Source organism: Euleptes europaea, chromosome 4 (genome assembly GCF_029931775.1).
Source record: "Euleptes europaea isolate rEulEur1 chromosome 4, rEulEur1.hap1, whole genome shotgun sequence".
Classification (NCBI taxonomy): Eukaryota; Metazoa; Chordata; class Lepidosauria; order Squamata; family Sphaerodactylidae; genus Euleptes; species Euleptes europaea.
The window spans coordinates 88,163,682-88,307,860 of record NC_079315.1 but is presented as its reverse complement, the minus strand read 5'-3'; the positions used below and the strand labels follow the sequence as shown (position 1 = coordinate 88,307,860).

Sequence of the window (144,179 nt, the reverse complement as noted above, 5' to 3'; positions counted from 1 at the left end):
ACCTGTTCCACATTTGCTATCTGAAAACAAAAATAACCAAACCTGTAGAATAGCATGCTCCTCATCTCTAGCTAGCCTGTTGCTGTTTTTTAATGGACTCCTCATGTTGCCCAATGCCTTACAAACAACGAACAAAACGAGAGTGTTTTCTTCTGTTCCTCCAAATGGCTGGAATTTTCTCCTCATCGAGTTAAACAGCTGAATAATCACTTGCTACTCTGCCTGGATTCAGGGGATGTGCTCTCCGCTCTCCACTGTATTCCTCTAAAAGGAGGCAGATGGCTCCCACCAGCTGAGACAAATGGAAGGTGGTATATGCAAGGCTATTTTCTACACTTGCTCTTTTATTTGACATGTGGCATTTTCTCCCTCCCCTTCAGCCCCTCCTTATCCCCCAGGAGGACTGCCGACTGTTTGTAGCCTTGCTGTAACACGGGAGAGGGTCTATGGCCAATGGAGTGACAGACAGTACCACCCAACCGGCGATGGCTTTTCTCTCCCCAGAACAGAAGATAAACAGGCCCCACCTGCAATCCGCTCAAAGCTTTGGGAGCATTTCCAGGCAGCCTTGGATTAAATAAAAGTTTGTGATGACAACATGGAGGTAGGTAGGCTTTAAACAACTTCCCAAAACTTTGCAGTGCTTTGTGTAAACTCCCATCGTGCTTCGTTACTACGTGTGCATTTCAGGAAACAAAAAGGGATCTGTCCAATTGTTTGGATGAACATATGTAAAATATTAGCCAACACCGAGCTGCACCTGTGGAAACATGTCTTGGTACAGATGGGTGTCCTAGTGAAGACATCGGAGACTGGGGCCTCTGTTACTTCTAACTAGCTGGAATTTCAACACAAAGCTTCCCTTTTTGACTTTTGATGGTAGCCCACTGTGCCCCTTAGCTTCAAAGGAGAGGTATGAAGATGCCCCTTTTCATTTCTCTTTGCTTTCCTATATTGTTGCTGTGAGTTTTTTTTAGTTTTGACCAATTGTCATTAGTGGTGTTCCCAGCCCCACCCCCCATGGCATTTTTGCATCATTTGTATGCAACTGATGCACAGTTACAAGCACTGTGATACGTTGCGCATTTGGAGATGGTCCCAGTTGTATAGCTAATTTGTTATGACCCCCATAGGGGCAAAACTGATGTGTATTTATCTTTTATTTTTTATTTATACCCTGCCCTTCCCCGACGAGCAACCATCTGTGCACAGAAAACATGTGGGGTTTTTCTTATCCCTCTCCCTTTGTGTAGCCCCTCCCAGACCCAAAAATATTCTGGGAGTTTAAGATCTGTGTGGAGGTATGGCCATGCAGGTTGGTGGGTTGGAGCCAGGAGGGGTGAGGAGATGAAATTCACCACTTTTCTCAGCCGAAGTGCACTTCTAGAAGAGGAAGGAAGAATCATTTCACCCTTTGTCCTTCCTGACTCCAGCCCCACCCTCAGACTGTGTGGTGGTTCATCCATGCAGGTCTTGTGACTAGGGTTGCCAACTTCCAGGTGATTGAGAGAGAAGGCAGCACGAGGCTCAAAACTAAAAGTAAATATATATAAGAAAAAATATAATGAAGGGCCAAAGTTATACTTCATTCATCAGCAAGCAAAAAATAAAGCAAAAAGAAAATTTACTCGAGAGTAATGTGTTACAGCACACAGGGAAAATGCCTCGCAGGGCTTAATTCAATATTGCCACTCTGGGTCAATAAATGAAATGAGTATTAATGCATACAGGATCTATAAGAAGCCACATAGGGCTACAATCTATAAGCCGCTAAGGATTACAATTCAACAGTGTGACGAATTGCACTAATAAAAAACGTATTAAAATAATTTGTGCAGTCACTTTATATAATCACTGAAAAACAAGGAATGAGAAAGGCAAAATAGCAATAAACAGCAAATAGCAGGTAGGTGGCAAAAATGCGTTTAGGAAAAAACTTTCTTCAGTTTGCCAACCGGAACTATTGTGGAAACCACTGCAGCGGATTGCTTTCAGATGTTAATAAGTATTCACAGCGTGTTTCCATGCCATCAGAAAGTAAAATTTCCAAAGTGAACATGTGGTGCAAGTAGCCTCATTCGGAATTGTTCTGCTGTATCATATGACTGGCCACACCATCAAGGAATAAGGAGTCAAGTCTCAAGGGTTTCCAGTGATGGCTGGAGATCTGCTATTACAACTGATCTCCAGGTGAGAGAGATCTGGAGAAAATGGCTGCTTTGGAAGGTGGACTCTATGGTATTATACCCCATTGAAGTCCCTCCCCTCCCCAAACCCTGCCCTCCCCAGGCTCCACTCCCCAAATCTCCAAGTATTTCCCAACCTGGAGCTTTCAGCTCTGCCTGTGACCCTGGGAGTGACCTTTCTTGGCACCAGAAGGGGCTGCAGAAGCAAAGAGGAATACAGGGAAATTCCGTGATCCTTGAGCAGAATGGTGGGGAAATACATGCCATCTCCTTTCTATTATGGCCCTTGGCAGTTGTTAGCTTTGTCCATGCAGAAACCTGGTGAGGCCCCGCTGAGTACGAATAAAAGGTTGAACTCTTTTCATCGTGGATGCGTGGAATTCTTTCATCAGTGAAAAGGCTTTAAGCAGCTACCTTCTGGCTGGCTGAATACACTCACCTTTATTGTCAAAGGCTTTCACAGTCAGAGTTCATTGGTTCTTGTAGGTTATCCGGGCTGTGTGACCATGGTCTTGGTATTTTTTTTTTCCTACCAAGACCACGGTCACACAGCCCGGATAACCTACAAAAACCAACACTCACCTTTTTTCCTCAGGTCTTGCAGCGAGGGGGGGAATACCTTCTCTAGCTATGGGATTAGGTAAGTCCCCAAGAATCCAGTGAGAGCAGGACTGAACTGATGTCAAATACATTGTTCTTCCCAATATCTTACTCTGGCTTTATTTTTTTGGTCACCAATGTGTTGCTTGCTGACCAGGGTAATGTCTAGAAGATGCAACCAATACTTTCTAACATGTCATATCACTGCCCATATGAAAGGCCTGTTTAGTCCAATGTCCATAAAAATGATAAAGTATCATTTTAGAACAATAATTTTCATGCAGGAATGTACAGCCATTTCAAAATAAACCGAGAATACCTTTTATACTATCACTTACTAAAATGAGAACTAATTTAGATTAGGGTTGCCAACCTCCAGATACTAGCTGGAGATCTCCTGGTGTTATAACTGATCTCCAGCCAATAGAGATCAGTTCACCTGGAGAAAATGGCCACTTTGGCAATTGGACTCTATGGCATTGACGTCTCTCCCCTCCACAAACCCCACCTTCCTCAGGCTCTGCCCCAAAAACCTCCCGCTGGTAATGAAGAGGGACCTGGCAACCCTAGTTTAGATGCTAGAGAATTGTCCAGGGTAGGCACATGCTAAGTTGAATACTTCTTAAACATGACGATGTAGTTTAACTCAGGGGCATGTCGAACTCTCTCATCACACTGTAAATCCACTAAGGAAAGCACAGGACATTAGAAGGAGAAAATCAGATCTTGGAAGCTAAGCAGGGTCAGCCCTGGCTAGTATTTGGATGGGAGGCCTCCAAGAAATACCAGAGTCATGACGTGGAGACAGGCAATGGCAAACCACAGCTGAACGTCTCTTGCCTTGAAAACCCTAGTACGGGGTCGTCAAAAGTCAGTTGTGACTTGACAGCACTTTCTACCACCATCAAAAAACGACCAGTTCCAGCTCTGTTGTGGGAAAGGCTGGTTTTGGTGCTTCCATGTTGCATCTTCTTTTATTCAGGGTGTGTGGTGGTGGGGAGGTGGAGAGGCTGGTTGTCCCTCCTCAGGTTTTTCCGAACTACATCCTGGTCCTGGTCCTCCTTCAAACAGGACACCATTGGGAAACTCATAACTGATGAGAAAAACTGGCCCCCTGTCTCAGATATAGGTTACTCAAGCTTCATGAACAGTGATCAGTTATATTGTCGAAGGCTTTCACGGTCAGAGTTCATTGGTTCTTGTAGGTTATCCGGGCTGTGTGACCGTGGTCTTGGTATTTTCTTTCCTGACGTTTCGCCAGCAGCTGTGGCAGGCATCTTCAGAGGAGTAACACTGAAGGTCAGTGTCTCTCAGTGTCAAGTGAACCATTGTGTCCTGAAGTGATCTGTTAACATGTGGAATCCAAGGCTAATCCGCATGGCTATTGTGGACTGTAGTCTTTGTTAGTCTGGAAAACATTAACATACCACACCCTCATTAGCACATTATCTTGATTCTTACAGGACAATGATTTGCACATTACCTTTGATACTTTGCAGGACAATGACTCAGCTCAAACCCAACCCCCTTCTGACTATATATTACTTTTCCTACACACTTGACACTGAGAGACACTGTCCTTCAGTGTTACTCCTCTGAAGGTGCCTGCCACAGCTGCTGACGAAATGTCAGGAAAGAAAATACCAAGACCACGGTTACACAACCTGGATAACCTACAAGAACCAGTGATCAGTTATGTTTTCTAAAGTAGTCCAACACCTTTTGAAATAGGATTCCTGCACAGCCTATTGGTTTGGCTGGCTCTGGGGCCAAAGATGAACATAAGGAGATGAAAGATCCTTCTCGTCCTGCATTCTGTCTCCTGTATAGGCCCGTCAGATGGCCTTGGGAAGCTACCAATTGTGATGAAGATAGCTATCACCTGTTGTTAATATATGGAAATAAAAAACATAAGGATTAACTCACATTAAGCTCCATTTTTAGACGCTGTGGTTAAATAACTACTAGCAATTGATGGATAACTTTTATGAATTTTCCAAGCTTTAAAAAAGCAGTCCAAACGAATAACCATCTCCATATCTTGTGGCGTTGAGTTCCACAACTTAATTATGTGTTGCATGAAGAGCTCAGCCAGAGAGTTTGGCATCCCACTGGAAACTATTTGGTTTACTGTTGTTTCCAGCAGCTTTATCAGTGATTTGGCTTTATAGCCTTCCTTCTTCAACCCAAGCCATAAATGCTCTAACCATTAACAGGTTTCATTGTTTCAGATACACAAAAGCGCTCATAAAATGTTAAGTCCAAGATGCTGATATGTAATTACGAGCTGGTAACCAGGCCTATAAAATACTGAATGCTGGGAGGAGAGAAAGAAGGAGAGACATTTTTATTACTTGTATAAAAGCTGGTTTTACAATGACTCACTTCCACCTCTTGTGACAACAAATGTGTTAAAAAAGAGAAAGGGAGGGGGGAAGTTCCTCAAGAGTCCAAAGTTCCCTGTTCTTCTCAGTTCCCTTTGAATACACTTCACCTCTGCATACTCTGATCCAACGAGGGGGGGGGGGAAATTAAATTATGTAACCAATGTACTGTACATGCCCTGTAGCATCCCTGAACTAGTGTGGTTAGTATATTTGACTAGGACTAGGGATATCTGAGTTAAAATTTTACTTCACTCTATTGCTGAACATATCAGCTTGGGCCTGTCATCATCTCTCCCTCTGCCTATCTCACAGGGTTGTTGTGGGGATAAAATGGGGTGGGGGGATCAACCATCTATGTCACCTTGAACATCTTGGAGAAAGGAAGGGATATAAATAATAAGGGGAACATATACCTATTTGGTAATTTCTAGAAGGAGAGGTGTTGAAGCCTACCTAAAATCCAAGACCTTGACCCTACTCTCAGTTATGTGGGAGTAGGCATTGGTTGCTCAGAGGGCAAAATGCTATGCAGATTCAGAGGCTGTATTTCCACACTGGCCAATTAGTAGGGAATTGTCATTATATGTTCACTCAGATTTAGTGGAGAATCCAGGCATCAATGGCAAATAGAACAATTCCAGTGTTGTCTGTGATATTTGTCTTGATTTCTTCAGACTTCATGGAAATTTTTTAAACTTAAAGTGCAGACTGGTAAAGCTCTACTGGGGTTTCTCAGAGCTACTGTCCCTTTAAATATTCCTTCTTTCTCTTTCCAGCACAATCAGTTATGTACTATTTCTCTCTTGGCTGACTGGTTTTCTTCAGCATTCTCAAAGCAACTTGTCTAGGAGAAGGAGGGAGTGTCTAAGTACTGTTTTTCACTTTGTAGAAACCCGAAACCGCTGTTCATTTTTTTTTAAAAAGGAAGATGATTGGGTAATTATGCTATGATGTTCATAATCAAGCAAAAAAAACAACAACAACAACCCCAAAACCACTGAGTGGTGTCGTTGCCAGATACCTGAGGTGGGGGAAACAGCCCCTTCCCTTCAATAGAGGCTCAATAAGATTGTATTTATAAGGTGCGTGCTGTTATTATCCTCCTTGCCATGAAAAGCCTCAAATGTCAATTTCCGCATATTAAGCCTGTGTTAAAGGGCAGGAAACCTTTCTCTATGCCTGCTGACAGTTCCATGAAGCAATTCCTTTTGCAGGTTACAAAGTGAAAAATGGTAGCCCCCCCCCCCAATCTATCCAAGGGAACAAGAAGTGATAATTAAATATTGATTCCTGAAAGTCCTGAGAAAACAGGAAGTAATTAATTGGGTTAACAAAGGAAAAATGCAGGAGTAGTGGAACTTTTGCAGAGGGAACTTACTTCTGAGTAAACCTATAGTAGATCCTGATCCTAGGGACGTATTTTTCTGTGGAATATAGTGTGCCACATGGAACCATGCTTCAGTTTCATTAGCAGCTGATTGTGGAAAAGGGATTCTTCACCCTTTAATTTGTCAAGTGGGCACAAGTTCTGTGTTCGTAACAGGATCTAAGGCTGAGCCTGGCCTCTACTTAAGCTCTGTATAAAGTGCATGGACCATGAACCATCATCTAAAGCACATCCTAGGACAGCTGATGCCAGCTCGGCAGGCCAGTCACCTGCCACAGTGATTATTAATGTCCTTTGTCACTCGCTGTGCAGAAGACCCATTTATGCCAATCACAGTCTGTACACATAGGACATCAACTATCCTTATCACCTCTGGCCACAATCCAACAAAATGATTAGATACTTTTAGAATTATAATCTGATCCAGATAATAGTTCTAAGGGTTGGTGGGGGAAAATTACAGACCAAGGAATACCAGCAGAGTCCTGACAGTGTAGAAAAATAGTCTCAGCTTCTTCAGCAAAGACCTTTTGGGCACCACAAATTAAGAAGGATGTAGGCAAGCTGAAACATGTCCAGAGGAGAGCTACAAAGATGGTGAGGGGTCTAGAGACCAAGTCCTAGGAGGAAAGGCTGAAGGAGTTGGGTATGTTTAGACTGAAGAGGAGAAGATTGAGAGGTGATATGATATCCGCCCTGACCTGGATGGCCCAGGCTAGCCTGATCTCGTCAGATCTCAGAAGCTAAGCAGTTAGTATTTGGATGGGAGACCACCAAGGAATACCAGGGTTGCTGTGCAGAGGAAGGCACTGGCAAACCACCTCTCTTAGTCTCTTGCCTTGAAAACCCCATAAGGGGTCACCATAAGTCGGCTGCCACTTGACGGCACTTTACACACACATGATAACCATCTTCAAGTACTTGAAGGGCTGTCAAAAAGAGGATGGTGCTGAGTTGTTTTCTGTTGCCCCAGAAGGTCGGACCAGAAACAACGGGTTGAAATTAAATCTAAAGAATTTCCATCTAAACATTAGGAAGAATTTTCTAACAGTTCCTCAGTGGAACAGGCTTCCTCGGGAGGTGGTAAGCTCTCCTCCCCTGGAGGTTTTAAAGCAGAGGCTAGATGGCCATCTGTCAGCAGTGCTGATTTTATGACCTTAGGCAGATCACGAGAGGGAAGGCATCTTGGCCATCTTCTGGGCATGGAGTAGGGGCACTGGGTGTGTGTGTGTGGGAGGTGGTTATGAATTTCCTGCATTTTTCAGGGGCTTTGGCTAGATGACCCTGGTGGTACCTTCCAACTCTATGATTCCATGAGCTACCATTAACTATATCAGCAACATAGCATCTATTTATTGTACATGTCCTGCACTGTTCAGGGGGTTGGACTAGATGACCCTGGTGGTCCCTTCCAACTCTATGATTCTATGTCCAACTTTGTCCTTTCTTTTTCTGGCACTGTCTTTTTCCTTCAGTAGTAGAAAAGAGCAAGAGTCCAGTAGCACCTTGAAGACTAACAAAAATATTTTTTGGCAGGGTATGAGCTTTCGTGAGCAGACAGACTAACACGGCTACCCACTGTGAATTATCTTTTTCCTTCATCTGCTTTCACGTTTCTCCCACCTTTCTTATTTCTTACAAAGAAGGATCAAGCAATTTCTACAACAATATCAAATAACATGGGAGTGATTTCTAGTCTTGTTCCTATCTAGATCCCTGTCTAGTTTGTCTCCCTTTTATCCCCTCTTCCCTACTAGGGAAAAGTGGAAATTGGATTAATAAGTGGCACCTATAGAATCAGCTTGGTCCTGGCTGAATTCGGATGCCCTAATTAACTGCAGTTGGTTTCAACTGTGCTTTGCTGAACAAACCATGGCAATTGCAGCAGATGATAAAAAGTACTAGTTTTCTTGAAAACCCTGGTTTGTCTGCTGATAGTGAGAGCTATGAGACAAGGATTTATTTATTTTTTGCCACTCTGCAACTGCAACTCTATGCTCTGGGCATGGGTCTACTAAACATGTTGTTCCTTGATGCCCCTGCCACCCTGTCCTTGCTCCAGAGAGGCAGGCAGTGGCAGCGCTGTGATAGCTGGGTGGTCAGAGACCCTCTATGGAGCCCCCCAAATATGGAATCAGGAGGCGGAGCTTCCCCACTTGCCTCAGGGCTTACCACCCCTGGAGACAGGCATGCAGGAAACAATCAGTTGCTGCTGCAGCTGCTGCTACTTGGAGAGGGAAGATGCCAGTTGCATATGTTCTTGGCTTTGACAGGCTTCTGAGAGCTTATCTATCAATAAGCTGCCCCTTTCCCATCACTGTAATCACAATGTGCCTTCTCTGACCTGGGACTTTGTAGGCTGTTGGGTGGTCCTATTTGGACCAGGAATTATTTGTCAAGCAGTCATTGCCACTTTGGCACATGTCATGACTGAGACTTTTCTCTTTGTTCGCTGTTTTTATTCTAACTGCAGCAATTACCTTAGTTGCCTTTGGCCTTGGTTGGGCTTTTTTTGATTTAGAAATATGTTTTCCTTTTGGGATTTTGTATAATTTCTCTCTTGTGTTTCTCATTTTCCTTCCTGGCAATATTGTGTCTAATCCCAGTCCTGTTTTCAACAACATTTGCTATGCTAATCTTGTTCCTGTTTCATCTGCCGCTTTCCTTGCACGTCATTAAATTGTTAGCCTGCGGTTAATAAGGCTGTTGGTCTTGCTGACTCTCCCATTTCCTATGTCAATCTTAGCTGAGTCATGGTTTGCCCACTAGATGCTGTTATTCCTGTTGTTTCTCTCTCTCTGGGTGAAAACACATGGTCGCTTTAGCCTCCTTTATTCCCTGTTTTAGCCAGGATCAAACGCATGCATTTTCGCCGAACGTGTGTTCTATCCTGGCTGAATCCTGGCTGAAACAGGGAATAAAGGAGGCTAAAGCGACCATGCGTTTTCGCCCTCTGCCTCTCTCTTTGTGTGTCTCTCTCTCTGTCTCTCTCTCTTGCTCTCCATTACTTTCCCCCGTTTTCCCAAAACAATTGATTATGGGAAGGATTTGACAGTTTCATCCTTATTTATGGTTGATTCAGGATATTTCTATGCTGCCTCTCCCAAGTCTTGCTCAAGGCATCTTACAATTAAAACAATGCTGCAATATTTTGAAAAGCCCCTAAAACAAGCCATTATACTTTTTATACTTCTTTTGCTTGTCATACAGCAGGGGCCCCCAACCTCCGGGCACTTTTGGAGTCTTGAGAATTGATAACGGGCACCACAACAGAATGAGCGTTATGGGGGCTAATCACAAAACGGAGAGGATACAAGCCAGATATCCTCCTATGGTGAAGATGGCTGTCTCCAAGTGTGTTTTTCCTGCAGACTCTAGAACGGTGCAATGGGAATCATATTGGGACTGAATTCAGGATCTTCTGCATGTAACAGAGACATCCTCTACCACTGAGCCACAGTCTCTCTCCAGTTGCTCCTGATACTTGTGCCTCTTATCTAATACCCAGTGGACTCTCACAGTTGGTCTCTGGGTGATGAACCTCTCTCTGGAATGTTTTGCTCCTTTATCCTGTGACGTCCACCTCTTCCAAGCCTTGGCTCTCCTCTTCTCTCCATTATTTATTACTTTACATTATGGTCCACTTTTCTGACTGAGACTCAAGGCAGATTACAAAATCTAGCTTTGCAATAGGAACGATATAACACATATCATTAACACTGTAAAAGACTGAGTTACAAAGTTAGAAAACTACCAATGTTCATGCATTCAGGCTGCACAGCATGGTTGGGTTAAATCTTATCCCAGACTTATGCACGACCAGTTTATTTTCCATTCACCTTCAAAAGTAAAAGCAGCATCTCCACTTAAGGCATAGCCCAGGCACAATTTACCTTAAAAAAAAACCCTAACTAACCCCAAAACCTTGAATTCCTCACTAAAAATAAATGTTATAATTTAATCCCAAAGCTGCTTACATTGCATCATTAATTCAAGATGCAATATTTGCCTGGATTTGGAATATTTTAGCAAGAAGTGGGATCATAAAGAGCATGGAAGGCAAGTGAAGATGATCTGGAAGCTGGATTCTCTGTAAGGTGTCTGGATTTTGTATGGCTTGGGACACACACAGACATGCAGGATATGAAACGCTCTGGGCAGAAGCGCTCCACTTCCTCTGGGGAGACGATGAAACTCAGCACTGTTTCCTGCTACAGATTGTGGTTTAATGCTAGCAAGCTTTTCCCTAAGTCTGGAAATTTGTTGATGTATTTTAAATTTAAAATGTGTTGGTAATTTGGAATGAATTTATTGACAATATGGTATTCACTTTGCTTCCTGACAAGATGGTCATAATTCTTTTCATTGATTTTTCTGAGGTGAATAGTCATAATTAAGAATTTAAAGAATTCTTCCAGCCGCTATTGTGATCTATACTATGTATAGATCTATACTATGTATTGGATGGTATGTAAAAGATTGCTTACCGCCACTGTGATATAGTGATCCAAGTGTTGGACGAGGTTCTGTGAGACCTAGGTTCACATCCCCACATTGCCATGAAAGCTTGCTGGGTGACCTTGGGCCAGTCACAAACACTCCACCTAACCTACCTCACAAGGCTGTTGTGAGGATAAAATGGAGGACAGATGAACTAAATAAATAAAGTAAAATGCAGCTTTTATGTAAATTCTTACTGGTAAACCCTTTGTTTCATAACTGTGTCAGAAGTAGGTGACTTTATTTGTCAGTGTTTATTACCTACCAATCTTTCCCTTTCTGTTTTTCTTTATTTTGTGTCATTGTTTAGCGCTATTACTTATTTACCTTCGTTGTCCATTCGACCGTTCACTTAGACGTGTTGGTTACCCTTCTAGAACACATGCCTAGCTACCAATCTGAAGGGCGACCTGTGGTCATTTTATCTCAAAAGGCACCACAAGAAACTTCGCACATCGAGAATTAAGCTACTGAGAAATGCAGTAGCCTTTTGAAACATGGCAGCAGAGGCTGAAACATCTGAAGACCTCTCAATCTTGCTTCACTTCCACTCAAAACTGTTTGCAGAAAGTTATGCAAACCTCAGGATGGAGTTTGCAATTCAACCACAGGCCAAGCAAACATTATTTTTAGCAGTGGTTGGGTTTCATTTCCAAAAGTTTCTCCTGGCAATAAGTGGCAAAAAGCTGCAGAAGATTTGTCTCTTTCTATTTATTTAACTGGCTTAAGAAAAAAAGTTTCAGTACCGCTGAACAATGATGGCTGTTCATAATCAGCACAGTTGCCACAGAAATAGTGTCCATACTGAACATGTGAAGTTGTATTGTACCAAATCAGTCCCCAGTAGGGTTTCCAGGTCCCTCTTGGCCACCAGCAGGAGATTTTTGGGGTGGAGCCTGAGGAGGGGGGTTGGGGAAGGGAGGGGCTTCAATGCCATAGAGTTCAATTGCCAAAGCAACCATTTTTCTCCAGGTGATCTGATCTCTATCGGCTGGAGATCAGTTGAATTAGCAGGAGATCTCCTGCTACTACCTGGCAGTTGGCAACCCTAGTCCCCGGTCCATCTAGTGCACAATTGTCTCCTGGGTCACCCAAGGCAGCTCTTTCCCAGAGGTTCCTACCCAAGAGCCTAATCATATGTTACAAAGTCCTCACAATCATTTCACAGGTCTTCTCCCTTTCTTTGTGTGCTTTGTTCCACACATCTCTGATCCATTGCCACCAATATTTTGATGAAACCAATACAGTTTATAATACAGACCATTTTTAAAAAACATGGCTCCATGTTTTCATTGCGAGCACATGGAACGTTTTTGCTACCTTGGATTATCTCCAGTAGATCCCGCAATATTCATTAGCCCATGCTTTCCCCAGTCACCCCCTTTTCTCCTCTGTGGGCAAAGAAGTGGGGAGAGTGATGATTAGAAACTTCTGAAAGGGGGATTGAGGAATTAGGGACGATACTCTTTGAAAATGTGTACGAGGCTCCTTAACGGTCCCTGCTTCATTTTCCACTTGACTGCTTTACGGCTGAACTGTAAACTAAAAATGACATGGGCTCATTAATTTGGCAGCGACTGGCAAGATTTGGTCATGTAGCATACCCAGAAAACTATTGTTTAAGGCTGGGTCATGTCAGAGGTCAAGCTAAATATGGATGAAGCTCCTAAAAGAGTGAGCCGAGGAGTCCTAGAGAGCCCTAACCTTCCTTTGTAACCTCTGGTTGTCCTCAGCAGTGCAACCAACTTTGAGATTTCTGGTGAAGACTTTCCATAAAGCTGTCGAGTTACTAGCGATATTATGTCGGATGAATCCTTTTTAAAAAGCAGCCTCAATTATATCATCCTCCACTTATGTTTGACAAGCTGTTTTTCCATGATGGGAAATCACCATCCATGCATGAGGTGAGGAGGGGGAACGGAGCACTTGTTGAGATGGTGTGAACTCAAGCTCAAAGCTCTGGAAACATCAGATTCAACAGAGCCATTCAGAATTCACTTCTGGACATTGGGTTGATTGCATTTGTTTGGTTTTGAGAATGAATTGCTAAATCCTTAGGCTGTCAAAAAATTGAACTTGGTGACAATCATGTTGGTCACATGGAATTCTGTCTGGCTTCAGAATTAATACAGCTAGACATTAAATCTGTTTAAGAATCGTGCAAATGTGCATTCCGCTCCTCCACAGAAGAATGGAATGGAAAGGAAGATTGTTCCGCAAAAGTTAGCAATTCTTTCCTTCTGCCCTCCAGCATGGATCTGGGACCCACCAAGAAAAGTACAGCCCACCGGTCCATTGCAGGCTGCCAGGTGCTTAATATTGTTTTGGGAGAACAGCACAAGCAGATACCTCAGTGCTTACCGAGCCCTCCAGGGGAGAGAGAGTGTGCCAGCCAGGGCTAAGTAAAACCCTTTCTTGTGCTTGAAGCAGAAGTAGAACAGGAACCCACAATGTGCTGACCATTTCCACCTGAATGCCACCAATAAGGTCCTGGTGCCCACTTGCTTCTCCAAAATATCACTTGGCCAAAGCAAAGGAGACTTTCCTCTACTTCACTGGAGTAGGAGATGGTTCAGAAGACACCGGGAAGCCCCGCATTTATGTCCAGAGGGAGCACCCATTTAGAAACAGCTGCCTTCATGGTAGAAGGTCAGAGGATCAGGGGTGAATTGGCTATTTATTTTACTGGGAGAAATCCTGGTGGGTGCTGTCTTGGAGAGCCCCTGCCCCAGCTCCTCGTTCCCCTCCCAGCCTCAGCTTTGCTTGCCTCCTCAGGTTTCCAGGCTGCTTCAGTACCAGGCTTTGCCAGGGTGTGATGGTACCAGCTGCTGGGAGCAGGAAGGCAGTGTGTTTGAAGCCAGAAATACCAGGCCAGTGGTTGTGAAGTGTGGTGAAGTGGAGCTTCAGTTGCTCTGCTTTCCTCTGCCTCCAGCCACCACCAAGTCCCCTGGCCAGGGCTGGCAAGGGGTGCCACAGCTGGGACATGGCAGCACCCAGGGCTGGTGCATGGTGGGACCAGCAAAGAGGAGCATGGCAGCAGCCATTATTTCTCTGTCAGACCGGGTACATTGGAACTGGTGAGGAGGGAAGCGGTGGCTCTTTTTCCCCTCCAGCCAGCTCTTCAGGCTTCCATCAGATGAAAAGGATATGTCAGGGGTGGGGTATGCCAGAAGGAGGGGGGAGGAGCCCATTTATAGGGCTGTTCTGATCTTCCAGTCTACCCCCGAGGGACTCTTCCAGCATTTTGTGATTGGATCCATCCCCTACATCAACCATTTTGTGATTTGTCCCATTCTTCCCACTCCCCTCCAGCGGCTATTTTGGAATGTGGTTCAACAAGATGAGTGACCCCCCTCCACTGGAAGATCCTCAGCCTGGAGCGCTGCTACTGCCACCACCTCAAAGGGTGTGTTTCACTCCTCTCCACTTAATTACTGGAAAGAGAGAGAGGGAGCACATCTGATGATAACCGAGCCCCCTCTTTCTTTGATTTATTTTTTGCCTGCAAAGCAAATTCTGCCCAGGCTTGTCTCCTTCTCTGGGGATGAGTAGCAGTAGCTGTTATAACCCATCATTCCACCCAACAGGCCCACAAGTGAACCAGCCCCCAGTGGCTGGGTTGCCAGGTCCCTCCTCTCCACCGGTGGGAGGTTTTTGGGGTGGAGCCTAGGAGGGCGGGATTTGGGGAGGGGAGGGATTTCAATGCCATAGAGTCCAGTTGCCAAAGCAGCCATTTTTCTCCAGGTGAACTGATCTCTATCAGCTGGAGATCAGTCATAATAGCAGGAGATCTCCAGCTACTACCTAGAGGTTGGCAACCCTACAGATGGGGCATTGCTGAAGGAGGGGGTGTGGCTAAATATCATCTTGTGACCCCTCCACACCAACTCCCTGTTGTTTCCACTCCTGGGAAGGAGTTTGCAGCAGTACCTTCAGAGGCGGCTTAAGTATCAGCGGGATAATAGAGATACTGAGAGGAGCAGTTGTAATACTGAGTGGTTGCTGCAGCAACAGCCTCTTTCATTTGGGGCATTCTAGTTCAAGAAAGACCCACCACTATTAGTGAGTCGCCAACAAGAGAGCAACCCCACTGTGCTACTGCTTCAGCTAGAAGGAAGGGAAAGAGGCTGGTGTAGTTTGTCTGTGACTTCCTGTGACAAAATCATTGCAGACTCCATGCAGAGCTGTGTAAGGCCAGAGCACCTCAAGAGTCCTGCCTTCAGCCATCAGAACAATCAAGCCCATCCCATTAGCTCCTGGGTACCGTTTCAAGGATGCCCTGACCTGGATGGCCCAGGCTAGCCTGAGTGGTTTTGTTAGATCTTGCAAGCTAAACAGGGATGGCCCTGGTTAATGCTTGGATGGGAGATCACTGAGGAAGTACAGGGTTGCTACGCAGAGGCAGGCAATGACAAACCACCTCTGAACATCTTTTGCCTTGAAAACCCTACAGTGTCGCCATAAGTCAGCTGCGACTTGATGGCACTTGCCACCACCACCGTTTCTGGGTCTTTGTAGTTAACTCTCTGCGGCAGGGACTTTGCTTAGAACATTTCAAATAGACAGAAAGCTCTGTGCCCTTTGTGCAACATGACAGCCCACAGTCAAGAGATTCACCTTTTTCAATTGCAGTATCTCCATGCTAGAAGAATGCTTCATTTGTTGATTTTCCACCTGTCACACAGCTGCTAAAGACAGAGCTCCTCTACCTGGCAGCCCCAGGGCCTCTGAAATGGCCCTTAGTCACCTTGAATTGCTCTTAGCAACAAGCGGCTCCCTCCCTGAAGGGCTGAGGCTAGAAGGCCATACTTGAAACCACTTAAAGAAGATTATGGCTGTATATTAAAGCACCTCCTTTGTATTGAAGATCCGGGTTATTAAAATGGTTATTAAAATGCCCTTTTTGTCCTTAATTGATTCTAAGAAATATTGTGATTACCAGTGGTGAAGTATGGTTTTTATTAATGTCTTATTAATGTTTCTGTTAGCATAACCCTGTGTATTAGTACTTTGCATGCACTGGATTATAAAACTAGCCCATGGAAACCATAGAAATAAACAATCCAACAAAAATGTTTGAAACCACTGAGCTGAAAACAGTTTGATGCAATTTGATAAATCCTAATTTTGAAGACAAAAAGCAGCTATCCAAGATCCCCTTCCCCTTTTCTTGCAACAGAGTAAAGACACCGTTGAAACAAACAGTGTCTCTCTCCTACATAACACTCACCCGATCCTTCCTATTTCATGATGGATTGCCTAATCTCCCATTGGATGTAACCTGTTTCCCACAGTGCACTCCCAGAAAGTATGCATTCTGGCTGTCTTAATCTAAAGCCAAATATCCTGATACATAGACACTGTGAGAAAAAGGGACTGTTCCTGCGCTGGTAATGGCAGGATAAACTTGTACATAATATGTTTTTGTCCATGATTACCACTGCAGTGACCACATTTTCCCTTGAACTGGGCCAGATAGGATGACATTCCAATGCAAAGCCCCCTCAGCTCTCTTGCTGTTTGGTCAGACGGCGTGATGGTGAGGAGAAATCAGGGAGGGGAGCTCTTTCCTCGGCTAGTCCATTCCTGTTCAGGACATCCACATCTGAAAATAATACCTCTACTATTTATGCACGTGGTCCTGTCATGACCTCGTCGACTAGGATATATTAAGCGAATTTCTCCAGTGTTTTCCTTTCTCCCTGATGGCTGCTATTGACATTGTTGTGTGATGAAGGCTTTTGAAGGAGCTGACTGCGCATCAGCACACAGGACTAAATGGCATTTGAACTTTGGGCGTGAGCGAGGGCCTTTGGGCGTTTGGAGAGCCTTCCAATGTGATTTCGGGCTTTAAGCAAAAAACCCGAAAGGACAAATAAGTAAACCCGCCTTACGGACCCTGAACTGGGTGGAAAGGCAGCATGGAAATGTTTTAAATAAACAAACTAGGGATTCTTTTCTTGGAAGCAGAAATGATAAAGGATTTCTTAGAAGACAGATCACAGGCTCTGAGGTCAAAATGGAAGATTGCCTCATAAGCACAACAATTCAAATCCTGAGGTTCACCTTGAAGAGATAAATTTTGTTACTGGCTCTTTAACCATTTATACGAGGAAAGCAATGGATGGTACTCTTTAACCTTCCATATATAAATGTTGTAAATGTATGTATTCTTACACACCAAATGAAAGCAAAAATTATTACACTTAATTGGTAGGGCAGGTTTCTTTGCTTATGGTTCCTTTAGAGCCTAAAATAATAATGTTCTATAAAGCTGCTAAAGAGCATAAAAAAGTTATAAGAATTCAATCCAGTAATTACAAAACTAAGAGGACGCTATGTTCTCTTGCATTTAGTCATGTTCACATTTTTCTGTAACTACTCTTCCTTTGACAGAGTAAGCCTGTGGATTTTCATTGTACTATGCCTTTCTCTGCCATCCTTTCTGCCCAGGTTTATATGACCGTATGCCCATTTGGGAGTGTGTTTAGATGACCGCTCCCATGTACATGAGATGTGGGTTCTAGTCCAGCCTGTTCTCGGCTATTTGTTCTGTTGCTCGGCAAGAAGTGGACTCTGCCTTCTTGCCACCACCCCTCTTAGCGGGATTCAAACCCATGGCTCCTATTTGCCATATGGATGCCTTTCCCCAGCGAGCTGTTGTGGGTAGGGTTGCCAAACTCCAGGTACTAGCTGGAGGTCTCCTGCTATTTCAACTGACCTCCAGCCGATAGAGATCAGCTCACCTGGAGAAAATGGCCTCTTTGGCAATTGGACTCTACGGCATTGAAGTCCCTCCCCTCCCCAAACCCCACACTTAGGCTCTGCCCCAAAAGCCTCCCACTGGGGGTGAAGAGGGACCTGGCAATCCTAGATTTGGCATTGATAGGGACCCTTTCTGTTCATGTGCAGCCAGGTGATCTCATCTTGCTGCCCTGGTCACTGCATCCTCCTTGCCTGACCAAAGGCTGGTGCTGGGTAGCTCCCACCTGCCCCAAGACCTGCGCCCTTGTTCAGGCAAAGGTCTTTACCATCCTGTCAGGACTACCTCTGCCAAGGGGACCGCAGAGGCATGATGTGTGTGTGTGTTTGTGTGTGTGACTGGACCAACTATCTTTCCTTCCCTGTTTGCACACCTAGCAAAAGGGAACACGGTTGCAGAACTCACCCCTGTCTTCTACTGGTCATGCCACAGTCCTCCTCACAATGGGATGGGCAGGATGTGTTTCCTTTTTCCCTCCCTTGGTGCATTCTGTGTGTGGACAGCGGTGGACAGACATGGTAGGGAAAGATGGGCACCTGTCAGTGGGCCATGATTGGTGAGCTGCGATCCGGTCACTATGGACTCTGATGCAACTGCTGTATTCTCTGTACCTGGGCATGAGGTATCTCCTCTGCAGAGCAGGCCTAGAGTGCTGATTGGTGGCACTGCTTCCACGCCCGTGCCAGGGATGTGCTGGCATTGGAGTCTTCAGGTGAGGTTGCAAATAAGCCATTTGCGCCCAACCCTGTAACATTTGAGTCTGACTCTAAAACAAGATACACTACATCAGGTATCTCTGGCAGATACTTGTCTGAAAAAAGTAGGAGTCCAGTGGCACCTTACAGACTAACAAAATTTATCCCAGCATGAGCTTTCATCACTCAGCGTGATGTAAAGGTTAAGATGGTGGACTGGAGAACCGGGATCGATCTGGAGAACCGAGATCGATTCCCCACTCCTCCACATGAAGCCTGCTGGGTGACCTTGGGCCACTCACAGTTCTCTTCGAACTCTCTTAGCCCCAAATACCCCACAAGGTTCTGTTGTGAGGAGAGGAAGGGAAGGCATTGTAAGCTAATTTGAGATTCCTTTCGGTAGAGAAAAGCGGGGTATAAAATCCAACTCTTCTTCTTCTGATGCTATGGGAAGAGAAGCATGTTGGAGTTTTTTATTTAAAAAATCACAGAATGGGGAGAAAGAAAGGAGTTGGATAGCATTAGGAAGAAATGAGTTCACAAATGCACATGCTGGCATAAATTTTGCTAGTTTTTAAAGTGCCACCAGCCTTCTGTTTTATTTTACTATGACAGACTAATGCAGCCGCCTCTCCTTCAGCCTTTCCCCCACTGAATTCTTCAACCACCAAATTCTGATTGTATTTACAAAGATGGTTTTAATCTTTAGTTTCATTCAGTTTTTCTGTAAGTTGAAAACAGCTGTGTGTTTTAATTGATTAACTAATAAACCAATTAATTAAATGTCAGTTGGTTTCTGCAGCTGGTTTATTAAATGAAGATCACAGGATTACTAACAAAGACACGGGCTTTTTATTTATCGTCCAGATTTGCTTTGCTTTACGGAGCTCAGGAGAACATAAACGACTTCCTTGCAACAACCCTCTGAGGTAGGCTAAACTGAGAAAAAGAAACTGCCCCCCCCCCCAGCTTTTGAACCTAGATTCCTTGGGTCCAGGTTCCAACATTTTATCTGATACATGGTTAGACCTTGATGGGCTGGGAGCATGAATGTACGTGGATTTCCCCCCTTAGCAACATATGGTTGAGTCCGTCTTTTCTCATAGTGCTAGACTGAGTCCCCCACCAACAGTTGATCCTCACTAGATGCATGGCACCCCCTTCCCCCAAAGGCCATATAAGGGTTCCCCCCATCTATCCCATATGCAGAACTGAATCTAGAAAAAATAATTGGTGCACCGAAGTCTAGCGCTTTTATGTGAGGATCATCTTGGTTGTATCAGATAAATATTTCTGGTGTCTGAATGACCTAAATAAATAATTCATTGTTTGGAAAATAATTATCTCAAACACACTGTTTAAATCAAGAGATGCATTCAGATGGTTTACAACAAATGCCATCGTTGCCATACAGAAGGGACAGTTCCAGTTAAGATGTGACTAAAAATCCGTGTTTCAAAGGGGTAATTAATGAATCCGCCATATCCATTAATGCCTTCAGTCTTGATCAGCAGCAGGGAATAGAAAATAACAGTCATGGGTTGTAAGAAATTAAAAAGATTTCTTACAACAAACAATCCCCAGAAGAGATGATCCACATTTTCCCCATTAAGGGGCTTGGGACATTAGGGTGACAAGCAATATATTTTGTAAAACAACAGGGATTTAAGAGGCAGACATGTACAGATGTTGCATTTGCCATACATTTTTGTGGTCAGAGAGCAATGTTTGAAGATATATGTGTGAGGTCATTTGAATGCACTCTGCAATTGGTCCTCCTTAGACACACAAGACCATCTGGCGGTCAGATGTGGATGGCAGGTAGACCAATTTGTTTTTCAGTGAAGTCACTGAGGAATGGAAATGTCAAGTACCCTAACAGGGCAGAGGAAAAATGGTAATCACCACCCGACACAGCAGCGCCTGCTTAGTGAGCCTCCAGAAAAGTAACCCAGTAAATGAAGTATGAAATTACAGGCATCATCATGTTTCTTTTTCTTCTGTGTAGAGGAAGGAGCATGCCAAGGCCTTGCTGGAGTGGTTAGGAAGAGTGATTGCTGAGTATCTGCTCATGGTGGTCTGCATGAGTTGAAAGAGTGGTAATTGGAGAAATTGCTCTAAAATCACTTAGCCAGGAGGTTCTGGAGAGCCGCGATGAGTTTCTTGACATGTGCATAAATACTGCATTCGTTTGTTATTCGAGGTTTACAGTAAAGTCTTTAAGCTGGCTGTTTGGTTGGTGGCTTCAGGACAAGAAGGTGAAGATGGATGGGGGTGCGTTTCCCAGGCTCCGAATCTAGCTCCCAGTAACTTTTCTCCGAGGACCACCAGACTACATGTGATGCTGGAATTCTGTGACTGAAATTCTTGACAAGTAATTTGGTCCTAAAAAGCAGAAGGTAAGAATGGGGGGAGATGGCACTGGCCAAGGCCATTTTCCTGATCAGAAGTGGCCTCCTCCTGGGCCTAGTCTGGGGAAAAAGACAGGACCAATATTGTGCCTGTCTTTTTCCTCACCAAGGTTTAAAAAAGACTGGTCAGGTTACTTTCTGCAAGGGGAATCACACAGTGTTGTGGCATGATCCACAACAGTCCACCCCCACCTCCACCCCTTGGTATTTGTTAGGGTCAATTAACACATTCCAGTCATGGAATTCCAGCATGAGTCACAGTTTGGTTCTCAGAAGACAGTTGACTGATGACTGATGCGACAGTCACCTTTTCAAGACAGTTGACTGATGTGACAGTCACCTTTTCACGCTGTAGGAAAGTTCCTAGGGAAACTATGACCATGAGTTACTGTCCACCTCTCTTCAACAGCACAGTTTCTTCCTTAGGAAGAATATGTTGGGGAACCTGTTAATTCTCCTTCTGCAGCTAAAACGTCTGCATGATAAGGGGGAAACAAATAACTTATATCAGCATAATCATGGCTCCTCATGATCCAGCCCGACAGAGCAGGCCTCTCTGCTCGACCTCTTGTGGTCAGACTACCTAGACTGGTAGATCGACTTCCCCCACTCCCAATCTACCCCGTTTTCCTTTCCTTCTCAGCATGAAATTCTTACAGTACTTTAAAAAAAAACCAGAAATATTTTATATGTTGGTCCCAGTTAATGGGTCAGGAAGCAAGGGCCTACATTGTCTTCCTAGTACATGTAGTGAGTAAAAAATGTGGCCATTTTATAAATTAAACATTTTTGTCACACAAATGTGAATGCCCATGAGAACAGGTTATCACAAGTTCTGCATGTAGTTATGTATTTATTACAAAATACTTATAGACAACTTGCCTGTAAAAACATGCCCAAGGCCATATAGATCTCAGGTACTACTCATAAAACAAAAATAAATTCAAACAATTGTTTGCTGTATGCAAGTTCTTCACTCAAGCATTGAAAGCAAGCCTCTGAGGCAAAGGCAGCATTGCTGGGACCAGCCGCATGGGAGAAGGTGACAGGCGTGGCTTACAGGTGTCTTTGGTTCCTGATCTGCACAGGTGCCAGCCATGCCCAAGGCAAGCAAATATTTTCACAGGTACATGGGGAGGGAGGTTTTTGGCACTCAGGCCAAAATGTTTGCCCGCCAGTATTCTAGTTACTTTCAGTTGCAAACCTAGGAAAGTAGAGTTGTTCATGAGGGATTGTTCCCTTTCTTTTGATGTTATTATTTATTCCAAAAGGGTCTGTTTCATTATTGGGTTGTTTTGTATGGTTTTGTTTCATTATTGTTTCTTTCATTGTTGTCGTTCCATTTTCATAATTCTATTTTGTTATTATTTCCCATTGGTTTCAATGGAGCCACTCCCCTTTTCTCAGGTCTGTACCTTTATATTTTTCCATCCAGAGGGATTGTATTACTCTCCTAGAACACCCAGACTCTTAGGGCGAAAACGCATGGTCGCTTTATCCTCCTTTAATCCCTGTTTCAGCCAGGATTCAGCCTGGATCGAACACATGCGTTTCGCTTAATGTGCGTTCGATCCTGGCTAAAACAGGGATTAAAGGAGGATAAAGCAACCATGCGTTTTCGCCCTTACATTTCAAACACCTTGAATACAGGCCTCCCATTTTTGAGGCAATGAATGTCACCCATTTTTTACATTAAAGTCTTTGGCAGCATTTTTAAGTTTTAAAAAGTTTTTTTCTTTGTTTTTTTCTAGGGTTTTTTTAAGGCAATTAAAAGAAAAAAATTAATTTTAAAAAGTCTGTGGCAGAACTGATAGAAAAGATTCCAAATCGTAATACAGACAGCACTGCAGCCACTTAGCTTGAAAAATACTAGCATGAAGAAGAAGCAGACTGACAAACCAAGGGGAGGGGCCGTGGCTCAGTGGCAGAGCATCTGCTTGGCATGCAGAAGGTCCCAGGTTCAATCCCCGGCATCTCCAGTTAAAGGGACTAGGCAAGTAGGTGATGTGAAAGACCTCTGCCTGAGACCCTGGAGAGTTTCACCCCGTATCCTTCAGGATTGGAATGTCTCACAGGTGCGGAGGCTAGGGCTTGCAGTCAATCAAGAAAACCCAGAGCCTGTCTTCCTCCTCCCCATTAAGGAACACTGTGCTCTCTTTGGGCGAAAACGCATGGTCGCTTTAGCCTCCTTTACTCCCTGTTTCAGTCAGGATTCAGCCAGGATAGAACACAGTTCAGCGAAAATGCATGCGTTCGATCCTGGCTAAATCCTGGCTGAAACAGGGAATAAAGGAGGCTAAAGCGACCATGTGTTTTCGCCTTTTATTAGGAAAATGTAGTCTGACTTGTAAAAGTAAAACCAATAATGGCAGAAACTACAATAACAAAAGGAACCAGAACAAAAGAAACTCGTATGTGTTTTCCCTCCGTTATAGACTGTTTATATGGGGGAATTTGTTTCATTTTCATATTAATTATGATAACTACAAAACACCTGTTTTCTTAATAATTGTAATTAATAATGAAAGAACCGCCCAAGTCTACTAAGGAGCCATGTCGTTCTTACGGTTTGGAGGTATAATACTTGGCATGCTCATCCCAGCAGTCACTGATCCCAGACTCCCAGAAGTCTCTGCAAAGGAAGCAAGAGGAAGCTGCTAGTAAGCTGGTCATCAATTCCATTGACTGTGGCATGTGGCATGAACATATGTGTTGTTATGCATTGTAACCGCCTCACAGCGGCCTGCTTTATTTAAAGCAAACACAGCCCTGGGTTTTCTGCATATACATACAGAGAGAGCTTAAATTAACATTCCCATGGTATGTCTCAAGAGCAGATCTGTGAATGAAGAAGGAAGGAGTACTCTTAGGGTTGCTGCTTTGAAGTTTGAGCTGAAACACGGCTCTGACACCTCTCTACTGACAACTCATTTGAACAGACTTGTGTCTGACGACTTATTTATAATTTCATCAGAACGGCATTTCCCTGGACAGAGTATGCTTTAGCTCAGGCTTGCTCCTTCCTTGCCCCAACAGCACTGCAAAACTATTTATCGGGAAGATGTCTCATAGGAAATCAGCCGAGCACCATTCCAACTGTGTGACTCTTTGGGAAGGAAATGATGAGTTACAGCTCTCTTTCTCCATGCGTTGCCCAAAGCATTGACTGAACTAAGGATGGTCATAACTTTCATGGAAGTGACTTGGATTCTTCAACCACTTTAACCCTGTTTTAAGACACAATAGATCGAGCTCTGCAGCAATGGTTAGTTACAGAATTACGAACTACGATATACACAGGGAAGCTCGCATGGCCGAAACAAAAGGCCTGAATCCCACGATTTGTCAGTATTGTTCTATGAGGTTTGATTTGCATTAAATCATAGAAGTAGAGAAGTGCACATGAACACATGAACACATGAAGCTGCCTTATACTGAATCAGTCCATCGGTCCATCAAAGTCAGTAATGTCTACTCAGACCAGCAGCGACTCTCCAGGGTCTCAGGCTGAGGTCTTTCACGTCACCTAATTGCCTAGTCCCTTTAACTGGAGATGCCAGGGATTGAACCTGGGACCTTCTGCATGCCAAGCAGATGCTCTACCAGTGAACCACAGCCCCTCAGAAGTGGAAGGATGAAAAGCAGCAACTTTGCTATGCAGCGTGAGGACTTCATGCGGTACAAACAATGGCAATCTACTTTCCATAGTTGTTAAGGAAACAGCTCATAAGGGTAGGTTGCAGCTTTGTAGCCACAGTGGCATCTTGTTGGGCAAGCACGTCAAGTCTGTGCTGCTGTGCTCCCTGCCAACAGTGGGCTAATTGTAGCAGACACGTAGGTTTGTGCTGATGCGGTAGGCCTCTGTGGAGGCCAAAAAGCCTTTAGGGAAGGTCATCTCTTGTTCCACCCCTATGGCATATAGTAGTTCTGCCTGCCATTGTCTTGTTGCCTCAGGCCATGATGTCCGTTGCAAGTGCTATGAACTGCCCCGGGAGTGCCCAAATGCCACGAGTTGTCACATTGCACTGGCACATCCATCCATGCACTCTGTTCGGCCCACTCTCAGTTGTTTGTGCATCAACTGATAACAATTATTAACAGTTACCACCACTGACAACAAAAGAATATAGATGATGTAAATGGCTCCCCAGTAGCAGCACAATACAAATTGGCTCCAATTTTTGAAGAAACCCTATAACTATTTGGAGATGGGAGAGGCTTATGGGGCTTGTGAGCTAAGGGAATATCTGGATGAGTCCCCTGCTTTTGGTAGCACTCTGACTTTGTGCAAGGTTGGGAAGGTCCTATATCATATATCATAGTTAGGCTAAACACTAATTGAGAATTAACTGTTCTGGCTCCTGCCAGGTGGGCAATAGCCCAATGCCACCAAGTTCTGGTGTCGGCCAAGCAAGCTGATCACAGCATAGCAAAAGCTGTTGGACTATAAAATGGGATCTAGCCAATGTGAGAGGGCCTGTACCTCAGAGCATCCTGTACCCATGAGGATGATAAATAGTGGCTTGGCCATGGCTAATTTGAACAAGGGTTGAACACAAAAACACATGAAGCTGCCTTATAGTGAATCAGACAATTGGTCCACCAAGGTCAGTATTGTCTACTCTGACAGCAACTCTCAAAGAGGTCAGGTAGAGGTCTTTCACATTACTTATTAAATGATCCTTTTCACTGGAGCTGCCAGGGATTGAATCTGGGACTTTCTGCATGCCAAACAAATGCTCTACCAACTGAGCCACGGCCCCTTCAAAAACAATGACTTAAATACACATTTCCCTGGTCCAATGCAACATTCTATTCTTCTGCACAATATCACTATCACAATATAGCCAACATTAAACTGGTTACTTAAGTGGCTGCGTGTGCCATCAGGACAGAAGGTACTAGAAACACTATTGTAGAGCAGACTCAGGTCTCATCCAGAGGCCAACCAGATGCCGTTGAGATGCACACAAACCTGTTATCTCCCCTGCCACTAGCCCTCCACCACTAGTTTTGTGGCACATCTTTGTGCGACATGGCATGCCCCTCTATGGCATGCCCCTGAACACAGAAGTTCTTATTATGTATCCTGGCATATAGCCATTGGCAAATTTACCCTCCATGAATATGTCTAATGCCTCTTCAAAGCCATCTAAATCAGTTGCCATCACCATGTCTCATGGCAGCAAATTCCACTGGTGACAGTGATTTATATGAATTAGGAAAAAGACAAGAACCTAGGGGAAGAAAAAAGGCAGAAGATGCCGCAAGTCTGACGAACAACAATTCCCAGCGGGCCATCAACTTTTCGCAGTCAATTTTCACCACCCTTTGCAAGAACGCACACTTTGATAATATCTTTGCTACTGCTACTTAATAGCACATAGTTTACTAGCGTGTCACAAGTTGACTGTTGCTTCCACCTTCGCTTGGTGCATTCAGGAAGGCTTGTAAGACTGTTTTATTCCAGAGGATGTTTGGCGGAGGGTAAACGATTTTGGCAAATTTGGCGGCATTTTAAAAGTGGGTATTAACCATGTGTTAATTGTAACTTGCTGTTGGAAGTGTATGATATGTTCCTGCTGCTAGTGCTGTTTTGTTAGCCACTTTGAGTCTGTGACAATAAGGTGAGGTATAAAGATTTCAAGTAAATAAAGAAGGTATGTCCCTTGGCTGGAGAATTGTAAAAGCCCCATTCCCAATACTGCAATCCTGTTTCACCCCTCTTCCAACCGTGAGGCATCTCTGGCAGCTGCCCAAGGGAAGAAATGAGGGTCTGAGCCCCATTCCACCAGTTCTACCTTTTTAAGATCGAGCGTGTCAGTGGAATTTGGATGGAAAGTGGGGAATTAGAGAAGGGCCAAGGCCTGTCAGTTTCACAGCATAGCAAAGGGCAAGCTCCATAGTCATGTTTGATCAACTTTGGCTCTTGTTGACATGGAGTGATAGCGATACCCTAAGGAAGTCAGGGACAAAAAGGGAAGAGACTCCAGAGAAGAAAACAAGAGGCTCCAGAACAAATTCTCCAAATGGAGGCTTGTGCCACTGCTGTGGCAAAGACGAGGGGGTTGTGTAGGGCTTGGGGAAGGTGGGAGGGTGTTCTCACTTGGCACTTCCCCCCCCCAAAAGGACTTATATTGGTTATATTGCTTGTATGTTGTTATGACATGGAATATTGTTAGCTGTTCTGAGCCCAACTCATTTGGGAAGAGCAGGATGAAAATTGAAGAAACAAATGAATAAACAAAAGCAAATATATTTCTGTGCTTAATCTGATCCACCATTAAGGCTTTATTAAGATTGTGCATGTTCAGGACACAGGAAACCATTACTAGGGTTGTGTGCTCAGATATATCTAGTCTTACTAGACATACCTTACTGGTATTTTGGTGGTATATTAAGGTATTTGGATTTTTTAGGGTGCTGATTAACTGGGTCCCCCACCCAATCCAGAAATATTCAGGTATGTCCAGGAATATTTGGCGCCAGCATTGTAGGAGTCCTAGGCTTGTTTTCATGTGTTTCTCTTTAAGTTTACAGGACTCCTGGACAACAGGAGGGAGGGGGGAAGGGAGGCAACTCTCCTAGGCAATGAGAGCAGACTTTGGGTACCACGAACTATCTGCCCAATCATGATGACTCTTCTATTTCTCCATGGCTCTCTGAGCATGGGTAAAGAGGATGCAGTTGGACTCCATTTCAAGGCTGGATCTTTTGGAGTGCAGCTGCTGCATTTGATGCTGCTGTTCTGGTCTCTGCCTTGGAGTGCTCTCTGCCTAGGAAGACCTTCTTATTCTGTGCCTGCCCGCTGGATGTCTTCAGGACTGGTTTTCTGATTTCTGACTATGTTTTAAAACATTGTTCTTCTTTTTTTTTTTCCCCTAGTGAGTTGTAGTTGGAGGCTTTTTTCTTTCTGGTTCTTTTAAAAATAGTTTTTTCTTGGTTTTGTTTTGTGCCATTTTTAAAAGTATTGTGTTCTCTTCTCTTGGCTTGTTTTAGAGTTTTTAACTGCTTTTCACTGTTTCTGAAACATTTTTTTTATTTTTAAAGCAGTTATGCTGGGGGTTTCCAAGTTGTTATTATTTTTAAAAGTTTATCTTTTAAAAGTTTATCTTTGGTATTTTAGATCTAGTTTTTCAGATGTTCTATAGTTTTAAAGAACTTTTCTGGGAGGAGTGCTTTCATGGAGTTTGGGGGTGATATTGTTGGGGTTTTTTAATGTAATTGTTTCAGCAGGTTCTGAAGAAAATTTCTGTTTAGATTTTAATAGTTAACTGTACGTGAGGATTTAGGTATTTAAAAAAACACAAAGTTGGTTTGTCTTGGATTCTCTTGTTTGACGTTGGCTCTGTTGGGCTTGCCATACTGGCCCCTGTTTTGCATGAGATTCTCTGGTTTGACATAGGTTCTTTGGGCTTGTTGGTTCTGTTTGCATGGAGGCTTTGGGGCAGTGGTTGCTGTTGTATGTTTGGCTTCTTTGAATTTTGCCCCCATAGGGGGAAAAATGGAGATAAGTAGGATGAAGATCCTGATCTCAGCCTAACTTACCTCACAAGATTGTTGTCATAAGGATACAACAGAGATGGGGAGAACCTTGGATGCATCCCTGCACTCCTCGGGGGATGGATGGGATAGATAGAGAAAGTTAACATTCTTCCCTCCAGAAGGGCTCTTGAACTGGAAGATCTTGTATTTGCTGGGCAACGATTTACAGACCAAATAAAGGAATGTTCCTTGGTAATAAATGCCTATGGCTTGACTAATTCTTTTGATAGCTTCATTTGGTGTGTGAGATTTTCCATTCGTGCAATACTCCAATCCCTTGGATGCCACTGTTTTGTGGCTGGGAGATCAATTGTTTCCCAGTTCTGCACCATCACCATTCTCACTGCCAATTGACAACAACAGTGCCCTGGCACATTGTCGGTCAAAGTCTTATAGTCTAAATGTTTATGGAGGAAACCATAATAATAAAAATACTTGATGCTCAAAATAATTAGAAGAGCTCCACATACTTTATCCTTGCACCAATTCCAACAGTGTCATATTCCCATGCTGCAGATTGGGCGCTGATGTTGAGAGACGCTGGCTTTTCAAAGGATGCTTAGTGTGTGTGTGTGGCTGAGATGAAATTTCAACCAGAAAGCTTAAATAATCTTTAAGCATTGTGCTATAATTTTAAATTTTGATCGATGTTCATGTGGAGGAGGAAATTGAAGGGAACTGAAGACATGAAGCTGCCTTATACTGAATCAGGCCCTGGCTTCATCAAGGTCAATATTGTCTAAGAACAGAAATGGCTTTTCAGGGCCTTAGGCAGAGGTCTTTCCCACACCCCATGACCTGATCCTTAAATGGAAATGCTGGTATACTACTGAGCCACCACCCCTCCCCAAATGCGCATTCTTCCCAACATGGGCTCTATTTTGGGGTGAAAGAGGAACCACTTTAGTCTTCCATGTTAAAACACTTGGAGGGCTTTTCTTAGGGTTGCCAACCTCCAGGTACTAGCTGGAGATCTCCTGCTATTACAACTGATCTCCAGCTGATAGAGATCAGTTCTCCTGGAGAAAATGGCTGCTTTGGCAATTGGACTCTATGGCATTGAAGTCCCTCCCCTCACCAAACCCTGCCCTCCTCAGGCTCCACCCCAAAAATCTTCAGGTATTTCCTGGAAACCCTAGCTTTTCTGTACAAGGTGTTTATTCTGGCTTGGCTTCTTAACTGAATCAGGTTTCTCCCTCCTGAAAAAAAAAGGGGGCGGGAACTCTAAGGAAACCAAGAGAGCAATGACCAGCAAATAATATTACGTGTAAGGGAAGGTAAAAATCAGTGCAGTTAAGAAGCCCAGCTGGATCAAAAATCCGGTATGGAAAAGCCCTTAGCTCTCAATATTTGCTTAATACTAGGTTGGAGAGGCACAGAATTGTGAACAATATGAGCTCCTTAATGCAAGGCAATAGGGGAAAAAATCTCTTTTTGAAGATGGACAAGCTCTTCTACCTCAACAGACCTTGTTCAAATACACCGGCATGCTGCTGTAAGGCCCAGGACTGAAACTTGCAACAGAAAAGATAAAAGGGAAACAGGGGAAAGGACTTTTTGATATTCGGTTTCCTTCTGGAAATCAAAACAAGACATTAAGCAATGGGGGGTTTCTGCACTTGGTTGACTTAGAACAGCTGCTGGCCAATTTTTCTAGTGCTGGGAAGAAAAGCAGATTGCTGCCTTGGGTCTGAGCAGCTTTTCAGAAGCAATCCAAGTCAAACTTCCATGCAATGACTTCATTCAAAGCTGGTTTACATCACGAAGAGAAACGCCATTTATTTATTTGTAATAACTTCAGGATTTTTTATGGACCCGCAAGAGGATGTAATTTAAGAAAACATCAGCAAACTTTGCCAAATACTGGGGTTTCAAAATGAACCGTGCCAAAAAAACCTTGTCAGTGGAAAACCCTGGCGATTAAACATTGAAAATGGCAGCAAGGGGCTTTTGCAGGGGCCCCTGGAGCAAAGGAGGGCTTTGAAGTAGGTATTTCCATGCACAATAAACATATCTTTATACGGACGAAATGCAAGACCTGGTCAATTGCTATGTATCTACCTCTAGCTGAGCAGTTTGGACATTTCCAGCCTGCTTAGATAAATGAGTTTGCGGTCTATTGCTTAATTGTTTGTTTCCTTTACTTCCTGGTGCTTCCCTGAATAGTTAGAAGGAATACATTTCCCCCCTTTTAAACCATCCTTTCGCACTGAAATAGTGGTCTAATTTTGTTTTTTTAATTCTAGTCTAGGAACAAGCTCAGTCCCAACTTTAAAGGACTATGGGGACCAGAGAATTGCGCAGCAGGCCTCTTTCAGCAGGTATTTACTTACCTGTTTGGTGTTATTTTCTCTCTAGTCATTAAAGCTTTCCTTTCTGTCAGAGCCATAAATAGGAGCCCTCGAGGGTGGGTTTCTGATCCTAGGGCTAAGAAGGAAGCCTTGTGAAAAAGCACTTGCAGGCAGAGCTGGTCTCATCTTAGTCTCTCCAAATATATTTTAAATTTGGGTTGAGCCAGGCATTTTCCCCTTCTCTGGCTGTCTCAGGCCTGGCTTGCAGGTTTTTTGACTTTTGCAAGGCTTTGGTGTGACATTTCACCAGCCGACATCCTCCAATACACAGAGAGCAAGAGTTAGAATGCATTTCCTTCCCAAGGCCATCTCCTGCTGGTTTGAGACGGAGCGTACAACTTTCCCACCAGTATCAGTAAGGAAATGGCCTCACTTGGATCCACTGGTCAAATTGTTTTCCCAACAAAGCCTGGGCTTTGGCTGAAGGTGGCCAGAGCCTTCCCCGTTTTTCCAGGCCTCCTCCCTCCCCCAGCAACTTGGAGAACACATCGCCCAGTGTCTGTAAGGCTTCTGCTTCTTGTTTGACATCCCTTATTTACAAAGTAAACAGAATGTTCCTTTTAACACACATCATGCTAACTTTATTAATGAAGAAAACAATCCCAGGGGGTCAACCCAGGAGACCCTTGGAACCTGCCAGCAAAAACTCTTCAAACACTCAACGCGTCAGATCCTCCAAAATGATATTTCACACAATGAAGTAAAAATAATATTTTCCTTTCGGCCTTTCCAGCCGCTTTTGTGGACAGCAGACAGAAATTATTTTCTTACTCTGCTCCCAGAGCAGAGATCTGTATGGAGCTGCGTTTATTTGTTTAACATGATGATTTCATCCTAAACGTCTCGACAGCAAATAGTTGGGGGGTTTAATAAAGGCTCTTTGAAAGGAGGGCTTGAGCGGTTATTTGGAGAAGGAAAATGCAAAGTATGCAGCTCTCAGGAGGAGAGCCCAAAATGGCTGTTGTGATTGGGGGGGGGGGTGAGGAGGACCTTGGTTGGTACTGGGCCTGCCAGGAGAAAGCAGGAATTCCTGGGGTGCTATTTCCTCTCACCGATCAAACTGATCTGCAGCATCAAATTGTGGCATTGGAAAGAAGGCTGACCTTTGCATTAACAAGTGACTGATAGTCTCTCCCCACCCCAGAGCAAATGCCGCAAAAGAAGACAAAAGGCCCTTTCTTCAGACTCCACCACGAGGTTGTGAGAGTGATCAACATACTTGCACTTGACTTATAGCAGGCTTGCAATAGTCAATGAGATTATACTTATTTTCCCTTTACTTATCAAAGATCCATTTGGAAGAAATACTTCAGAGAGGCAACCTTCCAAATGACACCCGCACCTGTTTCATTTGGGTACTAGACATAACTTCTGCGCAGCCATCATGGAAGCAAAAGAGTCATGCAAATTAATTAACTTTGGCCTTAATTCACAGCTCCACTGATTGAAAATGGCCTTCATAGTCAATACAAAGGGCAAGCCTAAGAGTTATGTACACAAATGTATGATGTAACTTTACTGGTGGCAACAGCCTGTCTGGTGATACACATGAACACATGAAGCTGCCTTATACTGACTCAGACCCTTGGTCCATCAAAGTCAGTATAGTCTACTCAGACCGGCAGGGGCTCTCCAGGGTCTCAGGTAGAGGTCTTTCACATCACCTACTTGCCATAGTGAGTCTTTAACTGGAGATGCCGGGGATTGAACCTGGGACTTTCTGCATGCCAAGCAGATGCTCTACCACTGAGCCATGGCCCCTCCCCTACAAAGCACATAGATATTTCTAGCAGTCAAAAGGGACAGAGGTCCACCTTCCCTTGTTCTGTGCTCTCCCAATATTTCACAGTTGAAACAGAGACATTAAGGCACTCCTTTGCCAAGGACCATTACTTGTATTTTCCTCCCCCTGCCCCCTCCCCATCTATTGCACAGGCTCTAGTTTGCCAACTGCATTCATTTACCCAACAATTCCTTGTTCTCTTCGGCTGATTAAAAAACCCAGCACAATGGTGTTTGTTGAACATATATACAAACATAATCGTCCTGCTAACTGTTAACCCTTCAAAATACTCCTCATCGTCTGCCATGTGTGAAACAGCAGACCACAATGCCTTAGTGTTCATACGCATGCATTTCAGGCGCATGCATTAGGCCTCTCCTTGTCCAGAGACTTAACTTTGAGACACCGTGGAAGGGAGTTGAACACTGAAGAATGACAATTCTAGCAAATCACACTATTGGAACATTACAAGGCATTTCCAAATGGCAAAAATTAGGTTGGAATATATATATAGCAATACATGAGAGATGGGTACAAAAAACCAACAGGAAAAAACAAATAGGGTTAGTTGTAGTAGGTGGTGTTCTCTATCACTCACAAATATATAACAAGGAAGGAGGGCAGGTCTAATGCAGAACATGAGAACATGGCCTTGGGGCATGTCTGCAGGGACACGGGATAAGAACAGAAGCAGGCTGATGACATCACCTACCACTGATGCATGGCCCTCTAGGCACCAGTGCAGACTCTCTATGGCAACCAGCGGCACATAAAGCAAGTCTTTCCTGATCACCCGTCACTGCTGATGGAAACAAGCTTATTTTATTTGTATGTTTTTAGATCGTTTTGTAGACGTTGCATGTTTATGTAGTCTGTCCTCTAATACATGAGCATTTTCTTGTCTTCATGCTTTTACAATTGTATGATTAAAAATTTAAACAGTAAGAACAGAATACTATTTTTAGGTGTATGAATATATGCACACCTATATTATATATGCACACACACACATACATATAATATATGTGTGTGTGCGTTAAGTGCCGTCATTTCCAACTCATGATGACCCTATGAATCAGTGTCCTTCAGAGCATCCTATCGTTAACAGCCTTGCTCAGATCTTGCAAACTGAGGGCTTCCTTTATTGAGTCAATCCATCTAGTGTTGGGTCTTCCTCTTTTCCTGCTGCCTTTAACTTTTCCTAGCATTATTGTCTTTTCCAGTGACTCTTGTCTTCTCATAATGTGACCAAAGTACGATAGCCTCTCACACAAACATATATATTATATCAGACACTTTTTTAAAAAAGTGAATAAGACACTTTTAAAAAGGTAAACTATTGTGTTGCAGGAGAAAACCTTTAAAAAAATTGTTTTCATTACTATCCATAGATGATCAAAGAAATCCATCCAAACAATGGAGCACTCTTGTGCAATTCTCATTCTTTTCAGTGTTGCTTATGTACAGCAAATTCTCAGTGGGCTGCACCCAATATGGTCATAAATGCCTCCTGGAAATGAAATATGAAACAGTGTGCATGGACAACTTGCTAAGATTGAAAGTAAACTCACTAGCATTTTTCTACTTCAAATATTTATAAATCATCATTTAATTCTAGATCTTAAACTAATATTGATGGATTTAGAAGACATGGTCCACTTGGGTAGCAGTTTCAGAGCCAGTAAATATTGTAATCTACCTTCAGTCTCAGAGAAGAAGGCAGAATCAAATGGAGTAAGTAAGTATGTAAGTAAGTAAGAGCCAGCATGGTGTAGTGGTTAAGAGCAGTGGTTTGGTGTAGTGGACTCTGATCTGGAGAACCAGGTTTGATTCCCAGCTCCTCCACATGAGCGGCGGAGGCTAATCTGGTGAATTTAATTTGTTTCCCCATTCCTACACACGAAGCCAGCTGGGTGACCTTAGGCTAGTCACACTCTCTCAGCCCCACTTACCTCACAGGGTGTCTCTTGTGGGGAAGGGAAGGGAAGGTGATTGTAAACCGGTTTGATTCTTCAGCATATAAAATCCAACTCTTCTTCTTCTTCTTCTTCTTCTTCTTCTTCTTCTTCTTCTTCTTCTTCTTAGTAAATAGCAAGAGCAATATAGCAGGCATGGGAGAGAGTATGAAGTCAGAGCAAGAAAAATTCTGACTGGTTGGGCTAGCTGGATAATTTTTTGCTAGTTATTGGATAAGTGATCATGCATTCCATGCATCAAAAATAGATTCTTTGTAAATCTATAGGAAAACCTTCAATCGTCGCAGTGCTACACGCTTGTTTATCATAATGTATATAACCATGTGACGTGCATCTTCTGTACATTTAGTTAGGTGCAGCTGCATGTTCTTCTTGTGGCGCTACTTGCAGCAGGCCACACACAGCCACACTTCACCGTCAAATGGTCGTGCTGTTGCTCTATCCCACAAGCTGCTTTCTGTGTTCACATCATGCTCCCTCCAGGCCTACTGGGCCCTTGAGCAGAGAGGAAAGCACCCATAAGCCTGGATAACTGGGGTATTTGCTTTTGTTTGCTTGTTTTTAACCTTAATGCTAATAAATGGAGGAAGCCAACCGTCCCACATAAAAACATATGGTATCTTGGACTCGGTCGTTCCTGTGGGAAAATTGCTACGAGAACGGCACTGACAATGCACAGCAAATGCTATTGTTCCCACAATTTCTGTTAAAAGGTCCTACATTCTGGACTGCCATCTACTGGCACATTTTCTAGTATTGTAAGCAACCTGAACTGTAACAGGAAAAATTTTTAATGGCCCTATTCCTGTCTGAGCTTCTACTGCAGATATTTGTAACTGGGTTAAACTGCTTATGTAGAACTGTCTTACTTAAATGTAGTTACCAATGGTGACGAGGAAGGCCAGTCGTTTCTTTGAAAACACCTACAAGAAGTTCTCACAGTGCCACGTTACACAGAAGGGGGGCCTTTCACCTTCTCTGCTCAGTCACACATTTCAGTTTGACATGACATACGTACTTTTGCGAGACTTGCTGTGTACACTATTGTCTATAAATGGTGATTTCCCCCTTAAAATATCCCATATAAATCATAGGTTTATAACCTTTGGCTTCAGTACCATAGTTGCAAAGGTAAAAGGGGAACCAAAGCAGCTTAAATTGTCCTCCTTTTCTCCTCTTTATATTCACAACAACCGTGTGAGGTAGGTTAGGCTGAGTGTGTGTGACTAATCAAAGTCACCCAGCAAGCTTCAGTGACGGAGTGGGGATTCAAACCTGGGTCTCCCCAATCCGAGTCCAACACTCTAATCACTATCCCATACTACGGATGATTTGCCTCTGCGTAATGTGTGAAAAAGTCATCGTATACAACCTGTTGCTCAGCAATATATATTTAAAAATACTAAACATAAAAAATAAATTGTAAACTTGTCCAGGATTAACTGATGTGAAATTCCTACATTTTATGTTGTAGAGGAGCTATGGCTCAGTGGTATAGCCTCTGCTTGGCATGCAGAAGGTCCCAGGTTCAATCCCCGGCATCTCCAGTAAGGACCAGGCAGTAGTTGGTATGAAAGACCTCTGCCTGATATCCTGGAGACCTGCTGCCAGGCAGCTTCATGTATTATAAATAAGTAGCATGGGGTTACTTTGCAAGTGGTAAGTTTCAAAGTGGACACCACTTCAAAAAGGCTTAGAACCACTTGCCTTTGGGGATTGTGACCTAAGGAAAAGCCATGTCGAGGGCACAGGTAAAATGAAACTGGCTGCGCTGCCTTCCGCAGGAAAATGATTCTTTGAGTTCTCAAACTGCTGCCTGCCTAACCTTAGAATCATAGAAACATAGAGCTGGAAGGGACCTCAAGGATCATTTAGTCCAACCCCCTGCACGATGCAGGAAATTCATAATTACCTTCCCTCCCCCACTCCCCCCCAGTGCCCCCTGCTCTATGCCCAGAGGAAGGCAAAAAAAAAAGAAAAAGAAACACCCCAGGATCTCTGGCCAGTTTGGCCTGGAGGAAGATTCCTTTCTGACCCTATGTTGTGAGCCACCCAAAACCTGGCATTGCCAGGGAGGGATGTGTATCAATCAAATAAATAAATAAAATTCCCATAAAGCTATGCAAAGAATGATCATGCGTGAAATAATTTTGATACATGGACTTTAATGAACCGATTAGTAAGTCTTTTTATTTATAAAAACAGCATTTATGTATAAATAAATGATTGGTTTCTCACTCTTTAGATAAACAGTTGATTGCAGAGAGGGGTACAATTATCATAGGCACGTGTGGAGAAGAAAACCAGGACCTCCATGGAGCTGTGTGAGAATGTGCTGATTACACTGTACTATACTCTTTGAATAGGAGCCCCATGGCGCAGAGTGTTAAGCTGCAGTACTGCAGTCAAAAGCTCTACTTATGACCTGAGTTCGATCCCAACAGAAGTTGGTTTCAGGTAGCCGGCTCAAGGTTGACTCAGTCTTCCATCCTTCCGAGGTCGGTAAAATGAGTACCCAGCTTGCTGGGGGTAAAGGGAAGATGACTGGGGAAGGCACTGGCAAACCACCCCGCAAACAAAGTCTGCCTAGTAAACGTCGGGATGTGACATCACCCCATGGGTCAGGAATGACCCGGTGCTTGCACAGGGGACCTTTACCTTTACTTGCCACCAGTAAGCATAATAGGAACTGAACCAACAGGTATTGACCATCCCTAGCTGTAGCTGTTCATAATGTGCATGGCTTACTTATCACACACGTGCATTTGTAGCATTAACTATTTTGTCACAAAACTATAATTATTTATCCCATTTTTATCACACCTCACCTCCAGAGAGCTCAATGCAGCTTATATTGGTTTTGTTTTAGCTTCACAACAACCCGGTAAGGATTGTTGGGCTAAGAGCAAGTGACTGATCTGTTATCACTTGGTGAGCTAAGCTTCATGGGCCTCCCTGGTTCTAATTGGACACTGTAAATCTGTCACACCATACTGACTCACTAGTTGTGAGAGAGAGGAGAGCTGTGGCTCAGTGGTAGAGCCTCTGCTTGGCATGCAGAAGGTCCCAGGTTCAATCCCCGGCCTCTCCAGTTAAAGGGACTAGGCAAGTAGGTGATGTGAAAGACTTCTGCCTCAGACCCTGGAGAGCTGCTGCCGGTCTGAGTAGACAATACTGACTTTGATGGACGAAGGGTCTGAGTCAGTATAAGGCAGCTTCATGTGTTAATGTGTTGTGCTGGGTTTTGTTTTGTTTTAATCAAGAAATGGACACATATGAATCTTGGACTCCTGAGACAGTTCAGTGATCCATTTGTGATCCCCTTTGGCAGCTACACCTCCTAAAAAGTCTTCCTCCTGACAATACCATATAAACCAATATCACATGTTTGTACCCCATGTTAATTAATGTAGAAAACTGCCATTCCAGGTTCTGTACTCACAATGGCTAAAGGCCATTTCACCGATGGGTATGACAGACATACCTTTTTACCGCTGTGGTCGTAAGAATGAGTTTAGGGGCTCTACAGAACAATTAATCTATGATACGTGATCTTGAGTATGCACTATTAGAAATTTGTGTTTATACAGTCTCAGTAAGGACTGAAACATAATATAGTTTTGCGTTGCTGAGAGTTAGAGGATTTTGGCAGTGTGGTTCTGGGAATAATTAGTCTCTTGCAGACCAACCCTATAGTTCATGAGAACTTTTCCTGGGAAAACACATGACAATTTGTCACAACCCTTATATTATAATAATATGAGATTAAGCAAGTGCTCTATATACCACCTTAAAGAAAACCAGCCAATTTAGAATAATGGCTGGTATCTTTTTGGCTGTTGCGTCCTTAGCTGTGTAGACCCCTCTGCAGAACTACATAGCTATGTCAAGAAAAACCGCAGAACAATAAATACTTGCAGCATAATCCAATAACTCTATTTACAATAATTGACTCTTTTAATTAGACACAGAGAGCTGCAGTGAAGTAATGGCTTAAGGAGCATAAAAGCCGTTAAAGGCTGAAAATGGTTTCCAGAGCATTAAAAAAAAAACCAGCCATGTACATTTCGCTGAAGAACATAATGTGACAATCTAATTAAAGAGTTACATTTTCCTCAATGAGAAAGGCATGGGTGCAGGCCACAGTGGATCAGTTACACATTCAACTTGCACATTGTATTGACCTCAACATTTTAAAACTTGAATCTGAAACGAAGTCTCAGGACCTAACAAGAGCAATGTATCTCATGTCCCCATAAGTGTTCTTAGAAACATAATTATATACCTAATTCTAAACACATTGTGTTGGATTCAAAGGCTCTTTGAGAAGTCAGTGGAAGGGATTCGTCGGATCCATCATATTTACTTGTTAATATTTCCTGCTCATTCCAGTGGAACCTACTCCAGAGTAAAACGTACTTAGAATGGCAGCCCTGAAAATAACTTTTATTGAAACCAAAAGAGCTTCCATCTAACCAAATGTGTTTAGAAGAAGCGTGACAATGATAAAATGATAGTTACATGAATGTTCCTACGCCTGATGGCATGGGGGCGGGTGGGCACATCTTTGAGGCAAAATTTAAACATTCATGTTTATTATCAGTACTCTTCACATTAAAACAAAAAAATGTTGGAAAGTGAGACCGGTCAAAGGGGAACGTGAACTTAATCCAGCAAAAAGAAAACTTAAGATCGTTCAACAAAAGCTTTGCCATTCTCTTTTCCAGAGATGATGGAGTCTTTTTGCCATCACCACTTTGACTGGCCTCCCACCCTCCAGGAACAGAGGGTTGACATGAGACCTGTAATAAACAGACACCACCCCTGGCTCCAGTTAGAGCCGTTTCTGTTTATGGCAGCGCTGAATCTAGCTCCCACTAGAGCAACTCGTCTCTCTAACATGCTCTCAGATAAGGACACCGAGCTAACCTTTAAAATGGCCAAATTTGGATGGCGAGTAATGAAGACTAGGTGAGCATGGGTCGAACCTAATGGATGAGTGTTTTTATATTTATATATGGACTGTAACTGTGTTTTATTTAAGCTTAGTTTTAATGGTTCGCTTATGACTGTATGATTATGTTTGACAAGTATTTATTGATGTATATAGCTATTATTCTTTTATTACGTAAAAGTTTTTATTGTTGGTCTTGGACCGTATTAAACTATATGTCTATGAATCTAGCTCCCAAAGGGTTTGTAAAAAATTTCTCTCCACTAAAATACAGTCATATTCTGCTTCATTTGAATCAATTAGAGTCTGTTCATTGGCTTCAACGGAATTAAAGATTTAAAAAAACATTTACAAATGAGCAGACTAGCCTCTTGACTGTAACAGGCCTCTTGGCTGAACAGAAGGAGGTTAGGCTATCATTATTGTTTCTATTTGTTAAGGATCATCAACATGTAGATGAGTACATTAATCTATTTATTTATTTTCAATTTCTATCTGGCCCTCAGTCCCCGGCCAACATATGTGCTCATCACCCCAATAAACAGGTTACTTACCGGTACCAATAAACTGTTATCATCTGCTCTTTCCAGGGCTCTTCTCAACGGAATAGTATTTCCCCCTACATTGTCATTTAAAACTAGATTATGTTCTATTATCTCATCTGATATGATCCAAAAGTGCCTCTATATCTTGCCCTTGCTCATAATTTTTTCATTGTGTTTGTTTCTATCAGATGCCAATTATTTCTTCATACCTTTTATCTTATTTACTCCTCATGTTGCTAACTCTCCTTCTTCCTACATGATTCATCCAAAGACCACATCCCTCATTACACAGAGGCAAACCTATGATTGGGGGTGGGAGGCACGCTGAGCACACATCTTTGCCAGGGAGCCCCCTTCCTCTCAGGTGGGGGACAAGGCACAACTGTAGTTTGCGGTGCCTGGCAGCTGCCCCACTATCCCTTGTGGATCAACTGGCGAAGAAGAAGATGAAGAAAATGAAGAAAAAAAGGAGGTAGAAGTAGAAGAAAGAAGAAGAGGAGGAGGAGGAGGTAAAAGAAGAAGAAAGAAGAAGAGGAGGAGGAGGAGGTAGAAGTAGAAGAAAGAAGAAGATGATGATGATGAAAAAGAGGAAGAGGTGGAGGAAGAGGAAGAGGAAGAAGAAGTGGTTTTTATACCTTGATTTTCTCTACCTTTAAGGAATCTCAAAGTGGCTTACAATCACCTTCCCTTTCTCTCCCCACAACAGATCCCTTGTGAGGTAGGTGGGAGAACAGTCAGGTCTCCAGGTCACCCAGCAGACTTCATGTGGAGGAGTGGGGAATCAAATCCGGTTCTCCAGATTAGAGTCCACCGCTCTTAACCACTACGCCATGCAAGATGGGACCGTTGTCATGCAGGATCAGAGCCCTCCAAGGCAACAGCAGATGGAGCAGTTGTAGAGCATTTCTTCATGAGATCATGAAGTGCCTTTTGGATGGTTACAGCATGTGCCTTGGGGGGGCGGTTATCTGGCATCTGTGACTTCCTCTTGGGGCTGCCCCTTCACACCTCTGGGTGGTACTGCTCTGACTCAGGGATACTCATATTGGGATTGCAGTTGGTCTTTTGGTGCCAGCGGGCTTCTGTTTTGTTCAGCTGCAAAGTATCTTAGAGGTCCAGTGGCGCCTTGAAGGTCGACCCCACATATTGGTCCCCACCCCCTTTCCACACACACACTTCACTGGCTGCTGTGCTCAGCTCCACACTGAACAGGCTGGTGGGTGATCTCAGGGCCTGCCATGGCGAGGGGGAGTCACTGGGTCCCACACTCCTCACAACACTGCTGGCCTGTCATAAGCCATGCCGCTGGGTGATGCAGGAGGAGGGGAGCCAGGCTGGAGGCAAGAAGCCGCCACTGTTGGGCAGCACTGAGGGGCTGTGGAGCGACGTCCCTGTCAAAACGGCCGCTCTCCAGGGTGGCCCATTGGCTGGGCTGTCCTTTTCCCCCTTTTGTGGTTTGCAAAGGCAAAACATCAGCTTGGAGGTCTTTGCTGCCTCTCTGCATGTGGGGAATGAGCCAGGAGGAGACCTGCCCATGCTGTCCCAGGGCCTTTCCACTGAGCTATGCCTATCTGTGCAATAGTCTCTGTCTGAGCCCACCTGGCTGGTGGTGATGTCAGGGCTGCAGTGGAGGGCCAAATGCCAACTGGCATGCCTCCCCTGAATGGAGGAGGAGGAGGAGAGTTGTTTTTCACATGCCGACTTTTTCTACCACTTAAGGAAATCAAACCACCTTACAATCACCTTCCCTTCTCCACAACAGACACCCTGTGAGGTAGGTGGGGCTGATAGAACTGTGACTAGCCCAAGGTCACCCAGCTGGCTTCATGTAAAGGAGTAGGGAAACCAACCCGGTTCACCAGATTAGTGTCCACCACTCATGCGGAGGAGTGAGGAATCAAACCTGGTTCTCCAGATCAGAAGCCACCGCTCCAAACCACCCATCTTAACCACTACACCACACTGGCTTACCCTCTTACCCTCTTGGTCCAGTGGTTGGGATCCTGGCCTGGGAGGGGTGGGTTTGAGCCTGGCCTCTGGTTTTGGGCGGGGGGATCAGCCTTCTTGTTTCACTTTTCATGGCTACGGGGAACGAGGCTTGGAGAAGGGATCTTGGAGAAGATATCTGGGCAGCACTTTTGCTAGTCAGGCCTTTGCTGGGAAAGGGGTGGGTGTCCTGTCCACTGCATGTGTGCCCTTCCCTTATTGATGGGGGGGGGCAGCTTGGGCGTTGGGCCTTTGTTGGTTGCGCTGTTGCTGGGTTTTCCCTCCCTGTCTGCTGGCTCTCCATGGGGGATGGGGTGGCATAGAGGGGCAGTGGCCAGATCGGCAGGTGGAGATTGGCTGCACTTATGTGTGCCACTCACAGGGGCATAATCAGTGGCCCCTTGTCTGATCCATGGCTATTGCTGGGGTTGCTATGGACTCTGGCATGGTTGCTATGCCATCTGTGCCTTGTGGAAAAATGCCGGTTGTTATTTCTTCGTTATTTCCCAAAATGCCATTTTAAAAATACTGATATGTAGCACAACCTTTCTGAGCATTTGAATTGGCTCAAAGTTTTGGCTGCATCAGGAGGGAAAGATAGAGAGAGGCCCTTTACTTCTTTTATTTTTTGGCAGGGTTACAGTGGCCTTGCTATCTCTTGGGTCTTCTAAACATTTGTAATAGAAATAAGGCCTTGCAGTTAAGATAGTTATTTTATGAGTGTAGTTATTTTTCTCAATGGGCCTCCTGCTAGGGAATTATGCGGGGCGTCTTAAATTTGGAAACTTCTGCTTAGGTTTTGTACTGTAGTAAAGGTTGGCCTAAGAGCCCCGTGGCACAGAGTGGTAAGCTGCAGTACTGCAGTCAAAAGCTCTGCTCACAACCTGAGTTCGATCCCAATGGAAGTCGGTTTCAGGTAGCCGGTTCAAGGTTGACTCAGCCTTCCATCCTTCCGAGGTCGGTCAAATGAGTACCCAGCTTGCTGGGGGTAAAGGGAAGATGACTGGGGAAGGCACTGGCAAACCACCCCGTAAAACAAAGTCTGCCTAGGAAACTTCGGGATGTTACGTCACCCCATGGGTCAGGAATGACCCGGTGCTTGCACAAGGGACCTTTACCTTTTTAAAGGTTGGCCTGCCTAGCTGTGGTGTCCCGAGGCATACAAGTCTGCCTATAAAAACCAATTCTTCTTCTTCTTGTCTCACATCCTGAAGTGACAGAAAGACCTTCTGAGGTGGACACTGAATCAAGTTGGTTGGCTTGGGGGTGCCCTCCTTACATAGTTTTTACCTGGGCATTTACTGTCACTATCAGGGCCAAATGTCATTGGCCACTGTAATGTTTCCCAGCCCAGGGTCTGTCCCAGCTTGTGTCTAGCAAGCCAATTAGATGCAACCCTGCCCCACAAAAGCCTGGGAGAATTTGTTTTGCCAAGGGAAACCCAACCTTCCCAGTAGGATGCCTTTCCCTTTGGTGCGGCCACCACTTCCCAGTATTAACCCCTCATCAGTTCCATGCCAGGAGGAGCATCAAAAGGTTGTTTGGCAATGTTGGTGCCTGGCAAGGCTTGTGGGTAGGAATCAAGACAGCTTCTTTATTTCTTAAGCAAGCACAAAACTTGGTTCTACTATCAACACCTCTAGAGAGTACACAGGCTGCAGAAAGTATGGTGCAGATACTAATGAAAATAGAGGAAAGATTTCTAGCCTAACTTGGAAACTATAATTCACAGTGGGTAGCCGTGTTAGTCTGTTTGCAGTAGTCAAAAAGGGCAAGAGTCCAGTAGCACCTTAAAGACTAACAAAAATATTTTCTGGTAGGGTATGAGCTTTCGTGAGCCACAGCTCATACCCTACCAGAAAATATTTTTGTTAGTCTTTAAGGTGCTACTGGACTCTTGCCCTTTTTGACTATTGGAAACTATAGTTACCTGGAACTTGCTTCCCCCCACACACACATCTGGAAGATGCAAATGTGTATACACATAAGAGGGTGCTCTCTGGCTGTCCCACCCACACATGTAGTTGCTACGCTACATTGCACCTCCACTCTTTAGCAGCCACTTACTTACTAGTAGCCCTGCCTAAGTCTTGGCCTTATGGTGTCCGATCCAGCCCAGCGAAAAGTTTTCTTGCACAAATTTCATTTAAAATGATCAGGAGCTCCGCAAGAGCAGAACCCTCCCGATTCTTTTGGGTCCTCCAGGAAATCTCCCGCTGTGTTGGCCAACTAGCAGAGGCCAAAATTAGGCATGTCTACAGTTCTATGGTCTTTCGTTTCTAGCCCAGTGGGGGTATATTTGTCCCCTTAATAACCCGTTGCAAAGAAAAAAATCTGCTTTCTAAACAGAATCAATACATTTCTCAGGACGATCCTATGTAGATTTACATGACCCTAAACCCACTTGTTTCATAGGATTGGGCTGCCAAGCGCGCTAAACCACACTGATCACTGCGGGCGGTTGTGACTTTCCTTGCTGGATTTCTTGGAGCCCTTGTTATTACTGGGTAGAGATGGTCCAAATCAAATTGCCAAGGACTCTCACAAGCTGACCCGCGTGTGCTTTCCAGGACGTTTTGGGCCATGGGAGGTTTTGCCTTGGATTTGCTGCTTTCTGGATGCACATTTTCCCCATCCGAATTCTCAAAACTCTGCATGGGGGTTTATTTTTGACTTTTGAGAATTCAGATGAGGGAAATATGCATCTAGAGAGCAGCAAATCGAAGAAAAAACCTCCCATGCATAAGGGGCCTTAGACACATCTCAGGTACTGATATATAATCACGTTTAAAGTAGTTGTTGGAATCTCAGTTGAAGAACCGATATTTCCTCTTCCCAGGTCTGCTGCTGTGACCTTTCCAATTACACAGAAGCCTCCTATGAGCTTTCCAGGTTTGTCCTCTTTACTATAGTTGGCGACCTTATCTATTCAAGGATGAGGCTGGAATTGAAGGACGCAGCAGCCAAGCTCATTTTATCTTAAGGTAAAACATACTTTCTCCTGACCTGGATAGCCCCAGGCTAGGCTGATCTCATCAGGGTCAGCCCTGGTTAGTATTTGGATGGGAGACCCCCAAAGAATACCAGGGTCGTGACCTGAAGGCAGGCGATGGCAAATCACCTCTGAAGGTCTCTTGCCTTGAAAACCTTATAGGGTTGCCATAAGTCAGATGTGACTTGACTGCACACACTCAAACCGGGGTGGAAACAAGCTGCTTGGGTGGATGGATCGCAGTGCAGGTTTTGATTCCACTTTCACCTTTCCCAGACATCGTCGTGCTGAACAAGCCTGGACCATATAAATCAGGACCGATCCGTTTCTACTCGGTAGTCTTAATACTGTGGGCTACAAATCCCCCACCACCACCACCACCAAAAGCAGTTTTGGTTTGTTCCACTTTTCTAAACCCTGTGCCCTTCTAAACCCACTGACTCCAATGAACGTAGACGGGTGTAACTCTGTCTAGGATAGGGTTAAGAAGATGGAGGATGAACGATGAAATTCTTTAAAGGAAGGATATCCTAGAGCAATGCCAGAAAGGTAGGATTGCCCTGTAAAAGTTCACAACCGCTCAGAGGGGGCTGGGCTCAGGCCTTTCCTTCAGTGGGGGGTGGGAGAGGCAAATACCTCAAAGGTCAAGAAAAGGCACTCTGCACTTGCTTAGAAGCCCTGTCTGTTTTGTTATTTGGTACGTTATTTAGCATGAACCTTGACACAAATGAGCCTTGGAAAGGGGGGGGCTGGCACCCGCTACTTTTAAACAGATACTCTCCTCCTATGCACACTTACTTGGGAGGGCCTAGGATTGGGCTGCGCGCCCAGCTAGTCGGAACTACCCTGGGCTTAGCCCGCACCAGTCCGTGGGAAAGGAACTAGCTGGGCCGCTCGGGTTTTGTTCGTCTCCAGGTCGCCTCCAAGGCGTTTGGCCGCCCGAAGAGCGGCTGCAGTGCGTGAAGGGCTCCCTTGGACGGCTGGATCGCGCTCCGCTTGGCCGGGTGGTCTCCTGTTGACAGCCAGGCGAGGGGTCTCGACGCCTCCAGGCGGGGCCGGAGGGGGAGAATTTCTTCGCCCCGCGGGATTCCGGCGCTGGACCTCCGGAGCCCCCTTCGCCTCCCGGCCGCAGGTCCCCTCCGCTTTGGAAACGGCTTGGGCCATTTATGCACGGGAGGTTTTGCTTTGGATTTGCCGCTCTCTAGGTGCACCTTTCCCCCACCCGAATTCTCCAAACTCTGCATGGGGGCTTATTGTTGAGTTTTGAGCACTTGGATGGGGAAAATGTGCATCTAGAGAGCGGCAAATCCAAGGCACAACCTCCTATGCATAAATGGCAATGAAGCGGCCTTATACTGAGTCAGACCCTTGGTCCATCGAAGTCAGTATTGACTACTCAGACTGGCAGCGGCTCTCCTGGGTCTCAGGCAGTGAGAGGTCTTTCACATCACCTGCCTGCCTAGCCCCTTTAGCTAGAGATGCCGGGGACTGAACCTGGGACCCTCTGTATGCCAAGCAGTTGTTCTGCCCCTGAGCCACGGCCTCTTCCCCTTCGCTCCTCCGGTCTGCGCCTGGCGCGTCTCCGGAGAGAAAGGGGCAAGAGCATCCTGGCTCCTCTCCAGACCCTGCGCAAGATCCCTAATCGCTTCTGTGAACCAACCACACGGACTTGAAGCTGACAGGGAGTATTTAACCTCCACTTGCTAGTGTTGCGGTTTTATATACCGTCAAACAGGTAATACGAGCAACATGTATTATTATTCAGTGGCACGATAAAAAGACTCAGGGCGGGTTCCACGAATGTTTATAATTTTGACGCCGGATCTGGGAGACCCAGGTTCAAATCCCCCCTGCGCCATGAAGCTCCCTGGCTGACCTTGGGCCAGTCGATCTCTCATCTTCGCCTACCTCACAGGGTCGTTGTAGGGGGATAAAAAGGAGGACGTGAGACCGATGTGTTCCGCTTCGTGGGCGGGATGAAAATGCATGAGCGCTTCTAGGATAGATCCCCTCCCCGCCCCCCGTCGCAGGGGGACTAATTCAGTGTGTTTGGTGGGAGGGGGAGGGGCCGATTGCTGTTCATGCTTTAACATCCCTCCGAAGTTTACCCGATTTGGAGAGGGGAGGACTCTAGGTGCATTGAGCGGAACTGTTCAGAAAGGCATTCCCGTAAAGTGAATATAAAGCTGACGCCTGTGGGGTTTACAGAAATCTTTATTCTGCACATTATGCTTTGCATTATTCACTGACTGTGCATTCCATTTTTATTCTGTTTATTGTAGGCGATGCCATGTTTCGCTGCGTTGTTCTCCCGTCTCGTATTACCTGCTCTCCAGGGCTCGTGGCTTTTATTTTGTTGGTCGCACGCACCCTGCCGATCCAGCTGCTCCGGTTTGAGCTGCGATCCGCCTGGAGCCTCCGAGCGGAAGGCGGACCACAAAGGCCACTCCGCAAGGCGGCAGGCCTTTCCAAAAGGAAGGGCGGTCCCTGCCCCGAGCACTTTACAACTTCAACTTGCCCAGGAGAGAAGGGCGAAAATATTACAGATTTTGTACATATTATATTATATATATTATAGAAATATTATAGATTATTGTTACAAATTACAATACAAGTTTAAATAAAAAAACAAATGTTTAAACAACAAGGTAATTGTGAAAAATAAGGGAGTGAGCTCGCTGAAGGATGCCCCTGCCCCCTCCGGTCCCCTTGTACCGACGAGGGCGTGGCGATCCCTCGCTCCGGCGCTTGCTCCCGAGTCGGCCGCCGGCGCGCAGGGTCCTCCTCCGCGGGCTTTGCGCGCCGCTCCGGGGCCGGGGCGCCGGGTGACGGCGGGCTCTGTTGATCGACTCGGTTTCTTCACACCAGCCGGGCGGGCCTTTGCTGTCTGCGGTGGTTCCCTGATCCCGCTGACCCCGGCCATGTGGTTTCACTTTCTCGTCTGATCTCAATTCCAGGACCAGCGGGGAATAAAATACAAATTGAATCGTAACCATTCACAGACCCTCCTTCGCCAACGCCTCTTAAGCCCCCTTTGTCTTGCCGGCAATTGAGAGATAAACGTCTCCCATTTGGACCCATTTCGTTTGCCCGCCTCCCCCCACCCCCCTCGAGGTGGTGTCCACCAGCTAGAAGAAAAAACAAAAAAGAAAACAATGTCCGTCCTCCCCCCTCCCCCAAGAGGCCGATTCCCATCCCCTCCCGCTTCGGGCAGCAGCACAAAGAAGCAAGAAAATTGGGTTGGGGGAAGAGAAACAAAACCGACATTCGGATTCTCGGATTTGCAACTTGGGCGCAACTTTCAAGGCGAACAGCTCTGCCCACGGGTCCTATTAGCACAATTTTCTAACAGTTAGAGCGGTTCCTCAGTGGCACAGGCTTACTCGGGAGGTGGTGAGCTCCCCTTCCCTGGAGGTTTTTAAGCAGAGGTTAGATGGCCATCTGTCAGCACTGCTGATTCTATGACCTGCAGCAATGCTGATTCTATGACCTTAAGCAGATCATGAGAGGGAGGGCATCCTGGCCATCTTGTGGGCATGGAGTAGGGGTCACTGGGGGTGTGTGGGGGAGGTAGTTTGGAATTTCCTGCATTGTGCAGGGGGCTTGACTAGATGACCCTGGTGGTCCCTTCCAACTCTATGATTCCATGCTTCTTGGGTGACATTTCTCGATAGGGAAAAGTGAAGCTGGGGCAAAAGAAGCTGAGCCCCCACTCCCGTGCTGCCCCCCCCCCCAGTCCTCCCCCTACTTCGGCTTTCTTGTCGCTGCAAACCTGTTTTCTGCCGGGTCAGGAGGGGCCGCGGCTGTTTATTCAGCTTTTCTGGAGAACGGAAACCAACCCTGAGAGGTTTCAGCCATCTCTGGCGAGGCTATCTTTGGCCAGGGCGGCCAGGGGACCCCGAGAACCCGGCGGGCCACCTCCTTCCTGCTGCAACGCGAGGACACGAAACAGGCCAGCAGCCACGCCTTTCGGGAGAGCAAAAAGAAGATCTCGGGATCGCGGGGGGCTTGCTCCAGGTCTTAACTCTAGAGTGAAGAATCGCCACATCCCCCAGGAGTCATTCTTTTAGTAAATATGGCTCTTACAAGGAACATAAATGAAGCTTTGATTATTTCAAAATGTTGCTTCAAACTGGCCTCTCGGCGCTTTCACATGTACTGAATAATCCGCTTTCAAAGCACTTTAACCATTATGGTTTGCAAGGGGATTTGGCCGTTTCCTTGGCTAAAGTGCATTGAAAGCGGATTGAAAGTACATTATTCGACATGTGTGAAAGCACCCGTTTGTAACAGCTTTGTAAGTCCCGCGTTTCGGTGTGGCGAAGTATCAACAGACCTGCCAAGGAGGCGCCCTTCATGCGAGTGGCGAAGGGAGCTTTGGCTCGAGATCGCTCAGGCTGGAATGGGCGAAAACGCACGGGAGGGTTGGGCCTTGGATTTGCCGCTCTCTAAATGCACCTTTCCCCCAGCCAGATTCTCAAAAGTCAAAAATAAGCCCCCATGCAGAGTTTTGAGAACTCAGATGGGGGAAATGTGCATCCAGAGAGTCTGTTGTGAGCCTGTCCGTTGCCCCTGGACTCTGGTATTCTTGTTTTTGATATCAAAAGCCGATGCTAATATTAAACTGTGTGAACGGCTTTATACCATTCTAGGTCAAGTGGGATTTCGGTGGGGTTGAAAAATATGGCCATGGCGGAATGTAGAGCGCTTTCAGTGGCAAGGTGCAATCTGCTCCGCTTGCATCAAAAGATTTTTGGGTGTGTGTGTTTTTTTAGCGCATAATCCCTCGGACTCCTAAATGCCCACCCTCAGCCAGTCGGTTTCAGGGCTTTCGAGATCATTTCGAATCTGGGAAACCGTCTTGCCTTCCAGCGAGACGCACACCGACTCTCCATAGCCTGGTATGTAAGTCAGCGCCCCTCGCTTTTCCCGGAACTGTCCTTCGCTTCTCAGCCAAAATACAAACCTGCTCAATAACGGGTTTTAAGCAAGCCTAAACAGTGCATTTGGGTTCCCATGTAAAGAGGTCTTCACCCCTTTATGCTCCGGAGCTGTTAATTGTGTCTACTGCTCAATTAACTCTATCAGAATTAATAGCGAAAGCCTTCGAGTCAAAAGGAAAACTGCCCTTGATTTGAATCATTCCTAATGGCTCTCTCGGGAAGCTGGTAAGTGATTTCCCCCCTCCCAAGGAATTCAGTGTTTTAGGGAAGGAAACTAATAACAGAGTAACCCTCCCCTCCCATTGGTCTGGAGAGTTAATTTATTTACCACATATTGTAAACGGCGTTTTAATCTTATTTATTAGATTAATAAATTCCTGGTGAATTTTTAAAAATTTAAACCTTTGTTCTGATGGATTTCAAGAAGAGGAAGAAGAGTTGGTTTTTATATGCCCACTTTCTCCAGCACTTAAGGAAGAATCAAACCAGTCCTTTATCCCTGCCTTGTCTTAAGGCACTTTCACTCAGCCCAAATAATGCACTTTCAGTCCACTTTCACTGCACCTTAACGATCGTTTGCAAGTGTATTTTGCCAGTTCACACAGTAAAATCCACCTTTAAAGTGGATTGAAAGTGCATTATATGGGCTGTGTGAAAGTGACCTTAGTCCAGATCTAAACATGTGGCTTTGAAAGGCAGCAGGGCTAGTGAATTTAATGCGAACAGAGACCGAGTAAATGACAGGATGGGTACCCTCACACATCCGGAATAATGCACTCTCAATCCCATTCCAATGCACTTTAACAATCGTTTGCAAGTGGGTTTTACCATTTCACACAATAAAATAATGCACTTTCAATCCACTTTGCCTCTGGATTTTACTGTGTGAAGTGGTAAAACCCGCTTGCAAATGATTGTTAAAGTGCATTGGAAGGGGACTGAAAGTGCATTATTCGGCATGTGTGAAAGCGCCCGATGTCTTTGAGCTTGGAGAAATGTTCTCTGTCGACTCCCGTTTCGCAGGCTGAGGAGGGACTGAGAATTCTAAGAAGAGACCCACAAGCCCCTCTCTCCTGATTTCAATACGTTTACTTCCAAGTTTGCCTGAAATCTTTTACAGCCTTCTTTGAAACGGGAAGAAGTTCTAGGAGAAGGAAGGGAATTAAAAAAAAAAAAAAAACGCGGTAGGAACCATTCACCTAAAAGGCCCATGGGCAGGTCCGAAGCATCTTATATCGGCCATTTATGCATGGGAGGTTTTGCTTTGGATTGGCCGCTCCCTAGGTGCACATTTCCCCCCATCCAAATTCTCAAAACTCTGCACGGGGGCGTATTGTTGAGTTTTGAGAATTCGGATGGGGAAAACGTGCATCTAGAGAGGGGCAAATCCAAGGCAAAACCTCCCGTGTATAAGGGGCCACCTTGTCCTATGGAATGAGCGAGGTGGGGGGTTTTACCCTCCCCCGCCCCGTGCAAATCGCCTGATCCGGATTAGAGGTTGATTCGGAGTTGAGCGCCGAGCCTTGCGGGCTGCCCACTGCGGAGTCGGGGCTGGCGGGCGGCGTACCTGGGGGCGGGGAGGGGGGTGTCCTGGCCAGTCACCTGCTTCCCATTAAGCGGCCCAGCCGCGCTCCTCGGCGCTCTTCTGCCTCCTCCGGGCTTCTTATAAACTTCCCTTCGTTTATTTAGCCTGGTTTTCATTGCGGCAGTTTTGCATGGGTTGCCTCTCTGTTTAGTTTATTAACCCACAGGGTTACTTTAACTAAATATTTGGGCGGAATACTTTGGGGTCGGATTTCAACGTTTTCTAACAAAATTACCCAGCTTTTGGAAGGCGAACAGAGAGCTCTCTTGTTGACTTTATTCACCCCTTTTGCATTGGATTTGCCACTCTTTAGATGCACTTTTCCTCCAACCATATTCTCAGAACTCAACAATAAGCCCCCGTGCAGAGTTTTGAGAATTCGGATGGGGAAAATGTGCATCTATAGAGTGGCAAATCCAAGGCAAAACCTTCCATGAATAAATGTTAGGCCCTCGAGCAGGCCAGGGGGCGAATCCAAACAAGGGCCATGCTGGGGCGACCCCCTTTGGCACACCGAGCTGGGCTCCGAGGGCCCCTCCCTTGGCCCCGGGAACCGAGAGGGAGGAAACCCCAGCCCCCATAGACTCGGATCCCAGCCGCCGCCTCTGCAGAGGATTATCCGGGGCGACCACAGGGAGGTGCTCAGCGGAAGTCGGGGAGGCAACATGGTGCAGTGGTCAGAGTAGCAGGCCTCGGGGCCAGATCCTCCCTTCCCCCGACTCATGTCTGAGGAAGGGGGCTTTCACTCTGGAAAGCTCATACCCTGAAAATCGTGTTGGTCTCTCGGGTGCTAACTGGAGTCGAACCTACGCGTTTTGAGCACCAGCTCAAACGGATCTCGCTGGAATCAAGCGTTTCTGGGGTGCGGAGATCTGCTAGAAAATAACTCGTTAGGTCTCAGGAGCGATTTTGTCCTTCCTTGCTCAGGAAAACAAAAAAGATGCCCAAATCGTTTAGTCGGAGCACCCTCCGAACGTGTTTGTGGATTGCACGCCTGGCCCTCATGATGAACAAATTACAAACCAGGTTAGCCCCGCTGGCGTGATCTGGAAATCAGGGCTGGTATTGCCTTTTTGATTAGTTAATTAATTGAAAGATTTCAGACAAGGCCAACAAGGAGTTGTGTTAAAACCAAAGAGGACCATAGGGGCATGTGCGTTCTTGCGAAAAATATTTCGCAAACCCCAGCATACTTCTAAGGTACACTCCTCTCTTCCCGCCCCCCGCGCGCTTCTTTATTATTGAGTTAATTTTTGGCTGATATCTTACCACTCACTCTCCTTGAAAACGTGTGACACCATCTGTAGAATGGAAACAGCGTGAGAGAAAAAATGGGGCTTTAAAAGACTGTCCGTGGGCCGAGTGGCGGACACAATTCGGATCCTCGAAGGAGTTGTGTTAAAACCAAAGAGGACCATAGGGGCATGTGCGTTCTTGCGAAAAATATTTCGCAAACCCCAGCATACTTCTAAGGTACACTCCTCTCTTCCCGCCCCCCGCGCGCTTCTTTATTATTGAGTTAATTTTTGGCTGATATCTTACCACTCACTCTCCTTGAAAACGTGTGACACCATCTGTAGAATGGAAACAGCGTGAGAGAAAAAATGGGGCTTTAAAAGACTGTCCGTGGGCCGAGTGGCGGACACAATTCGGATCCTCGAAGGAAGCGGCCAACAGGCGTGCCAGTCGGAAAATGAACGGAGTTATGAAGAAGAAGAGTTGGTTTTTAGATGCTGATTTTCTCTACCACTTAAGGGAGACTCAACCCGGCTTACAACCACCTTCCCTTCCCCACAACAGACACCCTGTGAGGTAGGCGGGACTGAGAGAGCTCTAAGAGAGCTGTGTCTAGCCCAAGGTCATCAAACTGGCTTCATGTGGAGGAGTGAGGAATCAAACCCAGTTCTCCAGATCAGACTCCACCGCTCCAAACCATCGCTCTTAACCACTTCACCACGCTGGCTCTCCTACACCACACTACTTCTCCAGCGAAGAAGGAAGTCCCATTGGACGCCAGGCAATTAACGCATAGTTAAATTGTGGAACTCCCTGCCCCAGGATGTGGTGATGGCTGCCAGCTTGGAGGGCTTTAAGAGCGGAGTGGACATATTCATGGAGGACAGGGGTATTCGTGGCTGTTAGTTAGAATGGATACTAGTCATGCTGCTTACCTATTCTCTCTAGTATCAGAGGAGCATGCCTATTATTTTGTTTGCGGTGGAACACAGGCAGGATGGTGCTGCTGCACTCGTATTGTTAGTGGCTTCCTAGAGGCACCTGATTGGCCAATGTGTGAACAGACTGCTGGACTTGATGAGCCTTGGTCTGATCCAGCAGGGCCTTTCTTATGAAAGGTCGTTTTGTGATGTAGCCTTCTTTCCTTCTGCCACACGGAGACTCCTTACATCGGAGCGCCTCCTAATACTGCCTGTCGTTGCAAACCCGCCACAACCCGCTTAAGCTTCCACACCGGCTTCGCCTCTACGTGATTTAACATTTAACCTTTGGGTTAGTTTTCAAAAGTGAAGTCCCAAGAACACTTTCCTGGGAAGAAGCCCCCTTGGGTAAAATGGAACTTACTTCTGAGTATAGACTGTTTAGGATCGCTCCCAAAGTCACCGAGTCCCGCTCAAAGTGTCTCGCTGGAACCTGGGTGGTCGCCTCCTAGGCTCTCCCCTTCCTCCTCCCAAGCTGGAAACCCCATCTGGGGAGGCACTAAAAGATTGGGGGAGGGGAGGAGGGAGGAACTACAAGGGTGGAGGAGTCAGGTGAAGACAGGAGTCAGGGACAGACCCAGGATGCTGAGGGGCGCTGGGCAACTGCCCACCTCTAAGTAGCAAGGAGGGCGGGATGGATACGTCAACTGAGGGCATCCTTCAGCCAGTCAAGACAACCTCTTGAGAACTCACTTAGTCTTGATGAAAAAGAGTTGGTTTTTATATGCCTACTTTCTCTGCCACTTAAGGGAGACTCAAACCGGAGTACAATCACAGTCCCCTCCCCACAACAGACACCCCCTGCGAGGTAGGTGGCTGAGAGAGCTCTAAGAGAGCTGTGACTAGCCCAAGGTCACCCAGCTGGCTTCATGTATAGGAGTGGGGAAAGAAATCCACTTCACCAGATTAGAGTCCGCCGCTCATGTGGAGGAGTGAGGACTCAAACCCGGCTCTCCAGATCAGACTCTACTGCTGCAAACCACCGATCTTAACCACCACACCAAGCTGGTAGTTACAGCTTTATTGTTACAGTCAAAGACCAGCATACACACAAATTACAATTGTTATCAAAAGAGAAAAACTGTATAAAATAAAAAACTAACAACTCTGATTGAATAAATAAGCTAAGGATAACTATATAGCTGTCATAAGTGAATTATGCGAACCTCAGCTACAATATGAGTTAGTACTGTGTATGTAAGACCATTAATCCACCTCCTTACTTGTGAATGCGTTTCTCTTCTTAATGGCTAAAAAGCAGAGTTTTGCCATTGCATGGGAATATGGCAGCCTCCCTATCCTCAAGCAATAGTGTGACCATCTTGCAAACTCTTCTAGAGGTGTAAGGAAAGGTCACCCCACTTCTCCACAGCATCCCTGGGAATGGCTAAAAACTTCGCTCTGCTCCCTCCAAAAGACGGTCCTCTCTCTTGCTCGGCTCTTGAGTGGGGCATGAGCAGAGCCACGTTGGGGGGGGGGGAGGGGAGGAGAAGGTGGGTAACCAAAGGGCAGCAGCTGGGATTTTGCTGCTAGCCTTCTCTGTTTACATCCACAACAAGCTTATCGGTCAGATGAGGTGCTGAAACTGAAACTGCCAGCAAGGGGACACTTGCTTCCATTAAGGGCCAGCATGGTGTGGTAGTTAAGACCGGTGGAAATCTGGAGCACCGGGTTCGATTCCCCACTCCTCTACGTGAAGCCTGCTGGGTGACCTTGGGCCAGTCACGGTTCTCTCGGGACTCTCTCAGACCACACCCAGGCAGGCAATAGCAAACCACCCCTGAACATCTTTTGCCTGGGAAACTCTAAGAGGTCGCCATAAGTCAGCTGTGACTTGACAGCTGGCACACCCACACGTCCCTTTACTCAGAGAGCCTCTGAAGGCGGGACGTCCAGAAAGCGTCAGCTGCTGGGCAGCAGCCAAAGGGAAGCCCCAAAGGTGAATGAGGGTGAGCTCAAGGGCATGGCTAGACATCGACTCCAAACTCTGCAAGCTGATTTTGCCCTTCCGCACAGTAAAATCCAGCTTCAAAGTGCATTGAAACCGGATTGAAAGTGCATTATTCGGCACGTGAGGAAGGCTAGCACAGGATCCGCGAGAGGCGCAACTGAAGCCGGCCGAGCAGCGCCTCCCAATTCCCAGGCAGCGTTTTCCAATTAGGCTGGAAGGCTCATCAGAGGGGGGGGGGAAGCCCTCGCCTTTCCCTGTTTATAAACAGCAAAGAGAACTCCTGGCTGTGCCTCCTGCTTTGCGGGGAGGGGGGGGTTCCTCGGCTGATCTAGAGAACCGGGTTTGATTCCCCTCTCCTCCACATGAGAGGTGGAGGCTAATTTAGTAAACTGGATTTGTTTCCCCGCTCCTACACACGAAGCCAGCTGGGTGACCTTGGGCAAGTTACAGCTCTGTTAGAGCTCTCTCAGCCCCACCTACCTCACTGGGTGTCTGTTGTGGGGAGGGGAAGGGAAGGTGATTGTAAGCTGGGTTGAGTCTCCCTTAAGTGGTAGAGAAAGTCGGCATATAAAAACCAACTCTGCTTCTTCCTCCTCCTCCTGTGAAATACATTGCCAGGGATCTGAAGACTTGCACCAGCCATTCTGTATCATCAGGACAAAGGAAGAGGAGGAGGTTTTTATACCCCGCTTTTCTCTATGGAAAGGAGTCTCAAAGTGGTTTACAAATTCCTTCTCCCCCCCCTCCCCACAACAAGCACCTGGTGAGGTAGGCTAGGCTGAGAGAGTTCAGAGAGAACTGTGACTAGCCCAAGGTCACCCAGCATGTTACATGTGGAGGAGTGGGGAATCCAATCTGGTTCTCCAGATTAGGGTCCGCTGCTCATGTGGAGGATCAGGGAATCAAACCCGGTTCTCCAGACTAGAGTCCACCTCTGTTAACCAAGACACTGCTGCTGGCTCTCTTTGCCCTTCTGGTTCTCAAAGGCAGCCTCCTCTTTGGAGCTTTCCTGGCCTGGGGCCAGCCAAGCCTCTCTTTCTAAGAAGAATCCTATGGGACACTTCCAAGTAAGTGGCTTGGGGCACATCTCTTTTGCATCCTGGGCCTGCACTCCGATTTGTTTTTATAGAAGTTAATGCGGTGTAGTGCAGGATTTTCTTCAGGGGGAACTCTGATTTAAGTCATACTTGACTCAGTGGGTGACCCTGGTCCTGTCATTTTCACCTAACCATCCTCAGGGTAGGCAGGATAAATTATGGGTGGAGGAAGTCATGCGTACTATGCTGAGCACCTTGAAGGAAGGGTAGCCAAAAAGTACAATAAACAAGATTTAAGGAGCAGTTCAAAGTCACTCAGCATCAAGGCTCAGATGAGACTGACGCTTCTCCTCCTAATCTTGTCCCACATATCTCCCATGATCCTTGTGTTCAATGGCTGGAAAGAAGCAACATTTTTAAAACATGGCAGATATGGTCACAAAAAGTAACAAAGATACTTGGCGGGGGGACTCAACCCCTGAAGTGGTGCAGGAAGAAGATACGCAAACACGGGAAGAATGCTAGGCAGCTTTTCTTGTGTTTGGTGCAGAATGGACAGTGCTCACCAATGGACAGGTACAGCATTCCAGGGGAAACATTGTGGAGTTCTGGAGAAACACTCAGTTCAGATTCACAGCTGTACCGATCACCAATTCTGGAAAAAGATAGCCCTAGCCAAATGTTAGGGAGAAAAAAATCTGCAGAGCAGATTGTCGCCATAAGCGTGAGGTTTATAAACAGCAAAGGGAACTCCTGGCTGTGCCTCCTGCTTTGCAAGAAAGGGGGTTCTCTCCTAGGTTCTGTAGACCTGTATTTATTATCTTAGTCAGTTAATCAACACTTTGCTTCTAGCACAGCTTAATTTCATGGTTTTTTTAAAAAAAATCTCACAGGTGCTAGAACATAAATTGCATTGCTTTATGAGACTAACTACACACATCTGATACCTTAGAGTTAATGACATTTTGCCCAAATACAGACTTTGGCCACATTCTCTCCTCGCTTCATTTGTACATTTTTAAGGCTCAGGACCTCTTCTTATATTACTCTTTTAGAAATCATTACTCACTGCACCTAGTGATTAAAGGGGTAGCTTAACCACCCCCCACAGATCTTTTCTCCAAGAGGGAAGCAAAAAAAGAAGAAGAAGCCAATATTACAGGGGGGGGGGCTATGCACAAACCAAACATGATATGTGTAGTTCATTGCAATCTGGACTGAGGAGTAAGGAAAGACTAAGGGAAGAAATAGTGTGTGTGTTTGGGGGGGTTATTTGTTTGTTTTAAGATAGCATCAGCAGTGCAAACAAAGGTGGCCTGAGGTAAAGTTCCAGCCATAGGGGCCAGAAAGGAGATCAGGCAGAGGCTTTCCAGTGACAGAACTGGGGAGTGATGGTCCCAGAGATGGATATCTCACAAACAGGAATCTTTAAGGCAAACAGGGTTTCTTTCTGCACTCACTTTCATGGATCAGTTGTGCATGGGCACTTTCACATATGTTCACCCCCATCTATCTTGGTTGTTCCTTGGAGTTATGCATGAGTTTTCCCTCCATTAGAGATGACCTTGCTGCCAGATCACAGGACTTCCCATTCCTCTGTTAACCCGATTCTTCACTCTCCCCTGAGATCAGCCTGGATGAAATCCCCATGCATAAGGAAAAGCACAGGATATGCAAGCTTGGTTTTTCTCACCACCAATAACAAAGCCGTGTGTCAAGAGGTGGGGATTCAAATGCTTCCTGCTTCCTCAGAGCTCTTTCTGAGCAGAAGAAAAGGCTTTTTAAAACCAAGGGTTGGATTCCCCCCCTTTCAGATTGCTCCGTTTTTTGTTTTTTGTTTTTAAAATGCTTTTTTAAAATGCAGCAATTTTTTTTGTGGGGGGGATTTTCTCTCACAAGCTCTACAAAGTAAGCCAATTACAAAGCAGCATTTAATGGGGTGGGGACTTGATTTGAGCTTGGAGACTGCTGGTGCAGAGATTCCCAACAGGAAGGTGTGGGTCCAGCAAGCAACCAACCTCAGGTAAAACTCCCATGCATAAACGACCATGCTTTCAGGAGCCATGACCTGAATAGCCCCAGGCTAGCCTGATCTCGGCAGAACTCAGAAGCTATGCAGGGTTGGCCCTGGTTAGTATTTGATGGGCAACCTCCAAAGGACAGCAGAGTCAAGACGTGGAGGCAGGCAATGGCAAACCACCTCCAAATGCCTCTTGCCTAGAAAACCCTACAGGGTTGCCATAAGTCATCTATGTCTTCATGGCGCACACACAAAAGCTTTCATGGGGAAAAGTCCACTTTAACAGATAGTAATAACAGAGGGAGGAACACATGCTGCCAAAGGTGCTTTCATTTTCTATCAAGTCTGAATTAGACCAACCAGAACCACACAGAATCTAAACAGCATGACTTAAGGAACGAACGCTGTAGTCTTGGCTGGCCCATCTGGCCTGCTAGAGCAATTCCAGCACAAAGAATCCTGAAGTCTGAGACCCAAATCATAAAATCCATCTCTTGTTAGGTTTGGTCCTAGTTTTAACAACTTCCATTAGAAATCCCGCCACCTTTAAAGAGACTTCAGGAATAGAATCATTCAATAAAAACCAGCACACAGAGGATTCTTTGATTCATAGGGCTGCCATGAGTTGGAAGCGACTTGACAGCACTTCACACACACACACACACACTCACAAATATTTTATTTATACCCTGCCCTCCCCCTGCCAAAGCAGGGCTCAGATGCACAGAGAAGGCCCCCACTTGGTAGAGTTGTATGAGATTATGAGGAGAGGGGATGGAAACAGCGGGGTCCAAAGTTAAGCAAAATCAGCTTAGCAAAAGCTAGGAGTCCTCTGCTGTTGTTAGCTAGTTTAACAGAACTAGGGAGATGGGTGTTGTGCTTTCCTTGACTGTGTTTTAATTTTGTATCATTGCATCTCACCCTGCGCTTCTTGCATATTTATTTGGCAGTGCTGTACTTCCAGTTGTTGCGTCGCGGGTGGACTGCCCAGAAGAGAACTTGAGCAGCTACTTGCCCATTTGGATGCCGACCCTTCTCAGTGATCCTAGTTGCCCAAGTTGTTCCAACATTCTAGCAGAAGCCTAAAGCAGTTGGGCTATGGGAAAGACCATGAGAACAGCAGCTTCAGATAGGTTTCAGTCAGGTTTTGGAATCAACTGCCGGCCATGCAGGAAGACTGATTTATGACTGCATTTCAACCTTCCTGTGTTTTACAGGGCATCTGTGATTTGGGTCTCAGTCTTCAGGATTCTTTGTGCTGGAATTGCTCTAGCAGGCCAGATGGGCCAGCCAAGACTACAACGTCCATTCCTTATTACATGCTGTCTGGATTCTGTGTGGTTCTGGTTGGTCTAATTCAGACTTTATAGAAAATGAAAGCACCTTTGGCAGCATGTGTTCCTCCCTCCCCCCCAATCCAGAGACACCCCCCCTTACCTTAACTCATGGCCTTTTCTGACTTATGTTTTTTGGCACTATATGCTTACTTAGAAGATTTGAAAAATAAAACAAAATACTAAATCCAAAACATACAGCAAGTTGAATATTCATATTTCACAAACCATTTGATTTTCCCCCATCCATTTTGCAAGCAGGCATGTGCTACTGGTAGAACAGGCATGGCAACATTAAAAATTTCTACAGCTACGTAATACTGAATTAAGCTAGGGGGGGAAAACCAAATCAAAAGCTTATCACAATGTGTGTGGTCTATCCTAATCTAAAGGAAAACCAAACCAAACAAGAGGTTCCTTTATTGTATACAAATAGTAAGTTCAGACATTCCAATCATAATGGAACAGAATGTTGTTAAGAACAAGTATTTCTATTTATTTTCTGCTTTCAGACAATTGGGGCAAGTATTGGAGCATCAGCCAGACAGGAATTCATCTCAGTCTTGTAGAAAAGGAATTGGGGGAGGAGGGAGAGAGAGACTGTCCAACCCTCCTCCGGTTATGAGGCAGTGAAGGCTTGGGATGAAGTTTGGTAGGCAATTCCTAATGGTGGGGGGAGAGAACTATATATTTCATATGTGGGTTTTAATGGAACCTCATCATAAAGAATATAGTTTCAGCCCTCGTAAGAAAATAATTCTAACCTTGATTGATAAAATGAAATCTAGCCAAGAATTCCTCTGTATGCCGGTTTTTACTGAATGATTCTATTCCTGAAGTCTCTTTAAAGGTGGCAGAATTTCTAATGGAAGTTGTTAAAACTAGGACCAAAGTTTAAACTGTATTTAAACTGAACATGAATGGACAGAGAATTTTGTGTACTGCTAATGTTATGTCTCTGGGTTTATGCCAATAAAGGTCGATAGGATTGGATTGAACTGACATATAGTTTCAGAGGGTAGCCATGTTGGTCTGCTAGATGAAAGTCCAGTAGCACCTTAGAGACCAACAAGAATTTTGGGGGATAAGTTTTCGACAGTCATCTTGTATCTGACATAGGGAAGTTTGACTCGCTAAAGCTTGTACCCCAAAGTTCTTGTTTGTCTCTAAGATGCTACTGGACTCATTTCCAGCTTATCATAAAGAAAGCTCATTGCCTGGCAGAAGCTGTATTTCTAGAAGCTCAAGCAAAGCATATATGAAGATTTCTTGCTGTTACTCATATCAGTAGGGATGGACTCTGCTTTCCTGGGGCCAGTTGCAAGGAAGTATTCTCTCTGACAATGTGGAATTACCAGGCGTGTGCATCAACCAAATCCTTGTTCCCCACTAGATTAACGGGATGGCTGAAATACCTAAATGGAATGGGGTCACTTTTTCATAAGGCCCTACAAGATTGCTGGATCAGAGCAACGGACTGTCTACTACAGCATCCCATTTCCCACAATGGCCAAGCTGGTGTTCCCCAGAAGGCCTATAAATACAGACCAAAGAGTCCCCTAGCACCTGGCAATCCGAGACCTAAGCAGACTCCCCTGAAGGTGACTAAATAAAAGGTTACCTATTTCATTGCCTACACTAGTAGAGTTTGGGGCTGCAGGTTTACAGCTATTTACCCTCCCTCAATAATGTCCTTCTAAAACCTTTCTCCTGGGAGGTAGTGAGGAGCTCCCAGCTGAGCGGGAAACAACACTCACTACCAAGGAATGGAAGTTTCATTCCTGCCTCCAGTTAAAGTGCTGATTTGGGTGGGACCTGAGTATTTGCAACTGGCTTCTGGCTGCAGCCAATCAAGATTAAATTATTCACATAAAGTGGATTTCAGAAAAAATCTCAGAATTGCAAGCTATGCCACATCTAATAATTTCAGCAGAAAGAGGGAGAGAATAACGCAGGCCTGTTCCTTCCATCATGCAACCGCCGCACTCACCCACTCCAGCTGCTGAGTCCTCTGGCCTTTTCCTTGGCATTGTTTGTGATGCAGTTAGGCAATTCCCACAAGGTTTAAAAACAGAAAACGTTGGCAGAACATGAAATACATTTCCTTCCAAAGCGAGTGGTACAGAGCTACTGGGATGACTGTATCGCTCAAGCCTACATTTATTTCAACACAAACTTCTACAAATGATAAATGAAGCTACCTCTGTGGCAACCCCTTGGCTGTTCCCAGAATAGCGGAGAGCTCCTGCCAAACTTGTCATATGGAGCTTGGCTGGAGAGCACTTCACCATCGTTCAGAAGGAGCCAAGAAGCCAGAGAATAGTGAAGTAGCTGAGGTTATATTCACATAAAGAAACGCAACCAGCCAGCATTAAATTGGGCTGTCGTATAGAAAGCCTTCCTTTACTGGAGATGGCTACATTATGGTAATTTTCTCATAGATAGCCAGCTCAGGGACAAAGGTATATATTCATCTTTAAAACACATTTGCTCCATGCAGGGTGTATTGTGATAACCAGAAGCCTCGTGATAATTGTGTGGCACTAATAGCCATGTAATGGAGGCAGTAAAGGCACGATACTGCAGATAAACAGAGTCCATCACTTCTGGTGAACTGGATTTGTTTCCCCACTCCTACACATGAAGCCAGCTGGGTGACCTTGGGTGAGTCATAGCTCTGTTAGAGCTCTCTCAGCCCCACCTACCTCACAGGGTGTCTGTTGTGGGGAGGGGAAGGGAAGGTGACTGTAAGCCTGTTTGAGTCTTCCTTAAGTGGTAGAGAAAGTCGGCATATAAAAACCAACTCTCCTCCTCCTCCTCCTCCTCCTCTAGATGTACTTCAGTCTGTTCAACAAAAAGCACATTTTATGTTCTTACGTGTTCATTCTCTGTGGGGAACGGTAACATCTATGGCCTCCAGGTCTGCGGTGAAGCCCAGAATTATCTTCACTCTGCGGCCCCTCAGAAGTCTGGGAAGAGTAGCAATAATGGACTTAACCTTGTGGTTCAAGCCTGTAGCCTCCTTCTCATATGATTTCAAGGATCTTACCTTATCCTTTAGTGATGTTATTAATTGCAAACATTCACATTCGTAGTCACTATCCAACATTAGCCTTCAGCTTGTCTGTCTAGCAAAGCCATGGTACCTTTTCTGCCTGTTGGTCTCAATGGCTTCTTTTTAAAGAGTTTTACCATCCTAGTCTGAAATCATAGTAGTAAATATGTGGGAAACCTGGGTAAGCAATAAGTGCCTGGAATCTAATCTTAAGTGTTTGGAACATTCCTGATTTCCCTGAATTGTACTTCAGGGACTCGCTTGGGTTGTGCATGGTTGTTCGCTAACCCTCTTTTGCTGTTACATGTCAGCTACCTAGACCAAGATGTCATTTGCGTAATGGCATTTCCTCTACAGAAGGGAAACCCAAAGAAGCAAAAAAGTTGTCTCTAGGCATATGCATTCTTCCTCCTTTCCACTTTCATGTCATTGGCTCAGTTAATTAAAATTGCAGTAATAAGGGTGGCTGAACAGTTTAGCTGATTGGTAATAGGATATATAGCCTTTCACCTCCAGGTCACTGGTTTGATTGCAGCACAACTAGGTAGTGACTAAAAAATTATTACCACCCAATTGCTTTTCAGTGACCTCTATGAAATCAGTTGGAGACATTCAGTTCTCTTCCTAACTGGGTAGGTGTCTACATTGTAAAAGCTCCTAATGCAATTGGCACTAATTGCCACCTTGGTTGGCAGGCTTAGTAGAGGATGAAGATAAACTGAGTATGAGGAATGGATTACACCTTCCACTGAGAGGCCTTCTCTTATGAAGGATGGAGAGATAGAGCAGGACAGCTACAAAGGGCATCATGCTCCACAGATGAGAAAATAGTGGTCAGCCAGTAATCATGAGGAAACATTAACAAGTCTCAAAACACACACACACACACAAAATATATCTGCACTCTCCAAATTATTCACTGTTAATGGAATTACTGGCGATTCCTGTGCTATTTTTTTAAAATCCCAAAACTTTGCTAATGAAATTAATTTGATTTTTACCATTTTTAACACATTGTTTTTTTCTCAGCAAAGTGAAAAAAAAATACATCCCATCCTTTGAAGCTGAAATCCTGACCACCCTGCTTGGAAGCCAAGTCCCCAGAAGTTAGTGGAGTTTATTCATAAATATGTTTAGGATTGGCACAATAGTGTTCATTAGGTCTATGGGGCATCAGTGCGCTATTTTTTCTTCCCTCTTAGAATCATAGAGTTGGAAGGTACCACCAGGGTCATCTAGTCCAACCCCCTGCACAATGCAGGACATTCTGAACTACTTTCTCCCCACACCCCCAGAGACCCATACTTCATGCCCAGAAGATGGTCAAGGTGCCCTCCCTCTCATGAGCTGCCTAAGGCTATAGAATCAGGATTGCTGACAGATGGCCATCTAGCCTCTTCTTAAAAACCTCTAGGGAAGGAGAGCTCACCACTTCCCGAGGAAGCCTGTTCCACTTTGGAACCGCTCTAACTGTTAGAAAATTCTTCCTAATGTCTAGACGGAAACTCTTTTGATTTAATTGTTTCTACAGGATTTATGTAGGATCTCCAAATACTCCCACAATGCATAGTTAAATTGTGGAACTCCCTGCCCCAAGATGTGGTAATGGCTGCCAACTTGGAAGGCTTTAAGAGGGGAGTGGACATGTTCATGCAGGAGAGGGCTATTCATGGCTACTAGTCATGATGCATACCTATTCTCTCCAGGATCAGAGGAGCATGCCGAATATATTAGGTACTGTGAAACACAGGCAGGATGGTGCTGCTGCAGTTGTCTTGTTTGTGGGCTTCCTAGAGGCACCTGGCTGGCCATTGTGTGAACAGACTGCTGGACTTGATGGGCCTTGGTTTGATCTAGCACGGCTTTTCTTATGTTCTTGTGTACTTGTGGTTCTGGGATTGATCCTACAGACTGGTTTAAACTGCAACAGCACAAACAGTGGTGTGAGTCATCACATCATGATTCTGTGCCAGCCAATTCTGCCCAAATTGCCTGGAAAACAAAGCTCTATCCTCTCCCTTATAACCAAAGCATTGGTCCGGTGGCCTTGCCAGTTCGTAGAAGACAATGAGTTGTCCCCTATAAAGTTATGCAAATTGACAGGAGATATCCTGCCTGTCTTGGTAAAAGCATCGCATGGGCAGCGGTCTGGCATGGAAGCCACGTGGAAGGTAGCTCTTCTCCTCAGCCTGTCATTAGACCTCAACTGGCACTGCCATGAGAGGCTGTGCTGCTGCCTTGCCTGGTTAAGACCAAAGCTCTTTGGTCCTGCTGAGAGCCAGCACGGTGTAGTGGTTAAGAGCAGTGTTTTGGAGCGGTGGAGTCTGATCTGGAGAACCGGGTTTGATTCCTCACTCCTCCACATGAGCGGCGGAGGCTAATCTGGTGAACTGGATTTGTTTCCCCACTCCTACACACGAAGCCAGCTGGGTGACCTTGGGCTAGTCATGCTCTCTCAGCCTCTCCTACCTCACAGGGTGTCTGTTGTGGGGAGGGGAAGGGAAGGTGATTGTAAGCCAGTTTGATTTTGCCTTAAGTGGTAGAGAAAGTCGGCATATAAAAACCAACTCTTCTTCTTCTTCTTCAGCATTACACAGCCTATCCATGACCAATGCATGTCTCATCATAGAAGGTTGTTTATTAATGATCTGTTATGACCTCTTCTATTGGCAGCTGAAAATCAGAACAAGAATTGCGTATGAAGCACACCTAGCAATCAATTTTTGAAAAATTAACAATACTAAAAAAATTTCAGCATGAATTTTGCAACCCTGTTGTAATTGGTTCTCAAGTTCCTCCCTCCTTCTCTCTCTTTCTCAAGTGTAAATAGGTTTTAGAAAGGGGAAACAAAACACCGTGAACTTAAGAGATGGTTTCTGGTAAAACCTCTATTTCTTTTGCACTAGAAGTCTGTGCTAGGGTTTTTATTTAGGTTCCCTCGTCCACTAGCAGTTGATCAAACCTCCATGCACAGAGCTTTGCTTTAAGCATGGGAGAAGGGAAAAGAAAATCAGGAGTTCTATAATTCTGGAATCTGGATACATTCCAGGAACCATTTGTCATCCATGAGAGTGGGGGGCTTGACTGAAGGGGGAAGACCCTGATTTGAGCCTGGGCTCCTACATCTGTAGATTGGCACAACTATGAATTCCTGGCTCCTTAGTGTGCATAAGTGGGAGGGGGGAGTAGTAGAAAGGAGCCTGATTATTCTCCCTGCACTTGAGAAACCAAGAATCCTATTAAGTGCTCACACGATCAGGCTAACTGTGTATGTAAGTGGGTCATGGAGGGTGTATGTGCTTGGCTAATGTGAGCTTTTTTGTGGCACCATAAGAGAGGGGAAAGCTACATGTTGCCCAGATACGTGTCATGCTGGTTTGCTGTGAATGTATGGGCTGGTGACCCAATTTAAACGTGATGCTGCCCACATGGGACCCTTCATGGGAAAGGGTTTCTCTTTTTTTACATATCCAGCATCACTTTGGAATTGGTCCTTAAACTGATAAGTTTGCTAAAATTAACTTCAAAAAAATACACGAGAGAGAGAAATCTCATCTCCCCTCTGATGTTTCAAGTTTTCATTCTCTAAATCCATTTAATTCCAAGTTTGCCATAATTAAAAGACTTCTTTTATTAGCCCGAGTTTTGGATCTGTTTCCATTTCAGCTTTGGGTTTTCAAAAAATTATTTTCCACCGTTTGGTTTGGCTTTTCAGACATCCTTTTATTAGCTATTGTTCTAATCTGGTAGCTTTTTCCTCTCGTGTGCTTTACTTTTTAAAGCTCTTCTATGTTAATTTGAGGGATCCTTTATAGTTTAATTGCAAACATTTTCTTTCTTTTCTCTCTCCCAACGTTTTGGCAAAGGGCTTAAAAATGCTAGCGATTTTGGAGGGTCAAGCCTCAAGCCGCCCCGTCACTGACACGCCTCTTTGGCATGCTTGCTGCTTTCCCATTTATTTGCAGTGATTGTTTTTTGCCTCCTCTTTGAATGATGGGGCCATTTCAAACCAAGTGCCTCCTGGCTTTCTGGAGAGGTTGTCTGGGGTTTTGTTTTGATTTGGGGGAACATTGATTGTGTCTTCTGAATATCCCCCCCTCAATTCCAGAATAATCTTCAGCTAACATTTTGTACCCCCGAAACTGCTTGCTCTTTAAGAACAGGATTTAAATAATCTACTCATGTGTGACTACCAGTTCAATTAATTTGGTGTACATTGCTCCTACAGTTCATTTTTCTGCTTCCATTGACAATGGCAGCGGAAAAACAAACAGCAGGAAGGCTTGTTTGCAACTTTCCATGTGCTGTTATTGTTGGATTTTGTTTCTCAACCTTCCTCTGAGGAGGTCAGAGCAGTATTTGACACTGCGATCCTATGTACATCTTCTTGGGAGAAAGTCCTGCTGAATTCAGTGAGACTTTCCTTCTGAAAAAATATGCCTAGACACAGTGCATCACAGTGGCTCTACAATGCAGGCTGGCCTCTGGTACCACGAACCGACAAGGTTGGTCCAACAAAATCCACTACATATTACATACGCATGTGCCAAAGTCTCTCTCTGAACAAAAAGTACCCTTACATGCTATGTTTTTGAGTAGAGGATTGGTGGAAGGGTGTCTGTGCTTAACATTTTTTTTGTACCCCCCCCCCACACACACACACAATCACATCTTTGTACCACCCTGGTTTGAACAGTGGTATTTATATATTGACACAAAACAGCAAACAAGAAAACAAAGGCGCCCCCTCAAGTGCAGAGAACAGAGGTGCTCTGGGGTATGCTGGCTAACATTGCATGTTTTGATCTGTTTAAGCGATCAATAGACCCTCAAGCTTTAGGCAGTAATTGAGGACTGGCTTGCCAACTTCTCAGCTGGCCTCTGTAGCTGTGCTTTCAATAACAGCTTGTGCAGACATTGCCAAGTGAACATTTTTTCTTGCCACCCGCACCAGGGGAGGTCCGCCTTATGTCAGTGAAGACAATATTTAAGCTGTGATAATGAGGACTGAGGGCATCTATGTTGATTGTGGGAGGCTGCTTTGGTTCTAATGTTTCGGTGTATAAGGGAATGAAAAATAAGTGATTACAGGTAGTCTGTTTTGTTTTGTTTTTATTTCCAGTGGTTGGTTGGCTTATTGAATTGTGACTTATATCTTGCTTCCTTCAGTGTCGCAGAAAGACATCCAAATCTGGTAATGTACAAACTGATGTAAAACTACTTAATTAGGCAGTTGGTTTATTAGCCCTAATTCAGACACATTCTGAATGCAATTTTCCCAACATGTCCATACTGCTCCCTTCTCTTCCGGTAGTAAACCAAGAAGTTCTTGTAGCCAGACAACTGTGATTGATACCAGACAGGTATCTCTTCACTTGCTCATGTGTTGTACACACACTATTACACATTAAGACTTTACAATCTGCAGACAATGGTCTTTCCCATCATATCCTGAAACATTTCCCCTCCCTTTTGTTTTCTTGTACAGAATGTTTATCCTGGTGAAAAGTTCTAGCGAATCACAAGAAGTTAACATTGGGAGGGGCTGTGGCTCAGTGGTAGGGCCTCTGCTTGGCATGCAGAAGGTCCCAGGTTCAATCCCTGGCATCTCCAGTTAAAGGAACCAGGCAAGCAGGTGATGTAAAAGACCTCTGCCTGAGACCCTGGAGAGCCGCTGCTGGTCTGAGTAGACAATACTGACTTTGATGGACCTAGGGTCTGCTTCAGTATAAGGCAGCTTCATGTGTGTTTTGAGTATGTTGGTTGATGATCATTTTTTAAAAGGGGTGAGGTATTATATCACTGTCTATGGATGTTTCTATGGATCAACATGGTTACCTTTAATCTGGCGATATCCTTGTAAAGTAGGCCGCTACCGTTATCATTGCACTGCAGAGGTTGAACAACCATGGCTTGCCTAAGGCCACCTAAGGAGTTGATTGCAGAGAGGAGATTTGAAGAGGGGGGTCCTCATTCACAGCTCAAAGGCTCACCCTACGCTACAACAGCTCTTGAAAAGCTGCTCTTTTATGTGGAACAGTTTAATGAAGTGCTAAGAATTTGTCATTCAAGACAGATGTAGATGGATTCCCCACTGATGGCTCCCAGCTTTTAAAATATCAGATTTGTTGCCTGGTAAGTTGCCAGCAGTCTCCCACACACACACACATGCAGTACAGTTCCTATCCTTTTGCCCCCGTGATACCTCTTAGTATTGACAAAATGGGGAGTAAGTCAGCCATTATTAGCCTGACTGTAAGACTTGTCTGAGACTCCTCCAGCAGTTGATTTAGAGTGTCTGGATCTTCTACTCTATAATATAAATTATTCAGGTGAAAGGTTGACATCAGCTCTTTGTACCTTGCCCGAGAACCTTACAAATTCTGAATGCTGGTCAAGACGTTCCGGAATGTTGCCCTCCTTGTATCCTTCCAAAGCATTATACAGAAGACTTGAGCCCTCTTCAGAAATTCCAAGCAGGGAGACTGAAATAGCATGGGAGACAGGGACATGGGAGAAATCTCTGCCCTCAATACATGCACATTAAATGTATTGAACCTACTTGAGCACACAGGAATGCATGCAGGACTCTCCCAATCTTACAAAGCCATTTGTGGGTACACTTTGTAGACCTTGCCCACAAAAGAAAGGAGAGGATCGACCCTCCAAATGTTAGATCTATGGGGGAATCCTCTCCGTTGCCAAAGCCACTTAGAAGTGAGGTGCATTATCCTACTGTTCCTCTTGGCATGTATCCAAAGACAGGCAGGAGGCATGGTAGTCCCTGGCCCGAAGAATGTGTGGCTGTCCTCAACAAGGGCTAGGGCTTTTTTGGTCCTGGCCCCGGCCTGGTGGACTAGTTAGTCTTCCTGGTGACATCAGGGCCCTGCGGGATCTTAAGGAGTTCTGCAGAGCCTGTAAAACGGAACTATTCCGCCAGGCCTATAACAGGACAGCCGCAAGAGGATCCATCATTACTGGCCTCCCCATCACGCCCCCACTCTTTAAATCTGTGGGGGGCTGAACTGCTGATATCCTATTACACGGTGGCACCTAGGTACATTTATGGCCATCTGCGTATAAGGGTTTTACTGAGAGTATGGTTTTAATGAAGTTGATGATTTTATGTATTTTATATATTTTATGTTTTTAATCATTGTTACCCGCCCTGAACCTGGCTTGCTGAGGACGAGGGTGGGCTATAAATTTGATAAATAAACAATCAAGCAAGCAAACAAATAAATAAATAGTTTTCCTTGCTATCTATGTATGTGCGCTAGGAGCAGGTCGTTCCACAAAGCAGCAAGGAAATGGCTCTATAAGGGTCCATGCCCCAGAAAGTGGGCTTCCGTAACCCACCTGAGGATCTCAACCCATGGGCTGAAGACCACTGCACTACTGGATTGCTTCTACAAGTCATAAAGCCCCCCAAACATCTGTATGATACTCAACAGAAGAGGGCAGGTCATTGCTCCATGGACATTACACAGCAGTCCTCTCATGGAGAAACTGTGCCCTGCTGCAGCTGAAATGGGGTAAAACCAGAAGCATGGGGCTGGTGATCTAAAGCAACTTCTGCCCTGGATCCTTGTAGCAGTGCTACAGGACAAACAGCTGCCTTTCGTTGGTGCCGTGGCCCTTATGCTAGATACTGGGCTGCTGTTAAAGGGAAGGACATGGAAAGTGTTGTCCACAAATAATGTTATATGTAATGGATACCTATTCCCAATGAAGTACCATATGCGGTATTTGGGATTCTTTCTCTTTCCATTTATGTTGAGCTCTTACAAGGATATTTTGGCTTCATTTGGTTTGCAATGTAAATATAAACCTGCAGTGACCAGAACGCTCATTCCCCTCACAAATGTCTCTGCTTTCTTAACGGTGAGCGAATGTTCACCCCAATGATTTAAGACTCTTGTGTAAAAATGGACTTAGGCTGTACCTGCTGTTTCCTTTCTGTGATGTGCCCACATTGGGAGACACCAGATAAGTAAACAGATATGGAGAGGGAGTGTAGAAGCCAGCAATGAAAGATTCTAAAACTGAGACATACAGTGCCATCCTAAGAAGAATTACACAATTGGCTTAGGCCCATTGCCTCCAATGGATGTGGAAAGGCATAACTCTGGTTAGCATTGTACTGAGAGGCACCTAGGGTTGCCAGGTCCCTCTTTGCCACCAGCAGGAGGGCAGGGTTTGGAGAGGGACTACAATGTCATAGAGTCCAATTGCCAAAGTGGCCATTTTTTCCAGGTGAACTGATCTCTATCGGCTGGAGGCCAGTTGTAATAGTGGAAGAGCTCTGACTACTACCTGGAGGTTGGCAACCCTAGAGGCACCTTCTGTGTAAATCCATAACAGTGCCATTGACATACAAGTTCTCATTAAAGGTATTTCTCCTATTTTACAGACATGTATTTTGTTGTTATTTAAGTTTGTCCCAATCACTACATCTAAAATGTAAGACATACAATGTGTTTTGTAAAACAGCATGATGTCTGAAATATGAGCAGGCACCATGTCAATGTTCATACCTTTAAAGTGACACATGAAGATGCCTTACACTGAGTCAGAGACCACTGGTCTACCATTGTCTACTCTGACTGGCAGCAGCTCTCCAGGGTCTAAGGAGAGCCAGCATGGTTAAGAGCGGTGGTTTGGAGGACTCTGATCTGATCTGGAAAACCGGGTTTGAGTCCCTACTCCTCCACATGAGTGGTGTAGGCTAATCTGATGAACTGGATTTGTTTCCCCACTCCTACACATGAAGCCAACTGGGTGACCTTGGGCTAGTCTCATTCTCTCAGCCTCACCTACCTCACAGGGTGCCTGTTGTGGGGAGTGGAAGGGAATGTGATTGTAAGCTGGTTTGAGTCTCCCTTAAGTGGTAGATAGTCAGCATATAAAAACCAACTCTTCTTCTTCTTCACATAACCTGTTATCTGAGTCATTGAACTGCAAATGCCTGGGATTGAACCTGGGACCTCTGGCAAGCAAAGCAAATGCTTTACAACTGGTCCTCTTCCCAGGAGTCCCTGGGCATCTGGTAGTAATTTTGGATCGTAAAGGCTATAAAGGAAGTCTAGGTTTGGGTAATGAATATTTTATTGGATATACAGGGAAGGATCCCAAGAAGCACAAAACTAGCTCCATAAGCTCATATGAGCTTTAGATTTGTTTTTCTGACCTCCTCTCCCCCCTTTGAAATGGAAGAGCACAGTCTGTGATAGGTAGGGTTGCCAGGTACCTCTTTGCCACCGGCAGGAGGTTTTTGGGGCGGAGCCTGAGGAGGGTGGGGTTTGGGGAGGGGAGGGACTTCAATGCCATAGAGTCCAATTGCCAAAGCGGCCATTTTCTCCAGGTGAACTGACCTCTATCGGCTGGAGATCAGTTGTAATAGTAGGAGATCTCCAGCTATTACCTGTTTTGCTCATTACCTGGAGGTTGGCAACCCTAGTGATAGTGTATGTGGACAGCTATTTTTTAACAACCCTCCACTGTGCTAGAAGAAATCCCTTGCATGAAGCGTAGTATCATGCCCACAAGGAAAGATAGCATGGTTGCCCCAGTGCCAGAGACCCTCCTGGAGGGTCTATTCTAGAAGAGTGGTGGCCACAGAGCTTTGCTGTCTGTAGCTGCTGTACTAAATTTATTACTGGAACTGTCTTCGTGAGTGAATTGATGTCCTGGAGTGATTCTTCCCCATCACTGGGGGTGCTGCGTCAGCGGGGTAATACAAAACGGTAATACAAGGTCAACCACTTTAAAAGGCTAACAACATTTGTTCTTTAAGGTGCCCCTTGACTTTTGTTTTGTTTTGCAGCTAGGGTTGCCAGCTGCCAGGTAGTAGCAGGAGATCTCCTGCTAATACAACTGATCTCCAGCCGATAAAGATCAGATCACCTGGAGAAAAATGGCCGCTTTGGCAACTGGACTCTATGGCATTGAAGTCCCTCCCCTCCCCAAACCCCGCCCTCCTCAGGCTCCGCCCCAAAAATCTCCCACCAGTGGCGAAGAGGGACCTGGCAACCCTATTTGCAGCAACAGAGTAACATGGCTACCCCTCTGAAATTATATCAGTGAGCAGAGATGAGACTTGCCACCATTAGGCCTGAAGGACAAATTCAGGCCTGTGGTCTCTCCAGGAACAAAGACTTGTATTAGGCCACCAGAAGTTCATGAGATCATGAGAGGGAGGGCAGGAAGGTTTGGGTCAGTGTTTGGCTCTCATGGCCCTTTCTTACATGCCCAGGGTAATGCTGTTTGCCACTTTGGGGGTCAGGAAGCAATTTTCTTCCAGGCCATACTGGCCAGGGATTCTGGAGGGTTTTTCCCACCTTCTGGGCATGGTGTATGGGTCACTGGGGGTGTGGGGGGGAGGTAGTTGTGAATTTTCTGCATTGTGCAGGGGGTTGGATGAGATGACCCTAGTGGTCCCTTCCAACTCTATGATTCTATGATTGTACGTTCTGGGGTTCAGAAAGGTCCATACAGTTGTTTTATTTTATTTTTTGCATGATAAGAAATGCACTGTGCAAGTATTTGGAACATTGGTAAGATTGCTGTTTATATTGGAATCTCGTGGGAAGAAAAGTGAAATTTAAATAAGAACTTAGATATGGACGCTAGTTTGACCTAATGTATTTGCTTTATGTGAGTGCAAAGTGGAGGTGCAGTAGGGCGATAATGGGTTCTTTCTTTCTTTCTTTCTTTCTTTCTTTCTTTCTTTCTTTCTTTCTTTCTTTCTTTCTTTCTTTCTTTCTTTCTTTCTTGTCATATCAATACATACCGCTGAGAACTATTGCTCTTTGGAAATTCCCTGTAGAGTCTATTTTGGATAGGAATGCAATGTTTGGGATGCACGTTCAATACAGGTACATGCTGAAAAAATAGAACATAACATTTGGCCTTACAATAGAGAGATTGGGATGGGGGGAGGAACCCCCTGCTGTCCACAGATCATCTGGGGCAGGGATGATTAAGTACGAGTTGGGGAGGAGGCAGATAAACGGCATCCTCAGCACATAAATCAACTTTCCTTTTCAGCTTTGTGGCAGAATTTTGATAAAGCATACCTGGAAGGCCTCATGGGGTTCCTTCTAGCATTGATATAATGAAGGTTTATGCTGTCTGAGTTTTATTTCTTTTCTACACTTGTTAAAATAGACCAGTGAATGACAAATGTTGCCAGATTCTTACAGTGTTACCTCCCACTGTAAAACCAGTTCAGCTTGGAAGTCTTAAAATAATGATCGTTTACCATGTGTTGGCGATAAGCTGAGGTTACAAAATGTGTCTTTGATTAAGCGTACAAATATATTCCACAACACGCTGCATGGGAGTTGTTCCCCTGAAGAAAAACAGCTTCACTCCGCTTACTGCTGTTACAGCGGAGTGGGACTTTCCCTTTGGGCTCGATCAGACAGCAGATCGGGGGTGGGCTTTCCGTGTGGTCTTTCCTGAACAGAAGGTGCTCCTTCTCGAAGCAGGAAGGCTTTTCCCACCAGGGATGTGTAATGAGGTCAGTCAGAAGGCCTGGAAATACTGACTTCACTGTAAAAGGATTCTGCTGCAGTATGTGGAGAGTTTCATGTGTGGAAAATGAGGGCTGTCTGTGCCTTTTATATTCTCGGTGTCTCTGAAGACAATGGGCTGTAGCTAAGCGACCACAAATGGAATTCTGCTTGCAGAACAGAACTTTCCATCTCCCTACTGCAAGCTCACTGAGTGTGTGCACGCTGGCAAGTCACAGCTGGCTCATGGCGACCCTGCGGGGTTTTCAAGGCAAGAGACGTTTGGAGGTGGTTTGCCATTGCCTGCCTCTACGTCATGCCCTTGGAGGTTGCCCATCCAAATTCTAACCAGGGCCGACCCTGCTTAGCTTCTGAGATCTGACAAGATCAGGCTAGCCTGGGGCCATCCAGGTCAGGGCAAGCTCACTGCACCCAAAATGCTGTTCTCCAGGGGTGAGGGGACTCCCCAGGAACACCACTGGACACAATGTATGAAAGGGGAAAATAGGGGATAATTGACTCCCTCCACCGTGGGACGTTCCCTTCTACTGGAGGAAAGCCACCGCTGGGTACAACCCACGGCTCTCAACTTTTAATTCATTAATGCCTAGCTAATTAATGCATTTAAATAACTTTGCATGTTGCCAAAACCTCAGCAAAACATTTTCAAGCAGGAGTTCTCTGTATTTCATACTAATTCTGTTATCTGAAAAACATTTACTCAGGAGTATGTTATGTTGATTTCAATAAAAAGCACATCTAAGTCAGTATGTTTAGGACTGCAGCCTTAACTCAAATTAGGAGTTTGCTTGATCAGCTGTATCCAATTAGGAGCCTGCTATTGGTCCATCTAGCCTAGTACTGCATATTCTAATTGGCAGCAGCTGTCTATGGTCTCGCCCAATCCTGCTATCTGAAAGTCTTTGGGAAGAGCTACATGGGATATTTAGTTCTGTGACATTTTAAAATACCTTTTTGTTTCTTTTCCAGTGATGTTACTGGACCCCAGTTTCTTGCATGCTAATTTTCAACCCTTAGTATAAAAGTAAATGCTGCTGAAATCAATGGAACATTTTTTCAAGAAATATGTTTAAGGATCAGTACAAAGGGCAAGATTTGGTACAGGGAGGCAGTTTCACCGAACGTGCGTTCCATCCTGGCTGAATCCTGGTTGAACCAGGGATTAAAGGAGGCTAAAGCGACCATGCGTTTTCGCCCAGTGGCTTTTGCTAAGATGGAACTGGATTTAGGGGTGAAATTTGAAATCTTTTAGGCGTTTGAAAATAACTGGTAAAGTTGTCCTGTGAGGGGAGCTTGGTTGAGGAGATTGAGTTATAAAATGAATATCAGTCAGATATCAGCCAGATATCAGTCAGATGCATTCAGGCCGACAAGGCTCAAAGAGGTTTGTAAAATTATGTAACTTATTCTCCCTTTCCCAAAATACGAGAATTTGAGGGCCTCAAATGAAGTTGATGGGCAGTAGATTTAGGACAGAAAAAAGAAAATGCTTATTTATTGATTAAAATGTGGAATTCATTGCCAGGGGATGTAGCGATGACCACAGGCGTAGGCGTCTGTAAAAAGGGATTCGACAGCTTCATGGAGGGTATCAGTGGCTAGCCATAGTGACTGATGGGAACCTCCACATTCAGAGGTAGTCAACGGGAAGCTGGATTAGATGGACCACGGGTCTGATCCAGCAGGGCTCTTCTTGTGTTTAAGTACCGCCTAGGAGTTTCATTAAATCAAGTTGGGGGTGGGAGAGGTTTTAGCAAAGTTAGGAGCCTCGTTTATTGTACAACAAGCCGGAGTCAATTATTCATAGCCAGGGTGTGAGGGAGATCTACAGGCTTGAGACAAAGGCCTTTTTATCAATCTACTCCATAGAGCATTCCAGATGGTCCGCTACTCCCATTTTAGAGTATCCAGGGGAATTCCTGCCAGTTTCAGGAGCCCCCAATTTAATATCAAGCCAGATATTTTATTCAGGTGAAAGAGAGAGTTCTATTGAGGAAACAGCACAATGGTGGAAAGTGAGCTAAACCCTTCCTGCACCCTGTCTCTGATACAACTCCCCAACCCCCTTTTAAGCTTAAATACACATCAGGTGATCTGATCACAGATCCCTAACATAAGATGTGGTTTGGCCTTTAGTCTCAGGGCCTAAATCCTTAATCTCTAACATACAGCCGACTGGCAAACCAGTTAAACTACAATATTTGGATTTAAGCCTTAAACCCAAATAGTCTCGTTTAACTGCTTTCTGGGTTGCGGGCTCCACCAAGATATAGGAATTGAGCAAGGTTTGCTTATTGTGATCCAGTGCCAGATGTATTTCTGCGCTACTGGCTAGTTGATTTATCCTTCCTTGGTCATTCAGAAGAAGAGTTTTGCAACCCGCTGGACAAAAGAGGATGGATCTAATGCAGATTCAGAATTCTTTTAGGGAAAGGATTCTGACAACAGGACGATGGTCTGTGGTAGTAAAAACAGACAAAAGGAAAATGTCTTTTGGTTTTCTACAAGATTTCCAGGAACTGGGAGGGGGTGACTGGAGGGGGTAACTGGAGAGCCAGCGTGGTGCAGTGGTTAAGAGCGGTGGTTTGGAGCGGTGGGCTCTGATCTGGAGAACCGGGTTTGATTCCCCGCTCCTCCACATGAGCGGCAGAGGCTAATCTGGTGAACTGGATTTAAGTGACAGTTCACTGGATTTAAGTGAACTGGATTTAAGTTGGCATATAAAAACCAACTCTTCTTCTTCTAATGCAGTTTATATACCCCAGCGACCAGAAGGTGAAGTAATCCAGTGTTGGTAGATCTCAGGCATCTCAGGCACTGGGGGTTTATGTAAAAATATGTGTTGGGTGCATTAGTATATTGTGTGTAATGGCCCAGGCAACATCAGAGGTCACTCACAGAGCATGGAAACAGGCTCATGGAACACTGAGCATTTAGGTCTTTATCTTCAAGACAGTTCTGAAGGCACAAAGGGCACTGCTTAGCGTACAAAATATGTGCATCCAAACATCGGTAAGGAATTAAACAAAAGAGTCATGATGAAATCCACCGAAGTAAAAGAACAGTTTATGTTGTCTACACATGGTCTGATCAAGGAGGACTTTCTTTAGAAACAGCCTTTGCAGCCCATATTGTCGCTACTACACCTAATTGGGTTTCCCCCCCTCTTAAAACGTTGCACATGCAGCTTCAATCAAGCTAAAGTGGAATAATGGTTTTCTGAGTGAAACTACGAAACTGCGCTCCAGCGCATACATTATGATGAAACGTTGAGCATGATTTCATTTCCTTTAAAAGCCTCCTGGCATTTGAGGCTATCTGAGGATAACAAACCTCTCACCATGTGATGCGAAGGAAGCTGACATGCGAGATGCCCCCATCACACCACGGCAGAGGCTTAAGGGCAAACCTGCTATTTTGAGTGGGAGAAAAGATGAGTTCCTCCAGTGAGGCAAAATGAAACTGACTCTCTTGTGTGTCGCTCCCCACCACCACCACCAACAACAACAACGTACTTACAGACAGTGTTTCTTTTAGCAATGAAGCAAGCAGGTAGGACGTTTTAGGCAGTATCAACAGCTGGTACAAGGAGGACTAAGAAGGATTTTTACAAATTTCAGCTAAAGCCTGCCCCCCCAAAAAAAAACCTACCCCTCTAGAAGAGCACAGATGTACCACTTGCCTGGCACGGTGTTCTTTTCTGAAACAAAACAATGGGCTGAGAGATGACATTGTCGTGAGGACTGGTGAGACAGTCACCTCGCATGTCAGAGTGAGAGACAGATCTGAGCCGGGGGCATAGTTGTCTTCTTGTGTCATTTTCTAGTGGGATTTACACAGGAGAAGTTCCAGAGGATCGTGTCTCATGTCCCATGGGGCAGGTGTGTGGCTTCCATGGGAATTTGCCTCCAAAATCTTAGAATCATAGAATCATAGAGTTGGAAGGGACCACCAGGGCCATCAAGTCCAACCCCCTGCATAATGCAGGAAATTCACAACTACCTCCCCGCTCCACACCCCTAGTGACCAGAAGATGGCCAAGATGCCCTCCCTCTCATCATCTGCCTAAGGTCACAGAATCAGCATTGCTGACAGATGGCCATCTAACCCTTTTCTTAAAAACCTCCAGGGAAGGAGAGCTTACCACCTCCCAAGGAAGCCTGTTCCACTGAGGAATTTTCTGTTAGAAAATTCTTCTATTTAGGCATCGATTAAATATGTTACTTTTCATCATAAATATGTGTGCAACCAGGCATGCATTGACAAAGGGCACAACATACCAGCCCCTAAACTGTTAACAGCCAAGAGGTCCAGTTATTTCCATGTTCATCGCCCTGGTAGAACAGTCCTGGCAGAAAGACAGAGCTGGGGCTTGGGGCTATCGCTATAGTAACACCTACATCAAACATATTGTACCGTGCATTTTGTAATAAATACCGGTATATCTCATTGTTTAATTTGATTTTATTCCACCCAACCTATTCGGTATCCCAAAATCAGGGTAAAGACAAGCATATCGTTTCAGTGGTAAATCTTCTGTGGAAATGAAGTCACCACATGAGCAAACCTTTTGGAGGTGAAGTTGGGAACTTTGGGGTGGAGGAAGGGCCTCAGAACAAGCAGCATGTGTCTATACATGTGCCTGGTGAGGAAGCAAAAGTGGTAGGGGGAGAAATGGAGCCCACCCAGCAGTGCGGGAAGGAGAAATGGAAGTCGAAAAGGAGGGACCACCAAGAGAAGGGAATTGCATTTGATTATCTGTATGAAAGCTTTCTTCTGACATAAATATATACACTGTGCCTACAGACCCAAGGTTGTAATAGCTCTTCTTCTGGCATTTATGGGAACAGGCATTCTGATAGAGAACTGTATGTGGTGTCTCTCCTGTGGTGGCATCACTCACAGGGACATGTTCTGGTTCGTTTTGAGGAAGAAGTACACTGGCTTTGTGGGATAACAACAAAGGCAAGGAAGAAGGCGGAATCTGAGAAGCTGAGGAAGATAATGGGAGCTAAATAACACAGAGGAAATCAAAGGGTATAGTCTGAAAAGAGAAAGATGAGTAAAAAGGATGAAAGAGATTCTCCGGAACAGAGAAGCAGAAACATATGGAGCTTCCTACGGATTTTATTTAAACATGATGGCAAAGATGGTAGACAAACGGCAGGCTGATTTAAATGTGGCAGAGCTTATGGATTCTGATCCATGGCACTCCACACCTGTGATAAAGAGCTTTAAAATGAGATCCACATGTGTCAGTCCACAGGCATAGCAGTGCATTTACACTCACGACAGCTGCATCAGGAATATGAAGGGTTGACGTGGAGACTAGCTTTCATTGGGTCTTGAATTGGAGGGATGAGGAATGACAGAATTCAACTAGCCCACCACCACTTAGTGGAGAGGGCCGTCAAGTGGCAGCTGACTTATGGCAACCTTGTAGGGTTATCAAAGCAAGAGATGAACAGAGGGGGTTTGCCATTGCCTGCCTCTGTCTAGCAGCCCTAGGCTTCCTCGGTAGTCTCCCATCCAAGTACGAACCAGGGCCAACTCTGCTTAGCTTCTGAGATCTGAGGAGATTGGGCTGGCCCGGGCCCACCACCCCTTAGCTCTGCTCAAAGAAGGGAACAGCAGAGAGAAACTAGCCTCAGAAGCCTCTCGCACCAACACACCGAGTATGCCTGGGTCTTATAAAAGCTTCTGGATTGTGCATTCTCACTATTCTAAGCACCTAGATTAAGACCTGCTCTTCTTGGCTTACTTACAAATCACCTTTACAGAAGCCAGGCCTGATATATTTTTTCCATTAGGACACAATGTTTTCATTGACCCTGAGAGGAAGCTAGTTAATGTTGTTGGAGAGATATATAGGTTTCATGGCTGGATATACATTTCTTCTACACACACACACACACACACACACACACACACACACACACACACACCAGAATCGTACCAAGGAAGCTTGGCTGCCTTTGCTGAACACAGATCTACACTGGGCTCCTTCAAAGTGTGCAAAATCACCTGCTCATTGATATATATCTTGTTTCAATTACTGTGTGCTGTTAATTCTGCCATTTTCCTCTGATCCTTCTGGTTGTACAAGAGTCTCTTCTGCCAATGGACGAGCTTTGGGTGTTGGAAGAAGGCACCAGAGGAAAATGGTGGCATTAGTGGAATGGAATTGTAGCATAGGCTTTCAGGAAGGATTTGATGGGGACAAAATGAGACACCATCAAGTAAGAATTTGTACTAGTTAAAGCAATCAGTCAGCCATAGGAACATTAATACCCCAGTAGATGCTACTATTTGGGAAAATGTTGCTGTGCTGATCTCACAGGAGCAGGGGAATACTGTAAAATAGTTTTTATTGTTGCAATTAAAATACAAATTTCCAAAGAGTTTTAAAGCTAAATGCAGTTGTTCTCCTGGCAAAAGCAATCCATCTGCTTTTCTCTGATGAGGTTTACCTCCCAAAAAGAGCAGTGTGTTGGGTTTTGTAGCTCAATAGGTTTTTGTAGCTTCACCAACAAGACCACTTACTAAAACATGCATCTAAACTGATTCTTTGTATTTCATTACAGATTATAAAACATGTAGATATTTCATACTGAACACAAATATTAAAGAGCAGGAAATAACTTTGCGGCACTGGTCTGGATAGATATTGTGAACATCTGTGATACTGACCATAAAAACTAGAGACTTCAATTATTGATGTTTGTCCCGGTGGGTGATTCAATGCATTCCAGATGGAAAAGCTCCACTGAGGGTTTCTTTTGAAGACACTTTCTAATCCAGTCAATAATAGAGTCAAATAAAACTACAGTATAACTATAACCATCCTTTTGATTACAAGGTTGGTGTGTAAATTTATTTCCACCCAACAGTGGTGTCTCCATAGCTGAGTTTCTTCACTGTGGATAGAGCACAACAGAACATAGTCTTGTTTATTTCTTGTTTTTTTTTAATGATTGGACAATGACAAATAAAATTCTCAGACTGGGGATCGGGGGCCATTTCCAATCTAGCTGTGGACAAAAATCATTCATCTGCTGTTAGAAGACCTCAGTGGTAAAGGCTGAGTTTTTGTGTGTAAAAGTTCCCAGGTATAATCCTATCTCAGATAGCAGGTTTGGGGAAAAGATGCAGTCTGGAGATACACCACACTGAGCTAATGGGTCGCGTGGATCACATGATTATGAAAGCCAATGCAGTCCCCATCAAAACATTTTTGTCCCCTACAGGTTTTTCCCTGTCTGTGCTATTAGTTGGTGAGTCTCAAATTCAGATTTCACCTTGACCACAAACAAACTCAGTGGCCATAGACAAGCCCGAGATCCCAGTATCACTGCTCTCTGCAACTTGAGGATAATAGCACTGACCTGTTTTACAGGGATTACAGAAGTAATCTGTATGAAGTACATAGAGCACTTGAGGGAAATGCCATTGTAATTATTGTTCCTGTTATAACAGTCCATTTGCCACCTTGAGATTCTGCAGGGGAAAGAGGGAAAGTGGAGGCGGAGATCCAGCCCATTAATGATGCATCAATAAATTTACACCATACTTTTCAGCACAATGTAGTGGTTAACAGCGGGGGACTCTGATCTGGAGAACCGGGTTTGATTCCCCACTCCTCCACATGAAGCCTGCTGGGTGACCTTGAGCTAGTCTCAGTTCTCTCTGAACTCTCTCAGCCCCACCTACCTCACAAGGTGTCTGTTGTAGGGGCTGTAAAACGGTTTGAGACTCCTTAAAGGTAGAGAAAATTGGAGTAGAAAAACCAACTCTTCTTCTTCTTCTTTGTCTTCATCTTCTTCAACCAGTTAGTACTCTTTGCATTAGTTAGGGAAACAGATAGCTATATTGATCTGTCTGCCTGTCAGGATCTACCCGATTCAAAACAAGAGCAGTTAGGAGGGCCACAGGAAGCTAAACCAACTCCCTAGCCTCTACCCCTCACATCAAACTTTTATATTTCCAGCTGCAGGTTCTGATCCTTGTATTGCTCTTAATAATGGCACTGTTATGACAGAACCAGCAATGAACGTTAATGACAGCACAATTGTCCTATTCCAAACTCCACCACAGCACAAACACATTCTCTTTAGGCCACCCAAATACAATCTGGCAGCCTGGGAAGCAGGAAGCCCACCGACCTCACAGACTTGATGGCAACCTTAAATGCAAAACACATTTCAGCAAAATGTTGTCACCAGATATTGGGAGTCATCTCATGCCTCTGACATCTTCAGATTGTGCCATCTGGTTGAATCGGTTATGTTGCTGTGGAAACAGCAGAGAGCCACTGCACACTTGCTTGGGATGCTCCTGTGCTTGAATGAAATAACCATGGCACAGCACAACACACACATAGTTGCCCTCTTCTGTTAGCCAAATTGCTCTTTAACTTGGGGAATTAGCAAGCAAGATGGCAAACTACAATATTTATATAGCGAGAGCAACCTTTGTATACCAGAGCCGGTAACTGTGACCTTTAAATAAAGACAGAAGCAAAAGATTCCGAATTAAAAGAGTTTATGTTGTTTTCTTTCAAATCAGTGATGCATACACACATACAGAGAAATCTAAGAAATTCAAAGAGAGTAGTACAAGCACAGATGCCAACGTGGCAGGGATCGTTGGTGGGGAGATATTTACCGTTCTTGAAGAGGTGTTGTCCAAGTTCACGTAGATTAAGACAGAAGAAATTAATGGCAAAGGCGGGGGCAAGGGGTTCCCATAGACTTGGCCAGCAAGGCAGGAGGGAGCATGGTCAGGCTGCGCAAAACCCAAACCAACAGAGTAACGGCAAAGGTGCCAGGAAAGACCTAAGGTAACATAATGGGCTGGGGGCACCCCAGATATACTGTTTTTCTGGGGCGGGGAGAGGGGGTTTACCCCTCCTAGGTTCCCAGGTGACAAAAGGTGACAAAAGGATTAATCTGTGGCTACCGGGGTGGGGATGATGAGAATTTGGAAATCTACTCTGATTCCAATGGCTTTTGCAACCCGGGAGCAACCGGGAGATCTCTGCTGAAGTGATTAACGTTCTGGGACAATAGGTGCGTTCTCTGCAAACGTCTGAGGATCGCTGCTGCATAACTGGAAGAATGACTCAACGCTGATATCAGGATCGCTGCTGATTGCCCATTAAGCTGCTGATGTTGCAATGGGAAAGGGGGGTGTTGGCACTGACTACGTGACTGTCTGCTTTCCACAACATGACTGCGGCTGGAACAGAGGTTGCACAGGAACATGGAGTCTCTCAGGTTCACTGGAGGTTGCCCTTGCTTCTGCTTCCTAGCTGCTGGCTGCACAGAGCTCGCAGGAGCAGCCGTGTCAGTTTCAATGGAGCGCGCAGCGGCCGTCCAGTAGCGTTTGGAACGGGCGTGCGGCTAGGACAGTAGTTGTATGCCTGCATATCGGGTTGCCAGGTCCAGTCCGGGAGTTTAGTCGGCCCGTATGCTTTCACTTACCTGAAGTCCACAGGTCTTCAGTGTTTGTGCTCTGTGATGCAAACATGACCCTCCATTTGCATGAAAGGCAAAACAGGCCTCTCCATTCTCACAGCTCCACGTTGCAAAGTCACAGTTGGTTGGTATTACTAGATGGGTGTTGTAAAAGGATTTACCTTCCCATCTAGGAGTAGAGAAGGGGGTTCCAGTTGGGGGGAGGGACAGCTTTATTTTACAATTAGAAAAGCCAGGCTTGTCTCAGCTCTGTTAAAAATGCAATACATTCTCCTCAATAGGACATTTGGGTGGCAGATGTGGTGCTGCAGAGAACTGTCCAGGCCTCTGCAGAAACTCTTTCTGCATGTCAATCAATTGGTCTCATAATTAATCCAGGGTTGGACAACAAATGGACTCATAGAATCATAGAGTTGGAAGGGACCACCAGGGTCATCTAGTCCAACCCCCTGCACAATGCAGGAAATTCACAACTACCTCCCCCGCCACCCTCGTGACCCCTACTCCATGCCCAGAAGATGACCAAGATGCCCTCCCTCTCATGATCTGCCTACAGTCATAGAATCAGCATTGCTGACAGATGGCCATCTAGCCTCTGCTTAAAAACCTCCAGGGGAGCTTACCACCTCCCAAGGAAGCCTGTTCCACCGAGGAATCGCTCTAACAGTTAGAAAATTCTTCCTAATGTCTAGATGGAAACTCTTATGATTTAATTTCAACCCGTTGGTTCTGGTCCGACCTTCTGGGGCAAAAGAAAACAACTTGGCACCATCCTCTGTATGACAGCCCTTCAAGGACTTGAACATGGTTATCATATCACCTCTCAGTCTTCTCCAGTGGAGACCAACACCACTGCCACCACATCCCTCTAGATCAGCATTTGCTTCAGTTCTTCACCTGAAAGGTTAGATCTGTAGAAGAGCCCATCAATAAAGATCGTTATGGAGGCCAGGATTGAAGTTGGACAACAATTGCTGTTATATTGTCGAAGGCTTTCACGGTCAGAGTTCATTGGTTCTTGTAGGTTATCTGGGCTGTGTAACCGTGGTCTTGGAATTTTCTTTCCTGACGTTTCGCCAGCAACTGTGGCAGGCATCTTCAGAGTAGTAACACTGAAGGACAGTGTCTCCTTCAGTGTTACTACTCTGAAGATGCCTGCCACAGTTGCTGGCGAAACGTCAGGAAAGAAAATTCCAAGACCACGGTTACACAGCCCGGATAACCTACAAGAACCAATTGCTGTTATATTTGGAACTCCTTTCCAAAGAAAGGGGGTTTAAAGATTTAAACCCCTGTCCAGGAGTGGAGCCTGATGATATAAATCAGGAAGAGACAGTGTAGTTGTAGAGTGTGTTCCAATTATCAGCTTGGCCAAGCCAGATCCAATGGGACTGTGACAAACTAGAGGCAACTAGCTGTTGCTATCTGCAGACGGAGAATTCAGTAATCCGAATCTGCCATGAATCTGGAAGAGAAGCAGTTTAATTGAAAACAAGATATTGGACTAATGGCTCTCTGACCTGAACCAACAGGTGAGTTCATTATCATCTTTCATTTTTGAAAGCACTTAATCAGCAACACATACATAAAACCATTCCTGATCTTCATGCAAATCAATCCAGAGTTGGAGCAACCGCCCACAGTTTCTTTGCTCATTGTAACTAATGCAGACTAGCACCTACCCACCCTCTTTGCATTTACACGTGAACCAAATGTATGCATGAAGGGAAATTCACCCTAACTGGAAAGTGTTATGCAGTTACTAATCTATATTAGCTTCAGAGGGTAGACGTGTTGGTCTGCGGTAAAACAGTTCCATTTGAGTCCAGTAGCACTTTAGAGACCGACAAGGGTTTTACAGTATAAACTTTCAAGAGTCAAAGCCACTTTTGTCTTGGTGTCTGACTATGCGAGCTTTGACTCTCAAAAGCTTATACCCTGCACCTTGTGTTCGTCTCTAAAGATGCTACTGGACTCTCAAATCTAACTAATCTATATTAATGATTAAGCCTCATCGTACTTTAGCAGCCAGAGAGAATGGGGCGGCGGATAATTCCAGGGCCAATGCAATGATACAGTTAAATAAAATGTGAACCTTATGTGTGTACAGTATACTACAATATATAACATAGTCTTCCTTTCATACTAATTAATAACAACTTTTTTTATTTTATCATCTTTAGTAGGTTTAAAGCCAGGATATTAATTTTCAATATGTAAATGCTGTAGCCACAATCCAGAGAACTGCACAACTAACTTGCATTTCCCCCTACAATGCAGATTCTTTTGGAATCTGCTTCTGAACCCCCTCGGGGCTTTCAAACATTGTTTGTAATGCAGATTGTGAGGGTGATGTTCAAATAAAGTGTCAGAAGACTCGCAGGCCTTTAATGCATGGGTTGTTTCCATGATGATCACTTCCCCCCTCCCCCAACTACTTCAGGGCTTCATGTTCATTATGCACGTCTTTTTCTCTCACCGCATTTCCCCCGCGTTTTCTGGATCCTGTTTCTGGCGGCATCCAGAAAAAGGGGGGGGACGAGGGGAGAGAGCGAAATGGCTTCTAAAGGTTGGGAAAGACTTGCATAATGAAAACAAAGCCCCGAAGTAGTCAGGGGGGGTGATTGCCATGGAAACAGCCCATGCATAAAAGGCCACAGAGTAACGCAAACGTTTAAGCATGCCTAAATGAGCTCTGGGGACTGCGCTCCGTGTATTTGCAGATGCCATTCAAGCAGGACATGTTTAGCTCTCATTGGGATTATTGCACTGTGCCATTTTCTAATCATTTTACATTTTTGTCCAAACAGTTGCAGCTTTCCCCAAAGAAATTGATATATAAAGGTCTCCCCTACTTTTATTCTGTTTTCACTCAGAAAAAAAAATAACTCCGTTGGCCTTCAGTGGGAGTTTTATCCAGGATAAATTAGGAATGAAATTGCAAAGTATGAAATTCTGACCTTTTTGTGAAACTTTACAAGTTTATAACTATAGGTACAATGAACAGTTTTTGTCATTCCTGGAAGACTAACAAATTTATTTTGGCATAAGCTTGCGTGAGCCAGAGCCCCAGTTGTGAAATGCATCGGTCAGATTCCTATGAAAGCTTTTGCCCCAGTAAAGCAATTAGTCTTTAAGGTACCATGAAACCCTTTGTTAGTTTGGCTGCAGCAGACTAACGCAACTACCTCTCTAGTATAGATATCTACATATACGTGCATATTTAAACAATGCCATAAATCAGCTATGAATGTAGGAGCCAAATACAGATACAAGCTAGGGCAGTATATGGAAGAAAGGTGATTTAGGAAACAGGTGGACATTCAGGAGCAGTGAGGAGAAAGAAGAAAGTTTAGATCTGGTTTTGTACAAGGATAAAAGAGGGAGATTACTGTCCCTATTTATCTCTACTTTTTCACTGCAACTGAATTCAATGGCCTTTACTTCCAAATGTGCCCAGATTTGCCTTTGCCTGTAATGTCCTTTCTTGTTTCTTCCAGTGGGGCAAATAGCGGCTCTTAGAGTTTAAGATTAGGAAAGAATTAAATTCCATTCCCTGCATTGCAGTCTCACCCTGAACTGGGGCTTCCTGTAACAGTTACCTTTGAAAGGACACAAAGTTTTGGAGGTACAGTCATGGAATTTCCAGTGTCGTGGCAGTAATCCCATGTACACTTACTTGTAAAGAAGCCCCATTTAATTCAGTCTAACTTATTTCCAAGCAAACATGGATAGCATCCGACTGCGGAGCCTCACAAAACTTGCATGATGGGGGGAATACCCCCCCTGGAGACCAGCCGCAGCAGCAGTTATGTCTGGAAGCTGCTGGGAGCCCAGAGCGGCTCCCAGGCCCCACTGCTTCTGTGGACAGGGCTGGAGTAGCTCTTGGGCTCCATCACTGCCACCAGGCTCCACTGTAGCACCCACCGCTGGGCCCCTCTTCAACTTCTTAATAGTAATTTAATTTGGGGAGGAATTTAACACACACCCAATTTTAATTTCCCCCCCCCCCAGATTTTTCTGCAAACCTAGGGGGTCCTCCGAGTCTGCAGAAAAATCTGTTTTGGATAAGCGTGGCCCCGATCCATGCATTTAGGTATCAGCAGATGAGGGCCACACTTGGGAAACAGATATCATCACACATATGTCAGATATGCAAGTCATAAGTAGCTTATGTCGTTTAAAAAGAAATCCCTGACAAAACAAAACATCCAGCACTTTTTGATGTACTTTTTGAAGCTTTTTCACACAAACCACCTGGGAGGGATGCAACACTTTGTAACAAAAAGGATGTGGACAGAATCAAGCAGGTGCAGAGGAGAGCGACGAGGATGATCAGGGTCCTGGAGGCCAAGCCCTATGAGGAAAGGCAGCCAAGGCTGAGGAAGTTGGGAATGTTTAGTCTGGAGGTTGAAGGGGGACATGATTGCTCTCTTGAAGTATTTGAAAAGCTGTCACTTAGAGGAGGGCAGGGAGCTGTTCCTATTGGCAGCAGAGGATGGGACACGCAATAATGGGTTTAAATTGCGGGAGGAAAGGTACTAGCTGGACATTAGGGAAATTTTTTATTACAGTAAGAGTTGTTTAACAGTGGAATCAGCTACCTAGGGAGGTGGTGAGCTCCCCCTCACTGGCAGTCTTTAAGCAGAGGCTGGACAAGCACTTGTCAGGGATGCCCTAGGCCGTTGATCCTGCATTAAGCAGGGGGTTGGACTAGATGGCCTGTATGGCCCCTTCCAACTCTATGATTCTAAGTAAAAGTCCTCCGCATTGTTCCAGGCTAAAATCTTCCTCAGAAGCCCAAGCGCTCCAGCTTTTACAAGCTTTTACAAGCTATCCCAAGTAAGACAAGTAAGTCTTGTGGCATTTCTGGAAGGTATTCACTGTTATGTTTGAGTAGATTCTCAGTTGTAACACAGCCACTGACAGGCCAAATAGTTTGCAATGCATGTACTATTCATGCACATATGTTATGTCACTGTTATATGCAATACATTAGTGTATTAGATGTTGGGAGCAGTTGGGGTTTCCTTTGTGATGGAGTGGGGGGTTGCCCCTGTCTGATGCAGCTTTGGCTGAGAAGGATATTTGAGCTTGAATTTTTGTCTTTAGTCTAGCTTCACAGGAAGACCTGAGAAGCAGAAGAAGTTATTTAGGAGAGATAAACATAAACATCAGTAATTCATCAGCTGCAGACCACAGGCAAAGAGCGAGAGAAACTGGAGAAATGTCAGTTTCAGTTCTGAAAACCATCCGGGTCCCATTGGTTCTATTAGCACTTATGAGCAATCAGCTGGTTTTAAATTCGCAGGAATAAATTAATCCAGATGTTCAAATTAGAGCTAATTCATATTGTGCTACTCTCATTAAAGAACAGGGAGTTCTTTAGAGCTTGGCCAGAAGTAGTTAGCCTTTGAACAAGCGAGATCAGACAGCTCAAATCAGGAGGGATTCCTAAGATCAGCTTTTTCAATGGACCTCCAAATTGACTAAGCCAGGCCTTTAGACCAGGAGTCTGGTGTCTGGTCTTTAGCTTAGCCCAGTGGTTCCCAAAGTGGGCAGTACCACCCCCTGGGGGGCGATGGGATTACCTAGGGGGGCACTAAGAGGCAAGAGGGCAGCAGGGGGCGCTAGAGGTGGGCCCCTTCAACTGTGTTGTTCACTAATTTACAATAGATCAAGCTATGGCACCTCTTTGGTGGGAACTATCAGAATTTTTTTCCAGACTTTGAAGAGCTGGTACCACCGGATCAAGTTCATCAGTTTTGCTGAATAAATGTCAACTAAAAAGTTTTAGTTTGATTTTGAATAGATGTGCAATTAATTGTGACTGTTTTGAAATTTTATTGTTATCTTGTTTTTATTGTTATTATTTTTTGAATAATGCTTTTTAAAGGCTAGGGTAGGGGGCGCTGGGGTTGAGTTTGTGGAACCAAGGGGGCGGTGGCCCGAAACATATGGGAACCATTGGCTTAGCCAATAGAGCATATCTCTCCAAGGCTCCTGGCTGGACACAGGCATCTCTGTCAGAGTTTCTGTCCAACTGCTCCCGGCCTCCATCTTACTGCAGCAAGCACCCGGTCCTTGTAATATTTCACCTCTCAACCAACTGCTCAGTCAGGACTCTGCTTCAGATTTTTCCTGACCTGAGAAACACCTGCCTGATCGCTTCCCTGCCTGGCTCTGATCCTGCCCTTGTGTGTGACCTGCTATGGCCCTTACCTAGATGCTCTTCTCTCCTTTCCTTTATCCCTTAGAAGCTCCTTGATCCATTGATCTTGAGCAGCGTAATTTTAAATCTAATGTATGAGGGATATAAGGACTGAAATAAATCTTGCCACTGACAATGTAGCCTTGGGATCCCTGTCATTTAATAAAAAAGGTGTTATGTCAGACTCAGAGGCATTAGGTAAAGGTAAAGGCCCCCTGTGCAAGCACCAGGTCATTCCTAACCCACGGGGTGATGTCACATCCCGACGTTTCCTAGGCAGACTTTGTTTATGGGGTGGTTTGCCAGTGCCTTCCCCAGTCATCTTCACTTTACTCCCAGCAAGCTGGGTACTCATTTTACCGACCTCAGAAGGATGGAAGGCTGAGTCAATCTTGAGCCGGCTACCTGAAACCAACTTCAGTTGGGATTGAACTCAGGTTGTGAGCAGAGCTCTGACTGCCGCTTTACCACTCTACCCCACAGGACTCTTTAGAGGCATTAGATTTATATATTAAAAGGGGAGAGATATAACATGATCTAAGTTCCTCTCACCCTGACCTGGATGGCCCAGGCTAGCCTGATCTTGTCAGATCTCAGAAGCTAAGCAGGGTCGGCCCCGGTTAGTATTTAGATGGGAGACCACCAAGGAAGTCCAGGGTTGCTGGGCAGAGGAAGGCACTGGCAAACCACCTCTGTTAGTCTCTTGCCATGAAAACCCCAAAAGGGGTCGCCATAAGTCGGCTGCGACTTGACTGCACTTTACACACACACAAGTTCCTCACAAAAGCGGCATTCCAAAAGGGCATGAGCTAATGAATCAGTAGAGCCAGAAGAGCAAGGACAGGTCCTTTCTGAGTATGGTATGTTCACAATTCTGCCTTGCATAACCATAGAGGTGTTAGCATTCAGTCTAACTAAACAGAAGGCTCTAGAAAGACGAGGAGTTGTCAAATAATAAGTATAAGCGGGCAAATTGCGTGGTGGTGGTCTTCTACTCTCCAGTCAAGGTACCCCCAGTATGGTATTGATGGCACAGTAAACACCAGGTAAATAAGCTAATTAGTTCTGGTGCCTCATGGAGACATGGGTCATGTGCCATTGCAGCCAAGCTAGGAACAGGCAAGCTGGAAACCGATCATTGGTTAGCACTCTCCAAGAGACAGGCTCATAAAATGGCCCAGGCCCTCCACAAATGCCACATTTTAATGAAAGGTAACTTGATCCAAAAGCCTCCACCACACCCTTTTTCCCTCTGAACTAGTGCAGTTCTGGCCACAGTATGCACCACAAACACAGAATATGAACGTGCCCAGGAAAGTGCCTGTAGAACACATAGCTACAGGTGACTCGAGCAAGTGAGCTAACCTATGGCCTTTTATGCATGGGTTGTTTCCGTCGCAATCACCCCCCACACACACACCACGACTACTTCAGGACTTCGTTTTCATTATGCACATCTTTTCCATCCTTTAGAAGTCACTTCACTCTCTTCCTGAGTTTTCTGGATGCTGTTTCTAGCAGCATCCAGAAAACGCAAGGAAAACACAGGGAGAGAGTGAAGTGACTTCTAAAGGTCGGAAAAGATGTGCAGCATGAAAACAAAGCTCCAAAGTAGTGGGGGGTGATCACCACAGAAACAACCCTTGCATAAAAGGCCTACTTGTGCAATCCCATCCTTTTAGAATCACCAGCTGATACAAGTGAATGGGAATTTCCTTTGCTGCCCCAAATATTAGTGTTGGCAAAGGCCAGGGCCAGTTCCAGGCACGTTAAGTGCCCTCAGGCACAAGGTGGGGGAGAGGAGTGGTTTCTCACTGCTCCTGCCTTGCCAACAGCTGCACATGAAATGAGAATACTTTTTCCCCTCTGAGAAGGGCCCACCTACGGACTAGGAGGGAGGGGGCAGGATGAGCACGCACATGGAAGCTAACTTATACTGCATCAGACCATTGGCCCATCGAGGTCGGTATTGTCTACTCAATCTGGCAGCCGCTCTCTAGGATTTTAGGCAGAGGTTTTTCACTCTTCCTGTGGACTCTGTGGAGCGGAGGAGTCTGATCTGGAGAACCAGGTTTGATTCCCCACTCCTCCGCATGAGTGGCGGAGGCTAATCTGTTGAACTGGATTTGTTTCCCCACTCCTTGGGCTAGTCATGCTCTCTCAGCCCAACCCACCTCACAGGGTGTCTGTTGTGCGGAGAGGAAGGAGAAGGTGATTGTAAGCTGGTTTGAGTTTCTCTTAAGTGGCAGAGAACGTCAGCATATAAAAATCAATTCTTCTTCATCTTCTTCATCATCCTGGGCTAGGACCTTCTGTGTGCCAAGCAGATGCTCTGCCACTGAGCCAGGGCCCCTCTGCGTTGGCATCAGGGGTCTCACGCAGGCTCAGATCACTCAGCTGCCTTGTGTGACGGGAGAACGGGGTGGGGGGTGGACTGCACACTGGACTTGGGGAGAAATTTCCTGGTAGGCCACGGTGGCCAGGAGCAAGCGGAGCAAAGCCGCAGCCACTCGAACAGTGCCACACTTAGCTTGGAACCTTCAGCTGTAACAAAGCTAGGTGTCGGCTCTTCCGCCGGCGGAGCCACAACCCACAGCTGGTGCTGCTGACCTGAGTGAGCTGTGGGGCTTCTGGCCCCACAGGGGCTGCTCATCTTGGCTTGCTTGAGGGCTGTTTCCACTTCCCTGTCCGCTCCTGAAGGGCTTTGCAGTTGGCCTGGGATGCTGACAATTCTCTGTCTTGGTAATGCCCACTGTAAAATACACTCAACCAAAAGAGGTGGGATTTTATGTGCCCAAATTTGAATGCAAGAGTTTCTTACAAAACAAAAATTTGAGAGAAAGAATCCCACACACACACACACACACATACACACATACATGCAGTCTTATCACTTCAGCCTACTAGGAAGGAAGTGGAATTAGGAAATGGAAGGGTTTGTGAGGGTAGATGCAGGAGAGGTCCAGTGTGGTGTCACAGTTAGAGTGGGAGTAGGATCTGGGAGATCTGGGCTTGACTCCTACTCTGCCATGGAAGTTCACCAGATGACCTCACCGGTGAACCAACCCGGTTCACCAGATTAGAGTCTGCTGCTCATGTGGAGGAGTGGGGAATCAAACCCAGTCCTCCAGATTAGAGTCCACCACTCTCAACCACCACACCACCTACCTTGCAGGATTGTTGTTAGGATAAAATGAAGCTGCTTTGGATACCCCAAAAGTGGGATATAAAGAAGTGAATAGAAGTCGATGTAATGAAATGAGTAATTCACCAGACTTCACTGCCTCCAGCTTTTGGGCCATGGTCTCTCCTTTGTTTCCAGCACTGAGTTGGGTGGGTGTCCATCGGTGGAAGGGGCCGAAGGAAAAGGTGCGTCTTGCCACCCCACCAGCAATTATACCCACCACTGAATGAGAGAAAAGAAGGGGTCAGAGCAAGAGGGCCTGTCCCAATTCAATGGCGCTTTGATTTAACAGCTCCAATGCCTTTGAAAACATTTTGCCGAGAAAGGTTTGCCATCAACCCGTATAATCTCTTATCAGAGGCCATTGAAAGTCTGGGCTCGGGGGTTAATTCTCCCATCGCAAAGCATTTGAATCAGCCCCTAGACTCACATTGAGATGAAAGCCATCGAGCCTCCCCCTCCTCGGCCGGCTTGTCCCACAAAACCCACTGAGATCAACTGACTGGGGAGGATTAGGGCATGTTCATCTGCTGGCTCTCCAGCAGGACCGGCCAGCTCAAAAGAAAAACAATAATTAGGGATAATTGCTTGTGTCCAAACACAGGCATTAAAGCCCCTTTCCCCCCCTTGGTACTTTGTGAGCCGGAATGAAAGAGACACCCCCTGTTTTGACAGCTGGGCAGGCGAACAGAATGGATGACAGATGAAGTGAGACGTCTTCGGGATTGGGAGGAGGGAGGAGAGGCGAGGGAGGCTCCCAGGCAGCCGGAGGATTCTCCCCATCCCGGCCTGCTACTGAAAGAGGATCTTGCCCGCCTGGCCACCGTCCTGCCCCAGACAACAGGCTCCCAGCATGCACATTCTCAGCCACCCAGAAAGAACCTTTGTCTTGTACAAGCAGCCATTTCCCTGAGGCAAGCCCTGTGGGGCAGGACGTGGGGACTGTTTTTAAAGGACTGCCTTAGCTTTTGTGAATTTCTTGTCTTCTTGATTAATACACTTGATATCTTGCAAACCACATAATGTGTGTGTGTGTTTAATGCCAGCACCAAAGAAACCAATTGTTGCTCTGGCTGAAACAAAGCAACAAGTGCATCATGGGAAAACTGGTACCAGGGATGAGAGACTGATCTTGAGTCTGGCCTCCTTTTTGGTCTTTGTAAATGGGGATGGAGAGATGGTTAAAAGAGGTCAGGCAGGAACAGTCATCCAGGAAGGAGGAATGTTGGAAAATGTGGAGATTCTAGGCAACCTTGGTAGGTGGAGGAATCAAATATAGTGGAGGACCAAATATTTTAATTTATGACTTACAGGCAATGGAACAACTTACTTTTCAATGTAACTAACTTTTGGCAAACGATGGAAAGAAGGAAACAGGTTTCAAGAATTTTCAAAAGGAAGAACAGAAGAGGCTACCAAAAGATAAAAACTAGGCTGAGAAAGGAAAAGGCCAAAACCTAAGTAAAACAAGATTGTGTCAAAAATATTTAAAAACAAAGGGATCAAGGAAATAACATTTTTTTAAAAAAATGGTAAAAAAGAATGAGACATTAATTTGCTAAATTAAGAGTTTAGCATAAATCAAAACTTTCGAGCCTAAATGTAAGGTTTGCCATATTAGTAAAAAAGGTGTTTCGCAAAAGGGGGTAGCAGGAAGTCACTGGGGCATATCTCCCATTTTTGGGATAAAAGTCCCAGACCTGGTCTTGCTCTGTTTGTTGGCACTTTCCCCAGTAATGCAGCCCCTGGGTTGCTGTGCTGCCCTAAGTCATGGCTTTGGCAGTGGGGTGGCAGCGCTTGGACCTGAGAAAAGGGATGTGCATTTGGATATATCTGGCCTGAATATATATCCAAAAAGACCTTATTGATATTTTCTGGATACATTTTGGTCTCCAGATGGTATCCAGGATTATATCTGATTTATAGGGACCCTGTCGGTTTTTCAAGGGAAGAGAAGTTCAGAGGTGGATTGTCATTGCCTGCCTCCACCTCATGACCCTGGTATTCCTTGGCAGTCTCCCATCCAAATAATAGCCAGGGCCAACCTTGCTTAGCTTCAGAGATCTGAGAGATCAAGCTAGCCTGGGGCTATCCAGGTCAGGGCAAAAATCCAGAAATATTTGGGATTAACTGGGAATATCAGAAGCCAGCAAATTAAGGCTCTAAAATCTGTTTCGTTCTTTAATTTTACTGTGTGTCTTCCTGGAGCTTGATATCAGCTTTTCGTATTGGTTTGGCTTTGCTTCTGTGCTTTGGAATTGGTTTTGCTGGTCTTGCAACCTTGTGTTCTTTGCTTGGGTTGGTTTGTGTCGTGTTTGAAGTGGATTCTTGGGTTGTACATTGGCATGGATTCTCTAACTTTGCATTTGTTGGGTTTCCAACAGCATTCCTGTTGGGTTTGGCTTGGAGGATTCTCCACTTTGACATTGGCTTGCATTCTTTTGTTGTGTTAGGCTTGCCACATTGGCCAGCGCTTCTGCTGGGATTTCCCGGTTCTGCATTGGTTCTTTGGGCTTGTTGGTTCTGTCTTCATTCAGAGGCTTTTGGCCAGTGGTTGCTTTGCTTGCTGTTGAGTGTTGGTTACTATTTTTCCTGGAGAAAGCTTAGAATCTTTTATTCCCATAGGGAATAATGGAGCCAAATATTATCAGAATCCGGGGGGGGGGGAGGAGACGGACTCAGAACTGAATACCAAACCAGTATTTAGAATCCAGAAAACCAGGAATGCTGACATTTTTTGGCTCCCTGATATCTCGATTTGACAAATACTGATTACTTCCAAGATGTACATCCCTGCTTGATACTTTTTGTGTGCAAGGTATGTGTTCTGTCTCTGAGCAAGGGGAAGGTGCCTCTTGATCCTGCTGCATGTGCATGAAAAGGTATGCACCTGGCCATCAAATGCTAGTGACTGGGGAAGGCACTGGCAAACCACCCCGCAAACAAAGTCTGCCTAGAAAACGTCGGGATGTGACGTCTCCCCATGGGTCAGGAATGACCCGGTGCTTGCACAGGGGACCTTTACCTTTACCTTTAGTTACCTTATCATTCTACTCAAAACCACCTGGCAACACAGGAAATGCAGCAGAAAGTATTTGAATGGGAGCTCTTGTGTCTTTGTAGTAAACAGGCTTATAGTCGACCTTAAGCAGAGTTACACCCTTCTAATGCCATAGAACTTCGTACTTGAGATCTCAATGCCCAACAAGCTACTGCAGAACTACTAACTTTGGTCAGTCCAGATGTGCCCTGGGGACTTCTGTGTTATGAGCTCCTGGTGAACTTTTTTTAAAGTTTGAGTTTAAAAAAATAATTGGGACATTCCGGACTCTGCATGTCTGGATTGGCCATCCCTGGGAGGGAATCGTGCTGGTGTCACAAGAGCAGCCCCAGGGAACTGGGGGGGGGGGCCTGGCTGCAGCTAGGGTCTCGACCCAGGGAGGAGGAAGAGGAAGAGGAAGGAGGAGGAGGAGGAGGAGGAGGAGAAGGAGGAGTTGGTTTTTATATGCCGACTTTCTCTACCATTTAAGAAAAGAGCAAGAGTCCAGTAGCACCTTAAAGACTAACAAAAATATTTTCTGGCAGGGTATGAGCTTTCGTGAGCCACAGCTCACTTCTTCAGATACCAATCTGAAGAAGTGAGCTGTGGCTCACGAAAGCTCATACCCTGCCAGAAAATATTTTTGTTAGTCTTTAAGGTGCTACTGGACTTTTGCTCTTTTCTACTACTGCAGACAGACTAACGCGGCGACCCACTGTGAATTATCTATCATTTAAGGGAGACTCAAACCGGCTTACAATCACCTTCCCTTCCCCTCCCGACAACAAACTCCCTGTGAGGTAGGTGGGGCCGAGAGAGCTGTGACTAGCCCAAGGTCAGCTGGCTTCGTGCCTAGGAGAGGGGAAACCAATCCAGTCCCCCAGATTCGCCTCCGCCGCTCACGTGGAGGGGCGGGGAATCAAGCCCGGCTCTCCAGATCAGACCCCACCGCTCCAAACCACCGCTCGTAACCGCTACCCCACGCTGCCTCTGGGCGCTTCCCTCCCGGCCCCAGGCCCACGGGAGCCGTGACCCCCAAGCGGGTGCGTGCCAAGGCGGCGCGTCGCTTCCCACCCGCCGGCCGGGCCGGGCCGTGGGGCGAGGGGCGAGGGAGCCCGTGGGAAAGCGCAAGGCTTCCCTGCCCCCCGGGCCCGCTCGCCCCGCGGCTAGAGGGGGGGGGTGGTAGCTGGGGGGGGGAGAGACCAAACAGGAATCCCAGGCAAATGCAGATCAGATGGGAACCGCGAGAGCCAGCAAAACCACGGGCTCAAATGACACCCCGGGGCTGCCACGTCTACGACGGCCTGCATGCGAGCTTCGGGAAGGGGAGCCACATCCGACCAGGGTGGGGGGGGACGGGGGGCTGCAGCTGGCATCCCGATTCAGACGTTGATCCCGGCGCGCTTCTGCGCCTCCCCCGACCCGCTCCCTTCTCCCGGCCTTGCCAAGATCTTTCACAGTGGGTCGCCGTGTTAGTCTGTCTGCAGTAGTAGAAAAGGGCAAGAGTCCAGTTGCACCTTCAAGACTGACAAAAATATTTTCTGGCAGGGTAGGAGCTTATCTGAAGAAGTGAGCTGTGGCTCACGAAAGCTCACACCCTGCCAGGAAATATTTTTGTTAGTCTTTAAGGTGCTCCTGGACTCTTGCCCTTTTCTGCTATTGCAAAGATCTGTTTAAGGAGTGGGCCGCTTGCAAATGTCGTCTGCCGGTGGCTAATTGAATGGCTGCGACCTGCCTGGAAACGGGATATCCATGAGCACATGAAGCTGCCTTCTGCTGAAGCAGACCCTGGGTCCATCAAAGTCAGTATTGTCTACCCAGACCGGCAGGGGCTCTCCAGGGTGTCAGGCAGAGGTCTTTCACATCACCTACTTGTCATAGGGCGAAAAGGCCTGGTCGCTTTAGCCTCCTTTATTCCCTGTTTCAGCCAGGATTCAGCCAGGGTCGAAGGCATGCGTTTTGCCGAAAGGGCGTTCTGTCTTGGCTGAATCCTGACTGAAACAGGGAATAAAGGAGGCTAAAGCGACTGTGCGTTTTCACCCATAGTGAGTCTCTAACTGGATGTGCCGGGGATTGAACCTGGACCTTCTGCATGGCAAGCGGATGCTCTACCACCGAGATACATATAGGATCTTTCCAAGGAATGGCGTGGCAGCCGAGGGTTGTGTGTCGGTGCCGGAGGGTTCTCACAGCACGGATAAATCAGTGCATCCCCCCCGCCCAAGGACAAAGACATTGTTTCCCAGGGATGATGGGCCACGTGCTTCTTTTGCAAGAATCGTCTTCGATATCGTGTTTCCTAATCTGAAACGGATGCCTCCCTAATACGATTCAGGATGCAGTTTTGGTGAATGAGTTACAGGGTGGAAAGGAGTGTGCTCTCCGGGGAACAGAGGGCTGCAGGCACCCTGCTGGGGGCGGCCCTCTGTGTGCATCTGCCCCACCTCACCCCTTGCTATATGTAAGCAAACCCTATTGGAGACAATAAAAAAGATGCTCTGGGCAGGAGATGTTGAAAAGGCACAGCTAGGGATGTGACAGGCCGATGTCACTGCACTAAGCATTCTTCCTCTGACTTGACTCCTGGTTTTTTCAGTCCTGTGAGCACCTCGCAGAACTTTGTGGGATGTACTCCTGAGTAAGCATTATAGGATTGTGCTATAATTCACAGTGGGTAGCCATGTTAGTCTGTCTGCAGTAGTAGAAAAGGGCAAGAGTCCAGTAGCACCTTAAAGACGAACAAAAATATTTTCTACCAGAAAATATTTTTGTTAGTCTTTAAGGTGCTACTGGACTCTTGCCGTTTTCTAGGATTGTGCTATGTATATCTTTAAAAAGACAGAGGTCTATGACAGGAGGGGGGGATGTAATTCTCTCACATTGGCCTCAATCCAAGAATATACCAGCATGGTGTAGTGGTTAAGAGTGGTGGTTTGGAGCAGTGGACTCTGATCTGATCTGGAGAACCGGGTTTGATTCCCCACTCCTCCCTATGAGCGGCAGAGGCCAATTTGGTGAACTGGATTTGTTTCCCCACTCCTACACACAGAGCCAGCTGGGTGACCTTGGGCAAGTTACAGCTTTCGTAGAGCTCTCTCAGCCCCACCTACCTCACAGGGTGTCTGTTGTGGGGAGAGGAAGGTAAGGTGATTGTAAGCCGGTTTGATTCTCCCTTAAGTGGTAGAGAAAGTCGGCATATAAAAACCAACTCTTCTTCTTCCACATAGTGGGGCTGCACGCTCACTAGGGTGCACGTGTCCTTGCTTGCACATATCCACCACACTCAGACATTTTACACGTATAAGCAAAATCCCATTACTGAAAGAGGTTCAATGCAGCATGGAGTTTACTAGCTACTTGCTGGCTCACGCCCTTCTGGTGTTATTTGTTTTCTGGGTACCCAAGATGCAGACTTTTGCCTTTGTGAGAGATCTTCTCTGTGGTTCTTGATTACTCCCAAGGGCAGCTTTCTAGCAACATTATTTTAAGGGGACAATAGCTTGCCCTCATAAATTCCTTCTGTAACAGTTTATGGCTGGTTGTAATCTATTGACAATATCCACTTTTACAGCTGCCGAAAGGGGAGGGGGGACAGCTCCTTGGCCCGATGAGCTAGGCTGTCGCCTCTTTTTAGTGTTTTTATTCACTGAACAGCCCATAAATAGTTCAGTCAAAGAAATCACTCTTTAAAGGGAGAGAAGCCAGCAGCTGGAAAGGAATGACAGTCGCTCTCTTGAGCCTACCTTGGGGCCTTTTCTTTGCACAACAGCATTTAATACAGGGCCGTCCAAGTTCTTACAAGCCTCCCTGGCCAGTGGATAGAAAGATTTACGGTGGATATGTCCATCCTACAAATTTAGCCATGATATTGTGGCATAAGCTGCTCCCCAAATTAAATGCTACTAGAACTGTCATTGCCCTGACCTGGATAGCCCAGGCTCCAGACTAGTGTGATCTCAGCAGTTGGATGGGAGGCCTCCAAGCAATACCAAGGTCATGATGCGGAGGCAGGCAATGGCAAACCACCTCCGAACGTCTCATACCTTGAAACCCCCACCAGGGATCACCATAAGTCAGATGTGACTTGACAGCAAAAAAGAAAAAAAGAGCTCTGAGCCCCGTGGCGCAGAGTGTTAAGCTGCAGTACTGCAGTCAAAAGCTCTGCTCACGACCTGAGTTCGATCCCAACGGAAGTTGGTTTCAGGTCACCAGCTCAAGGTTGACTCAGCCTTCCATCCTTCCGAGGTTGGTAAAATGAGTACCCAGCTTGCCTGGGGGTAAAGGAAAGATGACTGGGGAAGGCACTGGCAAACACTGGGATGTGACTTCACCCCATGGGTCAGTAATGACCCGGGGCTTGCACAGGGGACCTTTACCTGTACATTAGCTTACAACACTGTTTTCCATTTTATCCTTGCAACAACCATGCCAGGAGGTTGGTCTGGCTCAGAATGGATGTTCGGCCCAATGTCACCAAGCAAGTGTCCCTGGCAGAGTGGGGATTTGAGCCTGGTTCTCCCAGATCCCAGTGCAACGTGTAGGAAGGGCATTTAGGAAGTGGCAGTGCTGATGTTGCTCCTGTTGTTGTTGGATGCTGCTGAATACATCCTCCCAGCTCCCTGCCTCAGCTGTGGCCAGGGATTTATTTGTGTAAAAGGCCCATTTTTTTGAGGTATACACATAAGCATTCTCCATTACCAAAAGTTCAGCATACAACTCTGTACGCACCACCAATTTATTACGACATGTAAACAGCTCATTCGCTCCGTACAATTCAAGACCATGTACAGCAACCAAGGATTTGTCTGTAGTATGATGCCCATAACTTGATGTAAAAGGATGTATGATATTTAGAGAAACATCAGATTTTTAAAAAACCCTCAATTGCTTAGTATCCAGATGCTATTTTTCAAAACCATGTGCTGTAGAATATTCTTCCAAAAACAAGGTAGTGACAAGACACAGAACTCACAGTATTACCAACCATATAAATCTGCTTAGGTCAGAGGACCAAACTATACATTATGTGGAGACAGTCTGACTAGATTTTCTTTCTCCCCTGAGTGGGGAGGGGGAGCAGATTGTGAACATTGTGCTGGGGAACAAGTTTGTGTCTTTTTCCCCTGCCAATACCCCAGTAGAAATTCCTGGTCTGAGTCTGCTATTAACCATAACAGATAAAAAAAGACGGCTTCAATATGGGGCCTGTTCTGTGGCTAATAATAGTTTTGGGGAACAAGATACTGATGGGAGGAATGGCATAGAGGGTTAAACCCTCTTCCCCAAGCGCCATCATGGCCCAAATCCTGTCTCTTCCTCTTCTCCCCCAGCTGCTTTTTAGTGTGAAATATAACAAAGACCTCCCATTCAGGGGAGGGACTGTGGCTCGGTGGTACAGCATCTGCTTGAGATGCAGAAGGTCCCAGGTTCAATCCCTGGCATCTCCAGTTAAAGGGACTAGGCAAGTAGGTGATGTGAAAGACCTTTGCCTGAGACCCTGGAGAGCTGCTGCCAGTCTGAGTAGACAATACTGACTTTGATGGGAAAAGAGTGTGATCCAGTATAAGGCAGGTTCATGTGTGTTCGTTTAATGTATAGCTTGATTCAGAGAAAGCAAGAGAGAACATGTTGACGGTAACTTGTTGATCTGACAAAGGATTTTGCACTGGACAATATGTGGTATATTTTAAGTGTCTTAACAATCAAAAACTTGACGGTAGGACTTCAGCGCCCCAATAGCAGCAGAAGCCGCAGCTAGCAGCAGATGTTAGGAAGTAGAACTGCAAGACAAAACTGACCCAATGGGGTGGCCTCAATATGCTAGTCCTCATTGAGGTGGTAAACCTTTTTCTGGGTGATGCCATTCCAAATTGCAGGTGTGGACTCACGCAATTGGACTCTCTTCCTCCATACAGCATTCCCAGCACACAGGAAAAATACTGAGAAGGGAAGATTGTTTTTAAAATGGTGGAATATTCCACATCTGTATAGTGCTAGCTTTGAGTCCAGTAGCACCTTGGAGATGACAAGATTTTGAGGATATAAACTTTCGAGTGTCAAAACTTCCTTTCTCAGATACATCTGTGAGGCATCTGCAGGATCGCCCAGACACAGGTGTACCACACCAATGATAAGTAGGCCAGACTATTCACGACTGTCGAATTCTAGGCTGTCCTCCTGTGACTTCAGTGGAAGTGATGCTCTTAGGGAGGAAACAGAAAGCCTAATGGCGTTTGCCTAGATTCACATGAACCCAGGGCTTCCCCAGAAGCAGCCACACTCTCTACAGTAGGATTTTCCACAAGTGTATTGAAGAAGAAGAGTTGGTTTTTATATGCTGACTTTCTCTACCACTTAAGGAAGAATCAAACTAGCTTACAATCCCCTTCCCTTCCCTCCCCACAACAGACATCCTGTGAGGTAGGTGGGGCTGAGAGAGCTCTAACAGAGCTGTGACTAGGCCAGGGTCACCTAGCTGGCTTCATGTGGAGGAGTGGGGAAACCAACCCGGTTCACCAGATTAGCGTCGGCCGCTCGCGTGGAGGAGTGGGGAATCAAACCCGATTCTCCAGATTAGAGTCCACTGCCCCAAACCACTGCTCTTAACCTCGACATCACGCAGTTCCCCAGATTTTTTAAATCAGCCACAAAACTCAGAAAGTTAATGCGGAGGTTTCCCACTGGCGAGCCTCCTATCTTGGCAGCTAGCAATAGCAAGGAACATTAAAAAAAAAACAGTTGAGTCGCTTGCCATCTTTCCTTGGGAATCCACTCCCCTGGGATCACCTGTGTGGTTGTGGCATTCACACATCGAACAGCCATGTGGGACTGCAAGGCTCCTAGGCGGCTGTGGGTTTGTGTGAAGGGGGCCCCCTGTCTCCTTCTGTGGGGCCAACCGGCCTACAAGTGAGAAAACACTCTGATCTGCCAAAACAATGAGACTTTGTTGTAATCTCCCAACTACACTGGGAGTTAGAAGCAAGTAGAACCCATATGCGACCAATCACCCCCGATGATCTATTACTTGTCTATTCATTAACTTAAAATGCCACATAAGAATTTGTAATCCACGGTAACTCATCACACAAGAATGATTAAATGTACTACCGACTAATGTAAAACAGCCTACTTTCCACAGTCCATCGGCTGCCAAATATTGTTAAAAAGGATGGGGAGAGATGGGGCAGAGGGGAGGAAAAAGGAAAGGAAAGAGAGGATTTGTGATCTAACATGATATAAATTACAAGAGCTGTAAATCTTGAATACATCAGCGGTGGCTTGCAGATTATTGGGTTTAAACGGCAGGAAGATGAATTTAACTATTGGGAGGGCTGCCAGGACTTGTGGGTGTTTCAAACGAGGGTGATTTGCAAAAGTGTATTTTAACTGCTTTTAAAATGCTCTGATGGCAGCCCTGGCTGCTACCATTGTAGGGCATCACCTTGAAATCCCAGTTAAAGGGCTTCAGGGGGAAGGGAAAGGAAGGGAAAGGAAGAGAAGAAGAAGAAGAAGAAGAAGAAGAAGAAGAAGAAGAAGAAGAAGAAGAAGAAGAAGAAGAAGAAGAAGAAGAAGAAGAAGAAGAGTTGGTTTTTATATGCCGACTTTTTCTACCACTTAAGGAAGAATCAAACCGGCTTACAATCACCTTCCCTTCCCCTCCCCACAACAGACATCCTGTGAGGTAGGTGGGGCTGAGAGTGTTTGACTCGCCCAAGGCCCCCCAGCTGGCTTCGTGTGTAGGAGTGGGGAAACAAATTCAGTTCACCAGATTAGCCTCCACTGCTCGTGTGGAGGAGTAGGGATCGAACCCGGTTCTCCAGATTAGAGTCCACCGCTCCAAACTACTGCTTGTAACCACTATATCTCACTGGAAAAGGAAGGAAATGGCCAGTTTCCACATCAGGCTCCTGGGTGTTTTCTCTGTGTGTACGAAGATGAGCGAGGTGGAGGTGTTTAAAACAAAGGCCTTGTACATTTTGACTGCAACCTCTGGGGCTAAATGCAATCTGGTATATGGCACACTACAATTCAAACAGAAGCGAAAAAAGCGATAGGATGAATCATCTGCCCTGGCAGCTCTGGTGTGCGGTGGGGAGCTGGGAGCCATGGCTGGGAGCTACGGTGAGGCTGAAATTAACCAGCCAAGCAGTGGGCAGGGAGGGGGCAGCTGAGGTTCAGCCTTGTGGTGCCTTATCCTAGAAAAAGAAAATCCAGGTGTCTATCTGGAAACCCCACCTGATGATCTCCCAGCCTCCTCCCAATCTCTGCATGTGGGGATACTCTGCAGTTAGTTGTTACCGGGTAAAATTCAATTTGTGTTTGCTCAGGCAGACATTGATCTGTTGGTGTTTCCCATGTCCCAGAACTAAAAAACACAAGCATTGAAAACACACACTGGGTCTAAGTACTGTTTAGTGTCAGCAGAAACAAAGCCCGGCTTCCATGTATGAAATGGATTACAACCATCATGGATTACATTACAACCATTGAAATGGGACTGCACTCAACAGTTTTTTTGGGGGGGGGGTTGCCATCAAGTCACAACTGACTTATGGCAACCCCTTCTGGGGTTTTCAAGGCAAGGGACGCTGAGAGGTGATTTGCCACTGCCTGCCTCCGCAACCCGCCCCTGGTATTTCTTGGAGGTCTCCCACCCAAACACTAGCCAGGGTCGGGGCTGGGAGTGTGTGACTGGCCCAAGGTCACCCAGCAAACTCCCATGGTGCGAGTGGGGACTTGAACCTGGGTTTCCCAATTCCTAGTCTGACACCTTAACCACTGCACCATGTGGGCAGGGGACAGATTAATAAAGGTAACAAGAAGGGCAGGGGATCTTTTAAAAGTCCCTCCCCAATGCGACATACAGTCCCATTCTAAAACGGGAGGGTAGCAACTTGGGAAAAGCTGGGCTGGCAGACACTCCTGACTGGTCAAAGAAATGCCAACAAGCTTGCCTCTCCTATGACGATGCAATGCAGAGATGCACCCCTTGCAATCGCGCTCTCTCTTTCTCTCTTCGATATTCTGGACAGAGCTGAGAATCCAGCCGCACGCTCTCTCCTGCTCCCTGGTGTCCAACGGCAGAAATGCACCAGATGGCAAGGCCTGAGGAAGCCAAACTGCTCCACAGCTTTCCCAAGTGACTCAGGAGCCAAAGGAAGGGAACACATCAACTGGAGCACATCATATGGTTCTGAGACAGGGAAAACACAAGTCACCTGCCTGAAAACATCTTCCTGTCACTTCATCTGCCGTTGGAGGGGGTGTGTGTCACACCTAAGCACATCTCCTGATCGTTACAATCACTTATGAAACCTGCATCACAAATGAAATGGTGGCAAGGGCGGCTCCATTTCAGATGGCGGTTCAGGGATTCCAGCTTTGAATGTTCCTTTGCAAAAAAACAACAAAAACACCCTCCCTGCAGATAGAAAACAAACCCAGTAAGGAGAAAAGTTCCACCTCATCTGTTGTCTAGCTCTGCGCGTTTTCCTGTGTACATGGAGTTGTTCACATATGGGAGCAATCAGAAGTATTTCTCCTCCATCATCCCTCAGCTGGGAGAGGTGTAACTGGTGTAGCACACAGGGGTGGACTGCCTATTTAACTTACTGGGAATTTTCCTGGTGGGCTGCTGCTACGGACGGCCACGGTTGCCAGGAGCAAGCAGAATCAAGTCCCAGTAGTTCTGCCCGTTTGGGGTAGTTCAGGGGCTGATCAGCTTGGTTTGTTTCCTGGCAGTTTTAATTTCCCAGCCCACCTCTGGAAGCACACTGGTGAAGAGAATGATCATGATGCAGGATGTCCTCAGGTTCAAATCTTGCCCCTGCCATAGCCTCACAAGATGGCAAGCCACTCTCTTTCATACTAGGTTTGCCAGCTGGCCTGAAGGGGGGGAAAAGTACTGTCCCTTTAGGTAAAGGTAGTCCCCTGTGCAAGAACCAGGTCATTCCAGACCCATGGGGTGACGTCACATCCTGACGTTTCCAAGGCAGACTTTGTTTGTGGGATGTTTGCCAGTGCCTTCCCCAGTCATCTTCCCCATAAACAAAGTTTGCCTAGTAAACGTCGGGATGTGACATCACCCCATGGGTCAGGAATGACCCACTGCTTGCACAGGGGACCTTTACCTTTTTTAGATGCACATTTTCCCCATGTGAATTCTCAAAATTCTGCTTATTTTTGAGTTTTGAGAATTCAGATGGGGAAAATGTGCATCTAAAGAGTGGCAGATCCAAGGCAAAAAACCCCATGCATAAATGGCTTGAGGTTCCTTGTCCACTGAATGCATTGTACAAATGCTAATTACTGCCTTTTATCTTTTAGGAAGTATGGTTAAACACTGATCGTTCCTGGATTGGCCAGGACAGAGAGATGTCAAGAATAGGCATACTGAGCTATGTATTTTAATCAATCAGAGCAGATTCTAGAGTTGCCAACCAAAATAACCAAATAATGGCAACCAAAATAAACACCTCTGTACTACTACCACAGATAAGGAACTAAGTACAGGAAAGGCTGATGATATTCAATCAATCAATCACAAGTTTACAAAAACAAGGTGTATTAAGTGCAGTGAATGACAATCAACACACAAATCCATATACAATCCTATGTAGATTTGTTGCAGTTCATTGTTGGATACTTGTACCTGTATGGGACTGTTTATACCAAATTCCCTTGCCATTCTTCTATGAAGATTACTCATAGTGGAACTTTTGAGACTTGTACCCTTTAGGACTGTTAACATAGGATTGTATATGGATCTGTGTGTTGTATGTCATTCACTGCACTTAATACACCTTGTTTTTGTAAACCTCTAGGTAGGGGCTGGAGATCTCCTAGAATTACAACTGATCTCCAGACTACATCAATCACTTATTTGTTTATTATTTATTCATTTAAAACATTCATTCCACGTTCCCTGAAGAAAATGGCTGCTTTGGAAGGTGGACTGCATGGTATTTTACCCTACTGAGATCCTTCCCCTCCCTAAACCCCACTCACTCCACCCTCAAACCTCCTGTCATTTCCAAACCTGAAGTTGGCAACCCTCCCAGATCCCCTCGTCTCTCACTGTTCTGGGAATAGGTTTCAGGACTTGAACAAAAGCCTGCAGTTTCCCAGCTGGAATGACTTGCAACTGTGCAGGCTGTAACCTGAAGCCACTGACGGGACCGGCTCTTCTGTCTGCCTCTATAAGGTCTTGCAGGTGTGTCAACACCTCCCGGCCAGCAGTGTCAAAGTCCACTGAGGCCGTGGACAGATTCTCTGCTTTTTACAAGATGTGAACGTGGCCTGACGGTAGACTTGTTGCCTGTGGATACGCAACTTTGTGTCCTGCTATATTCTTTGATCAGACAGGTGGCCCAGGCTGAGGAGCGCTGCAAAAAACTGAGAAATTTGCAGTGGTACGAGGGGGAGCTTATGCATCCAAAGGCAATGGCAGCTCTCTTTTCTGACTTGAGACCTTTGGTCAAATGAGTCGACCACTAAAGGAAATGACAACTCTCTCATCAAGTCTCTGGAAGATTATTGTCAATGCACAGCTTGCTCAATTTAGCATCCCTAGTACTAATCTATTAAGGAGCCCCGTGGCGCAGAGTGGTAAGCTGCAGTACTGCAGTCCAAGCTCTGTTCACGACCTGAGTTCAATCCCGACGGACATCGGTTTCAGGTAGCCGGCTCAAGGTTGACTCAGCCTTCCATCCTTCCGAGGTCGGTCAAATGAGTACCCAGCTTGCTGGGGGTAAAGGAATGATGACTGGGGAAGGCACTTGCAAACCACCCCGTCAACAAAGTCTGCCTAGTAAACGTCGGGATGTGATGTCACCCCATGGGTCAGGAATGACCCGGTGCTTGCACAGGGGACCTTTACCTTCACCTTAGTACTAATCTATCTCTAGGGGTGCCTCTAGGCCAGGAGTTTTTCTCACCAACATTGATGAAAGGAGGAGATGTAACCTACATTATCGCATGACTTTTCACTAATTGTGTATTGGGTTTGCTTAAGGATTTTTTTTCCTTTTCAAAAAGTGCAAGCTTTTTTGCATTACTGGGGGAAAAAGATGTCCTGCACAGAGCTTCTTGCCAGCTGTTGTCCTTGTGGTGTATTGATTGTACACATTACAATGGAACAGTCTGCTTTCCCCCTCTGATATTTGTGTTGGTTTAGTCCCCTGGGGTGCAGTCCTTGCTCTTCAGTTCTGTTTGTTAGTCAGAACTGCAGACTGCGTGAGATCCATTGTCCTGAAACCAGTTGCTCCCACCCCTTTATCTTCTTGCTAATAAATGGATGTTGTTCTGAACACACCCATCTCTGCTATGTGAACCTATGAGCAGGGACCTGAGTGAGTGAGTACCCTATTCCTGACACCCACCTTCCATGTTTCTCATTCTGTAACCTTTTTTTAGCAGATGGTAACCATAGTGATTTTATAGTCCCTGACTCCAGCTACTTTAGTTTCATTCCAAAATCTTTTCCCCATCTTATTTATCAGCTTGTGATATCTGGTCCCTTTTGGTGCTGAATTTGATATGAGATGGAGCTGGTAGTGAAACCCACCAAGTAGTATTTAAGTTCAACAGCTGCTCCTGTACCAAGGATGACAGGACTATCAGCCTTAGCCGAAGGAGGGAATACGAGCTTTTAAATTGTCCTCAATATCCTTCAGGAACTAGGAAATGTGAATAAGGAACTGGGAATAAGGAATGAACTGGGAACTGGGAACCAACTTCAGCCTCCTAAAATCAACATGGCCTGTAAGATTCACCCACTAGGCCACATTGGGGGTGGACACATGATATATCTTGTTTTGTTTACTTCTACTTGTTTTTCTAACAGTGTAATTCCATGACGTGTTATTCCATGAGAAAAGTTCTATCCTGCTGCAAGGCAGTTGGTCGAAGAAAAAGAATTATATTATATGAATTTCTAAATATTGGGGCAGGTTTGTTATGTTCAAACAGCAGAACTATTGGGCTCACTTACATAAATGGTCTTATAAATATGAATTAGTGATAATTTCTCACTAATCTCACAACTCAGACCGTTCTCACATTACTTGAATCAATTTTTCATTTAAAACTATTGGTCAGCAAAACATTTCAAGACAACGGTCTTATGAAAGCTCTCTTCTAAGCCAGGCATGGCCGGAGGCAATAGTCAGTTTAGAAACAACAGTTTAGAAACAAATATACAATACCAGCAGTGGATGAGAAGACGGGAGCTCTGAAATGTTCAGTTACAGAAAACTTCATGTTAGGTCTACACATCCATACAGAAAATCTTCAACTGACTTAGCTGAGGGTTTTTTTTTTTTTGGCATCCAAGTGATTGCAAATGGATCAGGGCGCGTATTTCTGAACCAGGCCAATAGCTTGGGTCCTATGGCTGTTTTCGACTGGCGAAAGTGCCCCTCCTTTGGAGGAGGAGGAGTGGGTGATTTTTGAGAGTTGCCCCTCCCCCTCAAGACCACCCACTTTGTCCCCCATGCTGTTCTTTGGGTTGGGGGAATGGACTCCTGCATGATGGGGAGGCAGGAAAGGACAGTTTCACGGAGTTAGGACCACTTGCTGCTTGTTGGATCTGAGCCATTGTCTTTAAGCATTCCAGGCAACTGGAAATTTCTTTAGTTTCAGTAAAGTGCAATGACCTGTGTTTAATTTCTAAAATAGGATTAGGGCCTGCCCAGGATTCACCCTCTTATATCTGAAAGCCCTAATCCAGCTGTATGGGGGAATCTGTGGTTGGGCTGAGGGAGAGGTGTTCTCCTTTGTCAGAAATGTTTTCCTTTGTTCACTAACTCCATATTCACCAGAGGTACTGAAGACAGGTTGCAGGACTGAGCTCAGATAACAAGCCCTGTTGTTATTATTCCCCCATGTGACCCAATATGAAACTAAACACTCAAGAATAGTCATTCACATGAGAACAAAAGAACAGCCTTGCTGGATCAGATAATGGTTCGTCTAGTCCAGTGTCCTGCTTTCCTATAGCGGCCAACCAGATGCTCAAGAAGACTTACGCCAGGAGAACAAACACCAAAACCTCCCCATGTTGTGGTCCTCAACAAGTGTCTCTGAATGTGGATTTCCAAAACCTCCCCATGTTGTGGTCCTCAACAAGTGTCTCTGAATGTGGATTTAGCCATCAGGTCTAAAAACTGCTGATGCACCTATCCTAAAGAACATCATCTATGTGACATTATTCAGAAGAGCACATTCTCCAATTCCTGGAACAGCTCCCATCAATAGGCCAGAAAAATTAGGTAAGTAGGTAAGGATGGCTAGATGATTGAAAAAGATGGACATGAGCTCAAAATGTCCCACACTTGGAAGGAATGCTTCATATCTGGTGCGAGTATCCAGCAAAGTATCCATGCTCAGCAGGAAAGCACCCTCAAGCCAAAATCTCAGGGGATACAATGGCACATTTCTCTATCATATCTGTGGTTCATACTTGTTCGGTACATACAAATATCTCACAGAAACAAGTACAGTCCTTATGGTGTGCCTGGTAGAAATGCCTTTTAATATTTATAATGACAGTGGAAATAGTTTATCATATGGTGGAGGTGAGAAATCACAGCAAACATCTTCATCCAACACTTCTTTGGGTTCTTTGACGCTATCAGTTGACCTAGAAATGTGAAGATGGGGAAAAGCACATTTTATAAATGGTATAAACTCGAAGTACATGAAGCAAACAAAGCTGGTCCTATACAAAAGTAGATATTTTTAGAAACCCTTTTTGTGGCTTCACAGCGTTAAGTATCACGTTCACCTTCCAAAACCAATGTTAGTCACAAATCACCAGCAAGGACATGTATTTGGATATTAACTAATTAAAATCTGACCCATAATACCCTGTGTGATAATATAGCCTATCTAAATTGGAAAAGAATTAAAAAATAGTCATAAATACTTGGAAATGTTTAAATCTGGATGCTATTCTGACATCTGTCTGTCTGGCTTAAGTCGAAGGGAGAGGGGATAGTTAGGTGAGAGTGACTCTGTACATATATAATGGACAGGGATGTTTACTAGTCAGCAGATTTACACATAGATCTTGCTGTCAGTTATGCTGATAGGTTTGTCTTTCCATACTGGAAAGCTGTTTATGCTTGGGAAGGGCTGTGATTTGATTGTACATGAGCACTGGCTCCTGTGTGATTTTATATTTTGTTCGCTTTCATGCTGTGCATGCTAGGGACAGAGGTAAATGTTTTGCTTGCATGTGCTGGCATACAAGAAAGCAATGCTCAGGACTGATGCAAGGGACACATAAATGCTACACATGACCATTTCCCAGTAATAGGGTTGCTGGGGTGTACATTTCGCTTGCACTCACAGGTCCTACATGGCTTGGGACCTGGGTATCTGAGGGACCATCTTCTAGGGTCGCCAACTGCCAGTTAGTAGCAGGAGATCGCCTGCTAATTCAACTGACTCCAGCCGATAGAGATCAGATCACCTGGAAAATAAATGGCCGCTTTGGCAATTGAACTCTATGGCATTGAAGTCCCTCCCCTCCCCAAACCCTGCCCTCTTCAGGCTCCGCCCCCAAAATCTCCCACCGGTTGAGTAGAGGGACCTGGCAACCCTACCATCTTCTCCCCTATGTTTCTGCCTGGGAATTAAGATCATGGGGAGATGCCCTCCTGACTGTCCCACCAATTAAAGACACTCATTTTGGTGGGTACACAAGATAGGGCCTTTTCTGTGGCAGCCCCACAACTCTGAACTACCTCCTCAGGTACCCCCCTGATTGTCAATCTTCAGGAGGCAGTTGAACACAGTTTTATTGATTTAGCTTTTGATTGATTTAGCTTTTATTATTGGCAGTTCTAATTGGAGTTTTTAAATGGTGCTTTTATGGGTTTTATAATTGTTGTTTTATTGTGTTTTTCATAATGTTTTGTTTATATTGTAAGCTGCCTTGAGTTCTGCAAGGGAGAAAGGTGACTAACAAATGTTTTAAGAAGAGTTGGTTTTTATATGCCGACTTTCTCTACCACTTGAGGAAGAATCAAACTGGCTTACAATCACCTTCCCTTTCCCTCCCCACAACAGACACCTTGTGAGGTAGGTGAGGCTGAGAGAGTTCAGAGAACTGTGACTAGCCCAACGTCAACCAGCTGGCTTTATGTGGAAGAGTGGAGAAACCAACCTGGTTCACCAGATTATAGTCTGCCCTCATGTGGAGGAGTGGGGAATCAAACCCGGTTCTCCAGATTACATCCACCGCTCTTAAACACCGCTCTTAACCACTACACCACGCTGGCTGTCCAGTTTAAATAAATAAGCTGGCAGACAATGCTACACATTGGACAGGAAGATGTGGCAAATGTTGTATTTTTCCTCCTCCCCAGCATAGGCAGGATGACATCATATTGTGTGTGCACTGCAGCTAGTAACCCAGGAAAGAGATGGACAAACACAGACTAAGGACCAAACCAGGCAAGATGCAAGTGATGAGGATCTGAGAACTCTTGACATTTTCAATGTTCTTAAGCATGTGAATGCACGTTTATGTATACTTTTAACTCTTTCTGTTCCTCATGCACTATTTTCATGATGAAAATTTCCTCTGATGGGGAGAGATAAAGGGGATGTGTGTTACAAGCCCATATAGACTGTGGGGGTTGGATGCACACCAATGTACATCTGTCCTGCTTTGCCTACACAACTGCAGCAGAGGAACAAATCTACTAAAGCAGATCATGCATAAAGGCCATGAGGTTTTTGTAGGACCACATAATTGTATTCCTCATGCAATAGGCGGCAAGGAATGCATCTACTTAATGGCAAATGCCTCTGCAAACGCAGGCAGACTGCATGCTTGGCTACAATCAGTGTCTCTTTGTTGCCCATAATTGGAATCAGATTTTGCTACACTCTAAAAATTGTAGGTAGGTCTGAACTAGGGGAAAGAGGCTGGCAGATGGTGCGATGTGCTGTTTTATGCTCGGAGAGTACAATATTGCTTGTTATGGAAAAAAACTTCCATGCTGCAAAACAGCTCCAGGACTGGCGAGGAGAGAGCATGCTCAGTATCTCCCATTGTAGTCACCTCCTTTGCTTGCTCATAGCTGGCTATCAAAAAGAGCTGCCTTCACCAAAACCAACACATTGAGATGCAGCTGACGATTATGATCCAACATTATAAAAGGAAAGCAACCATTGTAGGTGTTTGAAGTCTCCCTATTGCAAAACAGCACATGCCCAAGCCATATGTTATTTGTGTGTGTGTTAAGTGCCGTCAAGTCGCTTCCGACTCATGGTGACCCTATAAATGAAAGTCCTCCAAAATGTCCTATCTTTGACAGCCTTGCTCAGATCTTGCAAATTGAAGGCTGTGGCTTCCTTTATTGAGTCAGTCCATCTCTTGTTGCATCTTCCTCTTTTCCTGCTGCCGTTAACTTTTCCTAGCATGACTGTCTTTTCCAGTGACTCTTGTCGTTTCATGATGTGACCAAGATACGATAGCCTCAGTTTAGTCATTTTAGCTTCTAGGGTCAGTTCAGGCTTGATTTGATCTATAGTCCACTTTGTTTTTTGGTTTTTTTTGGGGGGGGGCAGTACACGGTATCTGTAACACTCTCCTCCAACACCACATTTCAAAGGAATCTATTCTCTTCCTATCAGCTTTCTTCACTGCTTTCTTCCAGCTTTCACACCCATACTCAGTAATAGGAAATATGATGGCATGAATTAATCTAGTCTTGGTGGCCAGTGACACATCCTTACACTTCAAAATCTTTTCTAGCTCCTTCATGGCTGCCCTTCCTGTGCTATTTAGTTACTTCATTTATACCTCACTTTTCTCCATGATGGGGATCCAAAGTAGTTTACACGTTTTCCCCTTTTCCATTTTATCCTCACCACAACCCTGTGAGGAAGGTTAGGCTGAGAGTGACTATCCTGAGGTTACCCAGCAATCTTCCATGACAGAGTGTTTTCAAACTTGGCTCGCCTCTAATACAAAAGTTCTGGCTCTAATACAAAAAAAAGTATCTGCTTGAATCCACTCCTAATGCAGCTTGACAAAATTAGTGTAACTTCAGATCAGGGATAACAAAGATTAAAAAAATAATGGGAAGGACTGTCATTAGTTGAGAAATATAACAAAATTTTGAAGATTTAAAATGTGTGGTTATCTGCTCATTAATTAATTGGAACAACAGTTCCCTATGAACCAGCTGGAGGGGCGGGCACTGAGGCCTTCAGGCAATGCTCTTATTTAAAATCAGTCATTCTTCCTGACCAAGAATCATGAGTTTCTTACCATTCACTTCTGGGGTCCACCGCACGATAAGCAGAAGGGTTCTCATCCACAGACAAAGTAAAGTTATCCAGTGGGTAGACGTTATAATACTGTGGAGTGCTGGGACCAGGAATGATTGTTCCAGATGATGGAAGAAGTCCATGATGGCTGCAAACTTGATGGAAATTTGCAGAAGTTATACCAAGACTCTCCTGGGCTGGATAAGAAGGGATATATTGTACCACGGTAGCCCCATGGAACGTTATAGGCTGACTAATTCCAGTGAAAATAAAAGACTGTCCGTGAGGAGTCTGGTCTGTCCCTGATGTTCTTTCCTCTCTTTCACTGCAAGGTTTACAGGTGAGCATTTTAAATTTGCATACTGAAATCAGCAAGAAAGTCACACCGACCGAAAGTAGAATCGGCCCCAGCAACTGAGTCCATTCAAAATGAGAAACACCTTTGTATTTCACCCATCCCATCACTGTGAAAGTAATTCCTACTAGCCCCAAAAGGACACCAGAAAAGAGTAAAGTCGCACCAGCTTTGTCGTCATCAGACACCTGGGCTTCAGAGTTGTTCGGCTGACGTGGCATGACGGAGAAGACATTGACGGAGTAGTCTTCAATGGGGTTGCTATTCCGCTCCATTATTGCACGCCAGAACCAGAAAGCATCAGATGAAAAAGGAGCTAGGGAGGGCGTGCCAAGTTAAAGGTCCACATGAGTTATATAAAAACCTTCGTTAATAGACAAATCATGTGAAACTTTGGCTAGAATAAAGGTCTGCGAAGTGAGCCCTGAAGAGGCTACAGTTCAATTCAGCCCCCATCTCTGGGTTGCTAGACTTCCTGTGGTTGATAAGTTACAGAATGGACCCTGTGGACAGCAGCTTTCTCAGAAATCATGTGTGTTGTGCATTCTGTAATCCCAGGATCCTTGAGATTAATTATTTTTAAAAAATCCCCTTCCTTCCTCCAGGAGGCTCAGGATGACATATATCCTTATCTGCTTCTCTACTTTGTCCTCAGTATTTTATAACCACGTGCAGTAGGTTAGCCTGAGAGAGAATGACTGGCCCTAGGTCACCCAGTTAGCTTCATGGCTCAGTAGGGGTTTGGACCTGGAACTCCCAGATCAGAATTTGACAATCTGATCCTTATGCCATGCAGGGTCCTGAGATCGGTTGCTGTAGCTGGAGATAAAGATCCAAGGGTAACAAATGGAAGGTATTGCTAAGCTGGCCAGGCAAGGACTGAAGGCCAAACTCCTAGGATTTCTGCCAGTCTTGCGCAGTCTTCTTTATTTCATTTACATATCTAACTTCATTTATATCCTGCTTTTCTTCCCAACGGGGGCCCAAAGCAACTTTGATCATTCCCCTTGCCCCCCTTTTATCCTCATAGCAGCTTTGTGTTAGGCCGAGAGTGTGTGACTGGACCTAGAACACCCAGGAAGCTTCCATGGCAGAGTTGGGAATTGAACCTGGATCTCCCAGATTGTAGTCTGACACTCTCACAACTGTATAGTGGTGGGTCTCTCTTGTTTCCTTCTGCTCTAGTCCTGTCCCTGGCATATAACCTAGAAGAAAAGTCAAAACTGGTTTAGTTAACCACTTGGACCTAAAGAATGCATGTGAAAGAATGGTGGTGGTGGTGGTGGGATTTGGTATTGTACAAAACCTGAGAAGATGTCATCTTGTTAAATGGTTGTCTTTAAGCAGTCTTGGGATGCATCTTTGCTGTGGGGTAACCTGTAGTGCAATCGTCTTTTCTTGGAGTAAGGCCTATTGAATAGACCTGAGTAGGATTCTAAGTAGATCTTCTTAGAATTGTTCTGCTAAAAACTTAATCTTATGTCTCATTAAAGGGTTTTTTTTTTAATTTTGTTTTTTTAAGGTCAACAGAGTTATTGGGAATGGTTCTAATAACACCAGAACTATAAATACTGGGTTATTAGATGTTTGCAGGCACTATTTTTAAAAAAATTGACAACAGCAGAGAAAAATATTTTAAAGCACTTTAAAACTGTCCTGCAAATACAGTCCGTCATTATAACCCCCCACCCCGTTGCAGCTTGGGAGGGGGCCGTGGGTGCGAAAGTGGCTTCCAGCAATCCCGTTATAGAAGGCCCATATTGCAGGTTGGAGGTGGAGCTAAGGCTGAGTGAAAGAGCACTGGCTTTCCTGATACTTAGATGGTGGGTTGATTTAGCTTGTTTTATTGCTCAGTTTCAAAGACTGAAAGTCAGGATGGTTTTAAATGTGAAGTAATATATAAATATATTAAGTGAATAACTATTCATGGCCCAACTGTAAACACTTGGGAGTCAACAAGAAGCTTCAAAAGGAATGCAACATAAGAGAAGGTGAGCAGAGAGCACATCTCTATACGATAACTTTATGCTTCTTTCCTGCTTTATTTCCAGCATAAAAAATGCTTTAAAAGCTTGCAAAGATAACATCATGGGAAACTGTCAATGCCCAAACAAACTCAAGTCCAGCATATCAAAAGAATGAATCATTCATTCGAATCCAGCCACCATGGTACAAGCAGCCCGTTAAAAGCAGAATCCTTCACTTGCAATCTCCTTTGGTAATTCCTGGTTCACAGATGAGTAAATAACAGGCTGTCGAAAGAGAGCTCAATCTCTCAGAAGAGGCCAAGTGAAAAATCAATGGGTCTGGTTGGTATAAGCCCTGGACTATGATTTACACAAAGTGTGATTCCCGTGAAATCAATCATTACCACAGTCAAAAGGGTTAGAGCTTTAACTCTCGTCAGCTCTTAGAGCTCTGAGCTGCTGGCTAAAACTGATTTTGATGGGGATTACTACTTACGTAATGATCATAAATGTTCAGAATTAAGACACCACAGCATTTGTCAGCGGACATGCAACAGAGGCTGCTTCCAGATGGGGGTGCAGCCGTCTCACAGTTTCCCCTTTACAGAAAACGAGGTGTACATTTTCTCTGGAGTAACAGGGAGCAAATGGGTGGGTGGGTGGGGAGGAATTGGCAGCCAGATATTATTTGGACATTCTTCTTTCCTGCTGGGGAAAATCCGTTTTGAAGCAGCCAGACTTTGCTTTCTATATTTTATTTTATTCAGTTTATACCCCACCCTTTCCCATCCTAAGATGGGCTCAGGGCAGCTGATTTCCTCAGTATTTATACCCAGGCAACTCACTAAGCATTAACTGTTCAGATACCACCATAGCAGCTAAATTATCTGCAGATGTACTTTCTAGTTGGCTCTTTGGTGCTGCTCAAAGTACAGACAGCACAAAATGTAGCACTGGTCCTGGACTCTACGTGAAATTGTGCTGCTGGAGACACAGCTATGAATAGGTCTCAAAGATTAAATATATTCCATAATTTCTGTAGCTCATATGGCTGACTCAGGGCAAGCGTCCATCTAGTCCCGTATTCTGATTTTCAACAGTGGCTAGTCAGATGCTTCTGGGATATCCACAAACAGGGCAAGGCAACAGTCCTCTGCTCCACGTCCCGCTTTTGATTGTGTCATCAGATCATGGAGGTTTTATTTAGCTGCCAGGACTGGTACCACTGATAAACCTAGCCTGTGAATATGTAGCATCTTATTTAAAGCTAGCTATTTTGGGGGCATTGCACCTTGTAGCAGTGAATTCCAGAAATCAATATGCGTTGTATGAAGTATTTTGTCTGCCCTGAACCTACTGGCAATCAATTTCACTGTGAAATTGCATTCTGGTGTTATGAGGGGGCAGGGGAATCTTTAAAGGTAACCTTTTTAAAAAGAACCAAATGACGTCATTGTATGAACAATTCCCTGCCCCCTGCCAGCAGCAACCAGTGAATGGAAGCAGGGAAATGCTAACTGAGATGATGTCACGTTGCTAACTACATGTTGCCCACAACTCATATTAAAGCTTTTACTGCTATATACTGAATCCTGAGATTTGTTGCACCAGCTAGAAAAAGCAGACACCACAAAACCTGTATTTTGTACCACAATGTTTAATAAACTTTTACTCACATTTACAACTTCATACTGTTAAGCGTGTGAGGGTCTGCCCAAATACCAAAAAAATCAGCAACATCTCAGTTTTTCAGTGTCTTTACTTTACAATTTGTCAATAACCATTAAAGAAAAATAAATACAAAGACAATGGAATTTCTCCTCTGTGATTGGTGAGTGCCCTAGCACTTTGTCCAAACAGTGCATTATTTCAGTGGATGATTTTGCTTGGGGTATTTGGATCACACACAAAATGCAGGGATGTCAGCTACAGGGATAGTAAGGCTGTATGGTCTTTCTTATCTTGAATACTTTCCAGGAAGTTGTTCCCCACAGTGGCCCTGAATTGTCAGAGAGTTTTGTCTGTAATATAATTCTTGGTTTAGCCAAGCTTCTGCTGCAGCACCCTCTACTGTCTCACCTTTGGGACCTGCTATTCTTTGAGTCAAGGTTCCCTCTTCCAGCTTATTTTCACCCTTTTGTAGTCTTTGCTCCTCATTTTTAATCATGACTCCCTCCACTCTGGTTCAGATCTGCTAACAGTTGGTGATAAGTGGATGACAATGGATCAATGGAGTGTTGCACAGTGACAAGCAGAGTATAAGGGAGGGAAGTGACCTCTAGTATGGCTACAGATTCCTGCCAGCACTCTCTGAAATGAGTGATTGTGAAGCTTCTCTTGCTTCCATGGAACCTTCTTGCATTGGACCTTTGCTTCAGCAAACTGAGCTGAGCATACAAATGAACGTTTAGCTGATAATTTGATCAAGGGAAGACTCAGAAGAGGACAAAGACATATAAGACAGAGAGGGAGAAGACAAAACACATTCATTATTTACAGCTGCTTCTTTTGCCTTGTATTTCTGAGACGGTTCAGAGTCAAGATAGAGAATGGATAAAATTTCAGAAGGCGAATCACTTCCTGATATTGTATGCAGCAGCTCATTCTCTCTGCAAGTAACTGAGCCTGATATATCAGTATTCTGTGTTCTGCAACATAACAATCAAGAGTACATATTAGCATATTTTAACCAGCAATGGGGGCCGAATTAAAGCCTGTATAGATATAAATCAGTTCCAGATCCCCTTATTCTAACTGCCAGATGCCAAAGGCTACTTTGCCCAGGATAAAACATCTTATCTGGATATCGCATGCACGTTCCCTTCATATATGATATAACCTGATTGTCATAGAGGAAACAATGTTATTGTGCCAAGGAAATAATCCTCAGTGTGTCTGTGCAGCAAAACAGGCATTAGGAGCGTTCTTCCTATGTGATAGTGTACATGAAGAGAACGTGCAGTTCTTCTACTCAGAAACAGGCTTGTATCCTATGAAGTGTCAACGGAAAGCATGCAGATCTCCCGTGTTCTTTTTCTCTCCTGCAGTCTCTTTGGATTGCCAGAAAGATTATTCCAGGGACTGCAGGATCTATGTTGGTGAACAGTTGTGTGTTTTGGGGTGGGGGGCTTACAGTGATGAACAGTAAGGAGGTAAAATTGCTGCTCGTCCTGTAATTTTTCTGGGGGTGTGTGTCACAAGGTACTGTGGGGAAAAACAGGGGAAATCAGAGTTTCAGTGGTACTTCATAAGATATAATCCATAATTTAGGAAGGGTATTTGCTACAATATATATTTCTTGAATTCTATTCTGATGGATAAAAAAAAAAAACCTCTTGGGCCCAAACATCAGATCATCACGACAGGCATGATTTACAATAAATAAAGGTACAACAACAGATAAGAGTTTAGGGATTCTAAAGGGAGGTTATTGTTGATTTACTGCATTTACATCATGCCTTTACTCAAGGGTGCTCACAGCTGCATTCTAACTAGTTTCCGTTCCAGGCACTGGCCAGACCCAAATCTGAAACTTCAGCAAGGTTGCTCTGTCAAGCATCTTCAGTTTCTGCCCAATTTTAAGAGTGTAACTTGAAGAATATCCAATAGACCTCATACAAAACACTTAAAAGGACAAATGTAAAAAATAAAAAGCGGTCTTACTGGTGAGTAAAAGTGCTGTGGTATGGTGGAGGATTTTCCCCTAAATGCAAGTCATTTGTTACAAGGCTAGGAGTTATTGTTTGCAGGGGACAGTCAGCAAAATAAGGTGGCGGAGGAGGTGGAAACACCATGACAGTATCACCTACAAAAGAAGAAAACCCAGAGATTTAAAATCGGATTCCTCTGTGGCCCTCTGGAGCAATATGCGAGAAACCTCTACTTGTAAACCATCACATCGGTAGGCATTAGGCATTACCATACATCGAAGTTCTTTCCTTGCAGCACCACCCTTTACATACTGTAGGGAAAAGAATGATCATGTCTGTTACATTATATTAGCATGCAGAATATTGCTGACAATAAACTCAGCCATTAAGAACTTACATTCCCTTTGATGCCCACTGCAGTCTATGGAAGTTATCTTTACATACAGGCAGGATGGTTTTGTGAAACTAAATAATATTCACATTTGAAATGGCCAACACTTTGCCAGTCTAAGCTTTGCTGGTTGTTCATGTGATTCTAAAAATACTATGACTTCATTAGTCAATGTACTGCTATGTATAAAACAGGCTGACACAACTTGTAACTCACAAGCCAAATATCACTTATCAGCCACCAGAGGTTCAATAAACCTCCTGTTATTTCCATTTGCCTGGGTGTGTGCTAAGTGTCATCAAGTCACTTCCGACTCATGGCGACCCTATGAATCAATGCCCGGTCCTGACCTATCCTTAACAGCCTTGCTCAGGACTGCAAAAAGGTGGAAGGGGGGGGGAGAGGTTTGTCGGGTATCTGGCAGACCACAACATATTTCTAATGTGCTGTACGCAATGACCAGAAGCTGATTTGGGAGACAGCATCAGGTTTGGATATGCAGGAACCCAGTCTGTAGTAATCTTTCCTGGGTAGTCTTAAGCAACTACTTACCTCTCCACCTATCAGTTTTATTATGGGGATGGATGAGATAAAAATTAACACATGCTTAGCACAGAAAATGGAGACAACTACATCCCTTTTTATTTCCTTCAATTTCCTTCAAGTTACTGTGCACGCATTGTTCATTCACATAGAGATCCACAGTTAACAGCGTGTCATGGCAAATATGAAGCACACAAGCTGTTTTATACTTTACTAGATTATACAAAAGAAATCAGTCAACCCTTCAATTTTTGCTCTGTTAGATACCAATTACCCGTTTTTCTTCTTTAGCTTCCAAAAGATTTTTTTCAGGTTTTGTGTAAAAAATGTTTTTTCCCCCTGTTGCCTTAATAAAAACTTTCCTTTAATGTTCAGCCACATTTCATGTGCCTTGCTTTATGACTTTTATAAGACAGGAAAAAGGGGGGGGGAGTGCCCTACAGACACCAAGTTATTCCAAAATCTGTTCAAAACATGGAATGTGGCTTTATTTCCTTTTAAAAACTTTCTAGCAGAGTATTAGTCTGAGCTTACCTTCCTCATGCTGTGATAGTGGCAAAGTTGACAAATACTGAATTTCTCCCGTTAAGAACCTGATTATAGCTGGTATGCCAGAGATTAGTGGGCAAATGTTTCTCAATTAGAAATTTTCTATCCAATCAGACATGTAATTGTTCAGTGCACAAGGAGATAACTTTGACTTCAAATGAGTATTTTATTTCCATTACACGTAACCCCCCTAAAAAAAAAACCACCACCCTCCTGAGACAAGTCACACAAATGTGTAGAGACCGAAAGTGTATAATAACATTGGTATTTGTCTAGATACATATTGTGTGACATCATTGGCAGGAAGGTCCATAATACCATCCTATGGATTAATGGGATAATATGAGTGAAATATTTTTTACATTGTGTTATGTGATATTGCTGTTGTCCTTCATAAAATGTACTCCATTCTTCCTTAAACCCAACCAGGCTCTTTTGCACCAGAAACTACAGCCATTTATACCTCCAGTGCCAGATTCTGGAGTGCCTGGACCCAGGAGATCTTCCTCAATACTCCGCCTATCCACAATGCTGTGGCCACTTTTCCTGTAAACCACCCTCCATGCAGGGATTTCCTCCCAAGTTGTACCTGCTGCAGTTAAAGAACTGCCACCTAGAGTTGCCCATTGGCAAAGACACCTCGATCATTCACTTACCTACTGTAACTTGAAAGGATTCAGGGCTCAGGTGCTCTTCTTCATTTACAGAAGATTCTTGGACGAGATTTAAATTTTGTTTCTTTTTGATGTGAGCTATCACAAAGAAACACAATCCAATAAGAACAATCAAAGGACCCATGGTCTGAACAGAAAGAAATCCACAGTCTTGGAATTCAATATCAGATGTACCGCTCTGGTTATATGGTTGGTAATGCCACCCAGGGCTACATCCTGGAATCCAAATGCCCAGGACACTAATGAGCATCCCACTGGTTAAAAATAAAAAGCCAAAGACAAGGAACTGGGCAAACTGGCAGTTTCCTCGGCAAAAAACAAAACCATACACCTGATCATCTTGTAACTGCACCTCTCGGAGATAGCCTTTAGCCTTTGACTGTGCCAGAATTATACACACCAGGCCAACCACAGCAAGCAGAGGCCCAATGATTTTAAGGGCTGCTTTACAGTCCCCAAAAGCTCCACTTGGACACGTCTGCAAAACAAACATTGAAAGCAGGAATCCAGCACACAACAATGAAATGCCAAAAACAAAAAGGAAAGAAATAAGTTTCCTAGGATGTCCATTATTTCCCTCTACTCCATGCATGGAACCAGGAACAGGATACATCTTTTTTTTTAAAAATCCTCTTCAAGTCAAGGAGAAATATGTTTTCTTCAGTGGAGATCAGAATGACATTTCCACAGGCCTGAGAATGGAAAAAAAGATGGGCATAATAAAACGAGAGGGCATAAATAGAACACATATGATTCTATCTCCAATTTATTCATGCTGGGCATGATAGGATCATTTCTATGTTCACTTATGCCAGTGGTTCCCAAAGTGGGCAGTACCACCCCCTGGGGGGCGGTGGGATTACCTAGGGGGCAAGAGGACAGCGGGGGGAGGGCTCTAGAAGTTGCCCCTTTCAACTGTGTTGTTCACTAATTTACAATAGATCAAGCTATGGCACCAAGCTGGCAAATTTGGTGGCAACTATCAGATTTTTTTTCCAGACTTTGAAGAGCTGGTACCACTGGATCAAGTTCATCAGTTTTTTTGAATAAATTTCAACTAAAAGGTTTTAATTTGATTGTTAATAGATGCACAGTTAATTGTTACTGTTTTGAAATTTTATTGTTATTATCTTCTTCCGTGAGTCATGCAAACCCCCGTTTTGAATAATGCTTTTTATAGGATAGGGCAGGGGGCGCTGGGGTTGAGTGTGTGGAACCAAGGGGGCGGTAGCCCAAAATGTTTGAGAACCACTGACTTATGCCAATGGAAGTCTAAGATATACAGAATTCTGGATGGATCATACCCTTAGTTTTTAAGGTGCCCAAGATGCTGGTTTCCTTTTGTAAGAGTGTATAAGATAGGAGAGCTACTCGTTTGGTAATATATCAGCATGGGTTTCAGGGATTTTTTTCTTCTTTTAAAATGACTACTGTTTAAAATATGCAAATTTAACATGATACAAAAAAGCATATTTGCAAGCATGGAAAACTTCGGTACTCAAAGCTCCTATGCTGGTGAGGACAATAAAGTTTGTCTCAATGGAGCTATAATAGCAGCAGTAAATTTAATTCAGTAAATGTTACAAGTAAACTCTGAAGATAAGATGCAAAGTAAGTAGTTTATCTATAAATGGCAAGCCATTGCAGCTGAAATATTGAATTTTGTCTGAGAAAACCAGAGTTCGCCTTCTCACAGCTATGTGGAACCATGGGAGACTGTGTGTCAGTGACTCTGACTGGATTCAGATGTAACTTTTTAACAAACATTAATCTGACATGTGCATGAATCTGGTTTACTGCCGAGTTTGATTTCATGCCCTACTCCTTACTCCATGCGCAGAAAATTCCAGTTACAAATTAACTCTGGTTACTCATGACATATGAATGCCATGCACAGATTAAATGGAGTTAGTGTTCTTCCCATGAACTAGGATTCTTACAGTGCAATTCTAAGAACGCTTTCCCAGGAGTAATCTCCACAGAATAACATTGAGTAGTATTTGAAGTCAGACATGTTTAAAATTGCTGTTTAAATCTGGATTAGGCTGTGGTTTAGAACCCTGGTTTGTTGAGTAACAGCTAACTCTGGTTAATGAGTGAGCCTGAATGTATAACTTGCAGATAGCTGGAATTAGTCTTTAACTAGGAAACAAACCAGGTTTGTGAATGTGATTTTGGTTAAAAAGTGCTTCTGAATAAAGTGATTTCTGCATTATTGTGAAGAAAAAATGGGATGGTATGCTACCTTGACCATCCTGGGACACAAATAGGAAAAAACATGGAAATTTTGTATTATAAAAACCAATAAAAAAAATTTAAAAAAAAAACAAATAGGAAAAAACAAATAGGATAATGAGGAGGAAGAGAAACCACTCCATACAGGAAGGGGGAAAGATTTACACCTTGCAGGGAGGAAAACCAAAGTCCATCACCTCATCTCTTACAATTATTCAAAGGATAAACTGTAAACTCTCCAGTTTGTAAAGACGTTCTGCAAGGGTTTATTATAAAGAGAGAAGTTATCAAACAAAAGTCCAGTAGCACCTTAAAGACTAACAAAACTTATTACAGCATAAGTTTTCTTAGAATCAGAGCTCACAGCATCAGATGCATGGAGTGTATGTCCACAGGAGATATATTTCTGCTCAAACAACAGAAAGCAACGGAAAGGAGGGAGTGGGAAACGGTTACAAAGAGAGGCCAGTATAATAACCAATAAAAGAGAACTCAATCCATTCAGAGTGGGTGAGGATTGCTCCTAACTGTACATAAATGGGCAAAGTAGGATAAACATAAAATCAGATCTAATTTTAAAGTGCAGCCTGTGACAAAACATGCAGAACTAATTAAATCCTGTGAAGGCTGGATTACAATGAACTAATAGCAGCTATAGTGAGTTAGGAAATCCAAGTCTTTATTCAAGCCTTTGGGAGAAATAGTGTTAAATCTCTTAATGTCCAGTGCTTTCTAGTTGGATTCTCCCCTCCTCCCTGGTTTCTGGATATTGTGACTTAGTATTCGATTTGTGTTCATTTAATCTTTTGTCTAGGCCTGTTTGTCCAATGTAGACAGCAGAACAGCACTGCTGACACATCACATGTTACACAGCAAATGGATGAGTAAGGGAATGAGCCTGAGATAGGATAGCTGCATTTATTAGGTCCTCTAACAGTATTGCCTGGAACGTATAAGAGCACAAAAAGTGATGGTGCACTAAATTAATTACGAGTGAAAGGAAAGTAGCAGTGGGCATAGGTAGCTCTGTTGCTTTGCCTACAAACATGCATTTAGCCAGCCACGATTTTTTTACAAAGGGAGCGAGCTGAGAGGTAGGTGATGCAGCATGGCTGCTCCTATCTTCTCCAACAGTTTGTCCTGTTTGGATTGCATCAGAGACTCCAGTCCAGAAATGAGAAACGCCAGCTTATCAGCCTATTTCAATACTGTCATCACTGATTTGGCCAAAATTGCAGGAAAAGGTACGACTGCCATCGCTTTCAGAGCATCTGTCCACTTGGACATAGTGAGTAGCATTTTGGGGTCACTCAAGGTATGAACCAAAAAGACACGGATCTCTTTGGTTGGAGCATGGACTGTTCAGCAATACTCATTCCACATGTGACATTTCATACTGGTGAAGCATGTGAAGAGGTCTTTGGCTGGGGAGGGCGGGGTATAAAATAAATGAATTAATGAATGAATAACAGTGGCCATGCTATCCAATCAGAGGAGGTTTAAAAGAACAGGCCTCTTCCAGTATGAGAAAAAGAAGAAAATCACCTTCATACAAACATTATATCAATTTCTAGGACGTTTTGGAGGACACTGATTCATAGGGTCGCCATGAGTTGGAAGCAACTTGATGGCAGTTAACACACACAACCTTCTAAGTACATTACCACTGTTTACTCCGAACTATTCATATACTATTGAGAATCACAAGCTTGGTCTGCTCTTCGGGTTTAATTTTATTCCAGTATTCTATGAACAGAGACCATTTTTGAACAAATAATGACTGCTGTCTTACGTTTCCTACCCTTAAATTCCTACATACTACAATATTCTCCATAACCATAGTTAGCCAATATTTACTCAGCCTGATTTCGATAGATGGTGTTGTCTTGTTTCCAGCAGCCTGCAATCAATAACCTTGTATAAGCCACCAAATGTCTAAAGACATTACCATATTTCTTCTTGTGAGTGCTGAACTTGGCCAAATAAGATTAACCATGGCAATCATTCCACTCTAAGGGCTACGTTTTCATGTAATACTTTATGTATTCTCTCCCAGAGTTGCTTTATAACAGGGCAAGTCCACCATATACGGTAGAACAAGCCTTTCTCCTAAAGGCATTGCCAGCATTGATCAGAGATGTTCCCAAACATTTTTCCTAATTTAACAGGGGTGTAATAACACCTAAACATTAATTTCAGCCCATTTCGCCTTATATTAATATTAGCCGATGTGGCTAAGATATCTTTATAAATTTCCCCCACCTGTCTTTATTGGTTTCTTGCATTAAATCACATTGCCATTTCTGCCTGTAATTTGGCTCCTTACAATCTAATTCTATAAAGAGCTCATCGAGTTTTGCTAATATTCCCTTGGATGACTCAGAGAACATCATTGTGTGTGTGTTAACTACGATTAAGTCGCTTCGAACTCATGGTGACCCATTGAATTAATGACCTCCAAAATGTTCTGTCTTAACAGCCTTGCTCAGATCTTGCAAACTAAGGGCTGTGGCTTCCATTATAGACTCAATCCATCTCATGTTGGGTCTTTTCTTTTCCTGCTGCCTTCAGCTTTTCCTGGCATTATTGTCTTTTCTAGTGACTCTTGTCTTCTCATAATGTGACCAAAGTACAACAGCCTCAGTTTAGTTATTTTAGCTTCTAGGGAGAGTTCAGGCTTGATTTGATTTAGAACCCACTTATTTGTCTTTTTGGCGGTCCACGGTATTTGTAAACTCTCCTCCAACACCACAGTTCAAATTAGTCAAGTTTCTTCTTGCCAGCTTTCTTCATTGTCCAACTTGCACACCCATACATAGTAACAGAGAATACTATGACATTAATCTTTTCTAGCTCATTCATGGCTGGCCTTCCCTGTCTCAAGATAATGATAATTCCTCTAGATACTGCCTACATACACAACGTATTTTCAAGGAGATGTTTATATGTGACTAATTTTGACCATAATTAATTTACTACAATTTGTATAATGTCCTGACCTGGATGGCCCAGGCTAGCCCAATCTCATCTGGTCTCCGAATCTAGGCAGGGTCAGCTCTGTTTCATACTTGGATGGGAGACCACTAAGGAAGTCCAGGGTTGTTTTGCAGAGGCAGGCACTGGCAAACCACCTCTGAGTGTCTCTTGTCTTGAAAACCCTACAGGGTTGCCGTAAGTCACCAGTTTTTATAATAATACACTATTGGGAAGAGTGCAATGATTCATTGTTGAATTTAACTTGATATCCAAATAGGCTGCTTGTCCTATTCACAATTACCATCAATCAAAAGAACCACATGAACTATTGTATGCCCTGTGTACCACACACATACAATAGAATAAGATATAATTATTAATATTAAACATAAAACCTTTTAAATTACCAGAGTATCTCTTTGCATGTAGGATTCTCTCCCCCCTACCACTGTTGAACCTTAACTAGCCTTTGTATATCTGAAATGCGGGGGGAGGGCTTCCCTCTCTGCCATCCTGCCCTTATAGGGCACAACTGGCTGGGCTGCTTCCAAGATACCTGGAACATAGCCTGCTGGTTCTGGAGAAAGGAGAGTAAAATCAGATCCCACACACACACACATACACTGTGGCCAGCTAGTTGTCATGGTGCTGTTTTTACTCTCTTCTGTGCAGCCAGTTTGCTCTCCTCCTGGCAGCCGTCCAAGTGCTGGCATGAGAGTACAGAGGCTGCAAAGAACGATGAGAGGTTGCTAGAGAGGATGGGCCCTTTATTTCTATCTACGGCACAAAACCCACACCCCAGGGAGGCAAACAGCTTAGTCCAGTCCCTCCAGCTGCAGCTGTTTCAAGGTGCAAACCAGCTGCCAAACACAAGCTCCACTGGGCGAGGGCCTTGCCCACTTTCCTGGAACATGGAGGGAGTACCAGATTGGAGAATGTAAGTCAGAAGAGCTACAGGTAGTAGGTCAAAGAGCCACATGTGGCTCTTGAGCTACTGAGAAAATGAAACTAGATGTTCTTATGTTTGTAAAACCTTTTATACAAACAGCATGAGAACTGTTATAAAACCTACCTACTTTTGTAGTGCACAAACTCTGGCACAAGCATTTATTGACCACTAATAGTTTAGGTTACTGATTTGCTACTTGTGACTATTTCTGCTATTGCTCCTTGGATCTAGCTCAGTTATAATAGCCCTGCCTTTTCTACTGCAGGAGGACTGTATTCTAAGCTGAATAAATTTTTTTAATGTAGTTTCCTACTATGAGACTCTACAACAAGCAAAGGCTAGGATTGATTCGGTAGTTTAATTAGCACAACAGTTAAACCAGCTCTAAAACAAGATACTTCTGTCTCATCAGTAGCTGGAACATTCTTAAATTCATCAGGATTATAAAGCCCTTATCTTATGGCAGGAAAATATACTCTAGAGGTTTGCACCATCTTTCTTTCAACTTCTTTCGCAGTTCAAAATTGTAAACAGAACAATGCATTCAATAAATATAACTCGGTTTCTATCTTTAAAAGTGATAGAAATTAATAAGACCAGGACTACTGGAAATAATGTGAAAATTATTTAAAATCTGCTTTGCAAAGTTGAATAAAAGAGAAAAAAGGAAACTTGTTATTACTCTTTAACCATGACTACTTTTTTCTACTCAATCTTGTTGCAATATAATTAAGCAGACACATATATATTTATAACAGAAGTTGGACATATTTTCTTAGTTCTCCAAATATCACATTCTGTTGAGGCTCTTTTAATGAACACTGAAGTTGCTAAGCTCCAAAATGTAGCTACTTTTATTTACTATGAACTTTAATAGTCTAACTATTGTATAACTACAGTATATTTAAGTTCTATCAAAATGTGTTCAGAATACTCCTTGTTTGGCATTTGATCACCCTTTCACCATCAGCAAACAAACCCATTGAGCTTACAGTACAACAGCATTCTAATGTTTACTGCACAAGATGGTATGATTTGAAGATCTGGCATTTACAGACAGCCTGAATCCATATTAGTTGTAAGAGATCACAGTGAAGTGAGTATCTTAGGCCACAAAATGTTTCAGTGGATACAACTGCATGTCAGTGGCAACTGTACAGTTAAAACAGCAGGAAAGGTCATGAGACACACTGCAGCCGTAATTTTTGTATATTTATTCGAGATTAAACTCAGTGGGATTTTCTTCTGAGTAAACAAACAGGATTTTTCAGCAAATCAAATAACAATCTGTATGGCACAATATGACCAATGTCTACTTCCAATGTGCAAACACAGATATAACAACTATCTACACCAAAGAGTCCCAAATCCAGCTAAAGTTACTTGAGACTCAGTTCCATCCAAGCCAGGGGGCCATCCCATCCTTAAGATTAAGTTCTATTACCTCCAACAGGATGTGCAATACAATCCTATGCATATTTTCTCAGAAATAATAAGTCTAAATTAGTTATGTGTAGTTTACTCCAAAGGAAGCATACATAGGTCTGCAGCATAACTCACATCTGTAGACTAAAACTGAAAGTTAGAAAATACACAGGCTTTTGGAACTAGGAGCCATAACTGAGAAAGAAAACCTTGGAAACAGCAAGGGTATGTGTATGTATGGGATCATTACCAGATGAGTTTTCAGTTAGGAAGACGTTTTTCATATTGCTTTAGCCTCACAACAGAGCTGAAGTTTTAGAATTATGTCCCATGTAAGGGAGAAAATACATCCACTCCGAATAACTACGAAGTGATGTCCTTTGACTTATTCTATAGGAAAAATAATTCCTTAAAATAGTCAATAAAAGCAACACGTATAAATAATTTAAACTTCACCTACAAAAAAAATAGTAGGGCACATTCTAGAAGCAGTGTTAGTATAATGCAGCAAAATTCAATTGAAGCCCAGTACCACTTTAACAATTAACAAACTTTATTCCACCATATGCTTTCATGAGTCAGAGATCACTTCATCTTATGAGGGAATAAATTTTGTTATCCTTTAAGGTGCTACTAGACTCTCGTTCAGCGCAGTATCTAAACATCACTCAAAATTTGCAGAAATCAACATAATTTTACATTATTAAAGCCTAGATGTTATTTGAAGCACAGCTGGCCAAATGCATAAGAAATTCTTGCATATAGGATGGATATGAAAGGACAGGTCACACACAGGAAACATGGAGGCTGTGTAGTTGAAACTACAAATCCAGCCTTGGCAAGTGACGCTGCACAAGTTACTTTACAAGAAAAGATGGGGCGAACAGCACTTCTTTAATGTCTTAAACCACCCCTAGTTACTCTGGTATTAAAAATAGGTATATTTGCTTTTCATCAAGTAAACAAAGGTTTGTTTTTTTTAAATGAGCAAACCATTGCCAAGGAACATGTCCCTGCCAGTTTAAACATGTCTTACTACAGACTATTTTCTCTTCAGATGTCCTAAATTCAAAGATTTTTTGAGTATGCCTGCACCTATCTCCCTCCCTACATATTAACATTCTAAGCATTTCAAAACTTGTTGCATACTCAAGTAAAAGGTGCAAGACTCACTCCCTATAGTGGTTAAGAGCGGTGGTTTGGAGCGGTGGACTTTAATCTGGAGAACCAGGTTTGATTCCCCACTCCTCCACATGAGCGGCGGATGCTAATCTGGTGAACTGGGTTGGTTTCCCGACTCCTACACATGAAGCCAGCTGGGTGACCTTGGGCTAGTCACAGCTCTCTTAGAGCCCTCTCAGCCCCACTTACCTCACAGGGTGTCCGTTGTGGGGAGGGGAAGGGAAAGTGATTGTAAGCTGGTTTGATTCTCCCTTAAGTGGTAGAGAAAGTCGGCATATAAAAACCAACTCTTCTTCTTCTTATATCCAAGTCCAGTTAGCAGATAACTGACTGGATAGAGAAAGATTGGGCATACAGCAACCTATATACACCAAGGTCACACCAACATGGCAGCTTCCTGCAGGGAATGGTTTAGCACTTCACCTCTAAATCCGAAGTGCAGGAAACAGGCCCTAGAACAGGGAGATACCACGAATTGTATGGGACTTGTGTGTGACCTATGCTGAAGGAGGCGATCATTCTCCCCAATGGTAGGTCTTATGTCATATGCCTCAAGTTGTTTCCCTCATGGGTCTAACAAGAAATATCCAGAGTAGCTAATTAAACTGACCCAAGTGACAGGTATACACATAACCAAAGGAGTTATAGGTTATTTCCCACACTTGTTCATCTGCTCGCCATGCAGAAGGTCCCAGGTTCAGTCTTTGGTGTCTCCAGTTAAAAAAGGATCAAGTGATAGGTGGTATGAAAGATCTCTGCCTGGGTTGCCAGGTCCCTCTTTGCTACCAGCGGGAGGTTTTTGGGGTGGAGCCTGAGGAGGGCGGGGTTTGGGGAGGGGGACTCAATGCCATAGAGTCCAATTGCCAAAGCGGCCATTTTCTCCAGGTGATCTGATCTCTATCGACTAGAGATCAGTTGTAACAGCGGGAGATCTTCTGCTATTACCTTCTATTACCCTTTGGGAACGGTTGAATTCGTCTGTGCAACTATGTTTTTGATTTGATGTATCCTGGATTGGAACCTATACTTGTCAGTAAACATAAGTTGCGTCTTTCATCCCTATGGGAGATTTCAAGAATATTAAAAAAAAATTGGACATGGAAATATGCATAAGAAATGACTCCAATTTAAAACGGGGCTGAAGAAAAGAAACGATCATCTCCCTCATCACTCATCTATGAAGACTTCTTTCCAGTTCTACTTACTTTGAACTTTTGAACATATGTACCTCCGGGACTATTTAGATATAGTTGTACATATATTAATGTTGTTTGTGTTTATTAGTCACCTTATGCCCTTTAATATATCTTGTTTATCATAGAGCTACTTTGATTTATTACCTGGAGGTTGGCAACCCTAGCCTGAGACCCTAGAGAGCCACTGCCAGTCTGAGTAGACAGTTCTGACTTTGATGGACCAAGGGTCTGATTCAGCATATGGCAGCTACATGTGTGTTCTTGACTGGGCAATTCAAGGCAGATTTGTAGTACAAAATCAATCACAACAGAGACAATCTGTCCTAATATGGGGGGGGGGGGAGAGAGAGAGAGAGAAGCTGCAATCTAGCACAGAGTTGAGGGGAGGGAGACTGTTCTGTCTCTTCCCCTTCTGAAAAGAAAAAAAAAAAGAGTCTTGTAGCACCTTAAAGCTCAACGTAGAAGAAAACTGGGTGGAGTCCAGCCCTGTATATGCAAAAATAAGCGTTCGTCTCCTAACAGGATTTTGCACTTTAGAGATCAACAAAATGTGATAACGGCAAAAAGCACTCCTCCTCTCATCTGATGGTGGACTCTAGTCCACAGTGGCCGGTGCTAGAATGGGCCAGTCACCAAAATTAAAAAGCGCATTAAAGAGCTCGATTATAACAGCACTACTTTTCGTGCTCATCGCGGCTGTTCATCCCAGTTCTTCGGGATACCCCCTCCACGTGGTCTGCCTGCCTATACATATTATCTGACAACTCCTCGTCTCTGTACAGCTTTTTGCTTGGCTAGATTGAATGCTAACCCTTCTATGGTAATGCAGGGCAGAATCCTGAATACACCATACTCAGACAGGATCTGCCCTTGCTCCTCTGGCTCTATTGACTCATTAGCCTTTTTGGAATGCCGCTTTTACGAGGAACTTCGATCGCACTATATTTCCCCCCTTTTAATATACAAATCCAATGCCTCTGTGACTGACACAATGCCTTTTTTACTAAGCGACAGGGACCCCAAGGCTACATGGTCAGTGGCAAGATGTGTTTCAGTCCTTATATCCCTCCAACAGTAGACAGATGCTGCTCGAGATCAATGGATCAAGGAGCTTCTAAGGCAGGGGTGGGGAACGTCAGGCCCGGGGGCTGTATAAGGCCCGCCAAATCATTTGGTCTGGCCCTCCATGGGTCCTGGCAGATCTCTAGCTCAGAAGGATGCTGCCCTGCCTGAATCTCTTGGGCCCAGCTGGGGACGGCAGAGCTCAAAAGCGAGTCGCTCTACCTGGCAGACACTTCGAGCCGTCTCCGGCTGTACCTCTTGGCTAAATGTTTGACCAAATACAGCAGGCTAATTTTTAAGCTGATAATTTTGTAGGGCCCGCGAATGATGCCATAAATATCCAAATGGCCCTTGGCAGAAAAAAGGTTCCCCACCCCTGCTCTAAGGGAGGAAAGGAATGGGCCAGACGTCCAGGTGCCACGAAACTCTCTTTTGGCCTTCGCTGCAGTGTCAACACCGCCACTCCGGGATTTATTTATCCCCCCCACCTCCGCTTCTCCCACGGACTTCGGAAGAGCTCGACGAGCGGGAAAACCACCGCGGAGGTTGTTGCCAGGGAAAGCGAAGCAGCCGACGCCGCTTCTGCCTCGGGCCCGACGCCATTCCCGCCTTGGGCTCCAACGGCGGCAAAACCCGCCGCCGCCGCTCCCATCCCCTCGTCTTCCCCAGCCGTAGGCGAGAGAGGCGGCGGCGGCGCTGGGGCCCCCACCCACAAGGCGCGCGGGAAATACCTGAGAGGAGAGCTGCTGCTCAGGCGCCGCCTCGCCCTCGCCTCTGAGGGAAGGCGCCGCGGCGGAGGGCGACGGCCGCCTCTCTTCAACGGCGGGGCCTCCTCGGTGACCTTGAGCGAGAGGAGCCCGGGCGGGAAGCCGCCGCGTCCCCTCCCCGCGCAGCCGCCTCACTCCGCAGCCGCGGCCTGCCCGGCAGGCCCAGCGCGCCCTCTGCGACGCGGCCCCCGCCCAAGCGGGCGGCCGGCCGGCCAGCGCGCCTCCGTTCGCTCCGGCAGGGGCGGGCGGAGGAGAGGAGCGAGCCCCCGGGCCAGCCGCGGCCCACAGGGCCCCCACGAGCCGCCGCGGAGGAGGCCGCGAGGAGCAACTGCCCGCCTGGAGCCGCGGTGCGCGCGAGCGAGCGAGCCAGCCAGCCCCAGCAGCCGGCTTCGCAGGCGCGCCTGGACGCTGCCAGCCGCAGGGAAAGCCGCCGGCGTCCACGTTCTGCTCGGGTTGGTGGCAAAATCAAATGGGCGAAAACGCGCGGGAGGGTTGTGCCTGGGATCTGCCGCTCTCTGGGTGCACCTTTCCCCCATCCGAATCCCCCAAACTCCACAATAAGCCCCCGTGCAGAGTTTCGAGAATTCAGATGGGGGAAATGGGCATCTAGAGAGCGGCAAACCCAAGGCAAAAACCTCCCGTGCGTTTTTCGCCCTTAAAATCAACAGTACATCTGGAGGTGCTGGATCAGTTCCCAACGCTCAACATAAATTTGTTCTCTCCAAGTATTGTCCAAGGCTGACGAAACGTCAGGAAAGAAAATACCAAGACCACGGTCACACAGCCCGGATAACCTACAAGAAACCAAGTGTTCTCTCAACTTCCATGTTTTGTGTGCTAATCACCTGATTGGTTGATGCATCCGTGTAACTGGTAGATGCTTTAATTTCCCCATCTTTCATGTCTAAGTGAGTTTTATTTTTTATTTAAGAAAGAGTAAATGTAGATCCTTCAAGTGGCCTACATTAGCCAGAATTTAGAAATGGGCTCCTCGGTGCTGGCTTGATGTTTATATAGGCGGTTTGGCTGCCACTAAGAAATCAACCCGTTATAGGGTTGCCTACCTCCAGGTACTCAGCAAACTAGAAACAGCACTTCACAAAGCTAGACACAATGATTATAAAGTAGTGGTATTTAATAACATATCCACCACTGATAGTATGTAGGCAAAAACATGTGTTGTTAATTATTGCCTTAAAAGTAACCCCAAAGTGAGGACTATGCCTTGTTAAAAACAAATAATAGTATTATAGGTAAGTCCATGAAAGGGGGTGCCAACCTCCCTTTCTTCCACAGATATGCTTCTTGAGAGTAGCAATTCAGTAGTGCAGTTGTTCTCAACAGAAGCCCGGTGATCTTTCTGTTTCAGCGATTAACGCCTTCTTCAGGGACCAACGCTGGCTGTTATTAACATTCTCTGCGTTGGCCACTCTTCTAGAATAGACCCTCCAGGAGGGTCTCTGGCACTGGGGCAACCATGCTATCTTTCCTTGTGGGCATGATACTACGCTTCATGCAAGGAATTTGTTCTAGCACAGTGGAGGGCTGTTAAAAAATAGCTGTCCACATACACTATCACTAGGGTTGCCAACCTCCAGGTACTAGCTGGAGATCTGCTATTACAACTGATCTCCAGCCGATAGAGATCAGTTCACCTGGAGAAAATGGCCACTTTGGCAATTGGACTCTATGGCACTGAAGTCCCTCCCCAAACCCCGCCCTCCTCAGCCTCCGCCCCAAAAATTTCCAGGTATTTCCCAACCCAGAGCTTGCAACCCTAACCCAATGGGCCTCTTCCACCACCCAGTGAGCTTCATGGCAGAACGGTGATTTGAAGCTGGGTTTGCCATATCCTAGTCCAGTACTCTAATCCTTACATCACTAGGGTTGCCAATCTCCAGGTGGGGGCTGGAGATCTCTCAGAACTACAACTGATCTCCAGATTACATAAATAACTTATTCATTTATTATCTGTTTCTTTAAAGCACTTATTCCACTTTTCGTAGAGAAATGGAAGGCGTCTGCATGGCATTATACCCTACCAACCTCCCTCCTCTCCCTAAACCCCATTCTCCTAAACTCCAGCCTCAAATCTCCAGGGATTACCAACCTCAGAGCTGGCAGTGGCAATCCTACCAGGCACTCTCACATCACTTGACAAATGCCGGAGGGATAGCTCTTCTGCCCGTTTCTGAAGAGTTTCAAGGGGAGACTGCAGCAAGACCCACAGGAGCTGGAATTCTTAAATGGATTTGACACAATCAGATTTTTATCACTTATGACGGGTTTGGGTCTTTTGGGAGAAACTTGTTAGTTCATGCTCTCAGATGAAGTACATTAAAATATGAACAGCATAGATGAAAAATCATGTAATACTGAAATCTGGTCTTCAATTCTTGTGCTGCACGTTCTTAGAATCGCATGTTTTAAAAAAATATTGATACTTAAGAGCAATTTAGTAATTTTTGTTTACTATTGGCACATTCTCAGGAAAAATGTGTGTCAGTCTCATACTGATTAGTTTTCTTTTTAAAGAAAAGTTTATTACATAGTATTGATCATTTTGGTTTATTTAATTTCTGTTAACAATGGTCAGTGAAGTTATTCCCAATTCTTATCAATATAGATTATTTTTCCAAATCTGTTGTCATCAGCAAGTTTTATTACTAGGTAACAAAGCATACACTGGCGGGGGGGGGAAGCTCTCAGAGGAGGAGGGCATCTTTTAGCATAGATGATTCCTGCCATCACCCTGACCTGGATAGTGCAGGCTAGCCTGATCTCATCAGATCTCTGAAGCTAAGCAGGGTTAGCCTTGGTGAGTACTTGGATGCAGGGCCACCAAGGAATTCCAGGGTCTCTAAGCAGGGGCAGGCAATGGCAAACAGCCTCTGAATACCTCTTGCCTTGAAAATCAAACAGGGTCATCATAAGTCTGCTGTGACTTGACTGCAAAAAAAAAAAATCCTGCCATCAGGTCAGGAGGTAAATCCCATATTTAGTGGTACAAAACTGGAATACCCTTATGCTACAATGTAACCTAAATAAGAATAGCATAAGTCAAGAAGGTGCACTATCTATCTATCTATCTATCTATCTATCTATCTATCTATCTATCTATCTATCTATCTATCTATCTATCTATCTATCTATCTAGTAATACCTAAATCACAAAATATATGACAATTACATGTATTCTCAGACACAGTAATAAACAACCATACATAAACAGAGTCTTTAGACTAACATAGTATTTTCTTGATCTCTTGCAGGAGATGTGAGAAACGAATGCATCACAGGAAAAGGTGAGTAGAAATACAGTTGACCATATGTCTTGAAGCTTGTGTTTCCTTCCTTATCTTTGCAGATTGCACATTGCCATTTTTTCTCCAAACTGGAGGAATCATTTCCAGTTAGGGCATTCTCCTTTGGACTGGTAACATGTTACTTACTTTAAAAAGGTAATGATAGCATTTACAGATCACCTAGGAAGCTGTTTGCATATTTGTATGATCTACCAGTAAAGTCAGCATCAAAAAAGAAAGTTCTATTACTATATTGTTACTGTAAGGACTATCCTAGTGTGTAATTTCTGCACCATTCAACATATCATGATCATTGTTTAAGCTTTGTTTCATCTCTGTTTTCAGATTTCTGCAATCCAAACCTTATTGCTTTGTATTGGTTGTTCCATCCTTTTGATAGAATGAGCCAAACACAGTGCCTTGAGTCTCAGTGCAAAATGTGAAGTATAAGTAACATAAACATATCTACAACTCTGTAGTATCTGAGAGGTCACTGCTTTCTGCTCAACAAGGAAAAGAACCTACTGCTACCTATATAATATATTCTTCACCAATGTGACAATTCTCGTGTCAAGCCAAACTCTTCTTGCCAGAGGACAAGCTCCCAAAGGATCATGAAGTCTGCAATGCAAGTGGTAAGATCCAAACCAGCAGACCTCGTGTTTCTGGCATAGCTTCAGGGCTCAATGACCACATGCATCAAACCATGAGCAAGGTTCCATAAGGTTCAATGCATGTACCTACTTTACCAATATGAGATTTTGGAGAAACACCTTGTATCAGTGTCCCAGCTTCTCTCTGGCAAGGCCTGGGTAGGGTAGAAAGACATCCAGCCTTTCCAAAAGGAAATTCTAAACAACACATCCGCAAAATCCAAGCAACCATGGACACAAGCCTTCAGGTCTATAGAGCACAGTCCAGGAAACATCTCTTCAGATATCTTGCACAGCAAAGACAGGATCAGCAGCATAAACTGGCTGAAACTAAAGGCGCATCATACTATCTGTCAGTCATTATCTTCTGTTGATCCATCACGCTCATGTCCTCTTCAGGATGAATAACACAGCTGCCAAGTACATGTCAGCAGACAAAAAGGAATCAAGTCATCTTTCTTGCGGTTGCAGGCAGAGAATCATCATCTGTCAATCTAAACAGCACATACCCATCTCAAGCAGGTCTCTAGAAAGGCATGTAATTTCTCTAAATAAATAAGAATGTCCTACTGTCCAAGCCCATTGGCTTAGATTCCATATTGCTACATTGGCCATCAGGCCTTATGTATGCCTCCCCACCCCCCACATGCCGTCTCTCATACCCAGACTAATGAGGAAACTTGGGAAAGAAAACGCCATGACAGAGATGTTGATATAAAATCCATGGTAGATTCCCTGACCTCTTAAGGAACAATACTACCTCCAGGCCATTTGGAAATTGAACTGAGACACTTTTTAGAGCCAGGATATACAGCAACGGTCATTTAATTTATGGTGTAATCTAGGAGTTCCCCACTAGAAAGCTTTTGCCTGTTGGGGGGATAAGGAAACAAAATCTATTCAATTTAGAGCCAGCAATGTGAGTTTTACAGAAAAATATAAATTGCAGACATTTCCGGAAATTATTTGAAGGCCTTAAGTAGAAAAACAGTGTTGCACTTACCTGTAACTGTTGTTCGTTGAGTGGTCTTCTGTGCAGGCACACATGGGACTGCGCAGGCGCAAGCCAGCCACAGAGATTAAAAAGCTTATGGAAGAGTCGGATCCCTTGGAGCGCTCCCCCCTCTCCGTGTCCGTTATCAAGCCTTAATGGTTTTAACCGTCTATGTGTCACATAACGGGGGGGAGCACTCTTCCCTCAGTTCTCCATTCGCCGCCGTGGGGAGTACACTCTTTTACAGTGCCAGCCCACAGCGGGGAAGGAGGCAGGGATGTGTGCCTGCACAGAAGACCACTCAACGAACAACAGTTACAGGTAAGTGCAACACTGTTTTTCGTTTTTGTGGCTTCTGTGCAGTCCCACATGGGAGAATAGCAAGCTCACTTACTGTGGAGGTGGGTGTGTGATGGTCAGCGAAATAACGTATTCAACACTGCTTTCCCCACAGACATGTCAGCTCTGGAATCCACGTCCACTGCATAATGCTGGATGAAGGTCATCGGCGTGGACCACGTGGCAGCCTTACAGATCTCAGTGATGTCGCCCGTAGAAGCGAAGGCTGCTGATGCTGCTTGAGCTCTTGTGGAGTGTACATGCAGGTTAAGGGGGCAGTGTACACCTGCTGTCTGATATGTCAATCTAATGGCCGAGACTACCCATCTTGAGAGTGTTTGTATAGACACTACCTTACCCTTGTTCGGGCCACTAAAACAAACAAAAAGGTTATTATCCCTTCTGAATGGTTTGGTTCTTTCCAAATAAAACAGCAGTGCCCTACGCACATCGAGTGAGTGTAGCTGCTTCTCAGATAGAGAGTTTGGGTTAGGAAAAAATACAGGTAAGTTAATATCCTGCAAGAGATGGAACTTGGACACCACCTTAGGAAGGTAAGTCAAGCTAGGTCAAAGAACCACTCTGTTGGGAAAGAACTTGGTGAATGGAGGGTCCACCCTCAGGGCCCTGAGGTCATTAACCCTCCTGGCTGATGTGATGGCCACTAAAAATGCCGTTTTGTATGATACTAATGACATATCTCCCGAAACCATAGGTTCAAAGGGTTTGGAAGTCAGGTGTGATAACACCAAGGAGAGACTCCACTGATGGACCGGAATATGCACCTGTGGAAATAAGTTTTCCAATCCCTTCAGAAACGTTTTACATAATTTATTAGAAAATAACGAGGCAGAATTCACTCCATTATGGAATGATGAAATTGCTGCCAAATGACATTTAATCAAAGAATTAGAGAGACCAGAATCCTTCAGGACAGAAGGTAATCAAACACCACAGACAAAGTGCACTTTTGTGGATCCAGCCTTTTCTCTCTAGCCCAATTTGAGAATCTTGTCCACTTAAAAGCATATGCTTTTCTGGTAGATGGCTTACGTGATGACAGTAAAATATGAGCTATCTGACCAAACAGTTACCCTTTGATCATCCACGCCATCAGGTGCAACGAGGTGGGATCGTGGTGAAGTATGCCGCCTTTGGTTAGGAGGTATGGGGAGTTCGGAAGACTGATGTAATTGTGTTTGGTCACATTCCATAGTATGGCAAACCATGGCCTCTTTGGCCAAAAGGGTGTTATTAATATCATGTGTGCTCTGTCTTGGAGGGCCTTCCCTATTACCTTGTGTATTAAGGGAATGGGTGGGAAGGCATACAGTAGTCTCCCTGACCAAGGAATCTGGAAAGCATCCCCTAGGGACCCGACCTCTGTCGCTGCTCTTAAGCAAAACAGTTGACATCTTGCATTCTCGCCTGAAGCAAAAAGGTCTACCTCTGGCCAACCCCATTGTTGGAAAATAGGGTGTAAAAAACATAGGGGGATGGACTCGTGGTCTCCTGATGTGTCCCTGCTTAGAGCATCTGCTGTGACATTGGAACAGCCTGCAATGTGAATTGCTGAAAGGGACACATGATGCTTGATTGCCCATTCCCATATAAGGGTTGCCTCTCGGCAAAGAGCTAGTGAATTGGTTCCCCCTTGCTTGTTTATGTAGAATTTCGACGTAGTGTTGTCCGTGGCAATGAGAACGGCCTTGTTTGTAAGGAATTCTGAAAAAGAAGAAAGGCCGTATCTATCGCCCTCATCTCTAAAATATTAATGTGGAGGTTAGCTTCTCGTGGGGTCCACCGTCCTTTAGACATAAGGGATTCGGTGTGGGGGCCCCAACCTTGTAATGAGGCATCGGTAAAAATTTGAATGTCATGAGAACTGACTCCAAATTTTACACCTTTGAGAAGGTTGTTTTCCTCCAACCACCAACCCAGAGATTTGATGATTGCCCTGGGAATAGACAACTTTTTTTCTTGGGGGTCCACATTTATCGTAAAGGCTCTTAAGAACCAATTTTGAAGCAGTCTCATGCGGAGCCTTGCGTAAGGGACCACAGCTGTGGTCGAGGACATCAGTCCTAAAAGCTTCTGGATTGTAATGGCCTTTTGGAACCTCTGTCGTGTGAAAAACGACACCAGCTTCTGTATCGATCTAACCCTAGGTAATGGCAGGAATGCCGCTTGCAAGTCAGCCTGTAATACTGCACCTATAAAATCTATAACTCGCGCTTGGGTGAGGCGTGATTTTTGGAAATTAATGACCAACCCCAGTTCTGCCAGAACAGTGGTAGTTTTCATGACTGATTGTGACAAATCCCGATAGGAACTAGCCACTAATAGCCAGTCATCTAGATATGGGAATATGCAGCACCCCTGCAATGTCAGGTAAGCTATCACCTCAGCCATGACTTTGGTAAAAACTCTAGGAGCTGTAGATAACTCAAAAGGTAATACAGTATATTCATAGTTAACTCCTGCACATGAGAATCTCAGGTATCTCCTACAAGCCCTATGGATGGCAATTTGAAAATATGCGTCTTTTAAGTCTAAGACCGCAAACCACATATCTCCTGATAGTAGTGGCAAAATCTGCTGCAGGGACAACATTCTGAACTTACGTACTTTTACCCATTTGTTTAGGGCCCTCAGATCCAAGATGGGTCTCTTTCCTCCTCCCTTGTCAATCAAGAAGTATCGGGAGTAGAAGCCTGTCTGGTCTTCATTGGTTGGGACAAGCCCTCCTCCAATAATTCTTGTTGGAATATTCCCTTACCAACTGGTTGAGACATACCCACAGGGAGAGAGGAAAATTCAATAAAATACCCCTGTTGTATAATATTCAATACCCAGGAGTCATTCGAAATCTGAGACCATTTACTGTAAAACTGAGACAGATGGTTGCCAAACATTGTAACTGTAGAACATAAAGGAACTGAAGGACCATGTAATAGTCATGCTGCACCCTTCTTATTCAATAGATCCTGTCGGGGGTAACCCCCCTTCCGGCCCTTCCCTCTGGGGGTATACCTCTTACCCTGCTGGGAGTTTGACTGATAGTGCGGCTGTGATTGTTGTTGCCGCTGGGAGCCCCAGTACTGGCTCTTGTTATACCTGCCAGAAGAGTAAGGTTGGGGCTATTGTATGGTTGAAGTTTATACGAGGGGCCTGATTGATGGGTAACCCCCAGTGATTTAGCTGTCGCCTTCTGTTTCCGGAGGTTGTGTAACACCTCATCGGTTTGATCGCAGAAGAGGGCCTTTGCATCAAATGGCATATCCTCAATTCTGGCTCTAACGTCTGGTGTTAGAGATGATGCCCGCAACCAGGAGTGGCATCTGAGCACCACACTTGAGGCTATGGCCCTGCCCGAGCAGTCTGCCATATGCCTGGAGGCAGCAATTTGGACTTTCCCTAGGTTTTTCCCCTCTAATTGTATGGAAACCAGGAGAGCCCTCTTATCCTCAGGCAGGGTGTCAAATACTGTCCCATAGGGATATTTGATATCTGCCCATTAGTGCATTATAGTTGGCAATTCTAATACCCAGTGTGGCCGACGAATAAAATTTTCGCCCCAGACTGTCAAGTTTGCTCCCCTCTTTATCAAAAGGAGCGGTGTGTGATCCAGATTTAAATTTTGCTGCTACGACCTCAGTAATAATGGAGTTTGGTGGAGGATGTTTGTAGAGGAACTGGCATTCCTCTTCATCCACTTTGTACAAATTTTCTATCTTCTTGATAGACGTTACTACCGAGGCAGGTTTGATCCAAGTGGCCATAGCCACTTCTTTTATACCCTGAACTAAGGGCAGTTTAGTCGGACCTGTGACAGAGTCAAATAGCACTCCCATAATGGGGTCAGATGGTTTGGGGTCAGGTTGTATAGACAACAATCCCAGAGCCTTGGCCATACGGAGCAGGAGCTCCGAGAACACCTTTAGGTCCTCATTAGGGAAACCAGGAGTGGGATCCCCCACCGTATCCTCCGGAAAAGGGAGGGACATGTCCTCTAAACCAAGGTCTGAA

General features: G+C 44.9%; 2 protein-coding genes and 1 non-coding gene across 3 annotated transcripts; 1 reads left to right on the top strand and 2 right to left on the bottom strand.

Annotated features, from left to right (window-relative positions):
- Positions 1-48,911: 48,911 nt before the first annotated feature.
- TMEM174 (transmembrane protein 174) lies at positions 48,912-115,568 on the bottom strand. Its single transcript, XM_056849018.1, has 5 exons — positions 114,940-115,568; positions 111,199-111,291; positions 49,868-50,027; positions 49,398-49,458; positions 48,912-49,027 (listed from the first exon to the last, which is right to left on the bottom strand). The coding sequence occupies exons 1-5, from the start codon at positions 115,566-115,568 to the stop codon at positions 48,912-48,914; spliced, it is 1,059 nt and encodes a 352-aa protein (XP_056704996.1).
- On the top strand, positions 102,023-102,097 carry TRNAL-GAG (transfer RNA leucine (anticodon GAG)). The gene has a single exon. It is a non-coding gene; the product is annotated as a tRNA-Leu (tRNA).
- Positions 115,569-119,412: 3,844 nt separating the features above from the next.
- On the bottom strand, positions 119,413-123,681 carry TMEM171 (transmembrane protein 171). The gene is made up of 3 exons (XM_056848362.1): positions 123,050-123,681; positions 120,924-121,065; positions 119,413-119,908 (listed from the first exon to the last, which is right to left on the bottom strand). Exons 1-3 carry the CDS (start codon positions 123,678-123,680, stop codon positions 119,668-119,670), a joined length of 1,014 nt encoding a protein of 337 aa, XP_056704340.1. The 5' UTR covers position 123,681; the 3' UTR covers positions 119,413-119,667.
- Positions 123,682-144,179: the final 20,498 nt, after the last annotated feature.

Coding starts and splice junctions, on each gene's coding strand:
- TMEM174 (XM_056849018.1), bottom strand. CDS start 115,568: ATGGAGCGGAATAGCAACCCCATTGAAGACTACTCCGTCAATGTCTTC. Junction 111,292..114,939: donor GTGGACCCCAGAAGTGAATG/GTAAGAAACTCA, acceptor TCACATTTCTAG/GTCAACTGATAGCGTCAAAG. Junction 49,028..49,397: donor GAAGGGCGCCTCCTTGGCAG/GTCTGTTGATAC, acceptor CTCTCCCGAAAG/GCGTGGCTGCTGGCCTGTTT.
- TMEM171 (XM_056848362.1), bottom strand. CDS start 123,680: ATGTATCCTGTTCCTGGTTCCATGCATGGAGTAGAGGGAAATAATGGA. Junction 121,066..123,049: donor ATCCTTTCAAGTTACAGTAG/GTAAGTGAATGA, acceptor CTTCTTTTGTAG/GTGATACTGTCATGGTGTTT. Junction 119,909..120,923: donor CACAGCACTTTTACTCACCA/GTAAGACCGCTT, acceptor GTTATGTTGCAG/AACACAGAATACTGATATAT.